Genomic DNA, 144,179 nt, shown 5'->3' with positions numbered 1-144,179 from the left:
CGTGAGAAAGGAGCGGCACTCAGTGGGCTGCCCGGAGTAGCAAGGTGGGTTCTTAACCCTAGGTTCTGGAGGCTCGGCAGGCCAGGAAGTAACAGGTGGCACGAGACGAAGACTCTGGAACTGTCCAGAGAGGTCGGAAACCTGAGCGGCCAGGTTCTCCACGGCATGGCGAGCAGCAGACAATTCCTGCTCGTGTCTGCCGAGCATGGCTCCTTGGATCTCGACGGCAGTGTAACGAGCGTCTGAAGTCGCTGGGTCCATTCCTTTGTCGGTTCCTTCTGTCATGCAGGTGAAAGAGGACCCAAAAGCGACTTGGCGAAAACAGAGTCTTTAATCCAGTAAAGTAAATACAATCAAAAAACACAACTTTCACTCGAAAAGACGAGGACAAACTGGAGACTCGATCTTGAACAGCAGGTGAACAGCAGGTTGCCTCGGGAAGGCACTTGAACCAAACAGACTCAGACACCTGCTCACCACGCAGCATCTGAGGAAAACACGACACGACAGGGCGATACACAAACACAGCACGGTGAATTCTAGACAAGGAACCGACAGGGCAGAAACGGATAACAAGGAGAGAAATAGGGACTCTAATCAGGGAAAAGGATCGGGAACAGGTGTGGGAAGACTAAATGATTGATTAGGGGAATAGGAACAGCTGGGAGCAGGAACGGAACGATAGAGAGAAGAGAGAGCGGGAGAGTGAGAGAGGGAGGGGGAGAGAGAGGGATAGAAAGAGGGAAAGAACCTAATAAGACCAGCAGAGGGAAACGAATAGAAGGAGAAGAACAGGGACAAGGCATGATAATCAATGACAAAACATGACAGAGTGTATATTCAGTTGAGTATTGAGTATAGAGCGTGTATGCAGTAGAGTATAGAATAGAGTATAGAATATACCTGGGTATACCTGGGTATACTGAGTGTATACCCAGTAGAGTATTGAGTATAGAGTGTGTATGCAGTAGAGTATAGAGTGTATAGTATAGAGTTTATATTCAGTAGAGTATAGAGTGTATATTCAGTAGAGTATAGAGTGTATATTCAGAAGAGTAATGAGTATAGAGCATGTATGCAGTAGAGTATAGAATATACCTTCAGTAGATTATAGAGTGTATACCCAGTAGAGTATAGAGTGTATATGCAGTGGAGTATAGAGTATAGAGCGTGTATGCAGTGGAGTATAGATTGTAGAGTGTATATCCAGTAGAGTATAGAATGTATATGAGGTAGAGTATAGAGTGTATATGCAGTAGAGTATAGAGTGTATTTGCAGTAGAGCATAGAGTGTTTATCCAGTAGAGTATAGACAGTATATGCAGTAGTGTGTGGAGTATAGAGTGTATATCCAGTAGAGTATAGAGTGTATATTCAGTAGAGTATGGAGTGTGTATGCAGTAGAGTATAGAGTGTGTATGCAGTAGAGTATAGAGTGTGGAGTGTGTATGCAGTAGAGTATAGCGTATGGAGTGTGTATGCAGTAGAGTATAGAATATACTTTCAGTAGATTATAGAGTGTATATCCAGTAGAGTATAGAGTGTGTATGCAGTGGAGTATAGAGTTGATATGCAGTAGAGTATAGTGTATATCCAGTAGAGTATAGAGTCTATATTCAGTACAGTATAGAGTATAGAGTTTATATTCAGTAGAGTAGAGTTTATATGCAGTTGATTATAGATCGTAGAGTGTATATCCAGTAGAGTGTAGAGGGTATATGCACAGTTTTTTATTTGTTTTGTTTGCCTGAAATGTGTTATATTTGAAAATACAATTCTATAACACTTTTGTTTGTAACATAGAGTGAGTATAGGGTGTATATTCAGTAGTGTATACATTATTCAGAGTGTATATGTAGTTGAGTATAGAGTGTATATGCAGTAGTGTGGAGTGTGTATGCAGTAGAGTATAGATTGTAGAGTGTGTATCCAGTAGAGTGTAGAGTGTATATGCAGTAGAGTAGAGTGTATATGCAGTAGTGTGGAGTGTGTATGCAGTAGAGTTTAGATTGTAGAGTGTGTATCCAGTAGAGTGTAGAGGGTATATGCAGTAGAGTAGAGTGTAGAGGGTATATGCAGTAGAGTAGAGTGTAGAGGGTATATGCAGTAGAGTAGAGTGTAGAGGGTATATGCAGTAGTGTGGAGTGTGTATGCAGTAGAGTATAGATTGTAGAGTGTATATCCAGTAGAGTGTAGAGGGTATATGCACAGTTGTTTATTTGTTTTGTTTGCCTGAAATGTGTTATATTTGAAAATACAATTCTATAACACTTTTGTTTGTACATAGAGTGAAGACTCCCCCAGCAACACTGAGCTGACAACAGACACACATCAGAAAGAGGATTCGTCTGGGAGTGAGAGCTGTGCAGCGGTGGATGTTCCCCCTACAGGAACTCCACCTAAGAACACTGCCACTCCAACTGTACCCTCCAAACTTCCAACCTCTCTTAGCCCATCCCCGTACCAGACAACCACGGAAGACCAACCCGAGGGTCCATCAAAGGTAAATGAAAGTGAACCGCTGGACGAGTCAAACACAAGCCAAACCCAACCTAGTTCAGTAAATCAAGACTTGTCTGAGAAGACTGCCTCATCCACACATGAGACAACAGATCAGAACACAGGACCTGCCTCAGTCCCAACTCAACCAGTAAGACAGCTGTCATATAAAGAAGCTTTGATGGGAGAAACCACAGAGACAAGAACAGTAACGAGGAAGCAGAGGTAATCAATATCTCTCTATTCGATTATGAGTTATCATATATATTTATATATTGAACTGCATCTTTTGAAACACGTTTGTACTTTTATCAATAAGCGTGGAGAATCAAGACAAGAGGCTTCCAAGCAAACATAAGGAACCAGAGAAGCAGAGTGATTATGGTGATGGTGATGCTTCTAAGTCATCTACTGCTGATTCCCCACCTGCAAAGGAAGATAGTGCACCAAACCACAGCAATGACGAAGACTTCCAGCAGGTGGAATCCCTCAAAAATAAGGACAAGCAAAAAAAGCCAACCCAAATGTAAGTTTATATATTAAATTGGTCCTTTCAATTAAACCATGTTACTTGTCAAATCAAATTAAACTATTCAATGCACATTTTACATTTCACAACAGACTTAATGGGAAATGTAAGGAACAAGTAATGCTCAAACTATTACATTTGTTGGGGGAATTAATATTATAACACAATGTAATTATGAAAGTAGTTTGTTTTAGATGTTTTGAAGTTCAGAATATTTTGTCATTTGGGAACCTCCTGCTTTCCAGGAGCCCTGAAGGGAGCAAGGAAGCTGGAGTTATGAATGAACAACAGACATCCAGTAACCGGAGTAACAAGTGTACCAAGGATGAAGCAAACTCACAGCCGTGTGTTGACCAATCCCAAGTATCAACTGATGACCCAACAGATAAGTCAAACAAAAGCCAGGAAGAAACAAAGAACGAAAACACGGAAAAGCAGTCACAGCCTCCCCAATTGTAAGTGTCTGTCATAGATTGAATGTGTCTAATACAGGGCTACTGGCTGTGACAGTACAGTCGCATTTGGCCACCCTTTGACTTCACTGATTTGGTCAAACGGTAAGGTGATTTATCCTCATGACTCCTGTAATGAAAGTGTCTGTCCTGTGCCTGTTTTACACTGTTTAATGATCGAGATGAATCTTATGGCTTTGAGATAAATACAGAGCAAGTATCAGAGACTGGTTGTCATGTTTGTCATTTATTATCATGTCTTGTCCCTGTGCTCCCCATTCTATTCGTTTCCCTCTGCTGGTCTTATTAGGTTCTTTCCCTCTTTCTATCCCTCTCTCTCCCCCTCCCTCTCTCACTCTCTCGCTCTCTCTTCTCTCTATCGTTCCGTTCCTGCTCCCAGCTGTTCCTATTCCCCTAATCATCATTTAGTCTTCCCACACCTGTTCCCGATCCTTTCCCCTGATTAGAGTCCCTATTTCTTCCTTTGTGTTCCACTCCTGTCCTGTCGGTTCCTTGTTTAGAATTCACCGTGCTGTGATTGTGTATCGCCCTGTCCTGTCGTGTTTTTGCCTTCATCAGATGCTGCGTGTGAGCAGGTGTCTCTGTCAGCTACGGCCTGCGCCTACCCGGCGACCTGCAGTCTGTGGCCGCTTCTCCTGTTATTCCCCTCTACAGACTAGAGGATTTCTGTTATTCCCTGTTTGGACATTTCCTGTTAAGGATTCAGGATTTGTCGTTTTCTGTTTGGACTTGAATAAACTCTGTTTCTGTTAAGTCGCTTTTGGGTCCTCTTTCACCTGCATGACAGAAGGAACCGACCAAGGAATGGACCCAGCGACTTCAGACGCTCGTTACACTGCCGTCGAGATCCAAGGAGCCATGCTCGGCAGACACGAGCAGGAATTGTCTGCTGCTCGCCATGCCGTGGAGAACCTGGCCGCTCAGGTTTCCGACCTCTCTGGACAGTTCCAGAGTCTACGTCTCGTGCCACCTGTTACTTCCTGGCCTGCCGAGCCTCCAGAACCTAGGGTTAATAACCCACCTTGCTACTCCGGGCAGCCCACTGAGTGCCGCTCCTTTCTCACGCAGTGTGAGATTGTGTTCTCTCTCCAACCCAACACATACTCTAGAGAGAGAGCTCGGGTTGCTTACGTCATTTCACTCCTTACTGGCCGGGCTCGAGAATGGGGCACAGCTATCTGGGAGGCAAGGGCTGATTGCTCTAACAAGTTCCAGAACTTTAAAGAGGAGATGATTCGGGTTTTTGACCGTTCAGTTTTTGGTGGGGAGGCTTCTAGGGTCCTGGCTTCCTTATGCCAAGGTGAACGGTCCATAACGGATTATTCTATTGAGTTTCGCACTCTTGCTGCCTCTAGTGAGTGGAACGAGCCGGCGCTGCTCGCTCGTTTTCTGGAGGGACTCCACGCAGTGGTTAAGGATGAGATTCTCTCCCGGGAGGTTCCTTCAGATGTGGACTCTTTGATTGCTCTCGCCATCCGCATAGAACGACGGGTAGATCTTCGTCACCGGGCTCGTGGAAGAGAGCTCGCATCAACGGTGTTTCCCTGCTCCGCATCGCAACCATCTCCCTCCTCTGGCTTTGAGACTGAGCCCATGCAGCTGGGAGGGATTCGCATCTCGACTAAGGAGAGGGAACGGAGGATCACCAACCGCCTGTGCCTCTATTGCGGAGTTGCTGGACATTTTGTTAATTCATGTCCAGTAAAGCCAGAGCTCATCTGTAAGCGGAGGGCTACAGGTGAGCGCAACTACTCAAGTCTCTCCATCAAAATCCTGTACTACTTTGTCGGTCCATCTACGCTGGACCGGTTCGGGTGCTACATGTAGTGCCTTGATAGACTCTGGGGCTGAGGGTTGTTTCATGGACGAAGCATGGGTTCGGAAACATGACATTCCTTTCAGAGAGTTAGAGAAGCCTACGCCCATGTTCGCCTTAGATGGTAGTCATCTTCCCAGTATCAGATTTGAGACACTACCTTTAACCCTCACAGTATCTGGTAACCACAGTGAGACTATTTCTTTTTTGATTTTCCGTTCACCGTTTACACCTGTTGTTTTGGGTCATCCCTGGCTAGTATGTCATAATCCTTCTATTAATTGGTCTAGTAATTCTATCCTATCCTGGAACGTTTCTTGTCATGTGAAGTGTTTAATGTCTGCCATCCCTCCCGTTTCTTCTGTCCCTACTTCTCAGGAGGAACCTGGCGATTTGACAGGAGTGCCGGAGGAATATCATGATCTGCGCACGGTCTTCAGTCGGTCCCGAGCCAACTCCCTTCCTCCTCACCGGTCGTATGATTGTAGTATTGATCTCCTTCCGGGGACCACTCCTCCTCGAGGTAGACTATACTCTCTGTCGGCTCCCGAACGTAAGGCTCTCGAGGATTATTTGTCTGTGTCTCTTGACGCCGGTACCATAGTGCCTTCTTCCTCTCCGGCCGGGGCGGGGTTCTTTTTTGTTAAGAAGAAGGACGGTACTCTGCGCCCCTGCGTGGATTATCGAGGGCTGAATGACATAACGGTTAAGAATCGTTATCCGCTTCCCCTTATGTCATCAGCCTTCGAGATTCTGCAGGGAGCCAGGTGCTTTACTAAGTTGGACCTTCGTAACGCTTACCATCTCGTGCGCATCAGAGAGGGGGACGAGTGGAAAACGGCGTTTAACACTCCGTTAGGGCATTTTGAGTACCGGGTTCTGCCGTTCGGTCTCGCCAATGCGCCAGCTGTTTTTCAGGCATTAGTTAATGATGTTCTGAGAGACATGCTGAACATCTTTGTTTTTGTCTATCTTGACGATATCCTGATTTTTTCTCCGTCACTCGAGATTCATGTTCAGCACGTTCGACGTGTTCTACAGCGCCTTTTAGAGAATTGTCTCTACGTAAAGGCTGAGAAGTGCTCTTTTCATGTCTCCTCCGTTACTTTTCTCGGTTCCGTTATTTCCGCTGAAGGCATTCAGATGGATTCCGCTAAGGTCCAAGCTGTCAGTGATTGGCCCGTTCCAAGGTCACGTGTCGAGTTGCAGCGCTTTTTAGGTTTCGCTAATTTCTATCGGCGTTTCATTCGTAATTTCGGTCAAGTTGCTGCCCCTCTCACAGCTCTTACTTCTGTCAAGACGTGTTTTAAGTGGTCCGGTTCCGCCCAGGGAGCTTTTGATCTTCTAAAAGAACGTTTTACGTCCGCTCCTATCCTCGTTACTCCTGACGTCACTAGACAATTCATTGTCGAGGTTGACGCTTCAGAGGTAGGCGTGGGAGCCATTCTATCCCAGCGCTTCCAGTCTGACGATAAGGTTCATCCTTGCGCTTATTTTTCTCATCGCCTGTCGCCATCTGAGCGCAACTATGATGTGGGTAACCGTGAACTGCTCGCCATCCGCTTAGCCCTAGGCGAATGGCGACAGTGGTTGGAGGGGGCGACCGTTCCTTTTGTCGTTTGGACAGACCATAAGAACCTTGAGTACATCCGTTCTGCCAAACGACTTAATGCCCGTCAAGCTCGTTGGGCGTTGTTTTTCGCTCGTTTCGAGTTTGTGATTTCTTACCGTCCGGGTAGCAAGAACACCAAGCCTGATGCCTTATCCCGTCTGTTTAGTTCTTCTGTGGCTTCTACTGATCCCGAGGGGATTCTTCCTTATGGGCGTGTTGTCGGGTTAACAGTCTGGGGAATTGAAAGACAGGTTAAGCAAGCACTCACGCACACTGCGTCGCCGCGCGCTTGTCCTAGTAACCTCCTTTTCGTTCCTGTTTCCACTCGTCTGGCTGTTCTTCAGTGGGCTCACTCTGCCAAGTTAGCTGGTCATCCCGGTGTTCGAGGCACTCTTGCGTCTATTCGCCAGCGCTTTTGGTGGCCGACTCAGGAGCGTGACACGCGCCGTTTCGTGGCTGCTTGTTCGGACTGCGCGCAGACTAAGTCGGGTAACTCTCCTCCTGCCGGTCGTCTCAGACCGCTCCCCATTCCTTCTCGACCATGGTCTCACATCGCCTTAGACTTCATTACCGGTCTGCCTTTGTCTGCGGGGAAGACTGTGATTCTTACGGTTGTCGATAGGTTCTCTAAGGCGGCACATTTCATTCCCCTCGCTAAACTTCCTTCCGCTAAGGAGACGGCACAAATCATTATTGAGAATGTATTCAGAATTCATGGCCTCCCGTTAGACGCCGTTTCAGACAGAGGCCCGCAATTCACGTCACAGTTTTGGAGGGAGTTCTGTCGTTTGATTGGTGCGTCCGTCAGTCTCTCTTCCGGGTTTCATCCCCAGTCTAACGGTCAAGCAGAGAGGGCCAATCAGACGATTGGTCGCATACTACGCAGCCTTTCTTTCAGAAACCCTGCGTCTTGGGCAGAACAGCTCCCCTGGGCAGAATACGCTCACAATTCGCTTCCTTCGTCTGCTACCGGGTTATCTCCGTTTCAGAGTAGTCTGGGTTACCAGCCTCCTCTGTTCTCATCCCAGCTTGCCGAGTCCAGCGTTCCCTCCGCTCAAGCGTTTGTCCAACGTTGTGAGCGCACCTGGAGGAGGGTGAGGTCTGCACTTTGCCGTTACAGGGCACAGATGGTGAGAGCCGCCAATAAACGCAGGATTAAGAGTCCAAGGTATTGTTGCGGCCAGAGAGTGTGGCTTTCCACTCGCAACCTTCCTCTTACGACAGCTTCTCGTAAGTTGACTCCGCGGTTCATTGGTCCGTTCCGTGTCTCCCAGGTCGTCAATCCTGTCGCTGTGCGACTGCTTCTTCCGCGACATCTTCGTCGCGTCCATCCTGTCTTCCATGTCTCCTGTGTTAAGCCCTTTCTTCGCACCCCCGTTCGTCTTCCCTTCCCCCCTCCCGTCCTTGTCGAGAGCGCACCTATTTACAAGGTACATAAGATCATGGACATGCGTTCTCGGGGACGGGGTCACCAATACTTAGTGGATTGGGAGGGTTACGGTCCTGAGGAGAGGAGTTGGGTTCCGTCTCGGGACGTGCTGGACCGTTCACTCATCGATGATTTCCTCCGTTGCCGCCAGGATTCCTCCTCGAGTGCGCCAGGAGGCGCTCGGTGAGTGGGGGGTACTGTCATGTTTGTCATTTATTATCATGTCTTGTCCCTGTGCTCCCCATTCTATTCGTTTCCCTCTGCTGGTCTTATTAGGTTCTTTCCCTCTTTCTATCCCTCTCTCTCCCCTCCCTCTCTCACTCTCTCGCTCTCTCTTCTCTCTATCGTTCCGTTCCTGCTCCCAGCTGTTCCTATTCCCCTAATCATCATTTAGTCTTCCCACACCTGTTCCCGATCCTTTCCCCTGATTAGAGTCCCTATTTCTTCCTTTGTGTTCCGTTCCTGTCCTGTCGGTTCCTTGTTTAGAATTCACCGTGCTGTGATTGTGTATCGCCCTGTCCTGTCGTGTTTTTGCCTTCATCAGATGCTGCGTGTGAGCAGGTGTCTCTGTCAGCTACGGCCTGCGCCTACCCGAAGCGACCTGCAGTCTGTGGCCGCTTCTCCTGTTATTCCCCTCTACAGACTAGAGGATTTCTGTTATTCCCTGTTTGGACATTTCCTGTTAAGGATTCAGGATTTGTCGTTTTCTGTTTGGACTTGAATAAACTCTGTTTCTGTTAAGTCGCTTTTGGGTCCTCTTTCACCTGCATGACACTGGTAGTAGGAAATCAATTACATGTATTGAATTAGAAAATGAATGAATTTGCCCAAGTTGATATAATAAGACATGAACCGAATGCATCAGTAATGATTATTTCCTGTAACCTTCTAACGAGGCAATGAGATGGGACTGCCCCGGTTTCATCTGTGTGTGCTGTAGCCGTTAGGGATGCTAATGATTTTGGTCTTCTGGTAGATGGAGAAAGGCTTTCCCAAAAACTAGAAAGTAGCTAATACCTACCTGGCAGAATTATATCATGATTATTTTTATTTTTAATCCAGTGGGTATTTGTCTTGCAAACTCCATCATCACATGTGCACTACAAAAACAGAGCTAAACAACAGCCTCTTGCTAGGTGTGCACTACAAAAACACAGCCTCTTGCTAGGTGTGCACTACAAAAACACAGCCTCTTGCTAGGTGTGCACTACAAAAACACAGCCTCTTGCTAGGTGTGCACTACAAAAACACAGCCTCTTGCTAGGTGTGCACTACAAAAACACAGCCTCTTGCTAGGTGTGCACTACAAAAACACAGCCTCTTGCTAGGTGTGCACTACAAAAACACAGCCTCTTGCTAGGTGTGCACTACAAAAACACAGCCTCTTGCTAGGTGTGCACTACAAAAACACAGCCTCTTGCTAGGTGTGCACTACAAAAACACAGCCTCTTGCTAGGTGTGCACTACAAAAACACAGCCTCTTGCTAGGTGTGCACTACAAAAACAGAGCTAAACAACAGCCTCTTGCTAGGTGTGCACTACAAAAACACAGCCTCTTGCTAGGTGTGCACTACAAAAACACAGCCTCTTGCTAGGTGTGCACTACAAAAACAGAGCTAAACAACAGCCTCTTGCTAGGTGTGCACTACAAAAACACAGCCTCTTGCTAGGTGTGCACTACAAAAACACAGCCTCTTGCTAGGTGTGCACTACAAAAACACAGCCTCTTGCTAGGTGTGCACTACAAAAACAGAGCTAAACAACAGCCTCTTGCTAGGTGTGCACTACAAAAACACAGCCTCTTGCTAGGTGTGCACTACAAAAACACAGCCTCTTGCTAGGTGTGCACTACAAAAACAGAGCTAAACAACAGCCTCTTGCTAGGTGTGCACTACAAAAACACAGCCTCTTGCTAGGTGTGCACTACAAAAACACAGCCTCTTGCTAGGTGTGCACTACAAAAACAGAGCTAAACAACAGCCTCTTGCTAGGTGTGCACTACAAAAACACAGCCTCTTGCTAGGTGTGCACTACAAAAACAGAGCTAAACAACAGCCTCTTGCTAGGTGTGCACTACAAAAACACAGCCTCTTGCTAGGTGTGCACTACAAAAACACAGCCTCTTGCTAGGTGTGCACTACAAAAACAGAGCTAAACAACAGCCTCTTGCTAGGTGTGCACTACAAAAACACAGCCTCTTGCTAGGTGTGCACTACAAAAACACAGCCTCTTGCTAGGTGTGCACTACAAAAACACAGCCTCTTGCTAGGTGTGCACTACAAAAACAGAGCTAAACAACAGCCTCTTGCTAGGTGTGCACTACAAAAACACAGCCTCTTGCTAGGTGTGCACTACAAAAACACAGCCTCTTGCTAGGTGTGCACTACAAAAACAGAGCTAAACAACAGCCTCTTGCTAGGTGTGCACTACAAAAACACAGCCTCTTGCTAGGTGTGCACTACAAAAACACAGCCTCTTGCTAGGTGTGCACTACAAAAACACAGCCTCTTGCTAGGTGTGCACTACAAAAACAGAGCTAAACAACAGCCTCTTGCTAGGTGTGCACTACAAAAACACAGCCTCTTGCTAGGTGTGCACTACAAAAACACAGCCTCTTGCTAGGTGTGCACTACAAAAACAGAGCTAAACAACAGCCTCTTGCTAGGTGTGCACTACAAAAACACAGCCTCTTGCTAGGTGTGCACTACAAAAACAGAGCTAAACAACAGCCTCTTGCTAGGTGTGCACTACAAAAACACAGCCTCTTGCTAGGTGTGCACTACAAAAACACAGCCTCTTGCTAGGTGTGCACTACAAAAACAGAGCTAAACAACAGCCTCTTGCTAGGTGTGCACTACAAAAACACAGCCTCTTGCTAGGTGTGCACTACAAAAACACAGCCTCTTGCTAGGTGTGCACTACAAAAACACAGCCTCTTGCTAGGTGTGCACTACAAAAACAGAGCTAAACAACAGCCTCTTGCTAGGTGTGCACTACAAAAACACAGCCTCTTGCTAGGTGTGCACTACAAAAACACAGCCTCTTGCTAGGTGTGCACTACAAAAACAGAGCTAAACAACAGCCTCTTGCTAGGTGTGCACTACAAAAACACAGCCTCTTGCTAGGTGTGCACTACAAAAACAGAGCTAAACAACAGCCTCTTGCTAGGTGTGCACTTGAATTAAAGGGCAACTACTGTACACTCAGGGGTGAAAGTAAGGCGGTACGGTCGAGTACAAAATAAATAGTGGGGGTATGCAGTACCGGTAAAACATGAGGCTATCACAATTAATTATAGTAAAATGTCAAGAAAACTGTAAACTTTACACCATTATTTATCATTGCCGCATGATAGAGGCATGAAACATGTGTGAATGGACTTGAAAACAGTTGGTATAGGCACGCTCCAAAATGCAGTGTGATTTGATGAGAACGTTGATGTAACGGCGTTCGTCTGTTGTAAGAAGAGAGTCAGACCGAAATGCAGCGTGTAGGTTACTCATGACTTTAATGAATGATAAGACGGTACATGAAATAACTGAAATACGAAAACAACAAACGAAACGAGAAACTAATTACAGCCTATCTGGTGAATACAACACAGAGACAGGAACAAACACCCACAAAATACAACGCTAACTCAGGCTACCTAAATACGGTTCCCAATCAGAGACAACGACAAGCACCTGACTCTGATTGAGAATCGCCTCAGGCAGCCAAGCCTAACTAGACACACCCCTAATCATACACAATCCCAATGCTAATAAAACCCCAATACGAAACACAACATATAAACCCATGTCACACCCTGGCCTACCCAAACATATAACAAAAACACAAAATACAATGACCAAGGCGTGACAGTTGACACTTTGCTAAGACAGAGATGATTGGCTGACACTGAGACGTTTGCAGACAGCAGTGGACACATCCATTCTGGTCTAATGACAATTTGCAAATGTCTTTAAACTTTTTGGTGTTTTGTATAAAAGATGTCTCACCGCTGTTTGGAGGCTGGGCAATTATTGTTTGACAATCAGATGAAAACATATGGTTGTGTTTCTGCCACAATAAAAGGCTCACACGCAAGCGCGTGCACACATACTTTAGGAGGTCCCGTATTGGGAAGAAATTAAATCTACTTTCACCCCTGACTACACTCCAAAATCAAAATATCTTACATTTTTCCAATACCTCAAATTGTCTCCTGATGTGGTGTAAGCATTGTTGTTTTTCTAACAAAAAAAGCGTGATTTCTAGAAATAACTGAAAATCAAAACATGGTATAACAAAAACACCCCAATTTTATTGTTGTGAAAAACTAAACGGAATTTGGCAAAAAAACAACAACATAGATTTGATAGAGTTCCCACTTCCGCAGGTGGTGAATTACCAGCAATTTAATTAGGCCAATATGTCATATTAGTGCAGGTAAAGATGAAGGCAAATCTCTATTGAACCCCACAAAATCATTCTTTAGGCCTATTTTATAACAATAATAGCCTAATTGTCAACCCAAAATTCATGACAATCACTGGATTAGGTTGCATATCAAAATATCTTAATCATGCATTCTTGCTTGGACGTGTTAGATGTAACAACTTATTCATTGAATACCATCTCAGTAGTTTATTAAACTTCTTATTAATCATTGTGAATTATCTTATAAGATTACAAATTTTTCTATTGTGTGACGCCACAATAAAAGTTTTCGAGTGCCACCAAATCATGGTCGAATGCTACCAACTGAAAAAGCAGTGCTACCAAATCATGGTCAAGTGCTACCAAATCAAGGTCAAGTGCTACCAACTGAAAAAGCAGTGCTACCAACTGAAAAAGCAGTGCTACCAACTGAAAAAGCAGTGCCACCAAATCATGGTTGAGTGCTACCAACTGAAAAAGCAGTGCTACCAAATCATGGTCAAGTGCTACCAAATCATGGTCAAGTGCTACCAACTGAAAAAGCAGTGCTACCAACTGAAAAAGCAGTGCTACCAACTGAAAAAGTAGTGCTACCATATCATGGTCGAATGCTACCAACTGAAAAAGTAGTGCTACCAACTGAAAAAGTAGTGCTACCAAATCATGGTCGAGTGCTACCAAATCACGGTCGAGTGCTACCAAATCATGGTCGAGTGCTACCAAATCATGGTTGAGTGCTACCAACTGAAAAAGCAGTGCTACCAAATCATGGTCGAGTGCTACCAAATCATGGTCGAGTGCTACCAAATCACGGTCGAGTGCTACCAAATCATGGTCGAGTGCTACCAAATCACGGTCGAGTGCTACCAAATCATGGTCGAGTGCTACCAAATCATGGTTGAGTGCTACCAAATCACGGTCGAGTGCTACCAAATCATGGTCGAGTGCTACCAAATCATGGTCGAGTCAAATCATGGTCGAGTGCTACCAAATCATGGTCGAGTGCTACCAAATCATGGTCGAGTGCTACCAAATCATGGTCGAGTGCTACCAAATCATGGTCGAGTGCTACCAAATCATGGTCGAGTGCTACCAACTGAAAAAGCAGTGCTACCAAATCATGGTCGAGTGCTACCAAATCATGGTCGAGTGCTACCAAATCATGGTCGAGTGCTACCAAATCATGGTCGAGTGCTACCAAATCATGGTCGAGTGCTACCAAATCATGGTCGAGTGCTACCAAATCACGGTCGAGTGCTACCAAATCATGGTCGAGTGCTACCAAATTATGGTTGAGTGCTACCAACTGAAAAAGCAGTGCTACCAAATCATGGTCGAGTGCTACCAAATCATGGTCGAGTGCTACCAAATCATGGTCGAGTGCTACCAAATCACGGTCGAGTGCTACCAAATCATGGTCGAGTGCTACCAAATCATGGTCGAGTGCTACCAAATCACGGTCGAGTGCTACCAAATCATGGTCGAGTGCTACCAAATCATGGTTGAGTGCTACCAACTGAAAAAGCAGTGCTACCAAATCATGATCGAGTGCTACCAAATCATGGTCGAGTGCTACCAAATCATGGTCGAGTGCTACCAACTGAAAAAGCAGTGCTACCAAATCATGGTCGAGTGCTACCAACTGAAAAAGCAGTGCTACCAAATCATGGTTGAGTGCTACCAACTGAAAAAGCAGTGCTACCAAATCATGGTCGAGTGCTACCAACTGAAAATGCAGTGCTACCAAATCATGGTCGAGTGCTACCAACTGAAAAAGCAGTGCTACCAAATCATGGTTGAGTACTACCAACTGAAAAAGCAGTGCTACCAAATCATGGTCGAGTGCTACCAAATCATGGTCGAGTGCTACCAACTGATAAAGCAGTGCTACCAAATCATGGTCGAGTGCTACCAACTGAAAAAGCAGTGCTACCAAATCACGGTCGAGTGCTACCAAATCATAGTCGAATGCTACCAACTGAAAAAGTAGTGCTACCAAATCATGGTCGAATGCTACCAACTGAAAAAGTAGTGCTACCAACTGAAAAAGTAGTGCTACCAAATCATGGTCGAGTGCTACCAACTGAAAAAGCAGTGCTACCAAATCATGGTCGAGTGCTACCAAATCATGGTCGAGTGCTACCAAATCATGGTCAAGTGCTACCAACTGAAAAAGCAGTGCTACCAAATCATGATCGAGTGCTACCAACTGAAAAAGTAGTGCTACCAAATCATGATCGAGTGCTACCAAATCATGGTCGAGTGCTACCAACTGAAAAAGCAGTGCTACCAAATCATGGTCGAGTGCTACCAACTGAAAAAGCAGTGCTACCAAATCATGATCGAGTGCTACCAACTGAAAAAGCAGTGCTACCAAATCATGATCGAGTGCTACCAACTGAAAAAGTAGTGCTACCAAATCATGGTCGAGTGCTACCAACTGAAAAAGCAGTGCTACCAAATCATGGTCGAGTGCTACCAACTGAAAAAGCAGTGCTACCAAATCATGGTTGAGTGCTACCAACTGAAAAAGCAGTGCTACCAAATCATGGTTGAGTGCTACCAATTGAAAAAGTAGTGCTACCAAATCATGGTCGAGTGCTACCAACTGAAAAAGCAGTGCTACCAAATCATGGTCGAGTGCTACCAACTGAAAAAGCAGTGCTACCAAATCATGGTTGAGTGCTACCAACTGAAAAAGCAGTGCTACCAAATCATGGTTGAGTGCTACCAACTGAAAAAGCAGTGCTACCAAATCATGGTCGAGTGCTACCAACTGAAAAAGCAGTGCTACCAAATCATGGTTGAGTGCTACCAACTGAAAAAGCAGTGCTACCAAATCATGGTTGAGTGCTACCAACTGAAAAAGTAGTGCTACCAAATCATGGTCGAGTGCTACCAACTGAAAAAGCAGTGCTACCAAATCATGGTCGAGTGCTACCAACTGAAAAAGCAGTGCTACCAAATCATGGTTGAGTGCTACCAACTGAAAAAGCAGTGCTACCAAATCATGATCGAGTGCTACCAACTGAAAAAGCAGTGCTACCAAATCATGGTCGAGTGCTACCAACTGAAAATGCAGTGCTACCAAATCATGGTCGAGTGCTACCAACTGAAAAAGCAGTGCTACCAAATCATGGTCGAGTGCTACCAACTGAAAAAGCAGTGCTACCAAATCATGGTCGAGTGCTACCAACTGAAAAAGCAGTGCTACCAAATCATGGTTGAGTACTACCAACTGAAAAAGCAGTGCTACCAAATCATGGTCGAGTGCTACCAAATCATGGTCGAGTGCTACCAACTGATAAAGCAGTGCTACCAAATCATGGTCGAGTGCTACCAACTGAAAAAGCAGTGCTACCAAATCACGGTCGAGTGCTACCAAATCATAGTCGAATGCTACCAACTGAAAAAGTAGTGCTACCAAATCATGGTCGAATGCTACCAACTGAAAAAGTAGTGCTACCAACTGAAAAAGTAGTGCTACCAAATCATGGTCGAGTGCTACCAACTGAAAAAGCAGTGCTACCAAATCATGGTCGAGTGCTACCAAATCATGGTCGAGTGCTACCAAATCATGGTCAAGTGCTACCAACTGAAAAAGCAGTGCTACCAAATCATGATCGAGTGCTACCAACTGAAAAAGTAGTGCTACCAAATCATGATCGAGTGCTACCAAATCATGGTCGAGTGCTACCAACTGAAAAAGCAGTGCTACCAAATCATGGTCGAGTGCTACCAACTGAAAAAGCAGTGCTACCAAATCATGATCGAGTGCTACCAACTGAAAAAGCAGTGCTACCAAATCATGATCGAGTGCTACCAACTGAAAAAGTAGTGCTACCAAATCATGGTCGAGTGCTACCAACTGAAAAAGCAGTGCTACCAAATCATGGTCGAGTGCTACCAACTGAAAAAGCAGTGCTACCAAATCATGATCGAGTGCTACCAACTGAAAAAGCAGTGCTACCAAATCATGATCGAGTGCTACCAACTGAAAAAGTAGTGCTACCAAATCATGGTCGAGTGCTACCAACTGAAAAAGCAGTGCTACCAAATCATGGTCGAGTGCTACCAACTGAAAAAGCAGTGCTACCAAATCATGGTTGAGTGCTACCAACTGAAAAAGCAGTGCTACCAAATCATGGTTGAGTGCTACCAACTGAAAAAGTAGTGCTACCAAATCATGGTCGAGTGCTACCAACTGAAAAAGCAGTGCTACCAAATCATGGTCGAGTGCTACCAACTGAAAAAGCAGTGCTACCAAATCATGGTTGAGTGCTACCAACTGAAAAAGCAGTGCTACCAAATCATGGTTGAGTGCTACCAACTGAAAAAGCAGTGCTACCAAATCATGGTCGAGTGCTACCAACTGAAAAAGCAGTGCTACCAAATCATGGTTGAGTGCTACCAACTGAAAAAGCAGTGCTACCAAATCATGGTTGAGTGCTACCAACTGAAAAAGTAGTGCTACCAAATCATGGTCGAGTGCTACCAACTGAAAAAGCAGTGCTACCAAATCATGGTCGAGTGCTACCAACTGAAAAAGCAGTGCTACCAAATCATGGTTGAGTGCTACCAACTGAAAAAGCAGTGCTACCAAATCATGATCGAGTGCTACCAACTGAAAATGCAGTGCTACCAAATCATGGTCGAGTGCTACCAACTGAAAATGCAGTGCTACCAAATCATGGTCGAGTGCTACCAACTGAAAATGCAGTGCTACCAAATCATGGTCGAGTGCTACCAACTGAAAAAGCAGTGCTACCAAATCATGGTCGAGTGCTACCAACTGAAAAAGCAGTGCTACCCGGGGAAAACATTAGTCTGGAGCCCTGCTAATATTTTAAACTGTCACAGATACATCTTCACCAAACATTAGTTCAAACTACCCCTCATTCTTTACTCAAGTCTTTGTTATGGGAACCTTGATATTTACTGATACTGGGTTTTGTCTTTTTTTTCTCCTTACATCCCAACCAAAGTGCATCGTGGTCCTGGTAAGGATAACCTTACCATTTATTTTCACGCTGTTGTATCCAAGCATTTCAAGTTGGACCCATCAAAAGACATAGTTTGTTTGAGATCAGGAAGTCTTTTTGAGACCTGGGATACAAATGGTTTGAAAATGGAAATCACAGGGTAAGGATTCATTTTCTTCTCCCTTTGTTGACACCAATGTATTTCATGTCTAATAATTGATGTGACTTTTCATATCATTAACTCTGATTGGTATGTCTTAGACAAGTCATTGTATTATCTGTTTCTGCGACTTGTTTTTGGAGTGATAGTGTGAAACAGTTGTCCGACAATAAACATTGTAATTTCTTATGAGCTGATAACTTCATTTCGAAAATGTTGCTTATTTTTCATCATCCACTTTAAAGGAATTTAGGAGAGAATGGATTTCTTGTTGAAGGACGAATGGTGACCCCTAAAAAGAATGTTGGTGTCTCCATACCTTACAAGTATGTTGTCTGCAAGAGAAAAGACAACTCATATGAGTATACATATGAGCACATCTACCTAAAGGATGCAAAGCAACATGTCAACAGGTGCCTGTTCGTCAAAGAGGATCTTTTGACACATGACGGTAATGTTCAACTATTATATAACTACCAAGACACCACACACACACACACACACACACATACACACACACACACACACACACACACACACACACACACACACACACACACACACACACACACACACACACACACACACACACACACACACACACACACACACACACACACACACACACACACACACACACACACACACACACACACACACACACACACACACACACACACACACACACACACACACACACACACACACACACACTATGCTAACCAGGGTGCCTTTTCCACTTCTATGTGGAATGTGTATGAAATTACATTGAAGCCATAAATACTATACTGATCAACAAAAAAAATCTCATAGGGGAGTGGCACCAATATGATGATATCATACGCACAGAACCTGACCAAAGTTGGATATCACACTTCAAAAACATGTTTGCATGGTGGGATGTCTACAAGGAAAAGGTATTGACGGGCAGACAGCTGGCTGGAAAGGTGATGCTGGGAAACATTTTTAATCTCCTTCAAACATGGAGTGACGTGAACATTAGGAACTTCTTTACTCAACTCCAGCAGTTCTTCACCAATTACAAATCCCCCTTCCTCCATGTGGATGGTCCAAAGAAATGGGATCTGCCGTATGGAGAAGAACAGGTAGATTTGCTTTCCTACTTTGAGGAACTGTCATTAAGTAGCTTATATGAATGAAATTGATATATAACTTGTGTTCATAAATGCTTTTATATTTATTGTTAACTGCATATTATGAAGACACACAAATTAAAATTTGTGTTGTTTTAGCTATTCTGTCAGCCATATTGTTATTTACATGTTGATGACTCAATCGCAAAATACTTGGGAGTTGTTATCGTATGAATGTAAATGTAAGGACTCTTCATTGTACATTCCTTTTTTCAGGTGAAAGCCCTTTTGAAAGAGTTCATGCAGCAAGCTTTAGATGGTGGGAACCAAAAGGGGAATGAAAAGCGTGAGGATTTTTTCTCTGATCCTCTGAAATTAGGAGTTATTATCCTGGTTGTCCACATCAATTACAGTTTAGATGTCAGTGGACATATTTCTAAACTGTGTGAGTTACTCTGCCTGCCTAAAAAGCCAAGAGAAGTTTTCCTTGCATACTGGACAGATTTCAAACAAGGGCTACCAGGTGACATCAGGTGAGAAATCATTTTCTTTCCTCAGCCACCAAAAGTAAAGACCTTCCTAATGTTTCTAATCTAATGAACAAAATGTCAATAGCTTGAACTGAAGATGGATGTTGTCTACTTCCTCCTTCAGGGTTTCAGAGGCAATTGAGACTCTATTCAACTTAGCAAGAAAACATGGAGTTGATAAGTGGATCTTGGTTATCCCCCTCCTGCATCTGCTTAGAGGGGACAGCAAGCCTTTTGAGGCTGCTCCTCTGACCATGAATCCAAAATGTGATATCTGGGGTTGAAAGGGATCAAACCACCAGAAGGCTACACAGACTCCATGTTTGAAACACAGGGATTGAGGTAATTGGGAAGAGGCTTCACTTAAGATTCATTTGGAATGAACGGACAATAAAATTGTTAAGTCCGAACCAATTACAACAACAGGTTGAAAAATTTTTATACTAGTACTATTAGTAGAAATTAAAATCAAATCCTATAAGTATATCTAGAATCATACCTTTCACATTGCAGTCCAGATCTTGATTATAGGTCTACTTTATTCTTAACCAACAATTCTAATATTTATCCTATGACACTGCATTTGTTTTGTCCATGGTGCTGTTTTACATATCTGAGTTTTGCCTTCTTGAAAATGAGGGATTCCATCCAAATCATGGAAAAACACAAGCATCTTGTGGCGATGGACTGTCTCGTTTCTCGCTCTTGGATGTGTCTGTTGGGGCTGGATAACTTGTTCCACTATGAACTAACTATCAATCATCCCTCTTGATGTCTTGGACACACTTCAACACCTCCAGTTTAGTCTGACTTCCGGGGAGAACTATAAATATGAGGTACGTATCTCCCTCCCTTTTGAAATGTTAAAAAGTGTTTTGTATTTCTTTGTTGTACGTTAGTTTTATGTCATACTCAACAGTAGGAGTTCATGTGACTGCACCAAAAAGCTATGCTATAAATGGACATTTGATTTATTAGATCCTACATCTTACAACATGCTATTATGAACTTACTATGTGTGTGTGTGTGTGTGTGTGTGTGTGTGTGTGTGTGTGTGTGTGTGTGTGTGTGTGTGTGTGTGTGTGTGTGTGTGTGTGTGTGTGTGTGTGTGTGTGTGTGTGTGTGTGTGTGTGTGTATATATACAATCGTAGTCGGAAGTTTACACTTAGTTTGGAGTCATTAAAACTCGCTTTTCAACCACTCCACAAATGTCATGTTAACAAACTATAGTTTTGGCAAGTCGGTTAGGACATCTACTTTGTGTATGACACAAGTAATTTTTCCAACAATTGTTTACAGACAGATTATTTCACTTACAATTCAATGTATCAAAATTTCAGTGGGTCAGAAGTTTACATACACTAAGTTGACTGTGCCTTTAAACAGCTTGGAAAATTCCGGAAAATTATGTCATGGCTTTAGAAGCTTTTGACAGACTCATTTACATAGTTTGAGTTAATTGGAGGTGTATATGTGGATGTATTTCAAGGCCTACCTTCAAACGCAGTGCCAATTTGCTTGACATCATGCGAAAATGAAAAGAAATCAGCCAAGACTTCAGAAAAAAAATTGTAGACCTCCACAAGTCTGGTTCATCCTTGGGAGCAATTTGCAAATGCCTGAAGGTACCAGGGTCATCTGTGCAAACAATAATATGCAAGTATACACACCATGGGATCACGCAGCCGTCATACCGCTCAGGAAGGAGACGTGTTCTGTCTCCTAGAGATGAACGTACTTTGGTGCGAAAAGTGCAGATCAATCCCAGAACAACAGCAAAGGACCTTGTGAAGATGCTGGAGGAAACAGATACAAAAGTATCTATATCTGTCAGAGTCTATCTAAAGATAGCGAAGGAGTCAGGCACAGGACACAGATAAGAGTAACAATCACTGATTTACTCATCCAAACGTAACAAAATCCCGTTCCAAACAAGGAACAAAACAGGACTCAAAATACAACACACCGGAATACACGAAAGACAATCACATACAAACAGAAAGGGAAACCATAGGGTTAAATAAGGAACATAATTATGAGATGGGAACCAGGTGTGTAAACAGACAAAACAAAAGGAAAAATGAAACATGGATAGGTGGCGGCTAGAAAGCCGGTGACTTCGACCGCCGAACGCCACCTGAACAAGGAGAGGGAACAACTTCGGTGGAAGTCGTGACAATATCCACAATAAAACGAGTCCTATATCGACATAACCTGAAAGGCCGCTCAACAAGGAAGAAGCCACTGCTCCAAAACTGCCATAAAAATACCAGACTACGGTTTGCAACTGCACACAGGGACAGATTGTACTTTTTTGAGAAATGTCCTCTGGTCTGATGAAACAAAAATAGAACTGTTTGGCCATAATGACCATCGTTATGTTTGGAGGAAAAAGGGGGAGGCTTGCAAGCCGAAGAACACCATCCCAATCGTGAAGCATGGGGGGTGGCAGCATCATGTTGTGGGGGTGCTTTGATACAGGAGGGACTGGTGCACTTCACAAACATAGATGGCATCATGAGGGAGGAAAATCATGTGGATGTATTGAAGCAACATCTCAAGACATTAGTCAGGAAGTTAAAGCTTGGTAGCAAATGGGTCTTTCAAATGGACAATGGCCCCAAGCATCCTTCCAAAGTTGTGGCAAAATGTCTTAAGGACAACAAAGTCAAGATATTGGAGTGGCCATCACAAAGCCCTGACCTCAACCCTATAGACAATTTGTGGCAGAACTGAAAAAGTATGTGCGAGCAAGGAGGCCAACAAACCTGACTGTGTTACACCAGCTCTGTCAGGAGGAATGGGCCAAAATTCACCCAACTTATTTTGGGAAGCTTTTGGAAGGCTACCTGAAACGTTTGACCCAAATTAAACAATTTAAAGGCAATGCTACCAAATACTAATTGAGTGTATGTAAACTTCTGACCCATTGGGAATGTGATGAAAGAAATAAAAGCTGAAATAAATCATTCTCTCTACTATTATTCTGAAATTTCATATTCTTAAATTAAAGTGGCGATCCTAACTGACCTAAGACAGGGACATTTTACTCAGATTAAATGTCAGGAATTGTGAAAAATAGAGTTTAAATGTATTTGGCTAAGGCGTATGTAAACTTCCGAATTCAACTGTACATACATAAATACATACTAACATACAGTACCAGTCGAAAGTTTGGACACGCCTACTCATTCCAGGGTTTTTCTTTATTTTTTATTATTTTCTACATTTACATTTACATTTAAGTCATTTAGCAGACGCTCTTATCCAGAGCGACTTACAAATTGGTGCATTCACCTTATGACATCCAGTGGGACAGTCACTTAACAATAGTGCATCTAAAACTTAGGGGGGGTAGAATAATCGTAGAATAATAGTGAAGACATCAAAACTATGAAATAACACATATGGAAACATGCACTAACCCCAAAAAATGTTAAACGTATCAAAATCTATTTTATATTTAAGATTCTTCAAAGTAGCCACCCTTTGCCCTGATGACAGCTTTGAACACTATTGGCATTCTCAACCAGCTTCATGAGGTAGTCACCTGGAAATAATTTTAATTAACAGGTGTGCCTTGCTAAAAGCTGATTTGTGGATTTTCCTTCCTTTGTAATGTGTTTGAGCCAATCATTTGTGTCATAACAAGGTTTTGTGGTAAAAGACCAAGTCCATTTTATGGAAATAACAGCTCAAATAGAAAAGAGACACAACAGTCCATCATTACTTTAAGACATGAAGGAAAATGTTTATAACTTTGAAAGTTCCTTCAAGTGCAGTCGCAAAAACCATCAAGCGCTATGATGAAACTGTCTCTCATGAGGACCGCCACAGGAAAGGAAGACCCAGAGTTATTTAGAGTTACCAACCTCAGAAATTGGGAATTAACTGCACCTCAGATTGCAGCCCAAATAAATGCTTCACAGAGTTCAAGTAACAGACACATCTCAACGTCAACTTTTCAGAGGAGACTGCATGAATCAGGCCTTCATGATCTAATTGCTGCAAAGAAACCACTACTAAAGGACAGCAATAAGAAGAAGAGACTTGTTTGGGCCAAGAAACATGAGCAATGGACACCAGACCGGTAGAAATCTGTCCATTGGTCTGATGAGTCCAAATTTGAGATTTTTGGTTCCAACTGCAGTGTCTTTGTGAGATGCAGAGTAGGTGATCTCCGCATGTGTGGTTCCCACCGTGAAGCAGGGAGGAGAGGGTGTGATGGAGTGGGGGTTCTTTGCTGATGAATCTGTCAGTGATTTCTGCACTGATACGCCATCCCATCTGGTTTGGGCTATTTGACCAAGAAGGAGAGTGATGGAGGGCTGCATCAGATGACCTGGCCTCCACAATCACCCGACATCAGCCCAATTGAGATTGTTTGGGATGAGTTGGACTGCAGAGTGAAGGAAAAGCAGACAACTAGTGCTCAAATATAATATATTTTTTTGGTTACTACATTATTCCATGTGTTATTTCATAGTTTTGATCGATTCACTAAATCAAATCAAATCAAATTGATTTATATAGCCCTTCGTACATCAGCTGATATCTCAAAGTGGTGTACAGAAACCCAGCCTAAAACCCCAAACAGCAAGCAATGCAGGTGTAGAAGCACGGTGGCTAGGAAAAACTCCCTAGAAAGGCCAAAACCTAGGAAGAAACCTAGAGAGGAACCAGGCTATGTGGGGAGGCCAGTCCTCTTCTAGCTGTGCCGGGTGGAGATTATAACAGAACATGGCCAAGTTGTTCAAATGTTCATAAATGACCAGCATGGTCGAATAATAACAAGGCAGAACAGTTGAGACTGGAGCAGCAGCACAGTCAGGTGGACCGGGGACAGCAAGGAGTCATCATGTCAGGTAGTCCTGGGGCACGGTCCTAGGGCTCAGGTCCTCCGAGAGAGAGAAAGAAAGAGAGAATTAGAGAGAGCATATGTGGGGTGGCCCGTCCTCTTCTGGCTGTGCCGGGTGGAGATTATAACAGAACATGGCCAAGATGTTGAAATGTTCATAAATGACCAGCATGGTCGAATAATAGTAAGGCAGAACAGTTGAAACTGGAGCAGCAGCATGGCCAGGTGGACTGGGGACAGCAAGGAGTCATCATGTCAGGTAGTCCTGGGGCACGGTCCTAGGGCTCAGGTCCTCCGAGAGAGAGAAAGAAAGAGAGAATTAGAGAGAGCATATGTGGGGTGGCCCGTCCTCTTCTGGCTGTGCCGGGTGGAGATTATAACAGAACATGGCCAAGATGTTCAAATGTTCATAAATGACCAGCATGGTTGAATAATAGTAAGGCAGAACTGTTGAAACTGGAACAGCAGCATGGCCAGGTGGACTGGGGACAGCAAGGAGTCATCATGTCAGGTAGTCCTGGGGCATGGTCCTAGGGCTCAGGTCCTCCGAGAGAGAGAAAGAAAGAAGGAGAGAATTAGAGAACGCACACTTAGATTCACACAGGACACCGAATAGGACAGGAGAAGTACTCCAGATATAACAAACTGACCCTAGCCCCCCGACACAAACTACTGCAGCATAAATACTGGAGGCTGAGACAGGAGGGGACAGGAGACACTGTGGCCCCATCCGAGGACACACCCGGACAGGGCCAAACAGGAAGGATATAACCCCACCCACTTTGCCAAAGCACAGCCCCCACACCACTAGAGGGATATCTTCAACCACCAATTTACCATCCTGAGACAAGGCTGAGTATAGCCCACAAAGATCTCCGCCACGGCACAGCCCAAGGGGGTGGGGGGGGGGGGCAACCCAGACAGGATGACCACAACAGTGAATCAACCCACTCAGGTGATGCACCCCCTGCAGGGACGGCATGAGAGAGCCCCAGTAAGCCAGTGACTCTGTAGCCAGCCCCTGTAATAGGGTTAGAGGCAGAGAATCCCAGTGGAAAGAGGGGAACCGGCCAGGCAGAGACAGCAAGGGCGGTTCGATGCTCCAGAGCCTTTCCGTTCACCTTCCCACTCCTGGGCCAGACTACACTCAATCATATGACCCACTGAAGAGATGAGTCTTCAGTAAAGACTTAAAGGTTGAGACCGAGTTTGCTTCTCTGACATGGGTAGGCAGACCGTTCCATAAAAATGGAGCTCTATAGGAGAAAGCCCTGCCTCCAGCTGATTGCTTAGAAATTCTAGGGACAATTAGGAGGTCTGCATCTTGTGACCGTAGCGTACGTGTAGGTATGTACGGCAGGACTAAATCAGAGAGATAGGTAGGAGCAAGCCCATGTAATGCTTTGTAGGTTAGCAGTAAAACCTTAAAATCAGCCCTTGCTTTGACAGGAAGCCAGTGTAGAGAGGCTAACACTGGAGTAATATGATCAAATTTTTTGGTTCTAGTCAGGATTCTAGCAGCCGTATTTAGCACTAACTGAAGTTTATTTAGTGCTTTATCCGGGTAGCCGGAAAGTAGAGCATTGCAGTAGTCTAACCTAGAAGTGACAAAAGCATGGATTAATTTTTCTGCATCATTTTTGGCCAGAAAGTTTCTGATTTTTGCAATATTACGTAGATGGAAAAAAGCTGTCCTCGAAATGGTCTTGATATGTTCTTCAAAAGAGAGATCAGGTTCCAGAGTAACGCCGAGGTCCTTCACAGTTTTATTTGAGACGACTGTACAACCATTAAGATTAATTGTCAGATTCAACAGAAAATCTCTTTGTTTCTTGGGACCTAGAACAAGCATCTCTGTTTTATCCGAGTTTAATAGTAGAAAGTTTGCAGCCATCCACTTCCTTATGTCTGAAACACATGCTTCTAGCGAGGGCAATTTTGGGGCTTCACCATGTTTCATTGAAATGTACAGCTGTGTGTCATCCGCATAGCAGTGAAAGTTAACATTATGTTTTCGAATAACATCCCCAAGAGGTAAAATGTATAGTGAAAACAATAGTGGTCCTAAAACGGAACCTTGAGGAACACCGAAATTTACAGTTGATTTGTCAGAGGACAAACCGTTCACAGAGACAAACTGATATCTTTCCGACAGATAAGATCTAAACCAGGCCAGAACATGTCCGTGTAGACCAATTTGGGTGTCCAATCTCTCCAAAAGAATGTGGTGACCGATGGTATCAAAAGCAGCACTAAGGTCTAGGAGCACGAGGACAGATGCAGAGCCTCGGTCCGATGCCATTAAAATGTCATTTACCACCTTCACAAGTACCGTCTCAGTGCTATGATGGGGTCTAAAACCAGACTGAAGCATTTCGTATACATTGTTTGTCTTCAGGAAAGCAGTGAGTTGCTACGCAACAGCCTTCTCTAAAAATGTTGAGAGGAATGGACGATTCAATATAGGCCGATAGTGTTTTATATTTTCTGGGTCAAGGTTTGGCTTTTTCAAGAGAGGCTTTATTACTGCCACTTTTATTGAGTTTGGTACACATCCAGTGGATAGAGAGCCATTTATTATGTTCAACATAGGAGGGCCAAGCACAGGAAGCAGCTCTTTCAGTAGTTTAGTTGGAATAGGGTCCAGTATGCAGCTTGAAGGTTTAGAGGCCATGATTATTTTCATCATTGTGTCAAGAGATATAGTACTAAGACACTTGAGCGTCTCTCTTGATCCTAGGTCCTGGCAGAGTTGTGCAGACTCAGGACAACTGAGGTTTGGAGGAATACGCAGGTTTAAAGAGGAGTCCGTAATTTGCTTTCTAATAATCATAATCTTTTCCTCAAAGAAGTTCATGAATTTATCACTGCTAAAGTGAAAGTCATCCTCTCTTGGGGAATGCTGCTTTTTAGTTAGCTTTGCGACAGTATCAAAAAGGAATTTCGGATTGTTCTTATTTTCCTCAATTAAGTTAGAAAAATAGGATGATCGAGCAGCAGTAAGGGCTCTTCGGTACTGCACGGTACTGTCTTTCCAAGCTAGTCGGAAGACTTCCAGTTTGGTGTGGTGCCATTTCCGTTCCAATTTTCTGGAAGCTTGCTTCAGAGCTCGGGTATTTTCTGTGTACCAGGGAGCTAGTTTCTTATGAGAAATGTTTTTAGTTTTTAGGGGTGCAACTGCATCTAGGGTATTGCGCAAGATTAAATTGAGATCCTCAGTTAGGTGGTTAACTGATTTTTGTCCTCTGGCGTCCTTGGGTAGGCAGAGGGAGTCTGGAAGGGCATCAAGGAATCTTTGTGTTGTCTGTGAATTTATAGCACGACTTTTGATGGTCCTTGGTTGGGGTCTGAGTAGATTATTTGTTGCAATTGCAAACGTAATAAAATGGTGGTCCGATAGTCCAGGATTATGAGGAAAAACATTAAGATCCACAACATTTATTCCATGGGACAAAACTAGGTCCAGCGTATGACTGTGACAGTGAGTGGGTCCAGAGACATATTGGACAAAACCAACTGAGTCGATGATGGCTCCGAAAGCCTTTTGGAGTGGGTCTGTGGACTTTTCCATGTGAATATTAAAGTCACCAAAGATTAGAATATTATCTGCTATGACTACAAGGTCCGATAGGAATTCAAGGAACTCAGTGAGAAACGCTGTATATGGCCCAGGAGGCCTGTAAACAGTAGCTATAAAAAGTGATTGAGTAGGCTGCATAGATTTCATGACTAGAAGCTCAAAAGATAAAAACGTCTTTTTTTTTTTGTAAATTGAAATTTGCTATCGTAAATGTTAGCAACATCTCCGCCTTTGCGGGATGCACGGGGGATATGGTCACTAGTGTAGCCAGGAGGTGAGGCCTCATTTAAAACAGTAAATTCATCAGGCTTAAGGCATGTTTCAGTCAGGCCAATCACATCAAGATTATGATCAGTGATTAGTTCATTGACTATAATTGCCTTTGAAGTAAGGGATCTAACAATAAGTAGCCCTATTTTGAGATGTGAGGTATCATGATCTCTTTCAGTAATGACTGAAATTATTATTTTACAATGTAGAAAATAGTACAAATAAAGAAAAACTATTGAATGAGTAGGTGTATCCATACTTTTGACTTGTACTGTACACTTTTTCCACATTTGTTAAGTTTCAGCCTTATTCTAAAAAGTGTTAAATAAAAACAATTCCTCAGCAATCCACACACAATACCCCATAAATACAAAGGGAAAATATATTTTTAGAAATGTTTGCAAATGTATTGCAAATTTACAGAAATACCTTATTTACATAAGTATTCAGACCCTGCTATGATACTCAAAGTTGAGCTCAGGTGCATCCTGTTTACAATTTTCATCCTTGAGATGTTTATACAACTTGATTGGACAACTTGATTGGAGTCCACCTGTGGTAAATTAAATTGATTGGACATGATTTGGAAAGGCACACACCTGTCTATATAAGCTCCTGCCCCACAGTTTACAGTGCATGTCAGAGCAAAAACCAAGCCATGAGGCACAGATCTGGGGAAGGGTACCAAAAAATGTCTGCAGCATTGAAGGTCCCCAAGAACACAGTTCTTAAATGGAAGACGTTTGGAACCACCAAGACTCTTCCTAGAGCTGGCCTCCCGGGCCAAACTGAGCAATCGGGGGAGAAGGGCCTTGGTCAGGGAGGTGACCAAAAACCCGATGGTCACTCTAACAGAACTCTAGACTGGTCAAGCCAGAAAATTACAGAGAGATCCTTGATGAAAACCTGCTCCAGAGCTCAGGACCTCAGACTTGGGTGAAGGTTCACCTTCCAACAGGACAACGATCCTAAGCACACAGCCAAGACAACGCAGGAGTGGCTTCGTGACAAGTCTCTGAATGTCCTTAAGTGGCCCAGCCAGAGCCCGGACTTGAACCCAATCGAACATCTCTGGAGAGACCTGAAAATAGCTGTGCAGCAACGCTCCCCATCCAACCTGACAGAGCTTGAGAGGATCTGCAGAGAAGAATGGGAGAAACTCCCCAAATACAGGTGTGCCAAGCATGTAGCGTCATACCCAAGAAGACTCAAGGCTGTAATCGCTGCCAAAGGGGCTTCAACAAAGTTCTGAGTAAAGGGTCGGAGTACTTATATAAATGTGATATTTAATTTATTTTATTTTCCATAAATTAGCAAAAATATCTAATACGGTTTTTGCTTTGTCATTATGGGCTATTGTGTGTAGATTGATGTGGACATAACAAGGCTGTAACGTAACAAAATGTGTAAAAAGTCAAGGGGTCTGAATACTTTCCGAATGCACTGTATAGATGTGTGTGTGTGTTTGTGTGTATGTGTGTGTGTGTGTGTGCGTGTTTACATTGTTATTTGTACTCCTGTGAAAAATGTTGAAGCATAAAAGCGGTCAGCATCCTGAAACAGTTTTGGATTCATGCCATTCTGTCATACCATCTGCCATTCGTTTTACTGACAGGCTGTGAAGGATTTGTTGTCACGGCTCTTCAGCAGAGTTAAGGAACAACAGCACAGGTAACAACACCTGTCTCAAAACAAACATCATATTTAGAGTTGTTCTCAATTCCATCTGAGTAGCAAAGGAATTCAAATTGAAATACATGAAGTGATAATTGTCTGTTATTTCCTAGAAGGATTAGACAGACTAGTCTTGCACATCCTCACCATGACATGTTTCAAGGTTAACATTAAATGCTTGTTCACCACCACTAACCAGCGTATTGTTTTCAGCCATGATGACAGATATGGAGACTTTTGCCTTAAAGCAGCTGTGAGCCTTCTGGAGACCATTTGTAAGAATATGAAAAGTAATTTGAACCATGAGATTAATTTGGTTTGCCTGGATCTTGTCAGTCTGATTGCAGAAACGGCCTTCCATCTCCAGGTATATCCAAACACAACCATGAATTCAATCTTTGCCTTTGCTTTTACAGTGCATTTGCACTTTTACAGTGCATTTGCAAGATCTTTACTCCAGGTGGACATACAGTGTTAGAAACTGATTTAAATCTCAAAATGTGCTGCACATATAAAAATATATATAATTCAATATCGTGCAATAAATGGTAAACAAGATGGCCTTGCTTGAAATGATAATAAGCATTTAATATTGTAATGTACCTATTTGAATCTCTCAAAGCCATTTTTGGAGTAGAAGTTGTATGTCTCTAAAACCCTATACTGTACATAACTTGAATTATATAGGTTTTTTAGAAGGAAAGAGTCAACATTGCGGTTCCTAAAGCAAAATGGTCTGAATTGATTTTCAATACAGTCTGGCTTCGCTTAACAAAAAAAAAAACGATTTAATGTTAAGCCAGGCTGAACTGAATTGTAATATAATGAGTGATTTGTCCAAGAGATAAATATTTGATGAGTCTGAATATTTTTCTTATGAATTACTATTCTTGTAGACAAAGGAAGTGACAAATAACCTTTTGGAAAACACGCGCAAAGAGAAGTTAAAGGAGACCATGGCCATCATAAAGGAATGGCTGCGAATCACATTCAAGAACAAATTGGTTAAAGATTTCAATAACATTGATTTTGCATACATGTATGAGACTAAGGTAAGAGTTTTTATTTTACCAAATTAAATAATTGATACAAATAAATATTATATTTGTATTATTATTATTGCAGAACAGTTGGAATTGGAATTGTAGTGTTTGATAAAAGGAAAACTGAAGTGTAGTGAAAACCTTTTCCTGTAGGTCTGGAACAAGCTGATCTCACTTAAAATTGGTTCAGAAGAATTCACCCAATATTGGAGAAATACATTCTTGAATGATTTTGAAGGAAAACTCAAACAGCTGAGAGGGGTACATCTACAGGTTCATAAATGAAAAAGATATGTATGTACATAATTCATTAATATTTTGTATGGCCATCAGGAAACATCCATGCATCAAATTGAAATATATATCAATAAGATTGAGGAAGTGAGCAGGACGCTGCCATTCTTGGAGAACTCATTGGAGAAATGTGCTTTGGAAGTAGTCACAGTCATTTGTCAGGCAAGATGAATAACATCATTATTTTGAAAACTTTAAAATCAAATTGTATTGGTCACATACACATGTTTAGCGGATGTTATTGTGGGTGTACATTTACGTCATTTAGCAGGCGCCCGATTTACACGAGACATTAGGGTTAAGTGCCTTGCTCAAGGTCATGTTTTTTTTTAACCTAGTCTGTTGAGGGATTTTAACCAGCAACCTTTTAATCGCTAGGCTACTTAATCATTAGGCTGTGCATTGAGTTTGTCGGGAAGTAATGATCAAACAAATGCTTTTTTATCTCCAATTTTCATTTGACGTGATCAGGGGATCTCTCAGGAGGCTCTCTTTGAACGGTTGAAAAGACTTGACTTTAGCAAGTTTGAGAGGCTAATATCTACTATTGTGATGAAGTCCTGGCCCAAGACTGGCAATGGAGAATACCTGGAAGGGGAGGACTGTGTAGTGGAACATCTTCTCAACTGGTCCATGGCCAAAAGTGTCTTTCAAGTCCAAGGTGAATTTTCTCAATAAATTCCACTGCTCTAACCATTTCCACATACAATCAAGGGTAACATTGGGTGGGAATGTTCAACACAGTTGTATATGGAAAAATTGATATACAATGGCTATTAAATGTAAAACTGTCACTTCCAAATGTTCCTTCAGAGCTACACTATACAGTATATACAAAAGTATTTGGACACCCCTTCAAATGAGTGGATTCAGCTATTTCAGCCACACCCATTGCTGGCAGATGTATAAAATTGAGTACACAGCCATGCAATCTCTATAGACAAACATTGTCAGTAGAATGGCCTTACTGAAGAGCTCAGTGACTTTCACCGTGGCACCATCGTAGGATGCCACCTTTCCAACAAGTCAGTCCGTCAAATTTCTGCCCTGCTGGAGCTGCCCAGGTCAACTGTAAGTGTTGTTATTGTGAAGTGGAAATGTCTATGAGCAACAACGGCTCAGCCGCAAAGTGGTAGGCCACACAAGCTCATAGAACGGGACCGCTGAGTACTGTAGCTCGTAAAAATGGTCTGTCCTTGGTTGCAACACTCACTCCTGAGTTTCAAACTGCCTCTGGAGCAACGTCAGCACAAGAACTGTTCATCGGGAGCTTCATGAAATGGGTTTTCGTGGCCGAGCAGACGCCTAAGAGCGCCGCCATTGGAAGAGCGTGTTTCCAGAAGTGGAAACACGTTCTCTGGAGTGATGAATCACGCTTCACCATCTGGCAGTCCGACGGACAAATCTGGGTTTGGCAGATGCCAGGAGAACGCTACCTGCCCCAACGTATAGTGCCATCGGTAAAGTTTGGTAGAGGATGAGTAATGGTTTGGGGCTGTTTTTCATGATTCGGGCTAGGCCCCTTAGTTCCATTGAAGGAAAATCTTAACACTACAGCATACAATGACATTCTAGATGATTCTGTGCTTCCAACTTTGTGACAACAGTTTGGGGGAGGCCCTTTCCTGTTTCAGCATGTCCATACAGAAATGTTTTGTCGAGATCAGTGTGGAAGAACTCTACTGGCCTGCACAGAGCTCTGATCTCAACCCAATCAAACATCTTTGGGATGAATTGGAATGCCGACTGTGACCCAGGCTTAATAGCCCAACATCAGTGCCTGACAGCAAAGGGGGGACCAATTCCATATTAATGCCCATGATTTTGAAATGAGATGTTTGACGAGCAGGTGTCCACATACTTTTGGTCATGTAGTGTATGTGCATTTTGAGTGCATTTTCCAAATGTCCACTTAATCATACTAACTATGTTTTGTATTACAGGTGAAAATCTGAAAATGATTGACCATTCGTCAGACGATGCTAAAGAGCGGATGGTTGTGGCGAGCTCTGCGTTCAGTTCTGTCTCAGATAAAGTCATCAACGGCAACATCCAGATGAAGACTCTCAGTAAAGTCCTCTCAAGGAGAACAACATTCATTGAGCTTTTGAAGATAGGTGATTGTCAGAAGAATATACCAAATTAAAACATTTAAGTATAAATATTGCTTTAATCCTACTGTAGTAGACAGGAAAACCTCCCCAGATTGATAGTTTAATAACATCCAACAAAGAGTTAATCTACTGTCATTGGGAGGTTGGTTCTGTTTAAGGCCCAAATTATAGGAAAAATATTCATAGTATTATAAAACTGACTTTTTTAGTTTTTAGTCTTGGTTTGGTTTCAGGTCTTCATCACTTCACCTTACATCAAAATAAGTCCCCCAAATGACTTTGCAGCAACTCTTGTATAAACAGTGCATCCGGAAAGTATTCAGACCCTTGACTTTTTCCACATTTTGTTACGTGACAGCCCTATTATAAAATGGATTACACATTTTTGTTCCACCTCATCAATAAACCATAATGACAAGGTAAAAACAGAAATTTTGCAAATGTATTAAAAATAAACACAGAAATACCTTATTTACATAAGTATTCAGACCCTTTGCTATGAGACTCGAAATTTAGCATCCTGTTTCCATTGATCATCTTTGAGATGTTTCTACAACTTGATTGGAGTCAACCTGTGGTAAATTCAATTGATTGAACATGATTTGGAAAGGCACCTGTCTATATAAGACTCCACAGTTGACAGTGCATGTCACAGCAAAAACCAAGCCATGAGGTTGAAGGAATTGTCCGTAGAGCTCCGAGACAGGATTGTATTCTTAAATGGAAGAAGTTTGGAACCACCAAGACTTCCTAGAGCTGGCTGCCTGGCCAAACTGAGCAATCGGGGAGAAGGGCATTGGTCAGGGAGGTGATCAAGAACCCAATGGTCACTCTGACAGAGCTCTGGTAGAGTGGCTAGATGGAAGCCACCCGTCAGTAAAAGGCACATGACAGCCCGCTTGGAGTTTGCCGAAAGGCACCTAAAGGACTCTGTGACCATGAGAAACAAGATTCTCTGGTCTAATGAAACCAAGTTTGAACTCTTTTGGCCTGAATGCCAAGCGTCATGTCTGGAGGAAACCTGGCACCATCCCTACGGTGAAGCATGGTGGTGGCAGCATTTACATTTAAGTCATTTAGCAGACGCTCTTATCCAGAGCGACTTACAAATTGGTGCATTCACCTTATGACATCCAGTGGAACAGTCACTTTACAATAGTGCATCTAAATCTTAAAGGGGGGGGGGTGAGAAGGATTACTTATCCTATCCTAGGTATTCCTTAAAGAGGTGGTGTTTCAGGTGTCTCCGGAAGGTGGTGATTGACTCCGCTGTCCTGGCGTCGTGAGGGAGTTTGTTCCACCATTGGGGGGGCCAGAGCAGCGAACAGTTTTGACTGGGCTGAGCGGGAGCTGTACTTCCTCAGTGGTAGGGAGGCGAGCAGGCCAGAGGTGGATGAACGCAGTGCCCTTGTTTGGGTGTAGGGCCTGATCAGAGCCTGGAGGTACTGAGGTGCCGTTCCCCTCACAGCTCCGTAGGCAAGCACCATGGTCTTGTAGCGGATGCGAGCTTCAACTGGAAGCCAGTGGAGAGAACGGAGGAGCGGGGTGACGTGAGAGAACTTGGGAAGGTTGAACACCAGACGGGCTGCGGCGTTCTGGATGAGTTGAAGGGGTTTAATGGCACAGGCAGGGAACCCAGCCAACAGCGAGTTGCAGTAATCCAGACGGGAGATGACAAGTGCCTGGATTAGGACCTGCGCCGCTTCCTGTGTGAGGCAGGGTCGTACTCTGCGGATGTTGTAGAGCATGAACCTACAGGAACGGGCCACCGCCTTGATGTTGGTTGAGAACGACAGGGTGTTGTCCAGGATCACACCAAGGTTCTTAGCGCTCTGGGAGGAGGACACAATGGAGTTGTCAACCGTGATGGCGAGATCATGGAACGGGCAGTCCTTCCCCGGGAGGAAGAGCAGCTCCGTCTTGCCGAGGTTCAGCTTGAGGTGGTGATCCGTCATCCACACTGATATGTCTGCCAGACATGGAGAGATGTGATTCGCCACCTGGTCATCAGAAGGGGGAAAGGAGAAGATTAGTTGTGTGTCGTCTGCATAGCAATGATAGGAGAGACCATGTGAGGTTATGACAGAGCCAAGTGACTTGGTGTATAGCGAGAATAGGAGAGGGCCTAGAACAGAGCCCTGGGGGACACCAGTGGTGAGAGCGCGTGGTGAGGAGACAGATTCTCGCCACGCCACCTGGTAGGAGCGACCTGTCAGGTAGGACGCAATCCAAGCGTGGGCCGCGCCGGAGATGCCCAACTCGGAGAGGGTGGAGAGGAGGATCTGATGGTTCACAGTATCGAAGGCAGCCGATATATCTAGAAGGATGAGAGCAGAGGAGAGAGAGTTAGCTTTAGCAGTGCGGAGCGCCTCCGTGATACAGAGGAGAGCAGTCTCAGTTGAATGACTAGTCTTGAAACCTGACTGATTTGGATCAAGAAGGTCATTCAGAGAGAGATAGCGGGAGAGCTGGCCAAGGACGGCACGTTCAAGAGTTTTGGAGAGAAAAGAAAGAAGGGATACTGGTCTGTAATTGTTGACATCGGAGGGATCGAGTGTAGGTTTTTTCAGAAGGGGTGCAACTCTCGCTCTCTTGAAGACGGAAGGGACGTAGCCAGCGGTCAGGGATGAGTTGATGAGCGAGGTGAGGTAAGGGAGAAGGTCTCCGGAAATGGTCTGGAGAAGAGGGGAGGGGATAGGGTCAAGCGGGCAGGTTGTTGGGCGGCCGGCCGTCACAAGACGCGAGATTTCATCTGGAGAGAGAGGGGAGAAAGAGGTCAGAGCACAGGGTAGGGCAGTGTGAGCAGAGCCAGCGGTGTCGTTTGACTTAGCAAACGAGGATCGGATGTCGTCGACCTTCTTTTCAAAATGGTTGACGAAGTCGTCTGCAGAGAGGGAGGAGGGGGGGGGGGAGGATTCAGGAGGGAGGAGAAGGTGGCAATGAGCTTCCTAGGGTTAGAGGCAGATGCTTGGAATTTAGCGTGGTAGAAAGTGGCTTTAGCAGCAGAGACAGAGGAGGAAAATGTAGAGAGGAGGGAGTGAAAGGATGCCAGGTCCGCAGGGAGGCGAGTTTTCCTCCATTTCCGCTCGGCTGCCCGGAGCCCTGTTCTGTGAGCTCGCAATGAGTCATCGAGCCACGGAGCGGCTCGATTAGGTAATCTTAATGAATATGTAACACTCTTCCCAGCTTCTGTGTGACGCCCTGAACAGCTGTGTGAATGAGCTCCGGAGGCGACGAAAAGCTCCAAGTGAAGAGATTCCATCCATACCCCTGATCCACTCGGCCTACCACATGTACCGCACCCGCCTTCAGAACCTGTCCAGGATGATGTCCCTGCAGCCACAGGTGGCCCTTCACTTGCAGCGAAACCCACAAGTGAAGGATAGCCCAGTGATGGTAGGTTCAGAGATTTTCCACACACTGCTACATTTAGTTATGTGAAATCCGTGTTTAGGGGCAAAATGTTTGTGTTTATGAGTGCATGATAGTAGTTGAACTTTTACCAGTGTATTGAAAGGAGTCTTCCTACATGCTATTGGAAATGTCATATTATGAAATGGTTCGTTCCAGCCAAGCAATCTGATTGGTCAAAAGTGTGTTCCAGCCATGGCTTGTGGCTTGTTCCTAGTGATCGACCGCATCACGTTGTGCCAGACCTGCTCTTGTGTTATTGCTTTAGTAACCATTTCTCTGCCTCACTCTAACAACAGGTTCTGGACGTGTACGCAGCAGTTGCCTGTGTTGAGCAGCTGGGGCCTCCTGCGTTGGACTCTAATACCCAGTGCCAAGACTGGCTGACGCAGGTGAAAAGACTGCAGGGGTCTATGGAGCTGGTCTGCTCCCAGGGAAGCCTGAGGCAGTATGGAGAGAGGAGCCAGGAAATGTTTAACTACATCCAGTGAGAGAAATGGCCATTTGAAAGATTAGAGAGAGCCAAACATTAGACTTTTTGAAAGTAGACTTTTTATTTTATTATACAATTCTGAAGAAAAACTTTTTTGATGCAATAACGCAAGAACACATGATATTCAAAAAACAAGCAGCAGCAGTTACAGTGCCTTCAGAAATGATTCCCACCCCATGACATTTTGTTGTGTTACAGCCTGAATTAAAAATGGATTAAATTGAGATTTTGTGTCACTGGCCTACACACAATACCCCATAATGTCAAAGTGGAATTATGTTTTTAGAAGTTAATTTAAAATGAATAGCTGAAATGTCTTGAGCCAATAACTATTCAACTCCTTCATTATGGCAAGCCTACATAAGTTCAGGAGTAATTATTAGTCACATAGTAAGTTGCATGGACTCACTCTGTGTGCAATAATAGTGTTTAACATGATTTTTGAATGACTTCCTCATCTCTGTACCCCACACATACAATTATCTGTAATATCCCTCAATCGAGCAGTGAATATCAAACACAGATTCAACCACAAAGACCAGGGAGGTCTCCCATGCCTCGCAAAGAAGGGAACCTATTGGTAGATGGATTTTTTTTTAAGCAGAAATGAAATATCCCTTTGGGGATTGTGAAGTTATTAATTAGGCTTTCGTTGGTGTATCAATACAACCAGCCACAACAAAGATACAAGCGTCCTTCCTAACTCAGTTGCCAGACTAAAAGGAAACCGCTCAGGGATTTCACCATTAGGTCAATGGTGACTTTAAAACAGTTACAGAGTTTAATGGCTGTGATAGGAGAAAACTGATGATGGATCAACAACATTGTAGTTACTCCACAATACTAACCTAAATGTGTTGTGGAAATTCATACTGAGAGTTACTTTGTCATTTCTTCCAACAATCATCTTTATTTAATATCGATTAATTATTGCAATAATGAAACTAGTCAAACCAACACTCTTGACTGTTGGGCCGAGCAGCCTAACCTTTACAGAAATGCAGAGTTTTTTATATAGCCGACACTAAGAAGGCTTAGTCATGGCTGGTTCCACCCCTCCCATTCAGATCAAGAGGCATCATAAGCCACTCTGGGTTCATTTGGTCGTTATCTGCAGGGGGTTGTTGTCTTAACTCCACCCTGGCTTAGTTTCCCAGTTGCAAGGATGATTTTGAGACAATGAGGGATTGTTCTACTCCTAAACTATCCCTAGTAAAACACATTCTTGTCTATGCAATGCAGTCCTTAACTCATTTGCCATCTCTAGTGACCATGCGCCCAGATTAGCTGCAGGGAACTAGAGTGGAGACCATAAAAACACAGCATTTGTAGGACAGAAATGTCTTACAATTAGTTACATATTAATTGTTAACAATTAATATCAAATAAATCATGTAAATACATAATTATTCTATCACAATTGACAGAGTGAAAATAAGGAAGCCTGTACAAAATACAAATAGTCCAAACATGCATCCTGTTTTCAATAAGGCACAAAGTAAAACTTAATTAAAACAATTGGGAAAGAAATTAACTTTATTTCCTGAATACAATGCGTTATGTTTGGGGCAAATCCAACAAAGCACATCACTGAGAACCTTAATATGTTCAAGCATGGTGGTGGCTGCATCATGTTATGGGTATGCATGAAATGGTTAAGGACTGAGGAGTTCTTTAGGATAAAAATAAATGGAATAGAGATAAGCACAGGCAAAATCCTAGAGGGAAACCTGGTTCAGTCTGCTTTCCACCAGACACTGGGAGATTAATTCACCTTTCAGCAGGACAATAACTTAAAACACAAGGCCAAATATACAGTGGAGTTGCTTACTAAGAAGACAGTGAATGTTCCTGAGTGGCCAAGTTACAGTTGGGACTTAAATCAGCTGAAAATCTATGGCAAGACTTGAAAATGGCTGTCTAGCAATGATCAACAACCAACCAACTTGAAAGAGCTTGAAGACTTTTAAAAATTATATTGTGTAAATATTGTACGATCTAGGTGTGCAAAGAGACTTAGCCAGAAAGACTTACAGCTGTAATTGATGACAAAGGTGATTCTAACATGTATGATCTCAGGGGTGTGAATACTTATGTAAATTAGATATTTCTGTATTTCATTTTCAAGATTATTTTTTATTTTTTTATATTTAAGTCATTATGGTGTACTGTGTGTAGATGAGGTAAATAAAATAATATTTAATACATTTTGAATTCAGGCTGTAACAGAACAAAATGTGGAATAAGTCAAGGGGTATGAATACTTTCTGAAGGCACTGTATATGAATACCTGTATTCATTAGTGAGTTTGGCCGATAGGTTGCGTCTTTGACCTTTCTTTTTGATGTAGACTTTTAAGAAAAATATTTTAGGTTTTCTAAGTATGATAAACTTTTATTACAATGTAATTGTACTTATCCCAGATATGTCTAATACCCCCAGAATTAATAACGATTTGTCCTTGTTTCTGTTTCCAGTAATAATTGGAACCACATCTGCATCCTCTCTCTGTTTGTGGAACACATGCTGCTAGGCTTTGAGTTTGAGGAGAGGGAGCTCAAGCCTCTGGTCCTTGATCAAACTCGTACCTTAGGCAAAGTAAGTTTATCTGGTATATTTTGTTTTGACTAACTTAACATGATACTGAACGATATTCTATATCACCATTTTCGCATTTGTACTCTAAGTTTTTTCTTATTTTCATCCCATATTTGAGGTTTCACACCCTTCAGACTTAATTTGCCCTATGTGATCTTGAGCTTTGTAAACAGTTCTATCCAAATAAACATTGTTCTTATTTAACTTGTGGGATAAATCAGGCTCACACAGAATGTTTATTGGTAGACTTAAACAAATCTACTGGTCATGGGCTTACAAAACAAATACACCTGTACCATGTCAGATATAGAGTTGAAATGTATACACCTCACACTCATGGTTATGGGCTTAAAGAAAGTTCAGATGTATTCAATTTTGAGTTTGCATCCCAATATTACTCTTTATATACATTACAGAAGACTGAAATATAACAAAGCTGTTTATCATAGAAACACCGGATTTCCGGCATTTATTTAAAAAAAAGTTTATTCATGATGAAAAATAGTAATAACATTCCACCCATGAGGCCACTGGGTCATTAGACTGCAGCAAAGGCCTACTTCATTTATTGGACTGCTAATTGTATCTTGTATGACAGATTCTGTCAAAAGATTCAGACGTCAAATCTGAGGAACCCTTCGCAGCCGTCATTAAAATACTGAAGTCATGCAAGAAAGGAGCAAGTGATCTTATTTTCAAGTAAGGTGCAATTGGTTTCTTTATTTTGTTCTAAATGGTATTCATATAATTTGTCTATGTTATTTGCTGTCGCTGATAAGCTGTCCCTTACGCAAAGAACACATGAATTGTACATGTGAACACATTTAAAGTGTTCCAAAATCATTTGAAATGAGATTTTCCACATGTGAAATCATGTGGTTTTTCTGTAAGGGATATACAGAATTTGATGGTATTACCATATGTTGTTTCACTTAGGTTTGATCTCCAGTGCCCTGTGTGTATGGGGGAACCAGAGGACCCCGTGGACCTGCCCTGTCACCATATTTTCTGTCTGACCTGTGTCAGAAGACGTGTCAACGTGGGCCGGATATACTGCCCCATGTGCAAACAGGAACTCCCAGATGACTTTGAGGTGAAAGTGTCTGAAGACGTACGGTGGGTGTGTTTTACAGTTTTGACTATGGATACCGGGACAGTACTTTCTCAGTGAGTGTCTAATCTGTCTCCTATGGTTTTGCAGAGCTTCCATCACCCTAAATGGCCAGTTCAGACGGAGTTGCAGTGCGTTTTTCATAAACCTCATCACTACTGTGTGCTTCAAGGACAACATCCCCCCATCAAAGGGTGTCATCCTGCAGCTGTTGTCCTTCCTCATGGTCGAGACAGACCCGATTCCACTCATCAGAGATACCTCCCCCAAACACACACACGTATATACAGTACCAACTCAAATCAAATTGTATTGGTCACATACATGGTTAGCAGATATTAATGCGAGTGTAGTGAAATGCTTGTGCTTCTAGTCCGACAGTGCAGTAATATCTAACAAGTAATCTAACAAATTCACAACAACTACATGAGTAATGTAGGATATGTAAACATTATTAAAGTGGAATTATTTAAAGTGACTAGTGATACCATTATTAAAGTGGCCAGTGATTTGAGTCTGCATGTTGGCAGCAGCCTCTCTATGTTAAGGATGGCAGTTTTAACAATCTGATGGCCTTGAGATAGAAGCTGTTTTTCAGTCTCTCGGTCCCAGCTTTGATGCACCTTTACTGACCTCGCCTTCTGGATGATAGCGGGGTGAACAGGCAGTGGCTCAGTTGGTTGTTGTTCTTGATTATGTTTTTTGTCCTTCCTGTGACATCGGGGGCTGTAGGTGTCCTGGAGGGCTTTGCCCCCGGTGATCTGCAGACCGCACTACCATCTGGAGAGCCTTGTGGTTGAGGGCGGTGCAGTTGCCGTACCAGGCGGTGATACAGCCCGACAGGATGCTCTCGATTGTGCATCTGTAGAAGTTTGTGAGGGTTTTAGGTGACAAGCCAAATTTCTTCAGCCTCCCGAGGTTGAAGAGGCGCTGTTGTGCCTTCTTCACCACGCTGTCTGTGTGGGTGTGACCTGTGTGACCTGCTGAGGAGTGACGGACTCCATCCTAGCTGGAGGGGTGCTCTCATCTTATCTGCCAACATAGACAGGGCTCTAACTCCTCTAGCTCCACAATGAAATAGGGTGCAGGCCAGGCAGCAGGCTATTAGCCAGCCTGCCAGCATAGTGGAGTCTGCCACTAGCATAGTTAGTGTAGTCAGCTCAGCTATCACCATTGAGACCGTGTCTGTGCCTCGACCTAGGTTGGGCAAAACTAAACATGGCGGTGTTCGCCTTAGCAATCTCACTAGGATAATGACCACCTCCATTCCTGTCATTACTGAAAGAGATCATGATATCTCACATCTCAAAATAGGGCTACTTAATGTTAGATCCCTTACTTCAAAGGCAATTATAGTCAATGAACTAATCACTGATCATAATCTTGATGTGATTGGCCTGACTGAAACATGGCTTAAGCCTGATGAATTTACTGTGTTAAATGAGGCCTCACCTCCTGGCTACACTAGTGACCATATCCCCGTGCATCCCGCAAAGGCGGAGGTGTTGCTAACATTTACGATAGCAAATTTCAATTTACAAAAAAAAAAAAAATGACGTTTTCGTCTTTTGAGCTTCTAGTCATGAAATCTATGCAGCCTACTCAATCACTTTTTATAGCTACTGTTTACAGGCCTCCTGGGCCATATACAGCGTTTCTCACTGAGTTCCTGAATTCCTATCAGACCTTGTAGTCATTGCAGATAATATTCTAATCTTTGGTGACTTTAATATTCACATGGAAAAGTCCACAGACCCACTCCAAAAGGCTTTTGGAGCCATCATCGACTCAGTGGGTTTTGTCCAACATGTCTCTGGACCCACTCACTCTCACAGTCATACGCTGGACCTAGTTTTGTCCCATGGAATAAATGTTGTGGATCTTAATGTTTTTCCTCATAATCCTGGACTATCGGACCACCATTTTATTACGTTTGCAATTGCAACAAATAATCTGCTCAGACCCCAACCAAGGAACATCAAAAGTCGTGCTATAAATTCACAGACAACACAAAGATTCCTTGATGCCCTTCCAGACTCCCTCTGCCTACCCAAGGACGCCAGAGGACAAAAATCCGTTAACCACCTAACTGAGGATCTCAATTTAACCTTGCGCAATACCCTAGATGCAGTTGCACCCCTAAAAACAAAAAAATGTCTCATAAGAAACTAGCTCCCTGGTACACAGAAAATACCCGAGCTCTGAAGCAAGCTTCCAGAAAATTGGAACGGAAATGGCGCCACACCAAACTGGAAGTCTTCCGACTAGCTTGGAAGGACGGTACCGTGCAGTACCGAAGAGCCCTTACTGCTGCTCGATCGTCCTATTTTTCTAACTTAATTGAGGAAAATAAGAACAATCCGAAATTCCTTTTTGATACTGTGGCAAAGCTAACTAAAAAGCAGCATTCCCCAAGAGAGGATGACTTGCACTTTAGCAGTGATAAATTCATGAACTTCTTTGAGGAAAAGATTATGATTATTAGAAAGCAAATTACGGACTCCTCTTTAAACCTGCGTATTCCTCCAAACCTCAGTTGTCCTGAGTCTGCACAACTCTGCCAGGACCTAGGATCAAGAGAGACGCTCAAGTGTTTTAGTACTATATCTCTTGACACAATGATATGAAAATAATCATGTCCTCTAAACCTTCAAGCTGTATACTGGACCCTATTCCAACTAAACTACTGAAAGAGCTGCTTCCTGTGCTTGGCCCTCCTATGTTGAACATAATAAACGGCTATCTATCCACTGGATGTGTACCAAACTCACTAAAAGTGGCAGTAATAAAGCCTCTCTTGAAAAAGCCAAACCTTGACCCAGAAAATATAAAAACTATCGGCCTATATCGAATCTTCCATTCCTCTCAAAGATTTTAGAGAAGGCTGTTGCGCAGCAACTCACTGCCTTCCTGAAGACAAACAATGTATACGAAATGCTTCAGTCTGGTTTTAGACCCCATCATAGCACTGAGACGGCACTTGTGAAGGTGGTAAATGACATTTTGATGGCATCGGACCGAGGCTCTGCATCTGTCCTCGTGCTCCTAGACCTTAGTGCTGCTTTTGATACCATCGATCACCACATTCTTTTGGAGAGATTGGAAACCCAAATTGGTCTACACGGACATGTTCTGGCCTGGTTTAGGTCTTATCTGTCGGAAAGATATCAGTTTGTCTCTGTGAATGGTTTGTCCTCTGACAAATCAACTGTACATTTCGGTGTTCCTCAAGGTTCTGTTTTAGGACCACTATTGTTTTCACTATATATTTTACCTCTTGGGGATGTTATTCGAAAACATAATGTAAACTTTCACTGCTATGCGGATGACACACAGCTGTACATTTCAATGAAACATGGTGAAGCCCCAAAATTGCCCTCGCTAGAAGCATGTGTTTCAGACATAAGGAAGTGGATGGCTGCAAACTTTCTACTATTAAACTCAGACAAAACAGAGATGCTTGTTCTAGGTCCCAAGAAACAAAGAGATCTTCTGTTGAATCTGACAATTAATCTTAATGGTTGTACAGTCGTCTCAAATAAAACTGTGAAGGACCTCGGCGTTACTCTGGACCCTGATCTCTCTTTTGAAGAACATATCAAGACCATTTCGAGGACAGCTTTTTTCCATCTACGTAACATTGCAAAAATCAGAAACTTTCTGTCCAAAAATGATGCAGAAAAATTAATCCATGCTTTTGTCACTTCTAGGTTAGACTACTGCAATGCTCTATTTTCCGGCTACCCGGATAAAGCACTAAATAAACTTCAGTTAGTGCTAAATACGGCTGCTAGAATCCTGACTAGAACCAAAAAATTGATCATATTACTCCAGTGCTAGCCTCTCTACACTGGCTTCCTGTCAAAGCAAGGGCTGATTTCAAGGTTTTACTGCTAACCTACAAAGCATTACATGGGCTTGCTCCTACCTACCTCTCTGATTTGGTCCTGCCGTACATACCTACACGTACGCTACGGTCACAAGACGCAGGCCTCCTAATTGTCCCTAGAATTTCTAAGTAAACAGCTGGAGGCAGGGCTTTCTCCTATAGAGCTCCATTTTTATGGAACGGTCTGCCTACCCATGTCAGAGACGCAAACTCTGTCTCAACCTTTAAGTCTTTACTGAAGACTCATCTCTTCAGTGGGTCATATGATTGAGTGTAGTCTGGCCCAGGAGTGGGAAGGTGAACGGAAAGGCTCTGGAGCAACGAACCGCCCTTGCTGTCTCTGCCTGGCCGGTTCCCCTCTTTTCACTGGGATTCTTTGCCTCTAACCCTGTTACGGGGCTGAGTCACTCGCTTGCTGGGGCTCTCTCGTGCCGTCCCTGGGGGGGTGCGTCACCTGGGTGGGTTGATTCACTGTTGTGGTCGGCCTGTCTGGGTCCCCCCTTGGGTTGTACCGTGTCGGAGATCTTTGTGGGCTATACTCGGCCTTGTCTCAGGATGGTAAGTTGGTGGTTGAAGATTTCCCTCTAGTGGTGTGGGGGCTGTGCTTTGGCAAAGTGGGTGGGGTTATATCCTTCCTGTTTGGCCCTGTCCGGGGTGTCCTCGGATGGGGCCACAGTGTCTCCTGACCCCTCCTGTCTCAGCCTCCAGTATTTATGCTGCAGTAGTTTATGTGTCGGGGGCTAGGGTCAGTTTGTTTATCTGGAGTACTTCTCCTGTCCTATTCAGGTGTCCTGTGTGAATCTAAGTGTGCGTTCTCTAATTCTCTCCTTCTCTCTTTCTTTCTCTCTCTCGGAGGACCTGAGCCCTAGGACCATGCCCCAGGACTACCTGACATGATGACACCTTGCTGTCCCCAGTCCACCTGGCCATGCTGCTGCTCCAGTTTCAACTGGCCTGGGCCCTAGGACCATGTCCCAGGACTACCTGACATGAGGACTCCTTGCTGTCCCCAGTCCACCTGGCCATGCTCCTGCTCCAGTTTCAACTGACCTGAGCCCTAGGACCGTGCCCCAGGACTACCTGACATGATGGCTCCTTGCTGTCCCCAGTCCACCTGACTGTGCTGCTGCTCCAGTTTCAACTGTTCTGCCTTATTATTATTTGACCATGCTGGTCATTTATGAACATTTGAACATCTTGGTCATGTTCTGTTATAATCTCTACCCGGCACAGCCAGAAGAGGACTGGCCACCCCACATAGCCCGGTTCCTCTCTAGGTTTCTTCCTAGGTTTTGGCCTTTCTAGGGAGTTTTTCCTAGCCACCGTGCTTTTACTGTCATGCAGGTGAATGAGGACCCAAAAGCGACTTGGCGAAAACAGAGTCTTTAATCCAGTAAAGCAAATCTACAATCATAAGACATAATTCCACTCGTAATGACGAGAACAGACTGGAGACTCGATCAAGAACTGCAGGTTGCCTCGGGAAGGCACTTGAACGTAGCAGACTCAGACACCTGCTCACCACGCAGCATCTGAGGGAAACACGACACGACAGGGCGATACACAGACACAGCACGGTGAACAATAGACAAGGATCCGACAGGGCAGAAACGGAAAACAAGGGGAGAAATAGGGACTCTAATCAGGGGAAAGATAGGGAACAGGTGTGGGAAGACTAAATGATTGATTAGGGGAATAGGAACAGCTGGGAGCAGGAACGGAACGCTAGAGAGAAGAGAGAGAGGAAGGGAGAGAGAAAAAGGGGAACGAACCTAAAAAGACCAGCAGGGGGAAAATGAACAGAGGGAAAAGCAAAATGACAAGACAATCTAAGACAAAACATGACAGTACCCCCCCACTCACCGAGCGCCTCCTGGCGCTCTCGAGGAGGAACACTGGCGGCAACGGAGGAAATCATAGATCAAACGGTCCAGCACGTCCCGAGAAAGAACCCAACTCCTCTCCTCAGGACCGTAACGAAAAACGATAAAAGGGAAACTAGGGTACTACTCTAAAAAAATAAATGAGACACGGGTAGAGAACTGAAAGCTTTAGAGCAAACAGGACCAAACAGGCCAGGAGAGTAACAACTAGGGACAGACTGAGACACAGCAAGGGCAGGAACAAGAACAGGAGAGATGCGATGGCAGGGAACAGACTGAGACCCAGCAAGACCAGGAGCAGAAGCAGAAAAAAATTACCAGACTTCTTCTGCGCGCAGTCTGAACACGCAGCCACGAAACGGCGCGTGTCACGCTCCTGAGTAGGCCACCAAAACCGCTGGCGAATAGAAGCAAGCGTACCCCGAACGCCGGGATGGCCAGCTAACTTGGCAGAGTGAGCCCACTGAAGAACAGCCAGACGAGTAGAAACAGGAACGAAAAGAAGGTTACTAGGACAAGCGCGCGGCGACGCAGTGTGCGTGAGTGCTTGCTTAACCTGTCTCTCAATTCCCCAGACAGTCAACCCGACAACACGCCCAACAGGAAGGATCCCCTCGGGATCGGTAGAAGCCACAGAAGAACTAAAGAGACGGGATAAAGCATGAGGCTTGGTGTTCTTAGTACCCGGGCAATAAGAAATAACGAACTCGAAACGAGCGAAAAACAACGCCCAACGAGCATGACGCGCATTCAGTCGTTTGGCAGAACGGATGTACTCAAGGTTCTTTTGGTCAGTCCAAACGACAAAAAGGAACGGTCGCCCCCTCCAACCACTGTCGCCATTTGCCTAGGGCTAAACGGATGGCGAGCAGTTCGCGGTTAGCCACATCATAGTTACGTTCCGACGGTGATAGGCGATGAGAAAAATACGCACAAGGGTGGACCCCATCGTCAGTATCGGAGCGCTGGGACAGAATGGCTCCCACGCCCACCCCGACGCGTCAACCTCAACAATAAACTGTTTAGTGACGTCAGGTGCAACAAGGATAGGAGCGGATGCAAAACGCTTCTTGAAGAGATCAGAACAACAATCATACGACCGGTGAGGAGGAAGGGAGTTGGTTCTGGACCGACTGAAGACCGTGCGCAGACCATGATATTCCTCCGGCACTCCTGTCAAATCACCAGGTTCCTCCTGAGAAGAGGGGACAGAACAAACAGGAGAAATAGCAGACATTAAACACTTCACATGACAAGAAACGTTCCAGGAAAGGATAGAATTACTAGACCAATCAAAAGAAGGATTATGACACACTAGCCAGGGATGACCCAAAACAACAGGTGTAAAAGGTGAACAAAAATCAAAAAGAAATGGTCTCACTATGGTTACCAGATACAGTGAGGGTTAAAGGTAGTGTTTCATATAATATACTGGGGAGAGGACTACCATCCAAGGCAAACATGACCGTGGGCTCCCTAACTGTCTGAGAGGAATGTCATGTTCCCGCGCCCAGGCTTCGTCCATAAAACAGCCCTCTGCCCCAGAGTCTATTAATGCACTGCAGGAAGCTGCCGATCCGGTCCAGCGTAGATGGACCGGTAAGGTAGTACATGTACTTGACGGAGAGGACCGTCTATTAGCGCTTATCAGTCGCCCTCCGCTTACTGATGAGCTCTGGCCTTTAACTGGACATGAAATGACAAAATGACCAGCGGAACCGCAATAGAGACAGAGGCGGTTGGTGATTCTCCGTTCCTCTCCTTAGTCGAGATGCGAATACCCCCAGCTGCATGGGCTCAACACCTGAGTCAGTGGGGAAAAACGGTAGTGTCGGAGAGAGGGGAGACACAGTTAACGCGAGCTCTCTTCTATGAGCTCGGTGACGAAGATCTACCCGTCGTTCAATGCGAATAGCGAGTTCAATCAAAGAATCCACGCTGGATGGAACCTCCCGAGAGAGAATCTCATCCTTAACCTTAGCGTGGAGTCCCTCCAGAAAACGAGCGAGCAACGCCTGCTCGTTCCAGTTACTGGAGGCAGCAAGAGTGCGAAACTCTATAGAGTAATCCGTTATGGATCGATTACCTTGACATAGGGAAGACAGGGACCAGGAAGCTTCTTTCCCAAAAACTGAGCGATCAAAAACCCTTATCATCTCCTCTTTAAAGTTCAGATAATTGTTAGTACACTCAGCGCTTGCCTCCCAGATAGCTGTGCCCCACTGCCGAGCCCGACCAGTAAGGAGTGATATGACGTAGGCAATCCGAGCTCTCTCTCTTGAGTATGTGTTGGGTTGGAGAGAGAACACTATATCACACTGGGTGAGAAAGGAGCGGCACTCAGTGGGCTGCCCAGAATAACATGGTGGGTTATTAACCCTAGGTTCCGGAGGCTCGGAAGAACCGGAAGTAGCTGGTGACACGAGACGAAGACTCTGATACTGTCCTGAGAGGTCGGAGACCTGAGCGGCCAGGGTCTCAACGGCATGCCAATTCCTGCTCGTGTCTGCCGAGCATCGCTCCCTGGAACTCGAGAGTAGAGTAGAGAGAATCCATAGTCGCTGGGTCCATTCTTGGTCGGATCCTTCTGTCATGCAGGTGAATGAGGACCCAAAAGCGACTTGGCGAAAACAGAGTCTTTAATCCAGTAAAGCAAATCTACAATCATAAAACATAATTCCACTCGTAATGACGAGAACAGACTGGAGACTCGATCAAGAACTGCAGGTTGCCTCGGGAAGGCACTTGAACGTAGCAGACTCAGACACCTGCTCACCACGCAGCATCTGAGGGAAACACGACACGACAGGGCGATACACAGACACAGCACGGTGAACAATAGACAAGGATCCGACAGGGCAGAAACGGAAAACAAGGGGAGAAATAGGGACTCTAATCAGGGGGAAAGATAGGGAACAGGTGTGGGAAGACTAAATGATTGATTAGGGAATAGGAACAGCTGGGAGCAGGAACGGAACGCTAGAGAGAAGAGAGAGAGGAAGGGAGAGAGAAAAAGGGGAACGAACCTAAAAAGACCAGCAGGGGGAAAATGAACAGAGGGAAAAGCAAAATGACAAGACAATCTAAGACAAAACATGACATTTACACCTGCATTGTTTGCTGTTTGGGGTTTTAGGCTGGGTTTCTGTACAGCACTTTGAGATATCAGCTGATGTACGAAGGGCTATATAAATAAATTTGATTTGATTTGATTTGGGTGGACCATTTCAGTTTGTCTGGGATGTGCACGCCAAGGAACTTAAAACTTCAACCTTCTCCAATACTGTCCCGTCGATGTGGATGGGGGGTGCTCCCTCTGCTGTTTCCTGAAGTCCATGATCATCTCCTTTGTATTGTTGACGTTGAGTGAGAGGTTATTTTCCTGACACCCTCACCTCCACCCTGTAGGCTGTCTCCTCGTTGTTGTTAATCAAAAAAAAGTTTGGACACACCTACGCATTCCAGGGTTTTTATTTATTTTTACTATTTTGGAATGTTGTATTTTTCATAATTAAAAAAAAATAAATGCTGAAAATCCGGTGTTCATAGGAAACAAATAATACTCATGGAATCATGTAGTAACCCGGAAAAGTGTTAAACAAATCAAAATATATTTTATATTTGAGATTTCTTTGAAATAGCCACCCTTTGCCTTGATAACAGCTTTGCACACACTTGGCATTCTCTCAGCCAGCTTCATAAAATAGTCACCTGGAATGCATTATAATTAACAGGTGTGTCTTGTTAAAAGTTAATTTGTGGAATTTCTTTCCTTCTTAATGTGTTTGAGTCAATCAGTTGTGTTGTGAGAAGGTAGGGGAGGTATACAGAAGATAGCCCTATTTGGTAAAAGACCAAGTCCATATTATGGCAAGAACAGCTCAAATAAGTAAATAGAAACGACATTCCATCATTACTTTAAAATATGAAGGTCAGTCAATCCGGAAAATTTTCCGGTTTCTTCAAGTGCAGTCGCAAAAACCATAGAACCGTAGAGCCCAAAATACCAGTCTCAACGTCAACAGTGAAGAGGAGACTCCGGGATGCTGGCCTTCTAGGCAGAGTTGCAAAGAAAAAGACATATCTCAGACTGGCCAATAAAAATAAGATATTAAGATGGGCAAAAGAACACAGACACTGAACAGAGGAACTCTGCCTAGAAGGCCAGCATCCCGGAGTCGCCTCTTCACTGTTGACGTTGAGACTGGTGTTTTGCAGATACTATTTAATGAAGCTGCCAGTTGAGGACTTGTGAAGTGTCTGACACTCTAATGTACTTGTCCTCTTGCTCACTTGTGCACTGGGGCCTCCCACTCCTCTTTCTATTCTGGTTAGAGCCAATTTTCGCTGTTCTGTGAAGGGAATAGTACACAGCGTTGTACGAGATCTTCAGTTTCTTGGCAATTTCTCGCATGGAATAGCCTGCATTACTCAGAACAAGACTAGAGTGACAAGTTTCAGAAGAAAGTTAATCGTTTCTGGCCATTTTGAGCCTAATCGAACCCACAAATGCTGATGCTCCAGATTCTCAACTAGTCTGAAGAAGGCCAGTTTTATTGCTTCTTTAAGCAGAACAACAGTTTTCAGCTGTGCTAACATAATTGCAAAAGGGTTTGCTAATGATCAATTAGCCTTTTAAAATGATACATTTGGATTAGCTAACACAACGTGCCATTGGAACACAGGGGTGATGGTTGCTGATAATGGGCCTCTGTACGCATATGTAGATATTCCATTAAAAATCAGCCATTTTCAGATACTATAGTCATTTACAACATTAACAATGTCTACACTGCATTTCTGATCAATTTCATGTTATTTTAATGGACAACAAAAGTACTTTCCTTTCAAAAACAAGGACATTTCTAAGTAACCCCAAACTTTTCAACGGTATACACACACACACACACAATTGACAGATTGGATTACGACTCAATAAGTGTTTGTAGCTGTGCTCTAATTTTATTGTCTTTGTACCAGCACAAAGTCAGATACACACCAAAGATTTCTCACCATTCGATGAGTCTCTGGACAAAAATCCTGTGGTGAGATCAGTGATACTCAAACTCCTGCTCAAGTACAGGTGAGTGAACCTGAAAAGCTGCTTATGTCATTGTAATGTTGTTGTAACCACTAACGCAATTCAAGGTTTCAGAATAGGTATGGTGTCAACACATTTTCCTGAATTTAACTCATTTGTGTTTTGTTTTTTAGCTTTGATGAAGTCAAGGAATATCTGCAGCAGCATTTGACATCGATAGAAGAGAGCAACATTGTCGATGCAGAAGATAAAAATGAACTGTATGCGTTGTACATTAACTGCCTTGAGGTATGATCTGATTGGGTGTCCATGCAGGCAGTCAAGACTGTTGCCCAATCAGAATAACAACATAGACCACAACTGCAGTATGACTATATGACTATTATACAACTTTCTTTCGCAGGACTCATTGTTGGAAAGAATGCCACAAGAAAACACCTGCCTTCAGGAAGAGACTGAGTTCTTGCATCACTTCCTGGACTCTGTCACTGACTCGGCTGAGACGGTCACAATAGAGTACCTGCAGCAGATCGCTAGGGTCCGCCTGTGCCTGGGCAAGGCTGCACACCTTCTCCATAGCATGCTGTCTGGTGAGAAAATGTATTAAAAAGCTCAAATCAAATCAAATGTATTTGTCACACACATGGTTAGCAGATGTTAATGCGAGTGTAGCGAAATGCTTGTGATTCTAGTTCCGACAATGCAGTAATAACCAACGAGTAATCTAACCTAACAATTCCAAAACGACTGTCTTATACACACAAGTGTAAAGGGATAAAGAATACTGTATGTACATAAAGATATATGAATGAGTGATGGTACAGAACGGCATAGGCAAGATGCAGTAGATGGTATCGAGTACAGTTTATACATATGAGATGAAAGTATGTAGGGTATGTAAACATTAACCCCGAGCCCCAAGTTCTGCTCCATGTTGGTTAAAAATTGGGCTTGTTGGTATAAATTCATTTAAAAAATGTTTTGTTTTTTTACAATATAAAGATTATTGAACCACTGGGCTCGGATCTGATGCGATTACAAAATTAAAAATCAGATTTATTTTTTGAAGGTCCACACACCAAAAATGGACTTTAAAATTATTTTTAAATATAGGGAATTTACAGGCAACAAGAGCAAAAACAAACACCGTGACTGTTAGGCCATCACAAGTGTGTGTCATGGGGAATGTTGAAAACACTTGCAATAAGTTTGTCTGACTGATCCAAGACATGTCCTGAAAGAAGTGTCTGGTCTTTCAGGGGTATGTGCAAGTCCTCAGGATGTGGTTGAGGAGTTTCTTCGTGCTGTTAGGAACCTGTGTGAGAGGAGTGTGAACGACTGGTACCGGGTCTACCTGATCCGCAACATCAGTAGACAGCAGGGTGTAGAGTGTGTCCAGGGGATGCTGAAGGAAGCCGAGTACAGGTGGCTTTTCCCTGAAGAGATACATCAACCGGTACATAGTAACATACGGCTTTCTTAAATGTTTTATAAATCATTTTTAACTGTTTGAAAAAGCCTGTATTTATTTTCCTTTCATTAAAGTACTTGTCAGGTACATATTAAAGTGATATGGAAGACTACTTATATAGCATATGACCTCTCTGTAAATGAACCCCCGCAACGAAGAACCATATATGTGACTGGTTACAGGTTCATGAGCGTTTGACACTCGTTCGTACTTCACAGTAGGACCTCGTGTCTGGCATGGTGGAGTTGACCATGCTGATGGTTGGCCATACGTTTACATGTATTTCTTAAAGAGACGGATGGGGCTAAGGCTTAAGAGGGTGTGAAAAATGCTGAATGGGCGTAAACAAAGAAGAGCTCTCTAGCAAGTGTGAAAATTGCATCAACATTTTTCAAAGGGCATTTTTTCCAACTTGTCTCCTAAGTGTAGCAGCATAACTTTCCAATGTTTTCTCCAACTGCAGCATATGATATACAATTTTGAAGCTCTAACATTTGAAATAACCCCCCTACAGAGAAATCTGGCCACATATATGTGCATTATGAAAAATTCCTATATTGTGAAATATTTGACATTTTCTATGTGTATGTATATACCACATTGTGTCATTATTCAAGTCATCACACTTCTATCGTTTAATTATACCTGCCTGTTTTTTGATTTCATATTTATTTTCCATACTTTTTATAAGGATTCATGAAGTTGATATATATATATTTTTTAACACATACGGTTGTTCATCTGCGGGATTGTGTACAGAATGAAGATGGTGGGCAGATGGACCAGTATCTGGTCTATGGAGAGCAATACCTGGCTGTACGGGAGGCTGTTGCCAAAGCAGTATTAGAGGGCACTGTGGAGGACATAGAGAAGAAGTGTGAGGTATTAGTGCAATTCCACTCAGCTCTCTAACAGTGTCTCGTGCATTACTATTACTAACCAGTTTGAAAGCATTTCTAATCATCTGAGGTAATGCATCATTGATAAGTGGATAATACTCCGCTCTGCGTCTTTGTCTTGTTTATAGAAATGTACTGCACCTCCAAAGAGGCGGACCTTGTACATCCTGCTGGCTCTTTTCAGAGAAGTCACCAGTCTGTACCGAGCAGCCAACACAGGCCTCCACCCCAGCCCTAGGGTAGGAACACAGGCCTCCACCCCAGCCCTATGGTAGGAACACAGGCCTCCAGCCCTAAGGTAGGAACACAGGCCTCCACCCCAGCCCTAAGGTAGGAACACAGGCCTCCACCCCAGCCCTAGGGTAGGAACACAGGCCTCCACCCCAGCCCTAAGGTAGGAACACAGGCCTCCACCCCAGCCCTAAGGTAGGAACACAGGCCTCCACCCCAGCCCTAAGGTAGGAACACAGGCCTCCACCCCAGCCCTAGGGTAGGACACAGGCCTCCACCCCAGCCCTAAGGTAGGAACACAGGCCTCCACCCCAGCCCTAAGGTAGGAACACAGGCCTCCACCCCAGCCCTAAGGTAGGAACACAGGCCTCCACCCCAGCCCTAAGGTAGGAACACAGGCCTCCACCCCAGCCCTAAGGTAGGAACACAGGCCTCCACCCCGGCCCTAAGGTAGGAACACAGGCCTCCACCCCAGCCCTAGGGTAGGACACAGGCCTCCAGCCCTAAGGTAGGAACACAGGCCTCCACCCCAGCCCTAGGGTAGGAACACAGGCCTCCACCCCAGCCCTAGTGTAGGAACACAGGCCTCCACCCCAGCCCTAGGGTAGGAACACAGGCCTCCACCCCAGCCCTATGGTAGGAACACAGGCCTCCAGCCCTAAGGTAGGAACACAGGCCTCTACTCCAGCCCTAGGGTAGGAACACAGGCCTCCACCCCAGCCCTAGTGTAGGAACACAGGCCTCCACCCCAGCCCTAGGGTAGGAACACAGGCCTCCACCCCAGCCCTAGTGTAGGAACACAGGCCTCCACCCCAGCCCTAGTGTAGGAACACAGGCCACCACCCCAGCCCTAAGGTAGGAACACAGGCCTCCACCCCAGCCCTAGGGTAGGAACACAGGCCTCCACCCCAGCCCTAGGGTAGGAACACAGGCCTCCACCCCAGCCCTAGGGTAGGAACACAGGCCTCCACCCCAGCCCTAAGGTAGGAACACAGGCCTCCACCCCAGCCCTAAGGTAGGAACACAGGCCTCCACCCCAGCCCTAAGGTAGGAACACAGGCCTCCACCCCAGCCCTAAGGTAGGAACACAGGCCTCCACCCCAGCCCTAGGGTAGGAACACAGGCCTCCACCCCAGCCCTAAGGTAGGAACACAGGCCTCCACCCCAGCCCTAGTGTAGGAACACAGGCCACCACCCCAGCCCTAAGGTAGGAACACAGGCCTCCACCCCAGCCCTAGGGTAGGAACACAGGCCTCCACCCCAGCCCTAGGGTAGGAACACAGGCCTCCACCCCAGCCCTAAGGTAGGAACACAGGCCTCCACCCCAGCCCTAAGGTAGGAACACAGGCCTCCACCCCAGCCCTAAGGTAGGAACACAGGCCTCCACCCCAGCCCTAAGGTAGGAACACAGGCCTCCACCCCAGCCCTAGGGTAGGAACACAGGCCTCCACCCCAGCCCTAAGGTAGGAACACAGGCCTCTACTCCAGCCCTAGGATAGGAACACATTGGACTCTGTTGTTGATGATCAAAACGGGGCAACTAGTGACATTTCAACGTTAGATTTTCATATCATGTTGCTAATTTAAGTTAAATGTGACCTTTTCGTAGATTCCTAAATAGTCCCCCCAAATCTCAATCAAGCCATCTTGATTGTCCCAGAAAATATGGTTGATTGTCCCAGAAAATGTTAGGATGAAATGTCTCATATGCCTAACTGAACCCTTCAGTCCATACACAGAGGTTATATTTAACCATAATGACTGTCCTCCCTCAGAAATGCCAAGAACTTGAGTACTTCATCCAGGGTTCAAGGTACCTAGATCCCAAGCCAGTGAGGGACTTTGCCATGGCATTGGTGCAGAACAGGATGGGAGAACTGAATGTCCATAATGGCCGTCCCGGTGCAGAGCACGTCCTTACAGAGCTGACTGTCCACCTGGCCACTGTGCTGCTCACTGGGACAGAAGGGGTGCTTACACCTCTTCAGCAGCTTGGCCTGACTCCTAACAACATGCAGGTATGATCCATCTCACCATCTCATACTGGCTGCATCCCAATTGTCCACCCTTCTCCCGAAGGGATTAAACAATGGTGGGATCTCACTGTAGCCAATACGTACACCAATCCAATGCTTTTTCGGCAGAAGGGTGGAGAATCGAAACGCAGCCATTGTTCTCATAAACATGTTATTCCAAGTTGAATATGTGAGTTCTGTCTTTATCGGACTGTCTATTCCAACAGAGACCCTTCATTCCCACGATGCCTGAAGACATGCTGGCTATGGCCCAAAGGGTTTTAACACAGACTGGAGGCCTTCAAGCACTCACCTGGTATTGTAAGTACAGTGCCCATATAAATGTTGATGTGCCCTATAACTATCAAATCTGCTTTCTAAATTCACCTGTGCCATTGATTTTGTTAACCTTTTACTGCAGTGGGCTAAATCAGTGTTTCTTGGTAGTCTTAAACAAATCTACTTTGAAACAAATGTATACACCTCACACTCATGGTTATGGGCTTAAAGAAAGTTCAGATGTATTACATTTTGAGTTTGTATCCCAATATTACTCTTTATATACATCACAGAAGACTGAAATATAACAAAACTGATTATCATAGAAACACCGGATTTTCAGCAGTATTTTTTTTGGTATGTTTATTAATTATGAAATTATGAAACATATTCATAACATTCCATCCATGATGCCACTAGAGGGCGATTTTGTCATTTGACTGCAATATGCTACGATATGTAAAGCTTGCCTGAATAATAACAAATGACTTATAGATTTACAAAACACTTTCTTAACTTCTGTATGTTTTGTTCGAGCTCACTTCATCCACTACCAAGAACAGCTTTCAGGTTGCAGTAGTGTCCTAATGTAGAAGTATCTCATACGGATCCCTACTAAACAACAGCTATTGAAAAATTGCAGCATAGAACACATATAAGCATTATAGTAGCACATTATAATGACTCATACATGCACATGACAAGTATATAAAGCATCATACCTGTTGGTAAAGTGTTCCCGAATAATTCAATGATGAGTTGTGTTGTATACTGAGTAAAACATTGCAAAACTAAACATTAACATTTTTATTGACCTTTGTTCTCTACAGCCTGTCCTGAAGGACACCCTTGTGCTGTTGGTGAGGTAAGCACAGTTCTTAATGTATAATTAAATTGACAAACATTCACAATGTTAAAAAACTCCACAGCAGACTAATTCACCCCCTGTTTGCAGTGTGGTCGCCCCACCCAGCTGGCACGCTGTCTAGAGTGTGGGGCAGTAGTTGGAGGGAAGAACCATGCTCCTGTCAGAGGTTTCAGTGCTATGGGACTGCAGCGGTAAATTTGTTCCCTGTGGTGCTTACAAAAAGGGCTTCCTGTTCATATTGTTGCGAAAGCATCAGATTGACAGATCCCATGTTGAATGACTGAACTTGTCCTCTTAGGGGAGATCTGACACGGACTGGTCACATCCTAGGAGATCCTCAGAGGAGGGACAACCCAGACTCCCAGGACACCAAAAACATGTCCCTCACCCCCTTCACCCTCGTCAGGCTGCTCACCCATCTAGCCATGCTGCTAGGGGCCTCAGAGCACCCACAGGTACGCCTGCTTGTCTGCCAATGCCAGCCCACTCGTACCAAACTACAAAATAGTGGTTATAGAGTTATATAGAGTAATATAGAGTTGTTGTTTATCATTCAAGTTCAAGTAGTTTATTTGCCATTATCTACTCAATTAGTGTATAAATAATTAAGCTTATCTACTAATTATACGGTTTTGATGTTAGTAAAATACAAAGGAGATGTAAAAAAAAAAGACATATAGAAGATGAAAATACTAAAAGACAAAATATATAAAAGATGACAACTGCGGACTGCAGTATTTCACAATAATAAGATATCTCTCTTCTTTCTAGTCCGTCCAGCAGATCATCCAGCCTCCAGTTGCTGACCCCTGTGGATTTCTGATCCTTCACCTGCTAAAGAATATGGATCATGTGACCAAAGCCCTGGGGAAGGGAACAGATGGCACGGTCACCGCCATCCACCTGATAATCAGATCCATCCTGGAGTCACCACAGACCAATCCATGGAAGGCCTTTCATTAATGCTCTCATAAGCCCTCTGACAGGTATACTTTATTATCTGAGTTTAACTCAATCAAGTTTTTAATTGTATACACACAATCATATTTGAACACAATCAAGTATTTAAGTGTATATTCACAATCATATTTTAACTTGAATAGGCTAATAAAGTATCACATTTGTTACTGTGAGCGAGAGTTGCACTTTTTCCTTTCAAATACCAATGTGATTTTTTGGTTGCATCTCGTCTCACTTTGGTTGAGCGCCTCCCACTCGTCTCCAAACATTTTGAAACAATGAAAGTCAAAGCAAGTTAATTGTTTGAAATGAAACTAAATCTAAATCACATACCTGCGTACTTATAACACAGATACGAGTAGCTACCTCATGGACTCTTTGTTTCTAGGGATGGCTGGCTATGATTCCCAACTGTCAACTAAAGAGGCCAGAAATACCTGGGAGACAACCGTTGCTACTGACATCATCACTCCTCAGTTGAAGGTGAAACCTTTGGATAACATTTGAAGTTAGCTATAGTTTGATTAAATATCTATTTGATAAAACATATATTCCAGCTATGTTCCAAGTCAAAGATAAGATTGCACCTTTGAAGGGACAAAGAGTTTCACTTTGTGTGTGTCTGTATGTACATACCTGTGTGTGTCTGTATGTACATACCTGTGTGTGTCTGTATGTACATACCTGTGTGTGTCTGTATGTACATACCTGTGTGTGTCTGTATGTACATACCTGTGTGTGTCTGTATGTACATACCTGTGTGTGTCTGTATGTACATACCTGTGTGTGTCTGTATGTACATACCTGTGTGTGTCTGTATGTACATACCTGTGTGTGTCTGTATGTACATACCTGTGTGTGTCTGTATGTACATACCTGTGTGTGTCTGTATGTACATACCTGTGTGTGTTTGACATCACAGCATCTTGACCAGCGGCTGAGAGAGGTGAATGCCACAATCAGAAATGACTCGCGTGTCTCCTCTAACTTCATCATGAGGGTGACATTCGGGGATGAGTGTCCGTTGTCCTCGCTACCTCGGGGCTCCCAGGTCCACTGTTCAGGAGTGTGGAGCTGCAGAGAGAGGGTGTCCCTACTCAGCCTCACCCACATCGTAGAGCAGAACGACGGAAAGGACAAGCTCCCTCTACTATGGAGGTTCCTACAGAAGGTAATCGTCACCAAACCTGTGTTCTTTCTTCCTATTGTAAATTGATTTTCTAAATCTTGCATCTTTGAATAGTTTCTGAGTGAGTCTGTGACATTTAACTCACATGATCTCCTGCATTTTCCATATATTTTTGGGAATTTTCACAGGAGGCAGAGTTCCGGCTGGTGAGGTTCCTTCCAGATATCCTGGCCCTGCAGAAGAGTCTGGTGAAAAGGTTCCAGAGGTCATCAGACTTGATGAATGACTCCATTAGAGAGTTCATCCAGAAACAGTCAGGTAACGTCAACTGTCCATCAGAATGATCCATCCTTCGCACTATGCAGCATAGTTATCATCATATTATTGCAGATTTTCCAATTTGAGACTAACTTATGAAAAGCAGAATTGAGTGATATAATTGATGGGGTTTTGTCTTCTAACAGCACCGATGAGAGTGTGCTATGAGAAACGAATCCAGATCTTCCTGAATACATGGAACTTGCTCAGATTGTCAGTAGCCACCAGTGAGTTACCCTTCTTTGACTACATTCCTCTGTAAAGCAGGACAAAGTTGGCCGTACAACTGGAACATTGTCTGTGCCCGAAATGGCACCCTATTCTCTACATAGGGCCCCGGTTGGAAGTAGTGCACTATGTAGGCAATAGGGAACCATTTTGGACATAATCATTTTTTTCACTTTGTGTGTTTGGATGTGCAGGTGAAATAAAGATCCCAGAAGAGTTCTGGAAGGAGAATTTGGACCAGGACAGTGACCTCCAATACCTCCTGCCACGGCGCCAGGGTCCAGGCCTGTGTTCCACCGCTCTGCTCAGTCACCTGGTGGCTCTGTACAATGAGCTGCTTCACGCTGTGGACCGCCACACTGGGGAAGAGACCAGGTACCTCACTGCCAAGGAACCAATCACCCCTCCCATGCCACCCACCCCCATCCCAAACAAACCCCACCCACCCCCAACCTTGACTCTAAACACAATAATGAATTATTATTTTTTAAGGTAGAATGGAAATGAAAGATATTTGGAACTAACACTGGATTTGTTTACTGCACAGCCATCAGCCAGTTCATCCAGGGATATTAAAAGGTCTCAAAGTACTTTCTGCTCCAACAGCTACAAGGTGAGTCTGTCAGAGCTGACAGATCTGCATGTGATCCGCTATGAAGTGGAGAAGGACCTGCTGCCCCTGGTGCTGTCAAACTGCCAGTACAGCCTGGAGCGCGGCAAGGAGACCCTGTCTGAGTACGACCTTCCCAAGATCCAGCAGCAGGTCCTAACCCGCTTCCTGCAGGGCAAACCCCTCATCACACTAACTGTGAGCCCTGGCTTCTAATTAAGGCCCCAGACCCTCTGGTGCTTACAGATCTGAAATGACTGGAAAAACGAAAGCAATGCATCACTTACTGAATCCAATGTGTTGACTTTCAGGGAATCCCGATTTTGGTCACCAGACATGAAAGAGATTACGAAAGCATTTTGAAAACAGTGAAAGGAAAAGTGTCTCAGGTAAGTTTTACGGAAGCATTATTATTACTTGTATTTGTTGACACACCATTGTGACATCATGTGAATACATATCACATTTCAGCGGTACAATGTCATCGTTGTTTTCCCAGGAGCGTCTGCCGTCCCTGACCCTCACAGCCCTGTCCAGGGATCTGGAGTCGTACAGTGAGGTGTGTGATGCCCTGAAGGCTATGGAGCTGGCTCTGGGCTTCCTGTCCATGACTGGGGGAGACACCCACATGCCCTTGGTGCGTTACCTGGAGGACATGCTCAGGATGAGCAAGCAGACCGAACCACACTTCTTAAAGGTGACCAAGTGTATTTGATATTGTGTGTCAGATTGATGAGCTAGAAAGAAATACAGTACAACCTCTAAGATACAAACCTAAGAGTTAGACTGCCTGGTCAACTGATCAGGCAAACCTCCCTTCCAATGTGTTCTTATCTCTAAGGTCCTACTGTACTGAGATTCAATATATCTGCGTTGTATCCAGTGTACCAGTCATTGTTGCCAGTATTCCGTACATGTGTCTAACGTGTGTGCTCTGTGCTGCCCCATTTCCTTAGGCTCTGGGCAGATGCAGTCTGAAGCACTGTGTGGCTCTGTGGCAGCTCCTCTCTTCCCTCAAATCAGAGAACATGCTGAAGAGTCTGAAGAAGGTAACCAACAGCTTATCACACATACTGTAGTAATACGTGACACAATCATCCTAAAAAGAACTCGCCGGCTCATTGCAATCATTGCTGAGAGATGTTTCAGTGTTTTTCAACCCTAACATATTACTTTGGTCAATTTTAAGTAACGATTTGCACAGATGAGGAAGGGTGAATCTATAGCCATCGTTGGGGTTGATTCCCAGTCATGCTGTATGATACCACTGTTGGTCTGGATAGCTCTGAGATTCCTTCCTCTATCTTCCCTCCTGAAGGACCCATTCTCTGGGGTCTCGGCTGAGTACCAGAAGCACCTGGAGGAGGAGCAGAAGAAGCTGCTCCAAGGTTTCATCACCGTGGGGAACATCAACACCTGGCTGCTGGAGATGCACGAGTTCCTCCTGCTGAACCTGGGGAGCCCTCGTGCCTCGGATACCTATGGACCACACTGGAGGTGAGGATAGACAGCAAGTGTGGGCGGGAACAGGGGCTACTCCCGAGGATAGACAGCAAGTGTGGGCGGGAACAGGGGCTACTCCCGAGGATAGACAGCAAGTGTGGGCGGGAACAGGGGCTACTCCCGAGGATAGACAGCAAGTGTGGGCGGGAACAGGGGCTACTCCCGAGGATAGACAGCAAGTGTGGGCGGGAACAGGGGCTACTCCCGAGGTCTTCCAATTCCAAACCATCATTGTAACTCTCATTTTTCATGAAAAGGGACATTTGCATTTTAAGTGCATGTGACATGCAGCTGCCAAACACATACATTAGCCTTGGATGTGAAGCCACATTCACAATGGGAGGGCTAAAGTTGCAGATCGAAGAAAGGCAGTTGTGACTTCACATATTTTGATGGTATTTGATCCCCTTGACATGAACAACATTGTCACGACTACTCACGCTCGCCCTCTATGTTGCTCAACGTCCCCGGTCTGCTCTCCACCGGTCCTGGGAACACTCATTAGGCACACCTGGACTCCATCACTACCCCCTTTATCTAGCATCACTCTTCAGGCAGTATTGGTTCAGACGCTGCGCTTGTTTTTGTAACACTCCATGTTCGGTATTATTAAAATCACCATCTGCACCTGCTGACCTGCTTCCTGACTCCCTGCGTTACAGACACAGTTCCGAGGTCTGAAATCACAACCTGTTTTGTCTTCTTTCTCTCATTCTAGTGTCAAAGAAACTTTGGCTGCATACATGGACCGCAAAGAAGTACAAGTCCCTCCTGACGTGGAGGCTTCCTTCCCCGACGAGATACTCCTCTCGCAGATTGTGGAGACCTGGAAATTTACTGTGACTTACAAACAAGAATGGATGATGTAATCGATTCCACCTGAATGTGATTTGTAAAGGACTACACTGGATCACCGGGGAAATGTTAGAATAGAACACAAGAATGGATGATGTAATCGATTCCACCTGAATGTGATTTGTAAAGGACTACACTGGATCACCGGGGAAATGTTAGAATAGAACACAAGTGCTTCTGATTGTATGCTGTATAGATGTATGTGCTTTCTCCAGTGATCTCACAGTATGTGCCACACTGACACACCATACTTAGATACTAAGAGGATTTATAACTGGTATGTGGGGAATCTTGCCTTTCTCCTTACAAAACCTGCCTTGAATGCAACATTTTCTCAGGAAAACATTCCAAATATCATTTTTTTGCTCAGACTATGGGGTTGGTTCAATCCGTATCGCTGATGTTCAGGGCAATAGCGCAATTGAATATTAAAGACATTGTTACTGCGTTCACAGAGACAGCATTCACGGTAAACGCTGCATATGTCGGCTCAATTGGCTCAATTGGAAATTACCTTTACATTTTAAGCGCGCCATATTTTAAGCGCGCCATAGTGGTGGACTTCGGGTAAACGGATTGAATCAAGCCTTATTTAAGCCAAACTGTGTTTACAGAATGTTTTATGCAATCATTTTTGTTACTAGATGTTTATTTTGTGGGAAATATTTTTTACATTATTTGAGAGACTAACTCCTGTGCCGTTTTTATGTTTACCACATGTTTATGTTATGCTCTTCTCTTTTACACATTGTACTTTTAAATGGGTTTATATTTTGGGAGAATATTGGTGGTTGGTGTTATTTTAAAGTTAATATTTCCAAACATTGAGTTCAAATCAGTGCAATAAGCATCCGCTTGAGGGTGCTATTGGCCCACATTTTGTAATTTACAGTCCTGAAGATCTAAAATCAAGTTAATTAAATACATGACCTAATCATTTTATCTGCCTGGTTTTAATGTATTCTGGTTGAATATGACTACATTATCTTCTTCCATTTGTTTAAAAAAATGTGTCCAAATCACGGCATCTTGAAATAAAAGGTCTGGTGCTGTCAAGAGGGATGTTTGTCACTCCTTTCCTGTTCATATACTTAATGTACAAGCCTAGATAATACCCTCATTTCAATAACTTACCATTGCCAATGGGTAATATTTAATTTATTTGAAGGTTTGCTTAGATGGCTTATAACCTATTTAAGCAGACCTTCAAATTGTTGCGTAAGATTTTAATTCATAAACTGTTAATACATGATTACATGTGTAATTGGTTAATGTATTCATTTAGCATTAGTAAATATTTATATGTAAAAACCATATTATAAATAAGTGTTATATGTACATCATTAATAACAGGCCTTGTATTCAATATTGTATAATTATTCCTCATTTAATGGTTAACAAACTATCTAAGGGGAGCGATCAGAGAGTTCATGCAATCTGTCTTGAGATGTCCTCTAGAGACTGTAAACAAGGTGACTTTCCACCGAGTGCACAGACGTGGAGCTCGCAGCGACAAGACCACGGGTCCCCGACCGATCAACGCAAAAATGAAACACTACCAACAAAAGGAGCTGATCAAAAGCAGGGGAAGGGAGCTTAAAGGGACCAAACTCGGTCTGAATGATCCATTTCTCCAAGAGGCTGTATCCTGTACAGAGGCAACAGAGGGAAAGGTTTTTAAGCGTGCCTTTCTCATTGTAGACAAACTTTATAGACGGACAAGTCTTCAGAGACAGGTCCATAACACCATGGTGGTACTAAATTCTATGGGGATGTCAGGTTACGGGAAAAATTATGGGGACTAAAAATATCTGAACACTATGAATTTGATATGTGCACAAACACACTCTACCCGCTGGTTTACACATATGGACACATACACACACACACTTGATCTCTCTCCTCTCACTCTCTCGTTCTCTATTGTCTAGAGCGTTTTTTGTTTGTATATCTTTTGTATGTCTTTGTCTACATGTTTATCTATGTTTACAACAAGCAATGGAAAGATATCAGAACAGGGACGTTGGGGAATAATAGCGGATTTTATATATATATATATATATATATATATATATATATATATATATATATATATATATATATATATATATATATATATATATATATATATATATATATATATATATATATATATATATAGTATTCCCCAACGTCCCTGATGGTGATGCAGTATAGATTCCAATTATCATCCTGAATATTAAAGCTATACTCACTTCATGTTACGCACATAGACTCCGATCGCATTCTGTCTCCTATCAATACTTTAAAAAACTTTGATGAAAGAAGGAGACAGGAATGTAGTCAAGACGACCAGCTTGATTAAGTCTCCTCCATGTATATCTCACTAGGTCAGGGAATTTTAGTCTCCAAATATTCACTATTTTTAATGTGTCCATAATATTTGTGATTTCCTTAAGAGATGATCGTTTGTAGAGTGATTTCCTTAAGGGCAGGGTGATGATAGTTTGTAGAGTGATTTCCTTAAGGGCACGGTGATGATAGTTTGTAGAGTGATTTCCTTAAGGGCAGGGTGATGATAGTTTGTAGAGTGATTTCCTTAAGGGCAGGGTGATGATAGTTTGTAGAGTGATTACCTTAAGGGCAGGGTGATGATAGTTTGTAGAGTGATTTCCTTAAGGGCACGGTGATGATAGTTTGTAGAGTGATTTCCTTAAGGGCAGGGTGATGATAGTTTGTAGAGTGATTTCCTTAAGGGCAGGGTGATGATAGTTTGTAGAGTGATTACCTTAAGGGCACGGTGATGATAGTTTGTAGAGTGATTTCCTTAAGGGCTTGGTGATGATAGTTTGTAGAGTGATTACCTTAAGGGCACGGTGATGATAGTTTGTAGAGTGATTTCCTTAAGGGCACGGTGATGATAGTTTGTAGAGTGATTACCTTAAGGGCACGGTGATGATAGTTTGTAGAGTGATTTCCTTAAGGGCACGGTGATGATAGTTTGTAGAGTGATTTCCTTAAGGGTGATGATAGTTTGTAGAGTGATTTCCTTAAGGGTGATGATAGTTTGTAGAGTGATTACCTTTACGGTCCATTGAGGTACTTAACACTGTATTATAGTCTCCTACCATAATGATTAGATCATTTGTTTATACCAATGTAAATTCAATACATTGGTATAAATATTTTCTAAGAGGTATGGATCATCCTGATTTGGACCATATAGATTAATGAGCCAAGTCTATTTTTATCACCCACTTTCATATTCAAAAGGATCCACCTTCCTTGCGAGTCATTCCTGACTATCTGCACGTTCAGATCGAAATGTTTGTTCATCACACACCTTTTGAGTTCCTTTGTCCATGACAGAAAATGATTTCCCCACCCCTTTCCTTTTTCCACGCAACTTCATCTAAGGATGTAGAGTGAGTTTCCTGTAAACAGTATATGTTATATTCCTTTTCTGTTAGCCATGTAAAGACTGATCTTCTTTTTTTATAATCTACTAAACTGTTATAATTATAACTGGCTATACCTATTTCAAACCTTACCATAACTAGATTCTAGTCCCCTGATTCCTGCTTACAAGCTAAAATTAAAGCAGGAAGCACCAGTGACTCGGTCTATAAAAAATTGGTCAGACGAAGCAGATGCTAAACTACAGGACTGTTTTGCTATCACAGACTGGAATATGTTACGTGATTCTTCTGATGACATTGAGGAGTACACCACATCAGTCACTGGCTTTATCAATAAGTGCATTGAGGATGTCGTCCCCACAGTGACTGTATGTACATACCCCAACCAGAAGCAATGGATTACAGGTAACATCTGCACTGAGCTAAAGGGTAGAGCTGTCACTTTCAAGGAGCAGGACTCTAACCTGGAAGCTTATAAGAAATCCCTCTATGCCCTCGGACGAACCATCAAACAGCAAAGCGTCAATACAGGACTAAGATTGAATCGTACTACACCGGCTCTGACGCTCGTCTGATGTGGCAGGGCTTGCAAACTATTACAGACTACAAAGGGAAGCACAGCCGAGAGCTGCCCAGTGACCCAAGCCTACCAGACGAGCTAAATAACTTCTATGCTCGATTCGAGACAAGTAACACTGAAACATGCATGAGAGCATCAACTGTTCTGGATGACTGTGTGATCACGCTCTCCGCAGCCGATGTGAGTAAGAGCTTTAAACAGGTCAACATTCACAAGGCCGCTGGGCCAGACGGATTACCAGCACGTGTACTCATGCACTGACCAACTGGCCAGTGTCTTCACTGACATTTTCAACCTCTCCCTGTCTGAGTCTGTAATAACAACATGTTTCAAGCAGACCACCATAGTCCCTGTGCCCAAGAACACTGAGGTAACCTGCCTAAATGACCACGGACCTGTAGCACTAACGTCTGTAGCCATTTAATGCTTTGAAAGGCTGGTCATGGCTCACATCAACACCATTATCCCAGAAACCCTAGACCCATTGCAATTTGCATACTGCACCAACAGATCCACAGATGATGCAATCTCTATTGCTCTCCACACTGCCCTTTCCCACCTGAACAAAATATACATTACATTTACATTTAAGTCATTTAGCAGACGCTCTTATCCAGAGCGACTTACAAATATACACCTATGTGAGAATGCTATTCATTGACTACAGCGCTATGTTGAACACCATAGTACCCTCAAAACTCATCACTAATTTGTTTTTATTTTTTATTTTTTATTTTACCTTTATCTAACCAGGCAAGTCAGTTAAGAACAAATTCTTATATTCAATGACGGCCTGGGAACAGTGGGTTAACTGCCTGTTCAGGGGCAGAACGACAGATTTGTACCTCGCAACCTTCCGGTTACTAGTCCAACGCTCTAACCACTAGGCTACGCTGCCGCCCCACTAAGCTAAGGACCCTGGGACTAAACAGCTCCCTCTGCAACTGGATCCTAGACTTCCTGACGGGCCGCCCCTAGGTGGTAAGGGTAGGTAACAACACATCCGCTACGCTGATCGTCAACACAGGGGCCCTCAGGGGTGCGTGCTCAGTCCCCTCCTGTACTCCTTGTTCACTCATGACTGCATGGCCAGGCACAACTCCAATACATTAAGTTTGCTGATGACACAACAGTGGTAGGCCTGATCACAGACAACGATGAGACAGCCTATAGGGAGGAGGTCAGAGGCCTGACCATGTGGTGCAAGGACAACAACCTCTCCCTTAACATGATCAAGACAAAGGAGATGATTGTGGACTACAGGAAAAAGAGGGCCGAGCACACCCCCATTCTCATCGATGGGGCTGTCCACATCACCAACAAACTATCATGGTCCAAACACACCAAGACAGTCGTGAAGAGGGAGGGCATGACAAAACCTATTCTCCCTCGGGAGACTGAAAAGATTTGGCATGGGTCCTCAGATCCTCAAAAATGTTACAGCTACACCATCGAGAGCATCCTGACGGGTTGCATCACTGCCTGGTATGGCAACTGCTTGGCCTCCGACCGCAAGGCACTACAGGGTGTGGTGCGTACGGTGCGTACGGCCCAGTACGTCACTGGGGCCAAGCTTCCTTCCATCCAGGACCTCTATAACAGGCGGTGTCAGAGGAAGGCCGTAAAATCTGTCAAAGTCTCAAGCCACCCTAGTCATAGACTGTTCTCTCTGCTACCGCACGGCAAGTGGTACCGGAGTGCCAAGTCTAGGTCCAAGAGGCTTCTAAACAGCTTCCCCCAAGCCATAAGGCTCCTGAACAGCTAATCAAATCGCTACCCAGACTATTTGCGCCACGCTGCTACTACTCTGTTATTATCTATGCATAGCCACTTTAACAACCCTACCTACATGTACATAATTATCTCAAATTACCTCGACACCGGTGCCCCTGCACATTGATACATTGACTCTGTACTGGTATCCCCTGTATAAAGCCTCCACATTGACTCTGTACTGGTATCCCCTGTATAAAGCCTCCACATTGACTCTGTACTGGTATCCCCTGTATAAAGCCTCCACATTGACTCTGTACTGGTATCCCCTGTATAAAGCCTCCACATTGACTCTGTACTGTATCCCCTGGCCTATGACCCCTGTATCCCCTATAAAGCCTCCACATTGACTCTGTACTGGTATCCCCTGTATAAAGCCTCCACATTGACTCTGTACTGGTATCCCCTGTATAAAGCCTCCACATTGACTCTGTACTGGTATCCCTGTATTGAAAGCCTCCACATTGACTCTGTACTGGTATCCCCTGTATAAAGCCTCCACATTGACTCTGTACTGGTATCCCCTGTATAAAGCCTCCACATTGACTCTGTACTGGTATCCCCTGTATAAAGCCTCCACATTGACTCTCTGTACTGGCCTCCACATTGATCTGTACCCTGTATAAAGCCTCCACATTGACTCTGTACTGGTATCCCCTGTATAAAGCCTCCACATTGACTCTGTACTGGTATCCCTGTATAAAGCCTCCACATTGACTCTGTACTGGTACTCTGTACTGGTATCCTGTATAAAGCCTGTATAAAGCCTCCACATTGACTCTGTACTGGTATCCCCTGTATAAAGCCTCCACATTGACTCTGTACTGTATCCCCTGTATAAAGCCTCCACATTGATACTGGTATCCCCTGTATAAAGCCTCCACATTGACTCTGTACTGGTATCCCCTGTATAAAGCCTCCACATCTGACTCTGTACTGGTATCCCCTGTATAAAGCCTCCACATTGACTCTGTACTGGTATCCCCTGTATAAAGCCTCCACATTGACTCTGTACTGGTATCCCCTGTATAAAGCCTCCACATTGACTCTGTACTGGTATCCCCTGTATAAAGCCTCCACATTGACTCTGTACTGGTATCCCCTGTAAATAAAGCCTCCACATTGACTCTGTACTGGTATCCCCTGTATAAAGCCTCCACATTGACTCTGTACTGGTATCCCCTGTATAAAGCCTCCACATTGACTCTGTACTGGTATCCCCTGTATAAAGCCTCCACATTGACTCTGTACTGGTATCCCCTGTATAAAGCCTCCACATTGACTCTGTACTGGTATCCCCTGTATAAAGCCTCCACATTGACTCTGTACTGGTATCCCCTGTATAAAGCCTCCACATTGACTCTGTACTGGTATCCCCTGTATAAAGCCCTGCTATTGTTATTTACTGCTGCTCTTTAATTATTTGTTTTTCTTATCTCTTACTTTTTTTAAAAACTTTTTTTTGTTTGTATTTTCTTAAAGCTGCAGTGTTGGTTAAGGGCTTGTAAGTAATCATTCCACTGTAAGGTCTGTTGTATTCGGCGCATGTGACAAATACAGTTTGATTTTATATGAGATGATATATAAAAGGACACAAGATTCAATACTTCGTGCTTTTCAGCTAAAATTATCATACAGAATTCTTGCCACCAAAACAATGTTGAATATTTGGGGCATACAATAATCACAGCTCTGCAGATTTTGTTGTGAGGATACAGATTCAATAGACCATTTGTTCTGGTATTACCCTTATGAAAAACCATAAGATGAATCTAAAATTGACCCTAGAAATAGCATTGTCGGAAGATCTGAAGAGACCTGGTCAGTTAATTATTGATATACTAATACTCTTAGTAAAAATATTTATCTTCAACTCACAATCTGTGGATTCTATTCAATTAGATAGATTGAAATTGTATGTTAAACATCACAGCATAATTGAAAGATATATGTTGTGTATAAATCCAAAGAGGATGGCCAACAGAGAAAGGTGGGATGACTGGTATGATGTAGTTGGCCAACAGAGAAAGGTGGGATGACTGGTATGATGTAGTTGGCCAACAGAGAAAGGTGGGATGACTGGTATGATGTAGTTGGCCAACAGAGAAAGGTGGGATGACTGGTATGATGTAGTTGGCCAACAGAGAAAGGTGGGATGACTGGTATGATGTAGTTGGCCAACAGAGAAAGGTGGGATGACTGGTATGATGTAGTTGGCCAACAGAGAAAGGTGGGATGACTGGTATGATGTAGTTGGCCAACAGAGAAAGGTGGGATGACTGGTATGATGTAGTTGGCCAACAGAGAAAGGTGGGATGACTGGTATGATGTAGTTGGCCAACAGAGAAAGGTGGGATGACTGGTATGATGTAGTTGGCCAACAGAGAAAGGTGGGATGACTGGTATGATGTAGTTGGCCAACAGAGAAAGGTGGGATGACTGGTATGATGTAGTTGGCCAACAGAGAAAGGTGGGATGACTGGTATGATGTAGTTGGCCAACAGAGAAAGGTGGGATGACTGGTATGATGTAGTTGGCCAACAGAGAAAGGTGGGATGACTGGTATGATGTAGTTGGCCAACAGAGAAAGGTGGGATGACTGGTATGATGTAGTTGGCCAACAGAGAAAGGTGGGATGACTGGTATGATGTAGTTGGCCAACAGAGAAAGGTGGGATGACTGGTATGATGTAGTTGGCCAACAGAGAAAGGTGGGATGACTGGTATGATGTAGTTGGCCAACAGAGAAAGGTGGGATGACTGGTATGATGTAGTTGGCCAACAGAGAAAGGTGGGATGACTGGTATGATGTAGTTGGCCAACAGAGAAAGGTGGGATGACTGGTATGATGTAGTTGGCCAACAGAGAAAGGTGGGATGACTGGTATGATGTAGATGGCCAACAGAGAGAGGTGGGATGACTGGTATGATGTAGTTAGCCAACAGAGAAAGGTGGGATTGGCTGAGGTTTCGGATATGGAATTGGAGACAAATGGGAGTGGAGTTGCTGGGTGGCGGATAGAATGACGGTCAAAGATAAAAGTCAAAAAATAAAGTCCAAATAAAACAAAACAATAAGTAAGTTTGAATGACACTGAGGGGCAGCGTTGGTACAGCTAATGACTGTTTGCTTGAGGCTGATACTGCGCGGGTGTTTGTACACATGCATGTACACAAACTCTCATTCAAATGCACACAAGTGCACATACACGCACACACACATGTAAAAAGTGTCAAACATGCACTCAAACATATTCAATAGGTCTTGCTGTTAGGATATTTGTTGTCCTTGATGTCTTTAGTTTATTGCATTGTTGTTTTGTTTTCCATCGTCTTTGTTGGTGAATTTTTTCGGGGGGGGGGTTCTAGGATGGTTGAGGGGCAGGTCACGGGGTACTGTTGGGGGGGATCTTGGAGGGCTGGGAGCCCAGCTGTTGAGAGCTTGGACCGATGGCTTATACTGCAGGTCGCTGTTTCGGGTCCCCGTTTTTGACCTTGTGGGAGATCTGTCGACATGCCCTCGAGCAGGGCCTTGACCCTGGATGCTTCTGTGTGTGGCTCTGAATGGGAATATTTTGGATGACTTGTATGATGTAGCTGTTGAATGGGAGTCTGTTGGAAGACTGGTATGATGTAGTTGTTGAATGGGAATATTTTGGATGACTTAGCTGTTGAATGGGATGTGGAAGACTGGTGATGTGTTGAATGGGAGTCTGTTGGATGACTGGTATGATGTAGTTATTGAATGGGAGTCTGTTGGATGACTGGTATGATGTAGTTATTGAATGGGAGTCTGTTGGATGACTGGTATGATGTAGTTATTGAATGGGAGTCTGTTGGATGACTGGTATGATGTAGTTATTGAATGGGAGTCTGTTGGATGACTGGTATGATGTAGTTGTTGAATAGTTGATGACTGGGATGTCTGTTGGATGACTGGTATGATGTAGTTGTTGAATGGGAGTCTGTTGGATGACTGGTAGTTGTTGATATAGTTATTGAATGGGAGTCTGTTGGATGACTGGTATGATGTAGTTATTGAATGGGAGTCTGTTGGATGACTGGTTATTGAATGGGAGTCTGTTGATGAGTTATTGAATGAATGGGAGTCTGTTGGATGACTGGTATGATGTAGTTGTTGAATGGGAGACAGTTGGATGACTGGTATGATGTAGTTGTTGGATGACTGGTATGATGTAGTTGTTGAATGGGAGTCTGTTGGATGACTGGTATGATGTAGTTGTTGGATGACTGGTATGATGTAGTTGTTGAATGGGAGTCTGTTGGATGACTGGTATGATGTAGTTATTGAATGGGAGTCTGTTGGATGACTGGTATGATGTAGTTGTTGAATGGGAGTCTGTTGGATGACTGGTATGATGTAGTTGTTGAATGGGAGTCTGTTGAATGACTGGTATGATGTAGTTGTTGAATGGGAGACTGTTGGATGACTGGTATGATGTAGTTGTTGGATGACTGGTATGATGTAGTTGTTGAATGGGAGTCTGTTGGATGACTGGTATGATGTAGTTGTTGGATGACTGGTATGATGTAGTTGTTGAATGGGAGTCTGTTGGATGACTGGTATGATGTAGTTGTTGAATGGGAGTCTGTTGGATGACTGGTATGATGTAGTTGTTGAATGGGAGTCTGTTGGATGACTGGTATGATGTAGTTGTTGGATGACTGGTATCATGTAGTTGTTGACTGGTATGATGTAGTTGTTGGATGACTGGTATCATGTAGTTGTTGAGCGGCTTCACTGCAAGTATATTGTATGTTTTAATATTTAATTTAAAGATATATATAATAAGTAGACCGTCCAAAGACCTATTACCTGAACATTCAGGAATACAGTTCAAATGTGTCGTCAGTGAGCCATTCCATCTGAATTAAGATACACTTTTCTCAGAATGTAATTAATTTATCTTTATTAATCTATTATAATTGTCCGTCGAAACAATAAAACCTTATATACAGATCATAGCTAAGCTGACAGTGTAATAGGCACATGCAAGTCCAAAGACTATCGTAGCATTTTCCTTACATACAAGTTATACATAAACATTCATGGAGAAAGATGACAACAAATGTACACCCAGCAACTTATGAAGCAGAAAATGTGTTCCTTAATAAAAAGATTCAATCGCTAGACTAAGTCCTCTCCAAGACAAATGTATATGCTGAAAGAGACGTTTCACAAGGTATGGATAGTTGATTTTTCCTGTGCTTTGTCAAACGATTGCTTAGTTTCCATACTCATTAATTAAGATGTTGTTAGTTTTAGTAATGCTGTTGGTCTCTGTCTGTCTGAACAGCTTGGCCTAGCTGCTCTTACCAATTTATATTGTATTTTCATAAAAGGGCATGGAATGGATAAGATAATTGACTTCTCATTTTTTGGTATATTAGATTCAAATGTCATCATCCAGAAGAGGAATGTCACCTTCAGTAGGGTTGGGAGTATGTGGTCCGGTTTATATAGACTGCATAAGAATGGTTGTTGCAAATGAATAGGATATTCAATTAAATGATTAATGACACATATCATAGGGCAATGGACTATAAATTAAATGTTATGGTGATGTTAGGAAAGGAGATGCTATCTCATCAAAAAATGATAATTGTCGCTGGTAAGTTTTGCTCAAATCTTTTCCCATTATTACTCTTTTAGGTCTCAGCTCATAATATTAGACTATTAATTCATCAATAACCTGCTAAATGAGGCAGATCTACTATTGGGGCCGTAGTTATACTATAAATTAACATTCTATTAAAAAAAGCCATGTGAAACAATTGAGTCAAGGTAGGATCTAGCTATCTCTAATAACTTGCTGGTAATGTCCAATCCTCATTCATAACCCTCATTTTATACTGAATAAAAATATAAATGCAACATGTAAAGTGTTGTTTCCATGTTTCATGAGCTGAAATAAAAAATCACAGAAATGTTCGATGCTCACAAAAAGTTTCTCTCTCTCAAATTCATGAGCATTTCACCTTTGCCAAGATAATCCATCCATCTGACAGGTGTGGCAAATCAAGGAGCTGATTAAACAGCATGATCATTACACAGGTGCACCTTATGATGGGGACAATAAAAATGTCCAGCACAATATCAGTGTCTACATACTGTATGTGAAAACAGTGCATTTCTACATTTTGTAAAAACAAATCAAGTTCTACCCGATGACATCATCAAAAGTTTAAACATATTTAAAAAACAGTAATTTTCAAACACTGTGAGATTCACAGTGACATGGGGAGCAAGACAATATCCTCCCCCTGGCTAGAAGCACGTTGCAGGTTTAGAGAATCACTGTTTTCTTATTTTTAATCCTCGCCTGTGATGCTACAGATAATATTTTTTTAGGAACTTTCTTCTTAACTTTCAACCACAGATCATTAAAAAAATACGTTTTCACATATCTAGACTCTGGTATGGTGCTGGAGATAATGGAAATGAGGTTGAAGAGTGGCCTAATTGCCCTTTAACGATGTCCTCTTATCTATCCCATTCCTAATAAGAAAAGTGAGCACACAACACAACTATTCATCCTCCATGTAAGGAAAAATGCACTGATATCACCTAGATTGTTATTGTCAGTGCAAAGCTCTAAAGTTGAAAAGTGGGATACTTTCATATGTAAAAGTCTCTGTGTAGAAGGACGAAAGCACATATAATATTTCCAGTAACAATTGCGATTCCCTGCAAGATACAAAGATTGGTCCCTTATTCTTGGCTTCTGTATTGTGGTGAATTGACGCCGCCCTCAACCCCAAATTGGTCCATAGGACAGGAAGTGGCATCACCAGGCAGGAAGTGGCTAAGGGCATGATGGGATAGTGCCCACTAGAGGTAGTCCAGCTCCAGTGCATGACTCAGAGCCTCCAGGTCAGGCCGACACGACACTCTCCAGAAGGGCATGTTCTTCTGCAAGACACAAATGGATATGTTGAAAATGTTGAACACTGGCTAAACTAGCTAGCTAATGTAACTAGCTAGCTAACATTGCTCAGTGAGCCACGCTCAAGTTACCAAAGCTCAGCGAGCTAATACAATCTTATGGTGTGTAGGAAAGGGTAGAAACCCACGTCACTGGTCAAACTAATACCAAACACAATTCTATGCTTTAGGATAGAAATATTATTTTTGTTTTTCAAATGATAAGCAAATGTTTGAAATAATATGTGTGGGTGGATATTAGATTTGATCTGACGTCTTTGCACAAGCATGAAAAATAAGGCAGAGGGAAATATATTGTGCACCCACCCCTTTTACTGGTTACACGTGTCTCACCTTCTTGGCTACAGACTCCTCCTCCACTCCATCCCCTATTACCACGTACACCGCTCGCCGACCAAACCTCTGAGCCACACGCTCGAAGCAACTCTCCTTCCCTGGGGAATAGGTAAGTGTTGATATGATTAAGAGTAACACATAGTGTGTTCAGATTGCTACAAAATGAAGTGTTAATTAAGACTTTGTGAAACTGTAATGTTGTATACTACGTCTCAAACACTAGGAACTTTCAAAAACATGATTTTTTAATTATTATTTTTTACTTTGGTAGGTCTACGTATGCTGCAATTCAGCTTTTAGCTGCAAATGTGTACAATTCAAAATAAACCTTACATTCAAGTGCTAAACGTAAGTGTAAACAAATTAAAATGACACTTTTGGTAAAAATGTCAGGAAAGTAAACAGATTTCACAATGCCATCTGGTAGATAGTAAACAGATTGCACAATGCCAGCTGGTAGATAGTAAACAGATTGCACAATGCCAGCTGGTAGATAGTAAACAGATTTCACAATGCCATCTGGTAGATAGTAAACAGATCGCACAATGCCAGCTGGTAGATAGTAAACAGATTGCACAATGCCAGCTGGTAGATAGTAAACAGATTGCACAATGCCAGCTGGTAGATAGTAAACAGATTTCACAATGCCAGCTGGTAGATAGTAAACAGATTGCACAATGCCAGCTGGTAGATAGTAAACAGATTGCACAATGCCAGCTGGTAGATAGTAAACAGATTGCACAATGCCAGCTGGTAGATAGTAAACAGATTGCACAATGCCAGCTGGTAGATAGTAAACAGATTGCACAATGCCAGCTGGTAGATAGTAAACAGATTGCACAATGCCAGCTGGTAGATAGTAAACAGATTGTACAATGCCAGCTGGTAGATAGTAAACAGATTGCACAATGCCAGCTGGTAGATAGTAAACAGATTGCACAATGCCAGCTGGTAGATAGTAAACAGATTGCACAATGCCAGCTGGTAGATAGTAAACAGATTGCACAATGCCAGCTGGTAGATAGTAAACAGATTGCACAATGCCAGCTGGTAGATAGTAAACAGATTGCACAATGCCAGCTGGTAGATAGTAAACAGATTGCACAATGCCAGCTGGTAGATAGTAAACAGATTGCACAATGCCAGCTGGTAGATAGTAAACAGATTGCACAATGCCAGCTGGTAGATAGTAAACAGATTGCACAATGCCAGCTGGTAGATAGTAAACAGATTGCACAATGCCAGCTGGTAGATAGTAAACAGATTGCACAATGCCAGCTGGTAGATAGTAAACAGATTGCACAATGCCAGCTGGTAGATAGTAAACAGATTGCACAATGCCAGCTGGTAGATAGTAAACAGATTGCACAATGCCAGCTGGTAGATAGTAAACAGATTGCACAATGCCAGCTGGTAGATAGTAAACAGATTGCACAATGCCAGCTGGTAGATAGTAAACAGATTGCACAATGCCAGCTGGTAGATAGTAAACAGATTGCACAATGCCAGCTGGTAGATAGTAAACAGATTGCACAATGCCAGCTGGTAGATAGTAAACAGATTGCACAATGCCAGCTGGTAGATAGTAAACAGATTGCACAATGCCAGCTGGTAGATAGTAAACAGATTGCACAATGCCAGCTGGTAGATAGTAAACAGATTGCACAATGCCAGCTGGTAGATAGTAAACAGATTGCACAATGCCAGCTGGTAGATAGTAAACAGATTGTACAATGCCAGCTGGTAGATAGTAAACAGATTGCACAATGCCAGCTGGTAGATAGTAAACAGATTGCACAATGCCAGCTGGTAGATAGTAAACAGATTGCACAATGCCAGCTGGTAGATAGTAAACAGATTGCACAATGCCAGCTGGTAGATAGTAAACAGATTGCACAATGCCAGCTGGTAGATAGTAAACAGATTGCACAATGCCAGCTGGTAGATAGTAAACAGATTGCACAATGCCAGCTGGTAGATAGTAAACAGATTGCACAATGCCAGCTGGTAGATAGTAAACAGATTGCACAATGCCAGCTGGTAGATAGTAAACAGATTGCACAATGCCAGCTGGTAGATAGTAAACAGATTGCACAATGCCAGCTGGTAGATAGTAAACAGATTGCACAATGCCAGCTGGTAGATAGTAAACAGGATTGTATACAAATTGTTATACATTACAGTTTGTTCAACGACGGTGTGAAAACAAATCAACCCAGCTGTCAATCAACCCAGCTGTCAATCAACCCAGCTGTCAATCAACCCAACTGTCAATCAACCCAACTGTGTTCCTTCCCTGAGACAAACAGTTTCTCTTTTTAACTCTAACAACTGATAATCTATGTATCCATATCGAGTGCGGCACACTGCCTCACCTGTCTTGGTGGCACTGTAGATATTCTCTATAGGGAAAGCTGAGCCCAGTCCGTAGAGCAGGACCTTGGACAGGGCTGGGATCAGCTGGGTGGTAGTCACCAGCACATTCACACAGTTTGGTCTGAAAACAGAGATATGTCAACACATGATTTCAATATGTCATGCTAGCGTACCTGTAAATGTTAGTAACGGCTCACAAAACTAACTCAAACTTCCTTCAAACTGCACACAGAGTTAAAAATGGTATCCACAAGTTCATCTGTGTAACAATATGCACTGAGAGTCGGGAAGCAAGTTCAGGGAGCAGAGTGTTTTAATAAATTAAACATCATTACACAAAACCAAGAACCTCGAACAACACAGACATGAAACAGAAACAGTGACGCCTGGGGAAGGAACCAAAGGGAGGGACATATATAGGGAAGGAACCAAAGGGAGTGACATATATAGAGAAGGAACCAAAGGGAGTGACATATATAGAGAAGGAACCAAAGGGAGTAACATATATATAGTGTCTCCTGAACCCTCCTGTCTCAGCCTCCAGTATTTATACTGCAGTAGTTTGTGTCGGGGGGCTAGGGTCAGTTTGTTATATCTGGAGTACTTCTCCTGTCCTATTCGGTGTCCTGTGTGAATCTAAGTGTGCGTTCTCTAATTCTCTCCTTCTTTCTTTCTCTCTCTCGGAGGACCTGAGCCCTAGGACCATGCCCCAGGACTACCTGACATGATGGCTCCTCGCTGTCCCCAGTCCACCAGGCCATGCTGCTGCTCCAGTTTCAACTGACCTGAGCCCTAGGACCATGCCCCAGGACTACCTGACATGATGACTCCTTGCTGTCCCCAGTCCACCTGGCCATGCTGCTGCTCCAGTTTCAACTGTTCTGCCTTGTTATTATTCGACCATGCTGGTCATTTATGAACATTTGAACATCTTGGCCATGTTCTGTTATAATCTCCACCCGGTACAGCCAGAAGAGGACTGGCCACCCCACATAGCCTGGTTCCTCTCTAGGTTTCTTCCTAGGTTTTGGCCTTTCTAGGGAGTTTTTCCTGGCCACCGTGCTTCTACACCTGCATTGATGCTGTTTGGGGTTTTAGGCTGGGTTTCTGTACAGCACTTTGAGATATCAGCTGATGTACGAAGGGCTATATAAATAAAATTTGATTGATATAGGGAAGGAACCAAAGGGAGTGACATATATAGGGAAGGAACCAAAGGGAGTGACATATATAGGGAAGGAACCAAAGGGAGTGACATATATAGGGAAGGAACCAGAGTGACATTTATAGGGAAGGAACCAAAGGGAGTGACATATATAGGGAAGAAACCAAAGGGAGTAACATATATAGGGAAGGAACCAAAGGGAGTGACATATATAGGGAAGGAACCAAGGGGAGTGACATATATAGGGAAGGAACCAGAGGGAGTGACATATATAGGGAAGGAACCAAAGGGAGTGACATATATAGGGAAGGAACCAGAGGGAGTGACATATATAGGGAAGGAACCAAAGGGAGTGACATATATAGGGAAGGAACCAGAGGGAGTGACATATATAGGGAAGGAACCAAAGGGAGTGACATATATAGGGAAGGAACCAAAGGGAGTGACATATATAGGGAAGGAACCAGAGGGAGTGACATATATAGGGAAGGAACCAAAGGGAGTGACATATATAGGGAAGGAACCAAAGGGAGTGACATATATAGGGAAGGAACCAAGGGGAGTGACATATATAGGGAAGGAACCAAAGGGAGGGACATATATAGGGAAGGAACCAAAGGGAGTGACATATATAGGGAAGGAACCAAAGGGAGTGACATATATAGGGAAGGAACCAGAGGGAGTGACATATATAGGGAAGGAACCAAAGGGAGTGACATATATAGGGAAGGAACCAAAGGGAGTGACATATATAGGGAAGGAACCAAAGGGAGTGACATATATAGGGAAGGAACCAAAGGGAGTGACATATATAGGGAAGGAACCAAAGGGAGTGACATATATAGGGAAGGAACCAAAGGGAGTGACATATATAGGGAAGGAACCAAAGGGAGGGACATATATAGGGAAGGAACCAGAGGGAGTGACATATATAGGGAAGGAACCAAAGGGAGGGACATATATAGGGAAGGAACCAGAGGGAGAGACATATATAGGGAAGGAACCAAAGGGAGGGACATATATAGGGAAGGAACCAAAGGGAGGGACATATATAGGGAAGGAAACAAAGGGAGGGACATATATAGGGAAGGAACCAAAGGGAGTGACATATATAGGGAAGGAACCAAAGGGAGGGACATATATAGGGAAGGAACCAGAGGGAGGGACATATATAGGGAAGGAACCAGAGGGAGGGACATATATAGGGAAGGAACCAAAGGGAGGGACATATATAGGGAAGGAACCAAAGGGAGGGACATATATAGGGAAGGAACCAAAGGGAGGGACATATATAGGGAAGGAACCAAAGGGAGGGACATATATAGGGAAGGAACCAAAGGGAGTGACATATATAGGGAAGGAACCAAAGGGAGGGACATATATAGGGAAGGAACCAAAGGGAGTGACATATATAGGGAAGGAACCAAAGGGAGGGACATATATAGGGAAGGAACCAAAGGGAGTGACATATATAGGGAAGGAACCAAAGGGAGGGACATATATAGGGAAGGTAAACAGGGAGTTGATGGAGTCCAGGTGAGTCTGACGAAGCACAGGTGTGCGTAACGATGGTGACAGGTGTGCGTAACGATGGTGACAGGTGTGCGTAACGATGGTGACAGGTGTGCGTAACGATGGTGACAGGTGTGCGTAACGATGGTGACAGGTTTGCGTAACGATGGTGACAGGTGTGCGTAACGATGGTGACAGGTGTGCGTAACGATGTTGACAGGTGTGCGTAACGATGGTGACAGGTGTGCGTAACGATGGTGACAGGTGTGCGTAACGATGGTGACAGGTGTGATGGTGACAGGTGTGCGTAACGATGGTGACAGGTGTGATGGTGACAGGTGTGCGTAACGATGGTGACAGGTGTGATGGTGACAGGTGTGCGTAACGATGGTGACAGGTGTGCGTAACGATGGTGACAGGTGTGATGGTGACAGGTGTGCGTAACGATGGTGACAGGTGTGCGTAACGATGGTGACAGGTGTGATGGTGACAGGTGTGCGTAACGATGGTGACAGGTGTGATGGTGACAGGTGTGCGTAACGATGGTGACAGGTGTGCACCACAACGTGCAGCCTGGTGACTTAGAGGTCGGAGAGGGAATTTAGCTCAATCATATATAGATTTTTGTATTTTATTTCAACTTTATTTAACCAGGTAGACCAGTTGAGAACAAATTCTCATTTACAACTGCAACCTGGCAAAGATCAAGCAAAGCAGTGCGACACAAACAACAACACAGAGTTACACATGGGATGAAGAACAACACAGAGTTACATATGGGATGAACAACAACACAGAGTTACACATGGGATAAACAACAACACAGAGTTACACATGGGATGAACAACAACACAGAGTTACACATGGGATGAACAACAACACAGAGTTACACATGGAATGAACAACAACACAGAGTTACACATGGGATGAACAACAACACAGAGTTACACATGGAATGAACAACAACACAGAGTTACACATGGGATGAACAACAACACAGAGTTACACATGGGATGAACAACAACACAGAGTTACACATGGGATAAACAACAACACAGAGTTACACATGGGATAAACAACAACACAGAGTTACACATAGGATGAACAACAACACAGAGTTACACGTGGGATGAACAACAACACAGAGTTACACATGGGATAAACAACAACACAGAGTTACACATGGGATAAACAACAACACAGAGTTACACATGGGATGAACAACAACACAGAGTTACACGTGGGATAAACAACAACACAGAGTTACACATGGGATGAACAACAACACAGAGTTACACATGGAATGAACAACAACACAGAGTTACACATGGGATGAACAACAACACAGAGTTACACATGGAATGAACAACAACACAGAGTTACACATGGGATAAACAACAACACAGAGTTACACATGGAATGAACAACAACACAGAGTTACACATGGGATAAACAACAACACAGAGTTACACATGGGATGAACAACAACACAGAGTTACACATGGGATGAACAACAACACAGAGTTACACATGGGATAAACAACAACACAGAGTTACACATGGGATAAACAACAACACAGAGTTACACATGGGATGAACAACAACACAGAGTTACACATGGGATAAACAACAACACAGAGTTACACATGGGATGAACAACAACACAGAGTTACACATGGGATAAACAACAACACAGAGTTACACATGGAATAAACAACAACACAGAGTTACACATGGGATGAACAACAACACAGAGTTACACATGGAATGAACAACAACACAGAGTTACACATGGGATGAACAACAACACAGAGTTACACATGGAATGAACAACAACACAGAGTTACACATGGGATGAACAACAACACAGAGTTACACATGGAATAAACAAACATACAGTTAATAACACAATTGAAACATCTGTATACAGTGTGTGCAAATGAAGTAAGGAGGTGAGGCAATAAATAGGCCAATAGTAGTGAAGTATTTACAATTTAGCAAATTACACTGGAGTGATATCTGTGCAGATGAGGATGTGCAAGTAGAAATACTGGTGTGCAAAAGAGCAGAAAAATAAAAACAAATGTGGGGATGAGGTAGGTAGTTGGTTGGATGGGCTATTTACAGATCAGTAACCTGCTCTGACAGCTGACGTTTCATTTGATTAGGATCTATTTTAGTCTTCATTTGGAGTAATCTTCCAAGAGTCCTTAAACATTAAAATACAATTTATAATGCGATCACATTTTCACATATAACACACTGTTACAACAGACCAGATAAAGATAAATAATCAGTCTGAACAGATTGATTGGTTCCTTCATCTACCACAGTCCTGCAAAACCTTCACATTCATTATATTTAAGTGCTAGTAAAGAATTGTTTGAAGTTATATTGAAAGGTTTCTGGTTTGCTCAGAGAATTTATTCAATTTCTTTATTGCTCTGAATCTAAATGTTATTTAGCCTATTTCTCTTTTCTGCCAGATAACACATAGATGGTGGACAATCTATTCCTAGTATTTACTGAATGTCTGTCTCTTACCAACTGAATACTGTTGTGAATGGAGTTTGGCCGTTTTAAACAGTGTACATTGTGAAATAAAATAAGCATGTTTTTTCCAATTATCTTGTTGATTGATGACCACCGAAGAGCATTGTGCATGACTACAACAGAATAATCATATCTTCACCTTAAAACAATGGAGTGTCTAGGGCAGTTGAGAAGGGGGGTGTCCTAACCTGGAGTTTATGAGGGCCAAGGCCTTGAGAGCCTGAGTCAGCCACAGATCTGTTAGAACCTCCATCTCCCTCCGCAGCTGCAGCCACTCCTCCCGCTTGGGACTGCCCAGCAAACCTGACACAATCACAATCACACACCAATTATTCATTATGATCATGGATATATATAGCACAAACTAATTCAACTTACATTGTGAATTTTATATCAGCTGACCACCAGAGAAGATCACACACACACACACACACACACACACACACACACACACACACACACACACACACACACACACACACACACACACACACACACACACACACACACACACACACACACACACACACACACACACACACACACACACACACACACACACACACACACAACCCACCTCCCACGTTGTTCTTAAAAGTGTTGTAGATCTCCTTCACCCTCCGGTAGCGAAAGGCCAGTTTCCTCATCCAGTCAGCCCCACCGTGGACACCTGAGCCCAGGCACAGAGTACCGGCCCCCGCAGGGCTCTGGAAACCGTCTGTGACAAAATTATACGTGCTGCAAGAAAACAACAAAAAGAGAGCATTAAAGAGAAGCATGGCCCTGGGCTATGGGCAGATCAATGTACAACTCTGGTTGAGGGCCACAGTGTCTCCTGACCCCTCCTGACCCCTGCTGCAGTAGTTTATGTGTCGGGGGGCTATGGTCAGATCAATGTACAACTCTGGTTGATATTTGGTGGCTGTCTCAGTGGGACTTGACCAGTGCCTGTAGATACATGGAGGAGTATAATATAATTACTGAAGTAGCTGGTGTAAAGCATCAATAGAGGAATGCATTATGCAAAACCTTTTTCCAGTGGGAACCTGGACGGGAACAGACATATTATTTTTGACATCTAAAATCCTATAATAAAGAGAGTGAGGGTGAGACCATGCAAGGATAAAACAAGACTGAATTTGAATTTGACACAATACACAACAGATCAATATTAGAGGCGTGTTATATGTAAGTGGGAGAACGTGTAGTATGCACATCCAGTTAGGTTAATACATATTGAAAAGAGTAACGTGCCTGAAAGCACTCAAAAATGGGGGAAGGAATGCACATACTGTTAGGCATTTGAGAAACATTTAGCACTTTCTGAAATATTCATTTCAAACCTATCCTAAAATTCTTCATCAATTTATGTAGTTACATTTCTGGAATGAGGGAGACAGGGAGAATGTGTTATTTTGATTAGATGTTGAAGAATGATGATATTGTTAACACTGAGAGAGAGAGAGAGAGAGAGAGAGAGAGAGAGAGAGAGAGAGAGAGAGAGAGAGAGAGAGAGAGAGAGAGAGAGAGAGAGAGAGAGAGAGAGAGAGAGAGAGAGAGAGAGAGAGAGAGAGAGACTTGTTTTCGAGGAAGAGAGCAGGACATATTTTCAATATACCTCCACTGATCCTTTTGTAAAGCCACTCAGTGCTGGTTTAAGTGTGGTGCGAGCTAAATTCAAGATGAAAAGCTGTACAGTACCTCAGGTCCTGCCCATTGTCGTCTGACGCCACGTCATCAATATGAACTTGGTCACATTCCTGGGAAAGGAGAGGGAAAGATAGTGGATATGTTAGAGAAGGAGATCCGTTTCAACGCTGTGCATGGGCAGGTTTCTTCTTAAGGGAGCCTCAGGGAGCGATAGAACAAAAAAAAGAAGAAAACAAAAGACAACAGGGAGGCGGAAATAAGCTGCTGAGACATTCAGGCGCCAGTATGGCAGCGTACCAACTCCACCTGACACCACCATACTCCACTAATAAACCCCACTAAGATTTACACCATATCAACCTCTTTTACCAACTGCCAAAGAACCTTCAGATCTATGTCCATTAAATACAGGATTTGTGTAGTATTAAATATACTGTAGTATACAATATTAATACTGTATACTACAGTATAGTAGTACATATACTGGATGTAAATGGATTTCTGGATCGTTGGTGTGTGGAAGTTGCTACAAGCTGTTACAAGGTACAAACTACTGTGGAAAAACAGTTTCTTCCTCAGACAATTCTTGAAAAGGACTTTCCCATGGTGCTCCACTACAATACACACACTATCCTCCCACCTCTCCACCAAATCCCTTTGATTCTCCACTTCAGATCTGCTATTCTCATCTCTTCCCTTCTTTAATTCCCTGACTCCTACTTCAGTAACTACTGTCTCCTACCTCTTCTCCCACACGGCTACACCGGACTGACAGGCCGCGCTATCGTCTTTCAACCGGCCTGAGACACAGGAAGACGCTACCTCATCACGCTCTTACATCTCAGCCTCACTCCTTCCCCAATACTGCCGTAATGCTCCTCCAATGCTGCGACCCAGCTCCCCCAGACACAAAGGGAATTGTTAACACGACCCACAACAGGCTAAGCTAGGGTTTTATGAGGCAGCTCTAGACCCCAGTACATCTCAACACGTCCCAAGCTAAATTGATTTAACGACATGAATGGCCGTGGACAGAGTAGTACATATCTGGCTATGTAGGGCTGGGTTTCGATGATGAATATAGACAGAGCTATCTGTGCAAAATTAGAAATATGACATGTTTCTGACTTCTCACAGGAGCTAGTTAAATGAACTACTATACTCTTCTGTTTCATCAAGAAGCAGGGCAACTGCGGTAGAGCTCTTATGTCTTCATTGCCTACAGCTTGCTTAGCCTGTGGCATCTATCATCTCTCTATTAGCAGCTTCCAAACCTGTAGAAAGATTCCTCCATAAATCAACCACAGCACACGACTAACAAAGATGGCCGCCACTATAGGCGAACTGTATGCATGAGGAACTACAGAGGCGGGCAAAAAGAAGGACCTTTAAAAGAGGGGTTTGAGAATGGCTTGGTCAGCCGTCCTCCCCTCAGGTGTTTCTTCTCCCCACAACAAATGTTCCTTTCAGAGACAGAAACACACCTACAATTAACAACTCACAGTGTTCCTTCTCCCCACAAGCCCAGTTGAATCCTCGTCTTTGTCAGAACAAGGCAGTGGAATGCACAGAGAAAAGCTTACATGTCGTTCATGCTGGTAGAAAATACACAGGTTTAACCCTATCCCAAATTCACTTTAACAGTTAGGCTTTCAACTGGAATATACAATATATATCCAGTGATTCATTTGTAAATAGGGAGGTGCCGGAACAAAAAGTGAGCTGAGAGGGGGGTGACCCGGGGGCCTTTGAGGTACAGGAATGTATATAAACATTTTTTTAAATAAACTTTATAATAAAGCCTTGCATGCATTTACCTCACTTTTGCGTTCTGGAAATGAGCAGTAGAGTAGAGGCACTTGCAGAAGGTGCAAACATGAGGAAAACCTTTTGAAGCTTACGGTCTTGGAAAAATGTGTCCTTTAATGAACGCATTTCATGCAATTCCACATCATTTTAGATGACTGCTGTCCTTAGCAGAATATTTTTTAATATCTCACAAATTTTACAAACTGAGAATCTGAGATAAATAAAAACAAACTTATCTTAAATCCATCAGTAGCCTAGGTGTGCGGAGACACATACTGTACAATATGAGGAGGATAGTCCTAAAAATGCTGTCCAGTTTCACTGACTCACTCAATGATGTGCAGCTCACTCACCAGAGATGGCCGATGATCTCGTGCCTATTTGATAGTTAATAACAGTCCTATTTGGTAGTTGATAACAGGCCTATTTGGTAGTTGATAACAGGCCTATTTGATAGTTAATAACAGACCTATTTGATAGTTAATAACAGTCCTATTTGATAGTTAATAACAGGCCTATTTGATAGTTAATAACAGTCCTATTTAATAGTTGATAACAGGCCTATTTGATAGTTAATAACAGACCTATTTGGTAGTTGATAACAGGCCTATTTGATAGTTAATAACAGACCTATTTGGTAGTTGATAACAGGCCTATTTGATAGTTAATAACAGGCCTATTTGGTAGTTGATAACAGGCCTATTTGGTAGTTAATAACAGTCCTATTTGGTAGTTAATAACAGGCCTATTTGGTAGTTGATAACAGGCCTATTTGATAGTTAATAACAGGCCTATTTGATAGTTAATAACAGGCCTATTTGGTAGTTGATAACAGACCTATTTGGTAGTTGATAACAGGCCTATTTGATAGTTAATAACAGACCTATTTGGTAGTTGATAACAGGCCTATTTGATAGTTAATAACAGGCCTATTTGGTAGTTGATAACAGGCCTATTTGATAGTTAATAACAGACCTATTTGATAGTTAATAACAGGCCTATTTGATAGTTAATAACAGACCTATTTAATAGTTGATAACAGGCGTATTTGATAGTTAATAACCTACGCCTATTTGGTAGTTGATGACAGGCCTATTTGACAGGCCTATTTGAATATTGTCATAAGAGATGTCACTGAACCTTGACATATACTTGACATATAAGAAAATCCCTCTAGAACTGAGCTGTCTATCATTGTCTGTATAAAACATGTCATACTGCTTATAGTTAGGGCCAGGCATCTTTTCCAGACCATATGACCTGACCAGGAAAAACTGAGCTCTAACTGCAGCCTTGAGTTTGTGGGAGTATGGGGGATGGAGGGATGAGCATGGGGGATGAGGATGGAGAGATGGAGGGATGGGGGTTGGAGGATGGAGAGACGGGGGGATGGAGGATGAGGGATGAGGGATGGGGATGGGGGATGGGGATGGAGGTGGGAGGATGGAGAGATGGGGGGATGGAGGATGAGGGATGGGGGATGGGGATGAGGGATAGAAGGATGGGGGATGGGGATGGGGGTTGGAGGATGGAGAGATGGGGGATGGAGGATGAGGGATGGGGGATGGAGGGATGGAGGATGGCGAGATTGAGGGGTGTGGGATGAGGGATGCGGGATGGGAATGGAGGGATGAGGGATGGAGGGATGAGGGATGGGGGATGGAGGGATGAGGGATGGGGGATGGAGGTGGGAGGATGGAGGTATGGGGGATGGATCTAATAAGCAATAATATGTATGATGGATGATGGCTAATAAGCAAGAGTATGGATGATGGATAATGTCATTCATTAGGTAAATAAATCTCACCTCCAGGTCGTTGAAAAATAGTCGTGAGTCGGCCAGGTTAAAGATCATCTCTTCCATCCACAGGCCCAGCGACACTGCCTTGGATGAGTCCTGACAGGAGACACATAGACATTACATTACAAAGTTAATACAGCTGTATGTACCAGGATGTACTGTCATAACTCTGCAGTCTCTGCTAATGTGGGAACATTGCCGGCTACCCAGGCTATTTGCATTGTGTACTTTTACGCTGCTGCTGCTCTCTGTTTATCATCTATACATAGTCACTTTAACTATACCTACATGTACATATTACCTCAATCAGCCCGACTAACCGGTGCCCCCACACATTGACTCTGTACTGGTACCACCTGTATATGGCCTCGCTACTGTTATACCCTCGCTACTGTTATAGCCTCGCTACTGTTATAGCCTCTCTACTGTTATAGCCTCTCTACTGTTATAGCCTCGCTACTGTATATAGCCTCTCTACTGTTATAGCCTCGCTACTGTTATAGCCTCGCTACTGTTATACCCTCGCTACTGTTATAGCCTCGCAACTGTTATAGCCTCGCTACTGTTATAGCCTCGCTACTGTTATAGCCTCGCTACTGTTATAGCCTCGCTACTGTATATAGCCTCTCTACTGTTATAGCCTCTCTACTGTTATCGCCTAGCTACTGTTATAGCCTCGCTACTGTTATAGCCTCTCTACTTTTATAGCCTCGCTACTGTTATAGCCTCTCTACTGTTATAGCCTCTCTACTGTTATAGCCTCTCCACTGTTATAGCCTCTCTACTGTTATAGCCTCACTACTGTTATAGCCTCTCTACTGTTATAGCCTCTCTACTGTTATAGCCACGCTACTGTTATAGCCTCTCTACTGTTATAGTCTCTCTACTGTTATAGCCTCGCTACTGTTATAGCCTCTCTACTGTTATAGCCTCGCTACTGTTATAGCCTCTCTACTGTTATAGCCTCGCTACTGTTATAGCCTCTCTACTGTTATAGCCTCGCTACTGTTATAGCCTCTCTACTGTTATAGCCTCTCTACTGTTATAGCCTCTCTACTGTTATAGCCTCGCTACTGTTATAGCCTCTCTACTGTTATAGCCTCTCTACTGTTATAGCCTCTCTACTGTTATAGCCTCTCTACTGTTATAGCCTCTCTACTGTTATAGCCTCGCTACTGTTATAGCCTCTCTACTGTTATAGCCTCTCTACTGTTATAGCCACGCTACTGTTATAGCCTCTCTACTGTTATAGCCTCTCTACTGTTATAGCCTCGCTACTGTTATAGCCTCTCTACTGTATATAGCCTCTCTACTGTTATAGCCTCTCTACTGTTATAGCCTCTCTACTGTATATAGCCTCTCTACTGTATATAGCCTCTCTACTGTATATAGCCTCTCTACTGTTATAGCCTCTCTACTGTATATAGCCTCTCTACTGTATATAGCCTCTACTGTATATAGCCTCTCTACTGTATATAGCCTCTCTACTGTTATAGCCTCTCTACTGTATATAGCCTCTCTACTGTTATAGCCTCTCTACTGTTATAGCCTCTCTACTGTATATAGCCTCTCTACTGTATATAGCCTCTCTACTGTTATAGCCTCTCTACTGTATATAGCCTCTCTACTGTATATAGCCTCTCTACTGTATATAGCCTCTCTACTGTTATAACCTCTCTACTGTTATAGCCTCTCTACTGTATATAGCCTCTCTACTGTTATAACATCTCTACTGTTATAGCCTCTCTACTGTATATAGCCTCTCTACTGTTATAACCTCTCTACTGTTATAGCCTCTCTACTGTATATAGCCTCTCTACTGTTATAACATCTCTACTGTTATAGCCTCTCTACTGTTATAACCTCTCTACTGTTATAGCCTCTCTACTGTTATAGCCTCTCTACTGTTATAGCCTCTCTACTGTTATAGCCTCTCTACTGTTATAGCCTCTCTACTGTTATAGCCTCGCTACCGTTATTTTTCACTGTCTTTTTACTGTTGTTTTTAATTCTTTACTTATATATTGTTCACCATAAACCAATTTTTTACTTAAAAATTGCACTGTTGGTTAGGGCCTGTATGTAAGCATTTCACTGTAAGGTCACATCTGGCACATGTGACAAATAAACTTGATTTGATTGAATAGAGCCCTTTCCCACCAATGCATAACTACTGTAGGTGAACATTTGACTTAAGTGGAAATTAGGTTTCCTGCTTCATGGACCACTTGTTTACACGTGTTTAAGAGGACTCTTGTCCTTCCAGGTCATTGTTCCTCTCAGGAAAAATACATGTCTGTGTTCTTAGGCTTAACACAGGTAGGATGGTTTGCATAATGGTGTAAATACACTGAGTATACAAAACATTAAGAACACCTTCATATTATTGAGTTGCTGGATTCAACTGGTCAGTCCTACGTCATGGGAAGGGGTTCCTAATGTTTTGTATACTCAGTGTATATTGTATGAATATATATGAATGTTGTCAGTGAAACAGTGATATTGGTTAAGGCTTCAACATAATGAGCTGTTGATATTCTGCACGATACACCATCAAATCAACAGGACACCACCAAGCTTCAAACAAACCTGACTCTATATCCACACCATCAAATCAACAGGACACCACCAAGCTTCAAACAAACCTGACTCTATATCCACACCATCAAATCAACAGGACACCACCAAGCTTCAAACAAACCTGACTCTATATCCACACCATCAAATCAACAGGACACCACCAAGCTTCAAACAAACCTGACTCTATATCCACACCATCAAATCAACAGGACACCACCAAGCTTCAAACAAACCTGACTCTATATCCACACCATCAAATCAACAGGACACCACCAAGCTTCAAACAAACCTGACTCTATATCCACACATTCAGATCAATAGAGCTAACAGAGGTGCCATAAGAGCTGTGGTATGTAATTATGGCCGTGTTTAGTCTGCCTATCTAACAGCCATTATCTTCTCCCTATGCCCAAACAACCTTCTCAAGACACTGGCAGTCCTTCTCTCTGATTGACAGGGCAGGTTCTATCTCCTGAGCAGGAAATCTGATTACATTTATGTCAATCATTCTTTCCACTAAACTGCACCCTTATCTCTCTCTCTCTCTCTCTCTCTCTCTCTCTCTCTCTCTCTCTCTCTCTCTCTCTCCCTCTCTCTCTCTCTCTCCCTCTCTCTCTCTCTCTCTCCTCTCTCTCTCTCTCTCTCTCTCCCTCCCTCTCTCTCTCTCTCTCTCTCTCTCTCTCTCTCTCTCTCTCTCTCTCTCTCTCTCTCTCTCTCTCTCTCTCTCCCTCTCTCTCTCTCTCTGTCACACATACACAGACACACAGTTATTTAAGAATTCAGGAATGAAGAAGAGGCGCTTTACTAAATGATTATATATCTTCCGCAGAAGAAACAGAGAAGCAGTTTGCAATAAAACATTCCTGTGCAGTGTTGTTGTGGGGAGTGTCTGGGCACCGGCAGGGCAGCTTGCTGTGTGCTGTACTCGCACTGTGGCGGTGCGTCAACAGCTTGGCAGTGTGTCAGAAATGGAGGACTGAGGCGTCAGCCAAAGGTGAGTGTCAGATTAGGGTTTGGAAAGATGACAGCCTTCTTCCCACCTCCAATTGTGAATGAGGAGGTGAGGGGGCAGAAATAGAGGGACGGGAGGAGAATGAGGGAAGGTGAAGGAGACGGAGGAGGTGTTTCATTCAAATGGAGTAATTATCCGTAATCACCCTCTCTGCTAAGCATAAGGCTTCTTGAATACTTCTTGAATGCGGAGGGAGGTAGCAATGAAAAACACAAGAGTCCAGCTTTACTCTTCCTGCTAATCACAGGCAGGAATTCACAGAGAACAAGAACACATCAGAAAGGAGAAAAACATCCAATCCCACCCCCCGTTTGGGGACTTTTGTCTTCGTGCAGAGAGGAAATTCATACACTAAGACAGAGAGAGAAAGAGTTCGGCGCCGTAGCCGACATATGATCAATGAGATGCCGTCTGATCACTAACGTAGGGAATAAAATCTTAACGTGCTCTAGAGTTCTCCTCGGCTTTTCAAAGGCAGTGAAAACATTCTTTCAGCGAGACCATTTGTTTTCCACATCTTCCAGAGTCCAAGCGTGCCTTGCTTGCCTTAACACAGGCCCAACACTTGTTTACCTCAATGAGTTTGGTCATACCACAATGACTGTCATGGGGAATGATTTATAGTCCGTCTGGACTAGACACGCCATTACATTTGGAAGATGAATTGGGGTCCTTTTTCTTCAAGAGAGGGAAACCTGAGCTAACATAAACATTGGTCGTTGTCTGACAGTGAGCATTATTGTGAGAAAGACGTTTCAAACTCGCTCCTACATGATTGAAAACCAATTCCTGGTTTGTACATAATCCCACTCGGCCTATACACTCTCAATTTTGGTCTACATCTTTTTGGAGATTTGGGAAATTTTCCCCTTCCACCCCCTTCCTCCCCAAAAACTTTCTTTCCCTATCTTACATGTCTGAGTTTTGATGTCAGAGCATCTCGGATTAAAGTTCGCCGATTCAGCTGGGAAGCTGCTGGGTGGAATCAGGAATTTGGCACATCAGTCAAACGTCAAACCTTCCACCCTCTACTTTCCCCCCGACGATACAAAGAAAAAGAAACAAGGTTGTGCAAAAATGGTGAAGCGCTTAGGTCTAATACTCTCTCCTCCTCTCACTAATCTCTCCTCCTCTCATAACTCTCTCCTCCTCTCACTAATCTCTCCTCCTCTCACTACTCTCTCATCTCCTCTCACTACTCTCTCATCTCCTCTCACTACCCTCTCCTCCTCTCACTAATCTCTCCTCCTCTCACTACTCTCTCATCTCCTCTCACTACTCTCTCCTCCTCTCACTACTCTCATCTCCTCTCACTACTCTCTCCTCCTCTCACTACTCTCTCTACTCCTCTCACTACTCTCATCTCCTCTCACTACTCTCTCATCTCCTCTCACTACTCTCTCATCTCCTCTCACTACTCTCTCCTCCTCTCACTACTCTCTTCTCCTCTCACTACTCTCTCATCTCCTCTCACTACTCTCATCTCCTCTCACTACTCTCTCCTCCTCTCACTACTCTCTCCTCCTCTCACTACTCTCATCTCCTCTCACTACTCTCTCATCTCCTCTCACTACTCTCTTCTCCTCTCACTACTCTCTCATCTCCTCTCACTACTCTCATCTCCTCTCACTACTCTCTCCTACTCTCACTACTCTCTCCTCCTCTCACTACTCTCATCTCCTCTCACTACTCTCTCCTCCTCTCACTACTCTCTCCTCCTCTCACTACTCTCTTCTCCTCTCACTACTCTCTCATCTCCTCTCACTACTCTCATCTCCTCTCACTACTCTCTCCTCCTCTCACTACTCTCTCCTCCTCTCACTACTCTCATCTCCTCTCACTACTCTCTCATCTCCTCTCACTACTCTCTTCTCCTCTCACTACTCTCTCATCTCCTCTCACTACTCTCATCTCCTCTCACTACTCTCTCCTACTCTCACTACTCTCTCCTCCTCTCACTACTCTCATCTCCTCTCACTACTCTCTCCTCCTCTCTCTCTCCTCCTCTCACTACTCTCATCTCCTCTCACTACTCTCTCATCTCCTCTCACTACTCTCATCTCCTCTCACTACTCTCTTCTCCTCTCACTACTCTCATTTCCTCTCACTACTCTCATCTCCTCTCACTACTCTCATCTCCTCTCACTACTCTCATCTCCTCTCACTACTCTCATCTCCTCTCACTACTCTCTTCTCCTCTCACTACTCTCTCCTCCTCTCACTACTCTCATCTCCTCTCACTACTCTCTTCTCCTCTCACTACTCTCTCCTCCTCTCACTACTCTCATCTCCTCTCACTACTCTCATCTCCTCTCACTACTCTCTCATCTCCTCTCACTACTCTCATCTCCTCTCACTACTCTCTTCTCCTCTCACTACTCTCTCATCTCCTCTCACTACTCTCTCCTCCTCTCACTACTCTCATCTCCTCTCACTACTCTCATCTCCTCTCACTACTCTCTCATCTCCTCTCACTACTCTCATCTCCTCTCACTACTCTCTTCTCCTCTCACTACTCTCTCATCTCCTCTCACTACTCTCTCCTCCTCTCACTACTCTCTCCTCCTCTCACTACTCTCTCTTCTCCTCTCACTACTCTCTCCTCCTCTCACTACTCTCTCATCTCCTCTCACTACTCTCTTCTCCTCTCACTACTCTCTCCTCCTCTCACTACTCTCTCCTCCTCTCACTACTCTCTCCTCCTCTCACTACTCTCTCATCTCCTCTCACTACTCTCTCCTCCTCTCACTACTCTCATCTCCTCTCACTACTCTCTCATCTCCTCTCACTACTCTCATCTCCTCTCACTACTCTCTTCTCCTCTCACTACTCTCTCATCCCCTCTCACTACTCTCTCTCTTCCTCTCACTACTCTCTTCTCCTCTCACTACTCTCTCATCTCCTCTCACTACTCTCTTCTCCTCTCACTACTCTCTCATCTCCTCTCACTACTCTCTTCTCCTCTCACTACTCTCTCATCTCCTCTCACTACTCTCTTCTCCTCTCACTACTCTCTCATCTCCTCTCACTACTCTCTCATCTCCTCTCACTACTCTCTTTTCCTCTCACTACTCTCTCATCTCCTCTCACTACTCTCTCCTCCTCTCACTACTCTCTCCTCCTCTCACTACTCTCTCATCTCCTCTCACTACTCTCTCCTCCTCTCACTACTCTCTCATCTCCTCTCACTACTCTCATCTCCTCTCACTACTCTCTCATCTCCTCTCACTACTCTCATCTCCTCTCACTACTCTCTCCTCCTCTCACTACTCTCTTCTCCCTTCACTACTCTCTCTTCTCCTCTCACTACTCTCTCATCTCCTCTCACTACTCTCTCCTCCTCTCACTACTCTCTTCTCATCTCACTACTCTCCTCTCACTACTCTCTCATCTCCTCTCACTACTCTCTCTTCCTTTTCTCCTCTCTCTCCTCCTCTCTCTTGTCCTTTCCTCCTTTCTTCTCCTCTCACTACTCTCATCCTCTCTCTCTTCTTCTCTCACTACGCTCTCCTCCTCTCCTCCTCTCACTACTCTCTCCTCTCTCTCCTCCTCTCACTACTCTCATCCTCTCTCTCTTCTCCTCTCACTACTCTCTCGACCTCTCTCCTCCTCTCACTACTCTCTCCACCTCTCTCCTCCCTCCTCCACTCTCTTCTCCTCTCAATACTCTCTCGTCCTCTCTCCTCCTCTCACTACTCTCTCCTCCCTCCTCCAATCTCTTCTCCTCTCAATACTCTCTCTTCCTCTCACTATTCTATTTTCTTCTCACTAATCACTCCCTGGTTCCTTGTTTACATCAAGGCAAACCGCAGAGGGACAGTGAGAATTCAAAACACAGTCACGGCCAAAAGAAACATTACTATTGTTCCCGTCATCAGCTGCCTGTCCATTATGTAAAAGTGAATCAGCTGTCAATCAAACAGTGGGACGTGGGTTGGCCAAACAAGTCCACTCGGTTATATAAAGAGACAACAGGGTAGAGAAGGAAAACACCAAGCGTGTGAAAAGTCAAGGAGAGAGCAAAGGACAACAACACTACTAAAAGAGTTCTGTTTCAACAAATTACTCCTAACTTCCACATGAGCAGAATTTCCGCTTAGTCCCATTGACAACATTTCACTGGAAGTTAGAATTCACCTCGAACTGAAAGTGCATAGTTTATCTCATCAAGGATTAGTTCAATAAACCAGCAAATACTTTCAGGGTTATTTCATCTAAAAAGTGATACAGAGAGAATATTCACCATGTCACATGAATGTATGTTGACTGTTTTGTACCTTGCCAAATCGGGTGGAGAAGCTCCCTGTGAGCAAAGAGTGGAAAATGATGATGGTCTCGTCAAGGTCCCACACAAACACACGCTGGAAAATAATACAATAATAAAATAATACAAAAGACAATTTGCTGAATATTAACATCATATCTACACTGGGAAGAAAACGACAGTGAGGGTTAAACATACAGCCTGATTAATCAGAGGAAAACGACAGTGAGGGTTAAACATACAGCCTGATTAATCAGAAGAAAACGACAGTGAGGGTTAAACATACAGCCTGATTAATCAGAAGAAAACGACAGTGAGGGTTAAACATACAGCCTGATTAATCAGAAGAAAACGACAGTGAGGGTTAAACATACAGCCTGATTAATCAGAAGAAAACGACAGTGAGGGTTAAACATACAGCCTGATTAATCAGAAGAAAACGACAGTGAGGGTTAAACATACAGCCTGATTAATCAGAAGAAAACGACAGTGAGGGTTAAACATACAGCCTGATTAATCAGAAGAAAACGACAGTGAGGGTTAAACATACAGCCTGATTAATCAGAGGAAAACGACAGTGAGGGTTAAACATACAGCCTGATTAATCAGAAGAAAACGACAGTGAGGGTTAAACATACAGCCTGATTAATCAGAGGAAAACGACAGTGAGGGTTAAACATACAGCCTGATTAATCAGAAGAAAACGACAGTGAGGGTTAAACATACAGCCTGATTAATCAGAAGAAAACGACAGTGAGGGTTAAACATACAGCCTGATTAATCAGAAGAAAACGACAGTGAGGGTTAAACATACAGCCTGATTAATCAGAAGAAAACGACAGTGAGGGTTAAACATACAGCCTGATTAATCAGAAGAAAACGACAGTGAGGGTTAAACATACAGCCTGATTAATCAGAAGAAAACGACAGTGAGGGTTAAACATACAGCCTGATTAATCAGAAGAAAACGACAGTGAGGGTTAAACATACAGCCTGATTAATCAGAAGAAAACGACAGTGAGGGTTAAACATACAGCCTGATTAATCAGAAGAAAACGACAGTGAGGGTTAAACATACAGCCTGATTAATCAGAAGAAAACGACAGTGAGGGTTAAACATACAGCCTGATTAATCAGAAGAAAACGAACTGGGAAAATGTGTTTGTAAAACTGATCGCATAAATGATAAATGTACTGATGATCTCAGTGCAGTCCTGAAAGTATTACTCTACTTTTGTCCATCTGTCCCATTGTCAACAAACTTTGGCCTTAATGTTTTGTGTGTGTGTGTGACTTCCATGGAGTGTAACATTACCTCTATATCTGAGTCCAGGGGTCTGTAACATTACCTCTATATCTGAGTCCAGGGGGCTGTAACATTACCTCTATATCTGAGTCCAGGGAGTGTAACATTACCTCTATATCTGAGTCCAGGGGGCTGTAACATTACCTCTATATCTGAGTCCAGGGGGGCTGTAACATTACCTCTATATCTGAGTCCAGGGGTCTGTAACATTACCTCTATATATGAGTCCAGGGGGCTGTAACATTACCTCTATATCTGAGTCCAGGGAGTGTAACATTACCTCTATATCTGAGTCCAGGGGGCTGTAACATTACCTCTATATCTGAGTCCAGGGGGGCTGTAACATTACCTCTATATCTGAGTCCAGGGAGTGTAACATTACCTCTATATCTGAGTCCAGGGGGCTGTAACATTACCTCTATATCTGAGTCCAGGGAGTGTAACATTACCTCTATATCTGAGTCCAGGGGGCTGTAACATTACCTCTATATCTGAGTCCAGGGGGGGCTGTAACATTACCTCTATATCTGAGTCCGGGGGGGGCTGTAACAGTACCTCTATATCTGAGTCCAGGGGGGGCTGTAACATTACCTCTATATCTGAGTCCAGGGGGCTGTAACAGTACCTCTATATCTGAGTCCAGGGGTCTGTAACATTACCTATATATATGAGTCCAGGGGGCTGTAACAGTACCTCTATATCTGAGTCCAGGGAGTGTAACATTACCTCTATATCTGAGTCCAGGGGGCTGTAACATTACCTCTATATCTGAGTCCAGGGGGGCTGTAACTTTACCTCTATATCTGAGTCCAGGGAGTGTAACATTACCTCTATATCTGAGTCCAGGGGGCTGTAACATTACCTCTATATCTGAGTCCAGGGGGGCTGTAACTTTACCTCTATATCTGAGTCCAGGGGAGGCTGTAACATTACCTCTATATCTGAGTCCAGGGGGGCTGTAACTTTTCCTCTATATCTGAGTCCAGGGGGCTGTAACATTACCTTTATATCTGAGTCCAGGGGGGCTGTAACTTTACCTCTATATCTGAGTCCAGGGGGCTGTAACATTACCTCTATATCTGAGTCCAGGGGGGCTGTAACTTTACCTCTATATCTGAGTCCAGGGGGCTGTAACATTACCTCTATATCTGAGTCCAGGGAGTGTAACATTACCTCTACATCTGAGTCCAGGGGGCTGTAACATTACCTCTATATCTGAGCCCAGGGGGGCTGTAACTTTACCTCTATATCTGAGTCCAGGGGAGGCTGTAATATTACCTCTATATCTGAGTCCAGGGGGGCTGTAACTTTACCTCTATATCTGAGTCCAGGGGGCTGTAACATTACCTCTATATCTGAGTCCAGGGGGTGCTGTAACATTACCTCTATATCTGAGTCCAGGGGAGGCTGTAACATTACCTCTATATCTGAGTCCATGGTGTTGTAACATTACCTCTATATCTGAGTCCAAGGGGGGCTGTAACTTTACCTCTATATCTGAGTCCAGGGGGCTGTAACATTACCTCTATATCTGAGTCCAGGGGGGGCTGTAACAGTACCTCTATATCTGAGTCCAGGGGTCTGTAACATTACCTCTATAGCTGAGTCCATGGAGTGTAACAGTACCTCTATATCTGAGTCCATGGTGTTGTAACATTACCTCTATATCTGAGTCCATGGAGTGTAACATTACCTCTATATCTGAGTCCAGGGGGCTGTAACATTACCTCTATATCTGAGTCCAGGGAGTGTAACATTACCTCTATATCTGAGTCCAGGGGGCTGTAACATTACCTCTATATCTGAGTCCAGGGGGGCTGTAACTTTACCTCTATATCTGAGTCCAGGGGGCTGTAACATTACCTCTATATCTGAGTCCAGGGAGTGTAACATTACCTCTATATCTGAGTCCAGGGGGCTGTAACATTACCTCTATATCTGAGTCCAGGGAGTGTAACATTACCTCTATATCTGAGTCCAGGGAGTGTAACATTACCTCTATATCTGAGCCCAGGGGGCTGTAACATTACCTCTATATCTGAGTCCAGGGAGTGTAACATTACCTCTATATCTGAGTCCAGGGGGGGCTGTAACAGTACCTCTATATCTGAGTCCAGGGGGTGTAACATTACCGCTATATCTGAGTCCAGGGGGGCTGTAACAGTACCTCTATATCTGAGTCCAGGGGGCTGTAACATTACCTCTATATCTGAGTCCAGGGGGTGTAACAGTACCTCTATATCTGAGTCCAGGGGGCTGTAACATTACCTCTATATCTGAGTCCAGGGGCCTGTAACATTACCTCTATATCTGAGTCCAGGGGGGTTGTAACATTACCTCTATATCTGAGTCCAGGGGGCTGTAACAGTACCTCTATATCTGAGTCCAGGGGGTGTAACAGTACCTCTATATCTGAGTCCAGGTGGGGGGTTGTAACATTACCTCTATATCTGAGTCCAGGGGGGCTGTAACAGTACCTCTATATCTGAGTCCAGGGGGTGTAACATTACCTCTATATCTGAGTCCAGGGGGCTGTAACATTACCTCTATACCTGAGTCCAGGGGGTGTAACAGTACCTCTATATCTGAGTCCAGGGGGGCTGTAACATTACCTCTATATCTGAGTCCAGGGGGCTGTAACATTACCTCTATATCTGAGTCCAGGGGGGCTGTAACATTACCTCTATATCTGAGTCCAGGGGGCTGTAACATTACCTCTATATCTGAGTCCAGGGGGGGCTGTAACATTACCTCTATATCTGAGTCCAGGGGGGCTGTAACATTACCTCTATATCTGAGTCCAGGGGGGGGGCTGTAATATTACCTCTATATCTGAGTCCAGGGGGGCTGTAACATTACCTCTATATCTGAGTCCAGGGGCCTGTAACATTACCTCTATATCTGAGTCCAGGGGGGCTGTAACATTACCTCTATATCTGAGTCCAGGGGGGGTGTAACAGTACCTCTATATCTGAGTCCAGGGGGGTGTAACAGTACCTCTATATCTGAGTCCAGGGGGGTGTAACAGTACCTCTATATCTGAGTCCAGGGGGGGGGTGTAACAGTACCTCTATATCTGAGTCCAGGGGGGGGTGTAACAGTACCTCTATATCTGAGTCCAGGGGGGGTGTAACAGTACCTCTATATCTGAGTCCAGGGGGGTGTAACAGTACCTCTATATCTGAGTCCAGGGGGGGTGTAACAGTACCTCTATATCTGAGTCCAGGGGGGTGTAACAGTACCTCTATATCTGAGTCCAGGGGGTGTAACAGTACCTCTATATCTGAGTCCAGGGGGGTGTAACAGTACCTCTATATCTGAGTCCAGGGGGGGGTGTAACAGTACCTCTATATCTGAGTCCAGGGGGGCTGTGGGTCACTGACTCTTTTCCTGCCCCTCAGTTTCCCGTCTGAGCTCCGTCTGGCTGGCACCGCCTCCGGCTCTTTCCCTGGGGTGGGGGGCTAGGGGGGGGGTGGTACTCTCCTGGTACACACACACACACGCACACAGACACACACACACGCACATACACACACACGCATCACATCAATGAAAAGGTCTAAAACACCAAACAACACGACACTAAGATAAATACAATGTTAAGAGGATGATAATACAATGTTAAGAGGATGATAATACAATGTTAAGAGGATGATAATACAATGTTAAGAGGATGATAATACAATGTTAAGAGGATGATAATACAATGTTAAGAGGATGATAATACAATGTTAAGAGGATGATAATACAATGTTAAGAGGATGATAATACAATGTTAAGAGGATGATAATACAATGTTAAGAGGATGATAATACAATGTTAAGAGGATGATAATACAATGTTAAGAGGATGATAATACAATGTTAAGAGGATGATAATACAATGTTAAGAGGATGATAATACAATGTTAAGAGGATGATAATACAATGTTAAGAGGATGATAATACAATGTTAAGAGGATGATAATACAATGTTAAGAGGATGATAATACAATGTTAAGAGGATGATAATACAATGTTAAGAGGATGATAATATAATGTTAAGAGGATGATAATATAATGTTAAGAGGATGATAATACAATGTTAAGAGGATGATAATACAATGTTAAGAGGATGATAATACAATGTTAAGAGGATGATAATACAATGTTAAGAGGATGATAATACAATGTTAAGAGGATGATAATACAATGTTAAGAGGATGATAATACAATGTTAAGAGGATGATAATACAATGTTAAGAGGATGATAATACAATGTTAAGAGGATGATAATACAATGTTAAGAGGATGATAATATAATGTTAAGAGGATGATAATACAATGTTAAGAGGATGATAATACAATGTTAAGAGGATGATAATACAATGTTAAGAGGATGATAATACAATGTTAAGAGGATGATAATATAATGTTAAGAGGATGATAATACAATGTTAAGAGGATGATAATACAATGTTAAGAGGATGATAATACAATGTTAAGAGGATGATAATACAATGTTAAGAGGATGATAAGTCATTTTCCAACAAAGGGAAAGGGGAGCAATCGTCTGTACCTGTTTGAGACTCTGGGCTGTGATTGGGCACCACAGCGGGGTGTTCTGGATGCTGATAAGGTATGGACGTGGTGATGGCACTAGGGCTGAGGTACGGGCTGTTGTAGTGTGTGTTGTAGTACGGTGAGTACTGGCTTTGGCTGTAGCTGGAGTACCCTGAGAAGTCCTGACAGAGGGAACATGATCACATTTAAACACTTGTTGTAGTACCCTGAGAAGTCCTGACAGAGGGAACATGATCACATTTAAACACTTGTTGTAGTACCCTGAGAAGTCCTGACGGAGGGAACATGATCACATTTAAACGCTTGTTGTAGTACCCTGAGAAGTCCTGACGGAGTGAACAAGATCAATATTAAACACGAAGAAAATACACAGAATATTACAAATGATCACATATTGGGCTTCACAGTTCAAAGGCTCCGGAACAGCATCTACCTTTCTGCTTTTCTCCCCTACCGACAGTTGAAGTCAGAGGTTTACATACACTTAGGTTGGAGTCATTAAAACTCCTTTTTCAACCACTCCACAAATTTCTTGTTAACAAACTATAGTTTTTGCATGCCGGTTAGGACATCTATTTTTCCAACAATTGTTTACAGACAGATCATTTCACTTATAATTCACTGTATCACAATTTCAGTGGGTCAGAAGTTTACATACACTAAGTCGACTGTGCCTTTAAACAGCTTGGAAATTCCAGAAAATGATGTCATGGCTTTAGAAGCTTCTGATTTACATAATTTTAAGTCAATTGGAGGTGTACCTGTGGATGTATTTCAAGGCCTCCTTCAAACTCAGTGCCTCTTCGCTTGACATCATGGGAAAATCAAAAGAAATCAGAAAAGACCTCCACAAAAAAAATTGTAGACCTCCACAAGTCTGGTTCATCCTTGGGAGCAATTTCCAAACGCCTGAAGGTACCACCTTAATCTGTACAAACAATAGTACGCAAGTCTAAACACATTGGGACCATGCAGCCGTCATACCGCTCAGGAAGGAGACGCGTTCCGTCTCCCGGAGATTAATGTAATTTGGTGCGAATAGTGCAAATCAATCCCAGAACAGCAAAGGACCTTGTGAAGATGCTGGAGGAAACAGGTACAAAAGTATCTATATCCACAGTAAAACATGTCCCATATTGACATAACCTGAAAGGCCGCTCAGCAAGGAAGAAGCCACTGCTCCAAAACCACCATAAAAAAGCCAGACTACGGTTTGCAACTGCACATGGAGACAAAGTTTGTACTTTTTGGAGAAATGTCCTCTGGTCTGATGAAACAAAAATAGAACTGTTTGGCCATAATGACCATTGTTATGTTAGGAGGAAAAAGGGGGAGGCTTGCAAGCCGAAGAACACCATCCCAACCGTGAAGCATGGGGGTGGCAGCATCATGTTGTGGGGGTGCTTTGCTGCTGGAGGGACTGGTGCACTTCACAAAATAGATGGGTGGGGAAAATTAGGAGTTAAAGCTTGGTCGCAAATGGGTCTTCCAAATGGACAATGACCCCAAGCATACTTCCAAAGTTGTGGCAAAATGGCTTAAGGGCAACAAAGTCATGGTATTTGAGTGGCCATCACAAAGCCCTGACCTCAATCCTATAGAAAGATTGTGGGCAGAACTGAAAAAGCGTGTGCGAGCAAGGAGGCATACAAACCTGACTCAGTTACACCAGCTCTGTCAGGAGGAATGGGCCAAAATTCACCCAACTTATTGTGGGAAGCTTGTGGAAGGCTACCCAAAATGTTTGACCCAAGTTAAACAATTTAAAGGCAATGCTACCAAATACCAATTTAGTGTATGTAAACTTCTGACCCCCTGGGAATGTGATGAAAGAAATAAAAGCTGAAATAAATAATTCTCTCTACTATTATTCTGACATTTCACATTCTTAAACTTAAGTGGTGAACCTAACTGACCTAAAACAGGGAATTCTTACTGGGATTAAATGTCAGGAATTGTTGAAAACTGAGTTTAAATGTAGTTGGCTAAGGTGAATGTAAACTTCCGAATTCAACTGTATTTGTACATATTACCTCATTCAATTACCCCAACTACCTCACACCCCAGTACACTGACTCAGTACTCCTTGTATGTAGCCTGTATAAAGCTTCATTATTGTTATTTTATTGTGTTACTAGTTTCTTTTGATCTAATTGTTCATTTTCTTACTTTAACTGCATTGTTGGGAAAGGGCTCGTAAGTCAGCATTTCACAGTAAAGTCTCCACTTGTTGTATTCGGCGCATGTGACAAATAATTTGTATTTTTTATTTCATTTGAAATAAAACTGGATTATCTGGATTTATCAACAAAACATTTTTTACGATGTCCTCCTGAAGGACATTATTGCAAAAAGTTTGAAAATGTGTGACACATACAATTGTAGGTTGCAGAAGTCCAAACTCATTTCATACTATCCCAGCTATTTGGATACTTTGTGTACTGCAAGAGAAAGCTGGTTTTGTTTGTAATGTCTTGCATATTACATCTGGTACTGACCTGTTGTGTGGTGTTGAAGGGAGTTGAGCCTGTGATGGGGTTGGCTCCCTGGAAAATCCCAGATGAAATACTGTTACCTGGAAAACAACATTAAACCAACGTTAAAAACAGACTCACGTTGACAGATGTTGGACGTCTACTGAAAGTTGCAATGGAAAAATCTGTTTATTGTTATTTTATCCCTTGAAAGAGATAAAACAAGACAGACAAAGGTACCTGAACAGAAATAGCAGACCATCATTCCAGTATATCAGTCAATTGCCACTCATTTTGGGGCAACACAATAGAATTTGTAACTATGTATACTTATACTGTGAGACAACATTGGCCCTAGAAGGTTTTTCCAGAAATCCTGGTTGGAAGATTCACAGAATAAGAAGGGAATAAACTGAGAAATCTGAAAGCCTCTGACCATTATGTTTGGAAAACATGAGAATTTGGGGAAAGTTGGTGGACTTTTGAGCCCTAGTTGGCCTAACATATAGAGATATTGTCATAGAAAAAGAATCCTGCAGCAACAGGAATTTTACGTTTAGTCCATAATGTTGCTTGATCGGTGATTAGATGAGGCTACATGTGCTATACCGTTAATATAACCATGTTTTAGTGCAGGTTTTCAGTGAATTTATGTATATCATGAAGCTCATCTTCATTTCCTGAGGTGCAGGAAAATTCTCAACAACAACAGATTGAGCAAATGAAGATCCTACACCTGTATCATAATGTAATCAACTTAACACTTATCACTGAAGTAGCTTCACGGCTTTAAAACACTGACTTGCCTCAACCCCTCCAGTGACAAGCCAGTCCTCAGGGAGTATTGATTGATGAGTCCCAACAACAACAATGCAGGCAGAGGAGCCCTGGTGCGCTACCTAGCCACTCCATCAGTGTTATCAACTCTGCTGAAGGAATGCTTTCCTCTGGGCTCTTTTCCCTGGCCACACTTGTTTGTTACCCCTCCATCTATCCATCCATCCATTCATCCATCCATCCATCCATCCATCCATCCATCCATCCATCCATCCATCCATCCATCCACCCCAAGACTCAACGATAGATGAATGACTATCCAGAACCACCCGGGAGTCATCTAGGACCACACAACATAGTCTTCAAAGCAACAACAACACAAACCAGAAGCTTTCCAAATAAATAGTGGACTTTCTGGTTCTGATTTGGTTTCTCCTCTGTAGTGTGTATGGTGTGTGTGTGTGTGTGTGTGTGTGTGTGTGTGTGTGTGTGTGTGCGTGTGTGTGTGTGTACGTGTGTGCGTGTGCGTCTGCGCATGTGCGTGTGCGTGTGGGAGGAGAGGTCTAGTGGTCTCGTACATGGAGTTGGCATGGGAGCTTGTTTCAAGTCACTCCAGGTTGTAGTTACCTGTATTAAAACGGGAGGACAGCGTTTAGTGGTATGACTTAACATGGCGTTGGCATGGGAGCTTGTTTCCCGTGTCACTTAACACAGGTTTAGTTACCTGATTAAACAGCGTTTCCCCGTGAATGACTTAACACAGCGTTTCCCCGTGTATGACTTGACACAGCGTTTCCCCGTGTATGACTTAACACAGCGTTATCAATCAGCTGTCATGATTTCAGACAGCTGGAATAACAGTGTTTCAGTCTTCCGTTCTGAAGGCAGCGGCAGCCATCGGAGCTGGAACAGACTATCATTTATTCCAAGCTTAAACTACAAATTACAGACCAAGACAAACACCATCCTCTTTGATGATGTATCAATGTGGATTCTAGAATCCTCTTCTGTCAACTGTTCAACTCGCCCAATAAGAAACGCTCATTTTTGTTTTTCATTGCAAAAGGTTTTGCTACGGTGTGTACTACAGTGGCCTTGCATTCCCCTGTCAGTGGGTCCATGCAGTTCTTCCATTAGGCTCACAACATGCACCTTAACCTCTAGCCTCTGACGGAGCAGGGTCAATTTCACGCTGCTTTGAAATCCATCAAGTCCCACTGAGCCAAGCATGCTCTGGGCGCCAAATAACTGGGGAATGTGTGGAGCACAGACACACACATAGACACATGTACGCACTCACGCACGTGTGCAGACACACACACAAGCATTCAAACGCACACATGGATGCACATACACACACACACACTTTCTTTGACTCTTTCTCTCTCTCTTAAACACCCACATGCCCCCTCACCATCACCCCCTCACGCACACACCCACATGCTGGTCTGAGCCCGGGCTGTGTGTTGTGGGTGTGGTGGGAGGAAGGGGGCTGACGCCAGGCACCCAGACCGCAGCTAATCGAGAACAGGTGTGGAGGAGGACAGACGGCACTGCTACGGACACCCACCTGGAAACGCCAGGACCTCACTCACTGGCCCGTAGTGATGGAGAGATCAGAGAGAGAAAGAAAGAGAGGGAGCGAGCGAGTGAAGGTATATGGACTGGCCATAGAAAAGAGGATATATCTCAGCAAGTGAGAGAGGCAGAGTGAGTGTGTGTGTGTGTGTGTGAGAGAGAGAGAGAGAGAGAGAGAGAGAGAGAGAGAGAGAGAGAGAGAGAGAGAGAGAGAGAGAGATCTTTTGGGTGAAATTCCACAGTGTGCCATCACAGCAGCAAGATTTGTGACCTGTTGCCACGAGAAAAGGGCAACCAGTGAAGAACAAACACCATTGTAAATACAACCCATATTTATGCTTATTCATTTTATCTTGTGTCATTTAACTATTTGTACATTGTATATATATATATAATATGACATTTGTAATGTCTTTACTGTTTTTAAACTGCTGTATGTGTAATGTTTACTGTTAATTTTTGTTGTTTTTCACTTTATATATTCACTTTGTATGTTGTCTACCTCACTTGCTTTGGCAATGTTAACACATGTTTCCCATGCCAATAAAGCCCTTGAATTGAATTGAATTGAATTGAATTGAATTGAGAGAGAGAGAGAGAGAGAGAGAGAGAGAGAGAGAGAGAGAGAGAGAGAGAGAGAGAGAGAGAGAGAGAGAGAGAGAGAGAGAGAGAGAGAGAGAGAGAGAGGGAGATCAGAGAGAAATAGAGACAGAGAGGAGGAGGAGAGATCAGAGAGAAAGAGAGAGAGAGAGAGAGAGAGAGAGAGAGAGAGAGAGAGAGAGAGAGAGAGAGAGAGAGAGAGAGGAGGAGGAGAGATCAGAGAGAAATAGAGACAGAGGGGTGGAGGAGAGATCAGACAGAAATAGAGAGATAGAGAGAAGAGGAGGAGAGATCAGAGAGAAATAGAGAGGGAGGAGGAGGAGAGATCAGAGAGAAATAGAGAGAGAGAGGAGGAGGAGAGATCAGAGAGAAATAAAGAGGGAGGAGGAGAGATCAGAGAGAAATAGAGAAGAGAGAGAGGAGGAGGAGAGATCAGAGAGAAATAAAGAGGGAGAAGGAGAGATCAGAGAGAAATAGAGAAGAGAGAGAGGAGGAGGAGATATCAGAGAGAAATAGAGAAGAGAGAGAGGAGGAGGAGAGATCAGAGAGAAATAGAGAGAGAGAGCGAGGAGGAGAGATCAGAGAGAAATAAAGAGAGAGGAGGAGGAGAGATCAGAGAGAAATAGAGACAGAGGGGTGGAGGAGAGATCAGACAGAAATAGAGAGATAGAGAGAAGAGGAGGAGAGATCAGAGAGAAATAGAGAGGGAGGAGGAGGAGAGATCAGAGAGAAATAGAGAGAGAGAGGAGGAGGAGAGATCAGAGAGAAATAAAGAGGGAGGAGGAGAGATCAGAGAGAAATAGAGAAGAGAGAGAGGAGGAGGAGAGATCAGAGAGAAATAAAGAGGGAGAAGGAGAGATCAGAGAGAAATAGAGATCAGAGAGAGAGAGGAGGGAGGAGATCAGAGAGAAATAGAGAGAGAGAGCGAGGAGGAGAGATCAGAAAGAGAGAGGAGGAGGAGAGAGAGAGAAATAGAGAGAGAGAGAGATATCAGAGAGAAATAAAGAGAGGAGGAGAGATCAGAGAGAAATAAAGAGAGAGGAGGAGGAGAGATCAGAGAGAAATAGAGAAGAGGAGGAGAGATCAGAGAGAAATAAAGAGAGAGAAATCAGAGAGAAATAAAAGAGGAGAGAGAGAGAGAGAGAGAGAGGAGGAAAGATCAGAGAGAAATAAAGAGGGAGGAGGAGAGATCAGAGAGAGAGAGAGAGAGGAGGAGGAGAGATCAGGAGAGAAATCAGAGAGAAATAAGAGAGAGCGAGGAGGAGAGATCAGAGAGAAATAAAGAGAGAGGAGGAGAAGGAGAGATCAGAGAAAAATAAAGAGAGAGGAGGAGGAGGAGAGATCAGAGAGAGGAGGAAATCAGAGAGAAAGAGAGGAGGAGGAGAGATCAGAGAGAGAAAGAGAGAGAGAGAGAGAGGAGGAGGAGAGATCAGAGAGAAAGAGAGAGAGAGAGAGAGGAGAGAGAGAGAAATAAAGAGAGAGAGAGAGGAGAGAGAGAGAGAGAGAGAGAGAGAGAGAGAAATAAAGAGAGAGGAGAGAGAGATCAGAGAGAAATAGAGAGAGAGGAGAGAAATCAGAGAGAGAGAGGAGAGAGAGGAGGAGAGATCAGAGAGAGAGAGAGAGATGAGGAGGAGAGATCAGAGAGGAGGAGAGATCAGAGAGAAATCAGAGAGAGAGAGAGAGAGAGAGAGAGAGAGGAGGAGGAGGAGAGATCAGAGAGAAATAGAGAGAGAGGAGGAGGACAGATCAGAGAGGAGGAGAGATCAGAGAGAAATAGAGAGAGAGAGAGAGAGAGAGAGAGAGAGAGAGAGAGAGAGAGAGAGAGAGAGAGAGAGAGAGAGAGAGAGAGAGAGAGAGAGGAGGAGGAGAGATTAGAGAGAAATAGAGACAAAGGGGTGGAGGAGAGATCAGACAGAAATAGAGAGATAGAGAGAAGAGGAGGAGAAATCAGAGAGAAATAGAGAGGGAGAGAGAAATCAGAGAGAAATAGAGAAGAGGAGGAGGAGGAGAGATCAGAGAGAAATAGAGAAAAGAGAGAGAGAGAGAGAGGAGGAGAGATCAGAGAGAAATAAAGAGGGAGAAGGAGAGATCAGAGAGAAATAAAGAGAGAGGAGGAGGAGAGATCAGAGAGAAATAGAGAGAGAGGAGGAGGAGATATCAGAGAGAAATAAAGAGAGGAGGAGGAGAGATCAGAGAGAAATAAATAGAGAGAGAGAGAGAGAGAGAGAGAGAGAGAGAGAGAGAGGAGGAAAGATCAGAGAGAAGATCAGAGAGAAATAGAGAGAGAGAGAGAGAGAGAAGAGGAGGAAAGATCAGAGAGAGAGAGAGAGAGAGAGGAGGAGGAGGAGAGATCAGAGAGAAATAAATAGAGAGGAGGAGAAGGAGAGATCAGAGAGAAATAAAGAGAGAGGAGGAGGAGAGATCAGAGAGAAATAGAGAGAGAGAGGAGGAGGAGAGATCAGAGAGAAATAAATAGAGTGGAGGGAGGAGAGATCAGAGAGAAATAGAGAGAGAGAGGAGGAGAGATCAGAGAGGAGGAGAGATCAGAGAGAAATAGAGAGAGAGAGAGAGAGAGAGAGAGAGAGAGAGAGAGAGAGAGAGAGGAGGAGGAGAGATCAGAGAGAAATAAAGGGAGAGGAGGAGAGATCAGACAGAAATAGAGAGAGAGAGAAGAGGACGAGAGATCATAAAGAAAGGACCAGAGAGAGGTGGAGAGATCAGAGGGAGTACTGACTGTGTGTGTGTGTGTGTGTGTGTGTGTGTGTGTGTGTGTGTGTGTGTGTGTGTGTGTGTGTGTGTGTGTGTGTGTGTGTGTGTGTGTGTGTGTGTGTGTGTGTGTGTGTGTGTGTGTGTGTGTGTGTGTGTGTGTGTGCGCACGTGCGCGTGCGTGTGTGTGTGTGTTAGAGAAAGAGAGAGTGACTGACCGTGTGTAGAGTAGCCATAGAGAGCCTGGCTGGGGGGAGTGTTGCTGTAGTTTGAGTAGTTCAGGAGACTGTTCTGTCCTGGAGAGAGGCTAAGGCCATCCTCTGTCTTAATGTCTGCAGAGGAAACGACAGACATAATTATTATCCACACTGGATTCAGTAACTGACACTGGTCACACTGGGTTTTACAGAGAGGCATGCTGGAAAACTGGATCTAGTTTGAGGCCCTGGTGTAAATGCATGTGAGGAATGTGTTGCACACAGCCTGCAGGCCTCTAGTTTGAGGCCCTGGTGTAAATGCATGTGAGGAATGTGTTGCACACAGCCTGCAGGCCTCTAGTTTGAGGCCCTGGTGTAAATGCGTGTGAGGAATGTGTTGCACACAGCCTGAGGAATGTGTTGCACACATTCTGCAGGCCTCTAGTTTGAGGCCCTGGTGTAAATGCATGTGAGGAATGTGTTGCACACATTCTGCAGGCCTCTAGTTTGAGGCCCTGGTGTAAATGCATGTGGAGTTGTTACACTTTTTGACTCATCACATTCGCTGCTGCTACTGTTTACTATCTATCCTGTTGCCTAGTCACTTCATCCCTATCTATATGTACATATGTACTGGTACACAGTGTACAGTATATAGCTGAGTTATTGTTACTCATTGTGTTATTATTATTATTTTATTTTATTTTAAGGGAAGTTATTATTTTTAATATTATTGATTATTTTGTATTTATTTTTTCACTCTGCATTGTTGGGATGGGCCTGTAACTAAGCATTTCTCTGTTAGTTTAAGCATGTGACAAATCAAATGAAATACAATTGGATTCCTATTCACGATACCTATTCACGATACCTATTCACGATACCTATTAACAATACCTATTCACGATACCTATTCATGCTGCCTTAGAAGCTTTACAACCTTCATGGTCCTTTCTCCCCTCTTCACCCCCGTATTGAAGGAAATGCCTGTACTCACTGTAGGAGGGCATGCCGTAACCCTGGGCATGGTGAGTGTATGGTGGGTAGGGTCCCGCAGGCTGGAGGCCGGGGCTGTACTGGGGCTGTCCGTACGCCGACATGACAGCTCTCAGATCAGTTGATCTGGGAGGAGGAAGTAAAGTTGGTAAGCAACGTGGGGACTATATTTATTGTACAAATTGCCTAGTTTTTGAGAATGTTGGCTGCTGAGCTTATGCTATGCTATGCGTTTGCTACGCTATGCTTTGCTATGCTATTCTATGCTTTGCGATGCTATGCTATTATTTGCGATGCTATGCTTTGCAATGCTATGGTATGCTATGCTTTGCTATGGCATGCTATGCTCTGCGATGCTTTGCTATGGTATGCTATGCATTGCTATGCTGTGCTATGCCTAAGATGTCATCAACACTCACTTGCAGATGAAGTAAGAGTTTGATATGGAGTCTTAGAGGCCCTAGAGGGAAAAATACATGAGAGAACAGAGAAATGTATAAATACCAATATCAATTATATTTCATTGAGAAATTAGAATTGCAATAAATATGATGAGATATGATTTCACAGTGATATAAGGCTTTATAAAATTCCAATACTTAACCATAATACAATAGAATGAAATTTGATTGTAAGTTAATTAAATAAGAGATCTGGGGCCTCATTTATAAAGGTGGGTTCTCACAAAAAATACTCTAAACCTTACGTGCAACTTTCCCCACAAAGGATGGTATTGATTAGTTCTGAACTTGACGGGAAAGTGTGCGTATGTCCACGTAAATCTCAAACCATCATGGGCACAACTTCCAGTGTCTGATCAATCGAATTGCAAGCAAATATTGTTATTTTGGGGGAAATGGAGGTGTTTGAGGCATGGGAATTATAATAATGGTAAGCTAATATGAACATTAAAACATTGGCCTAGTGATGAAGAAACCATGCATTTGCCGTTGGTAAATACAGTAGATTGCTGAGCAGCATATCATCTAATATATTTATTGAACTTTTATTATATACTGTAGATCTACATCTGAATCAAATTTGCAGGACATGTCTTTCCTTTTCTGAAATTACTGGTTTATTCTGTTACACAATGTCACACCCTGACCATAGAGAGCCTGTTATTCTCTATGTTGGTTAGGTCGGGGTGTAACTAGGGTGGGTCATCTAGGTAATTATATATCTATGTTGGCCTGGTATGATTCCCAATCAGAGGCAGCTGTTTATCATTGTCTCTGGTTGGGGATCATATTTAGGCAGCCATTTTCCCTTTTGTGCTTTGTGGGATCTTGACTATGGATAGTAGCCTGTTTGCAATATTATTAGCTTCAAGTTGAATTTTTCTTCTGTTTTGTTTGGTGTGTTTATTATTTATTAAACATGTGGAATTCTACACATGCTGTGCCTTGGTCTACCCATTTCGACGAGCGTGACACACAACAAATATCAGGCTACATTTTATCCATTCAATAGCCAAGCATGCTACCATTTATCCATCTCTCATTCAATAACCAAGCATGCTACCATTTATCCATCTCTCATTCAATAACCAAGCATGCTACCATTTATCCATCTCTCATTCAATAACCAAGCATGCTACCATTTATCCATCACTCATTCAATAGCCAAGCATGCTACCATTTATCCATCTCTCATTCAATAGCCAAGCATGCTACCATTTATCCATCTCTCATTCAATAACCAAGCATGCTACCATTTATCCATCTCTCATTCAATAACCAAGCATGCTACCATTTATCCATCTCTCATTCAATAACCAAGCATGCTACCATTTATCCATCTCTCATTCAAATAGCCAAGCATGCTACCATTTATCCATCACTCATTCAAATAGCCAACCATGCTTGACAGTAAATAGACCGGTAGCCTTGATAGTCTGTGACAGTCTGGATAGGCTACATTATTTGCTGTGGGTTTGAAGCGAGACATCATGGCCTAACTTATTTAATCTCAGAGCCTATACCAAGGCATGAGATAGAAACATAATCATCTATTGATAAATTAAATATTGACCAAGAATTTGTCTTTTGCATAGAAGTGTGGGATATAGCATTTACTTTTAAATTGTTTGAAAAAACAATGCGTTTTTTTATTTTAAAAAATGATTTGCAAATTCTGCCCTCACCTCTACAGAAATGTAATCAAATTTGCTTTTGCGATTTCTTTTAGTAACTATCATGGCCCAGTTCCAACATCTCCAAATCATTCAGCAAATGATGACATTTTTATTACCATAAATGTGGACGGAGGGTGTTTTCCAGGCAGGGTTTTAGCGCTAGTTCGCGAGCCCACAAATATACTGTAGTATGGCTCTGATTTATCAATGAAAACATGCATATATTTTGCGTGCAACAGTTGGATAAATCCCAATCATTTGCTGCGCAGGGAAATCTTATAATGTCCACGTATTGAGAATTGAGTAAGACATTTACGAACGGTTGATAAATGAGGCCCCTGTTGTTTCTTCAAGGGAAAATATATGTTGTAAATGTCTTCACTGTTACTTGACTCTGGAGAGAGTGTTTTCTTCCCTGGTAAGACACAGTCACTCAAGGTCCACGCCGTCAGCTTTCCTGTGAAAACAATAGTGAATAAGCATCAGAAGTATGTAGGGGATTGACAGATAGCAACATGCCTCGGGCACTGACTTGCTTGGAAGTTTGAACAGAACTCATATTTCGGTGAAGAGAGGGATAGTGGATAATTAACCTACTCGGAATGTTAACAAAGTGATTTGGGTTTTGGAACGAATGGAGTTCCTGACAGACAGAGAGACAGACGGACAGACAGACATGCTACAAGTCGAAGAAAGGTTTATATAAGGATGCACCATTAGTGATGCCACTGTCAAATGCCTGCTGTCGTTTCTTCTTCCTCGGCAGTCAGAATGGCTGTTTGTTAGTAAGAACTTGACAGATTCCATAGTTTCCTGGGAAAGCACTGAAGAATGACCCACTTCTCTGCTTATCTCTGTCTCGGCACCTTTTTGGCACCCGTACTGTACTACATCACATCAACATGACTTGGGAGAAGTAAACTAGGCCAAGTTAACCGCGTAATCACACAGAACAGAGTTGTTTGTGACCTAGAAGCACATATAAACTAAGTCAACTCAGGCATACTGTAACATTGATGTGAAATGCCAATAAACACGAAGCACCAATATATCCAGATCAGTTCAGCAGAATGATGCATTGCAATTATTGCATAACCCTAAATATACATGTGCAATAAACTAAGACAATTAGACAAGCATTAAAATGGCTTCCAATAGATGAGAATGAGAGTCTGTGAGAGAGCAAAGGAGAGACAGAGAATGAGAGGGCAGGGAGAAAGAGAGAGAGAGATAAATAGAGTGATAGAGAGAAAGAGAGAGATCGAGAGAGATAGAGACCACCCATACGGAGAATGTATGCACACATGACTGTAAGTCGCTTTGGATAAAAGCGTCTGCTAAATGGCATATATTATTATTATTATTATAGAGAGACAGAAAGAGAGCGAGAGAGAGAAAAAGAATGAGAGAGAAAGGAGGAAGTCAAAGGTCAGTGGGTCAGGGGTCACAAGGTCAATACCAACATTCATCATTCCAAACACAGGAAGTTGTCCCTGGAGTGTATCTCTTTCTACTCAGTAGACCCCAAGACCTACTGTTACTCTCTCTCTCTCACCCTCTCCCTCTCTCTCTCTCCCTCTCTCTCTCCCTCGCTCTCTCTCTCTTTGTCTCTCTCTCGCTCTCTCCCTCTGTCTTTTTATCTATCAATCGCTTTCTCGCTCTCTTTTTTATTTCTCTTTTCTGTATTTTGTCTCTCTCTCTAACTCTTTCAGACTACTGTTCCATTGAGAATCTCAAAAGGGGACATAACCAAAACAAACCATATGCTGACCATGTACTCTGTGATTCTAACAACTGCTCAATCAAAACCACTATCCAGGTTTCCTTGGTAAGAAAAACAAACAGATAAACAGAGTCTCAAACAAAAAGAAACGCACTGCATATTCATTTGAACATGATCTCATCTCGTGGCTCAAGAATATTGAATGACCTAACTTCAACATGTGATGACATGCCAACTTCATGACAGAGTAGCTCCAACGTGTCTTCAGTCCTGTATTTGACATACTATGTGACTATAAATATAACAGAACGCTGGTCACTTTTCCCCTCAAGTTTCATACCTACTTTACAGTGGCTTAAAAGGGTTTATTTACATAGCAATTACATACGCTGACACATATCCATGTAGACACATACATTTGAAGTCGGAGGTTTACATACACCTCAGCCAAATACATTTAAACTCAGTTTTCACAAATCCTGACATTTCATCCTTGTAAAAGTCCCTGTCTTAGGTCAGTTAGGATCAGCACTTTATTTTAACAATGTGAAATGTCAGAATAATAGTAGAGGGAGTGATTTATTTCAGCTTTTATTTCTTTCCCCACATTCCCAGTGGGTCAGAAGTTTACATACACTCAATTAATATTTTGTAGCATTGCTTTTATATTGTTTACCTTGGGTCAAACATTTTGGGTAGCCTTCCACAAGCTTCCCACAATAAGTTGGGTGAATTTTGGCCCATTCCTCCTGACAGAGCTGGTGTAACTGAGTCAGGTTTGTAGGCCTCCTTACTCGCACATGCATTTTCAGTTCTGCCCATACATTTTCTATACGATTGAGGTCAGGGCGTTGTGATGGCCACTCCAATATCTTGACTTTGTTGTCTTTAAGCCATTTTGCCACAACTTTGGAAGTATGCTTGGGGTCATTGTCCATTTGGAAGACTAATTTGCAACCAAGCTTTAACTTCCTGACTGATGTCTTGAGATATTGCTTCAATATATCCACATACTTTTCCTTACATGATGCCATCTATTTTGTGAAGTGCACCAGTCCCTACTGCAGCAAAGCCCCCCACAACATGATGCTGCCACCCCCGTTCTTCACGGTTGGGATGGTGTTCTTCGGCTTGCAAGCCTCCCCCTTTTTCCTCCAAACATAACAATGGTCATTATGGCCAAACAGTTCTATTTTTATTTCATCAGATCAGAGGACATTTGTCCAAAAAGTATGATCTTTGTTCCCATTAGCAGTAGTCTGTTTTTTTTTATGGAGGTTTTGGAGCAGTGGCTTTCTTCCTTGCTGAACGGCCTTTCAGGTTATGTTGATATAGGACTCGTTTTACTGTGGATATAGATACTCTTGTACCGGTTTCCTCCAGCACAAGGTCCTTTGCTGTTGTTCTGGATTGATTTGCACTTTTCGCACCAAAGTACGTTCATGTCTAGGAGAACGCGTCTCCTTCCTGAGCGGTATGACGTCTGCGTGGTCCCATGGTGTTTATACTTGCATACTATTGTTTGTACAGATGAACTTGGTACCTTCAGGCGTTTGGAAATTGCTCCCAAGGATGAACCAGACTTGTGGAAGTTTACAATTCTTTTATGAGGTCTTGGCTGATTTCTTTTGATTTTCCCATGATGTCAAGCGAAGAGGCACTGAGTTTGAAGGTTGGCCTTGAAATACATCCACAAGTACACCTCCAATTGACTCAAATGATGTCAATTAGCCTATCAGAAGCTTCTAAAGCCATAACATCATTTTCTGGAATTTTCCAAGTTGTTTAAAGGCACAATCAATTTGGTATGTTCACGCTGAACACGTAGAAACTGTTCTCAGAGCTGTATCCTTTTGGGAAGTGCGTTAATGATGACGTCAAAGCAGAGGCAACTTTTTCCATTACAAGAGAGATTTTGGGAGAATGCATGCCCTGACACTTCTGCTTTACATAGAGACAAAATCTAAACGGATTTAGAATTGTTAGAGTGTTTTCTATTCGATAATATTTTTTATATGCAAATATTAGCAACTTTTGAAAAAAAATTATCCTGTTTTATATGGGTACCCAAATCCTCCAGAAGGGGCAGTAAACCGTGGTATCCTGAACAGGTTAACAAGAAATTTGTGGAGTGGTTGAAAAATAAGTTTTAATGACTCCAAACTAAGTGTTTGGAAACTTCTGACTTCAACTGTATCTCAATTGGTACATAGGACTAAGAACTGTTCAACCGGTTTGTGGTCATTGACTTTCAATTGATCAAGAAATTCAACACAATAGTGCTATTGTACTGACAAGTCCATGAGCAAATGTGTGTTTGTTTGCAACTTTCAACATAGGTAAATAGTCCTGACAAGGCAATTGCTGTGCCAATTGAGCGTCTTAGAAACACAAAATAAGGTGTGAACCACTTCTCAGATTTACATGAGAATAAGTAACGGTTGAGAGAGAGTAAGGTTGACAGTAAGAGAGAGTAAGGTTGACAGTAACAGAGAGAAGGTTGAGAGTAAGGGAGAGAAAGGTTGGCAGTAAGAGAGAGTATGGTTGAAAGTAAGGGAGAGTAAGGTTGAGAGTAAGAGAGAGTAAGGGAGAGGAAGGTTGAGAGTAAGAGAGAGTAAGGGAGAGGAAGGTTGACAATAAGTTTGACAGTAAGAGAGAGTAAGCCTGACAGTAAGAGAGAGTACGGTTGACAGTAACAGAGAGTAAGGTTGAGAGTAAGGGAGAGAAAGGTTGACAGTAAGAGAGAGTATGGTTGAAAGTAAGGGAGAGTAAGGTTGAGAGTAAGAGAGAGTAAGGGAGAGGAAGGTTGAGAGTAAGAGAGAGTAAGGGAGAGGAAGGTTGACAATAAGTTTGACAGTAAGAGAGAGTAAGCCTGACAGTAAGAGAGAGTAAGGTTGACAGTAAGAGAGAGTAAGCCTGACAGTAAGGGAGAGCACGGTTGACAGTAAAGGAGAGTAAGGTTGACAGTATGGTTGACAGTAAGAGAGAGTAAGGTTGACAGTAAGGGAGAGGAAGGTTGACAGTAAGGTTGAGGAAGGTTGACAGTAAGGTTGAGTGTAAGAGAGAGCAAGGGAGAGTAAGGTTGACAGTAAGGTTGAGGAAGGTTGACAGTAAGGTTGAGTGTAAGAGAGAGCAAGGGAGAGTAATGTTGACAGTAAGGTTGACAGTAAGGTTGACAGTTAGAGAGAGTAAGATTGACAGTAAGGGAGAGGAAGGTTGACAGTAAGGTTGACAGTAAGAGAGAGTAAGGTTGACAGTAAGGTTGAGAGTAAGAGAGAGTAAAGTTGAGAGTAAGGTTCACAGTAAGGTTGAGAGTAAGAGAGAGTAAAGTTGAGAGTAAGTTTGACAGAAAGGTTGACAGTAAGGTTAAGAGTAATATAGAGTAAAGTTGAGAGTAAGGTTGACAGTAAGATTGACAGTAAGGGAGAGTAAGTTTGACAGTAAGGTTGAGAGTAATAGAGAGTTGAGAGTAAGGTTGACAGCAAGTTTGACAGTAAGGTTGAGAGTAAGGTTGACAGTAAAGTTGAGAGTAAGGTTGAGAGTAATATAGAGTAAAGTTGAGAGTAAGGTTGACAGTAAGATTGACAGTAAGGGAGAGTAAGTTTGACAGTAAGGTTAAGAGTAATAGAAGGTTGAGAGTAAGGTTGACAGCAAGTTTGACAGTAAGGTTGAGAGTAAGGTTGACAGTAAAGTTGAGAGTAAGGTTGACAGTAAGGTTGACAGTAAAGTTGAGAGTAAGGTTGACAGTAAAGTTGACAGTAAGGTTGAGAGTAAGAGAGAGTAAAGTTGAGAGTATGGGTTCGTCATGGTTGAAGGAAAAAGGTAACAGCTCTTTCTATCCCTCTGATGTTGACAGTGTGCTCTGTGCCTTCAGGGCACCTCAATCTGCTCATGCAGAACCCTACTGCCTGACCTGTGTCCTCAACACTGACATCAGACTGACAGAGACAGAGGAGAGACATGACAGATAGGCGCAAGAGGGATATTAGCAACTGCAACAGAGAAAGAGAGGGAGATTGAGAGAAAGGGGGAGGGATGGAGGATTGCGAGAAAGAGAGAGGGTAAAAGAGAACTCTTTAACTAGAACATTTGAAAGAGGATGAGAGTTAGGTTGTGAAGCCCAATGTTGAATAGCAGACATGACAAACAAAAGTCCATCTGTACATCTCCAAAATGAGTGGATTAGCCATAAAACCTGACTCCTGAGAATCCGGTCCTCTTATGTGTCAGTCACAAGCCATTTCAATTAACAACAATTCTTTTGACAGATACATTGCACATAATGATGAATCACATGTTATGGCAACTCCAGCTGAGGCAGCCGACCTCCCAGCTTCTCCAAACACGGCGACGTGAGTCATTGCAGCACGGGCTGTTTTCATAGTAAATAATAGTATTCCTACTGTGGAGGGGCCAAAGGACTCGAAAAACCACTTATATTCCTGTGTTAATGACCGAAAGGGTCGGACATTAAAAGTGTCGGGGAGCCGGGGCGACGTATAGGCAGTCAGCAGTGTGACGTCAGTGGACAGCCGCAAGGTCGGATGGACACACTGGAGCAAAATATAAAAAACGGTGCCGCTTTAGTTTACAGCCCCGTTTCACCTGGTATCTTCCTGGTATTTACTGAGAAGGTAGGTGGTAACAATGTGTACTTTCTGGTGCTTCAAAGAAATCAACATAATTTGTATCAATCTACCTGGTAGCAAATGGTTCATAATGGTACTTGTATGAATTGAATTCTTAAAACCTAATTAGAGCTGGCTAAGTTATTATTATCTAATATTGTGTCATATCATTTCTCAATAAACATCAGCTAAACAATCGACATGAAATAATAACCGGAAATGAAAAGCCTCACCAGCGAATCACAAGGCCACATCTGACCTCTCCCAGTCAGCTGACACATAAGAGTAATCTCACCACACCATACAAGGAAAACCCACTTGTTGACTCACGGCTGTACAAAGGCGATATAACACTAAGTGGTATGCACTATGAGGCAGACCGACTCACGGCAGCGGGGAACTGAACATGGGAACCAGGAGCGCCCAGTTCGAGCCCCTGGACTTCCCCTCTCGTCCCTGTGATGCGCAGGGCACTTCCTGGTAGAGTCCAGCGGAGCCCAGCGACGGAGCCAAAGGGCATGGGAACACAGGGAGATCTGTCCGGTTCCAGTTGAAACCCAAGCTAAAACAAACCTCAACAGGGCCATGGCCCCATCGGCCTCAGTCGGCCTCGGTTCACCTGCAGACTTTTGCAAGAGCTGGCTTTTTTTCACGGGTATCGGATTCTGCAGTACTGTAGGACATGTTGCATCATACATATATCTCTCTCTCTGAGGTTTGGAATGACAATGGTTGGATGTTTTTCTTTGCCTGATTAAAAGATAGTGTGTCTTCTTTTGTTTAAAAAATGTCTGTCTATGTACAGTGTTAGGTACTGTACTTACAATACTATAATGCATGTAGTCTACTCTGAAAAACCTGTGTGTGTTTCTACGCACATGTGTCGTCTGTGTGTCTATGTGTGATGGATGACAGGCAAGTTGCACAATGGAAATGACCTCTAAATGAGCTTTACCTCTCCCTGCAACATAACGGCTGCATGTGACATGCATTACGGTGACTGACTACCTCATAATGACACCATATGGACCTCCACCTGGAACCCTAAGTTCTGCCCCAATGACTGCCTGGGGGGACTGAATACACTGTCGCACACAGACAGACCCCCTGCTCTCTCCTCAACAAAGGCCCCTGAACAAGACTTCAGTATTGCAGTCCTGACATGACTCCCTGCAGGAAGTTTGTGCCATCTGCTAGTGATGTCCTCTATGACCTTCTTCTGGCCCTTTGGCACAGAACTACAGCGCAGTTAGACAGAAGCAACTCTAAGAACAGTACAGAACATTAAAGAGAGAGGTCTACGTGAGAGAGGTCTACGTGAGAAAGGTCTACGTGAGAGAGGTCTACGTGAGAGAGGTCTACGTGAGAGAGGTCTACGTGAGAGAGGTCTACGTGAGAAAGGTCTACGTGAGAGAGGTCTACGTGAGAGAGGTCTACGTGAGAGAGGTCTACGTGAGAGAGGTCTACGTGAGATAGGTCTACGTGAGATAGGTCTACGAGAGAGGACGTGAGAGTGGTCTACGTGAGAGAGGTCTACGTGAGAGAGGTCTACGTGAGATAGGTCTACGTGAGAGAGGTCTACGTGAGAGAGGTCTACGTGAGAGAGGTCTACGTGAGAGAGGTCTACGTGAGAGAGGTCTACGTGAGATAGGTCTACGTGAGAGAGGTCTACGTGAGAGAGGTCTACGTGAGAGAGGTCTACGTGAGAGAGGTCTACGTGAGAGAGGTCTACGTGAGAGAGGTCTACGTGAGAGAGACCTACGTGAGAGAGGTCTACGTGAAAACAGATCTTGTAATATGTCAATTGTGCATAATCTAGGTAGTCTGCAGTACATTAGGGAGGAACTAGGCATACATACCTAACTAGAGGCATGTACAAGCCATAAAGTAATGTTCAGCAGAGACGACACAACCACAGAGAGTTTACAAAGTGGACAGTCAAGTCACTGTATTGTCATTGAAACACCACATAAAACTCTGTCATAAACCAACAATCCCCTCAACCTCTGCATAGCCAAACCACATAGAGACTAGAATAGAAGAGAATACCACCGTTATTGTCCACACAAGGCAACTTTCCACATGGACACTCAGTTTAAATTCTGTGGACACACACACACAGACGCACTCACTCACACGCACTCACTCACACACACACACACACACACACACACACACACACACACACACACGCACGCACGCACGCACGCACGCACGCACGCACGCACGCACGCACGCACGCACACACACACACACACACACACACACACACACACACACACACACACACACACACACACACACACACACACACACACACACACACACACACACACACACACACACACACACATACACACATACACACACGCTCACTGGGCCTGTCCCCACACAGAGCCTGCGGCTTCACCCTGTCTGCAGCCTTTGAACCGCATGGCTCGTAAATAAGGCTGGCTGCCACACTGTGTGTGTGTGTGTGTGTGTGTGTGTGTGTGTGTGTGTGTGTGTGTGTGTGTGTGTGTGTGTGTGTGTGTGTGTGTGTGTGTGTGTGTGTGTGTGTGTGTGTGTGTGTGTGTGTGTGTGTGTGTGTGTGTGTGTGTGTGTGTGTGACAGAGACTGGGAGCAGATGTGAGTGGTTGATTACAGTCCAGTAATGGGCTCCTGAGAGCAAGGACTCCTACACAGGGATGACCTCAGAGCCCAGGGATTTCATTAACACTAAAACACTGGACACACACACACTGAGAGAACACGAGCCCCCCTAAGTTGGGAGTGGAGGAGGTAGCCCCTAGATACTGACCTTGGTTCAGTTTTATTTCCCCCACCAATGGTTCAGGTTAGGATTTGAGGAGGGGAAGCTGATCCTAGAGCTGTAGCTAGGAAAAACTTAATCCTGGAATCTCCTAGTTTCCCCAGTCCTAATCCCTGTTCCTAGGATTCAATTCAAAATAACCTGAATCATTGTAATCCCCCCCCCCCAGGTGAGTCGTTAAGAAGTCATTGACATTATTTTACTATTACAACTTGGTTGATCAAGAAGTGAACAATATTCAAAAAAGTGGCCAGGGAATCTTAGCCAGTGTAATTAGTAAGTCTGCTTTGAGACAGGCGTTATTTTTTGGTGTGGGTGAATACATTCAGAAAGATGAAAGTGTCTTAATGTCAGTAATGTCCTGGTTTTTATTGATTCATGTGTTTGTTGATTGATATGATCAGAACAAGCTCAGGGACTGAATACACCAATCAAAAAACACATATAGGCATCCATCCATATGGCTCAGGACCATCTCCTGTTCTGGCAAACCCGCTCTACATGACCACATATACAGCTGAGCAGAGCATGATAAGGCAGGCTAAATGTGTGAGGAATCCAAGGCTGCGTTTTAGACAGGATGCTCTCTTTTGCACAATTATTGTCCAAAGAGCTGATCTGATTGGTCAAAAGACCAGTTAGTTGGAAAATATCAGAATTGGACTGCCTGTGTAAACAAAGCCAAAGATTCCTAAGTGAAGCATATATCTAGACTCACAAAGAACATGAAACGCACCAATAATATTGAAAGTGTTTAGTGGAATAATCGAGAAAGAGCTCAAGTAATGAACACATAGATTAATGTTACTCAGTTAAAACAAGCTGCAATTAGGCTCTGCTCCGTTGTTAATTAAAAACAACAAATTAACCAATTAAATCCAATGTAACAATCAAATGAAAAGAGAAAATGGCAATTTCCTCAATAGTTCCTCCCTCCAGTACCTGTTGCTACTTGGTGTGTGTGTGTGTGTGTGTGTGTGTGTGTGTGTGTGTGTGTGTGTGTGTGTGTGTGTGTGTGTGTGTGTGTGTGTGTGTGTGTGTGTGTGTGTGTGTGTGTGTGTGTGTGTGTGTGTGTGTGTGTGTGTGTGTGTGTGTGTGTGTGTGTGTCCATGAGCGTGCGTGTAACACTAGCTGAGAGACTTGGTGGCCTTTTCTTTTCCACTTGACAGAGTCTGAGCAACAAACCTGCTTTTATGCCAGCTGCACCCCCCTTACCCCCTGTAATCGAGCCCCCTTTCATTCAATCACGCTACCATGGCTCTCTTGGTGTCTGTCTCTCCTTCTCTCTCTTGCAATCAACCTACCCCTAATGTACCCCATTCTAAAACAGCCCCCCCCCCCTAACATCAGAGCCTCTCTTGCCCAGAATCAGTGCCCCAGGAAAGGGTCAGGGAGAGGGACAGCTTGCAGACCTCCCGGAAGCCTCCTTAAAACGGGTATGGGCCAGAGCTGTGGGTGACCCCAGTCAGATGGTGGTCTGCTCCCAGGTAAAACATCTGGTCTACTGATGGAAAGGGACGGGAGGGGAGGGGAGTGGTGGTCACACACACACACAGGCACACAAATACACAGTCAGGCATATATGCATGCTTAAAAGCAGGGAAGCAGGCAGGCACGTAGGTACACAAACACACACACACACACACACACACACACACACACACACACACACACACACACACACACACACACACACACACACACACACACACACACACACACACACACACACACACACACACACACACACACACACACACACACACACACACACTGAGCCGGTCTCTTTGTTAGTCATTTGGACAAAAAGTTCTGCCCTCCACCCTTTCCCCTCCATCTACACAGTCGATGACAACGCCCGCCCTAGTTGGTAGCAGCTGTCCAGAGCTACCCAGCACACACACACACACACACACACACACACACACACACACACACACACACACACACACACACACACACACACACACACACACACACACACACACACACACACACACACACACACACACACACACACACACACTGGTACGAAGCATACAGCCATTACCCAAAGACATGTCAGCATTAGTGCCTGGCTGAATGATCTACCTGTAGTTTCTTTGACGTGGCAGAACATGACCACATTAGGAGTAGCATTAGGAGTAACTGATCATAGTAACTGCACATAGTAACTGCCCATAGTAACTGCCCATATTAACTGCCCATAGTAACTGATCATAGTAACTGCACATAGTAACTGATCATAGTAACTGCTCATAGTAACTGCACATAGTAACTGCCCATAGTAACTGATCATAGTAACTGCGCATTGTAACTGCTCATAGTAACTGCTCATAGTAACTGCACATTGTAACTGATCATAGTAACTGCACATTGTAACTGCTCATAGTAACTGCTCATAGTAACTGCACATTGTAACTGCCCATAGTAACTGATCATCATAGTAACTGCACATTGTAACTGCTCATAGTAACTGCTCATAGTAACTGCGCATTGTAACTGCTCATAGTAACTGCTCATAGTAACTGCGCATTGTAACTGCTCATAGTAACTGCCCATAGTAACTGATCATAGTAACTGCACATTGTAACTGCTCATAGTAACTGCCCATAGTAACTGATCATAGTAACTGCACATTGTAACTGCTCATAGTAACTGCTCATAGTAACTGCGCATTGTAACTGCTCATAGTAACTGCTCATAGTAACTGCGCATTGTAACTGCTCATAGTAACTGCCCATAGTAACTGATCATAGTAACTGCGCATTGTAACTGCTCATAGTAACTGCTCATAGTAACTGCGCATTGTAACTGCTCATAGTAACTGCCCATAGTAACTGATCATAGTAACTGCACATTGTAACTGCTCATAGTAAGTCATAGTAAATTGTAACTGCCCATAGTAACTGATCATAGTAACTGCACATTGTAACTGCTCATAGTAACTGCTCATAGTAACTGCGCATTGTAACTGCTCATAGTAACTGCTCATAGTAACTGCGCATTGTAACTGCTCATAGTAACTGCCCATAGTAACTGATCATAGTAACTGCACATTGTAACTGCTCATAGTAACTGCTCATAGTAACTGCACATTGTAACTGCCCATAGTAACTGATCATAGTAACTGCACATTGTAACTGCTCATAGTAACTGCTCATAGTAACTGCGCATTGTAACTGCTCATAGTAACTGCTCATAGTAACTGCGCATTGTAACTGCTCATAGTAACTGCTCATAGTAACTGCACATTGTAACTGCTCATAGTAACTGCTCATAGTAACTGCACATTGTAATTGTAACTAGCATTGTAACTCATAGTAACTGCTCATAGTAACTGCACATTGTAACTGCTCATAGTAACTGCTCATAGTAACTGCACATTGTAACTGCTCATAGTAACTGCACATAGCTATATGAACAAATCATGTATACTATTGTATATAACATTGTATGTTAGCTAGGTGTCAATGACAGCTATATAAACTAATCATATATACTATTGTATATAATATTGTTAACTAGGTCAAAATGTATGATGCAGAGTAGAATATGTGAATATCCTCAATTCCGGAGCTTCCTTCTATTGGAAATTGTGAAAGAGTAAAGGTACAGTACCTAGCTACACAACAGCAGTGGGAGCTGGTTGAACGCAACAGCATGGTTTTTGTGTGTCAAATCAAATCAAATCAAATCAAATCAAATTTTATTTGTCACATACACATGGTTAGCAGATGTTAATGCGAGTGTAGCGAAATGCTTGTGCTTCTAGTTCCGACAATGCAGTGATAACCAACAAGTAATCTAACTAACAATTCCAAAACTACTGTCTTATACACAGTGTAAGGGGATAAGGAACATGTACATAAGGATATATGAATGAGTGATGGTACAGAGCAGCATACAGTAGATGGTATCGAGTACAGTATGAGTGTACACACACACACACACACACACACACATACATATGAGATGAGTGTGTAGACAAAGTAAACAAAGTGGCATAGTTAAAGTGGCTATTGATACATGTGTTACATAAGGATGCAGTCGATGTTGTAGAGTACAGTATATACATATGCATATGAGATGAATAATGTAGGGTAAGTAACATTATATAAGGTAGCATTGTTTAAAGTGGCTAGTGATATATTTACATCATTTCCATCAATTCCCATTATTAAAATGGCTGGAGTTGGGTCAGTGTCAATGACAGTGTGTTGGCAGCAGCCACTCAATGTTAGTGGTGGCTATTTAACAGTCTGATGGCCTTGAGATAGAAGCTGTTTTTCAGTCTCTCGGTCCCAGCTTTGATGCACCTGTACTGACCTCGCCTTCTGGATGATAGCGGGGTGAACAGGCAGTGGTTCGGGTGGTTGATGTCCTTGATGATCTTAATGGCCTTCCTGTAACAACGGGTGGTGTAGGTGTCCTGGAGGGCAGGTAGTTTGCCCCCGGTGATGCGTTGTGCAGTCCTCACTACCCTCTGGAGAGCCTTACGGTTGAGGGCGGAGCAGTTGCCGTACCAGGCGGTGATACAGCCCGTCAGGATGCTCTCGATTGTGCATCTGTAGAAGTTTGTGAGTGCTTTTGGTGACAAGCCGAATTTCTTCAGCCTCCTGAGGTTGAATAGGCGCTGCTGCGCCTTCTTCACGACGCTGTCAGTGTGAGTGGACCAATTCAGTTTGTCTGTGATGTGTATGCCGAGGAACTTAAAACTAGCTACCCTCTCCACTACTGTTCCATCGATGTGGATAGGGGGGTGTTCCCTCTGCTGTTTGTGTGTGTGTGTGTGTATGTTTGGTCGTGTGTGAATGCCTCCATGTGTGCAGCTCTAAATGAAATAAAGAGTGTGGCGATAGCCAGAGGGACAGCTGTTGTCTGCTGACAGACCAGGGGTTTAGCTGGGAGAGGACACACACACACACACTTGAGAGTTGGAACGCCGCAGGCCTCCCAGGGTGCTCCCTAGGGTTTAAAAGAATTGTATGTGTGTGTGTGTGTGTGTGTGTGTGTGTGTGTGTGTGTGTGTGTGTGTGTGTGTGTGTGTGTGTGTGTGTGTGTGTGTGTGTGTGTGTGTGTGTGTGTGTGTGTGTGTGTGTGTGTGTGTGTGTGTGTGTGTGTGTGTGTGTGTGTGTGTGTGTGTGTGTGTGTGTGTGTGTGTGTGTGTGTGTTACCCGAAGCCTCTTCACAAACTGGTCAAGCAGAGCCAATGAGACCCACCATCTCCCTCAAATCTCCCTTTCTTCATTTCAGAATATTCACTCAGTGTTCCACTCCTCACACTCCCCATATTCACTCAGTGTTCAACTCCTTACACTCCCCATATTCACTCAGTGTTCCCTCCTTACACTCCACATATTCACTCAGTGTTCCACTCCTCACACTCCCCATATTCACTCAGTGTTCCCCTCCTCACACTCCCCATATTCACTCAGTGTTCCCCTCCTCACACTCCCCTTATTCACTCAGTGTTCCCCTCCTCACACTCCCCATATTCACTCAGTGTTCCAATCCTTACACTCCCCATATTCACTCAGTGTTCCCCTCCTTACACTCCCCATATTCACTCAGTGTTCCACTCCTCACACTCCCCATATTCACTCAGTGTTCCCCTCCTCACACTCCCCATATTCACTCAGTGTTCCCCTCCTCACACTCCCCTTATTCACTCAGTGTTCCCCTCCTCACACTCCCCATATTCACTCAGTGTTCCCCTCCTCACACTACCCATATTCACTCAGTGTTCCCTCCTTACACTCCCCATTTTCACTCAGTGTTCCCTCACACTCCCCATATTCACTCAGTGTTCCACTCCTTACACTCCCCATATTCACTTAGTGTTCCCTCAAACTCCCCATATTCACTCAGTGTTCCCCTCCTCACACTCCCCATATTCACTCAGTGTTTCCTCCTTACATTCCCCATATTCACTCAGTGTTCCACTCCTCACACTCCCCATATTCACTCAGTGTTCCCCTCCTCACACTCCCCATATTCACTCAGTGTTCCCCTCCTCACACTCCCCATATTCACTCAGTGTTCCCCTCCTCACACTCCCCATATTCACTCAGTGTTCCACTCCTCACACTCCCCATATTCACTCAGTGTTCCACTCCTCACACTCCCCATATTCACTCAGTGTTCCCTCCTCACACTCCCCATATTCACTCAGTGTTCCCTCCTCACACTCCCCATATTCACTCAGTGTTCCCCTCCTCACACTCCCCATATTCACTCAGTGTTCCCTCCTCACACTCCCCATATTCACTCAGTGTTCCCCTCCTCACACTCCCCATATTCACTCAGTGTTCCCCTCCTCACACTCCCCATATTCACTCAGTGTTCCCTCCTCACACTCCCCATATTCACTCAGTGTTCCCCCCTCCTCCCCATATTCACTCAGTGTTCCCCTCCCCACTCCCCCTTATTCACTCAGTGTTCCCCTCCTCACACTCCCCATATTCACTCAGTGTTCCCCTCCTCACACTACCCATATTCACTCAGTGTTCCCCTCCCCATTTTCACACTCCCCATATTCACTCAGTGTTCCACTCCTTACACTCCACACTAGTGTTCCCTCACCTCCCCATATTCACTCAGTGTTCCACTCCTCACACTCCCCATATTCACTCAGTGTTCCCTCCTCACACTCCCCATATTCACTCAGTGTTCCCCTCCTCACACTCCCCATATTCACTCAGTGTTCCCCTCCTCACACTCCCCATATTCACTCAGTGTTCCCTCCTTACACTCCCCATATTCACTCAGTGTTCCCCTCCTCACACTCCCCATATTCACTCAGTGTTCCCCTCCTCACACTACCCATATTCATCTCACACAATAGACCCATTGATCTTCGCAATCACGGATTACAGTCTGCCTGTATTGTGTTTGCCTCTCTCTCTAAAGCCTGAATTAAAGGATAATTGTAGGGTTTATTGGGTAAAGGGTAGCTGCAGAGAGACAGTGAGACACAGAGGTATGATGTTTTGATAACTATGAGATTATAGTAACATATTATAAGGGAATCGTAAATGCTTCTGATAAGTTTTATAACACATTATAAATGCATCATCGGGTGTTATAATTTCTTTAAGTAAAGTGTTACTAAGGTTTTAAATCAAAAGAGTGAAGTTAGTTTCTGAGAGGTATTTTTAAAGGAGAACACTTAGTTTGTTGTATACATTTTATGTATTTCATTTTATTTGCTCATTAAGATTGAAATAGTTATATTTAAAACCCAAGAAACAAAAACATATATATATATTTTTTTAAGCTATTCTTGTTTTAATTATTCATTGTGAAATCTAAAACAAGTGTCCCAGCAGACGGAAACTGTGGTCTGACTTCTTTGGTTGCAGCCTATGGACCAAAGGCTGAAACCCGGAGGCGTTATGCTGGTGGACAGTTTACACACAGTTCAGTCCAGTTCATTTCAATTATTTGACTGAGTTGCATTAAACTAATCTCATGTTTTAAAATAATTGTAAAAATCCCTAATAAATTGACAATTGAATGTGACCTAAACATATCTGCTTTCATGGCCATTCGCTGTTCCCAGTAAATAGAACATAAAACCATGATGAACTACTTAATACACTTTTAAGACATCTGGGTTGCAAGTTACCAACCCAAACAAGTGATGCTACCCTTAATTCAATTATCATGTGATTATTGAGAACTATGCTGAAACAGTGTCAGCGCATTGCAAGGGACATGATAAAGAAAAACGAATAGAAGATAAAACTTTATTCTGGTTGACAGATTGAATCTGAAAATAAAGCAGCATCCTTATAAATGCATATCAGATAAGTACAAAATCTGTTAAATTGCAGTTCATCAGTCCCTTTCAAAACACATTATTTTGACTTATTCAAGATATCCGCATGTGCTGCTATAGACAGTCCCAAACTTTTATATTTATCAGGAGTGGATCCATTATATTCATCAGGAGTGGATCCATTATATTCATCAGGAGTGGATCCATTATATTTATCAGGCGTGGCTCCATTATATTCATCAGGAGTGGATCCATTATATTTATCAGGCGTGGATCCATTATATTTATCAGGAGTGGATCCATTATATGTATCAGGAGTGGATCCATTATATTTATCAGGAGTGGATCCATTATATTCATCAGGAGTGGATCCATTATATTTATCAGGAGTGGATCCATTATATTCATCAGGAGTGGATCCATTATATTTATCAGGAGTGGATCCATTATATTCATCAGGAGTGGATCCATTATATTTATCAGGAGTGGATCCATTATATTCATCAGGAGTGGATCCATTATATTCATCAGGAGTGGATCCATTATATTTATCAGGAGTGGATCCATTATATTCATCAGGAGTGGATCCATTATATTCATCAGGAGTGGATCCATTATATTTATCAGGAGTGGATCCATTATATTTATCAGGAGTGGATCCATTATATTCATCAGGAGTGGATCCATTATATTTATAAGGAGTGGATCCATTATATTTATCAGGAGTGGATCCATTATATTCATCAGGAGTGGATCCATTATATTTATAAGGAGTGGATCCATTATATTTATCAGGAGTGGATCCATTATATTTATCAGGAGTGGATCCATTATATTTATCAGGAGTGGATCCATTATATTTATCAGGAGTGGATCCATTATATTTATCAGGAGTGGATCCATTATATTTATCAGAGTGGATCCATTATATTTATAAGGAGTGGATCCATTATATTTATCAGGAGTGGATCCATTATATTTATCAGGAGTGGATCCATTATATTTATCAGGAGTGGATCCATTATATTTATCAGGAGTGGATCCATTATATTTATCAGGAGTGGATCCATTATATTTATCAGGAGTGGATCCATTATATTTATCAGGAGTGGATCCATTATATTCATCAGGAGTGGATCCATTATATTTATCAGGAGTGGATCCATTATATTTATCAGGAGTGGATCCATTATATTTATCAGGAGTGGATCCGGAGAATAAATTACAATTTACTGAACCCTGCTCTCTGCGCCTGATTCCAACCCACCACTCCTAGTAGGCTGTGACAAGTAGATCCACTGCATTTATCAGGAGTGGATCCATTATATTTATCAGGAGTGGATCCATTATATTTATCAGGAGTGGATCCATTATATTTATCAGGAGTGGATCCATTATATTTATCAGGAGTGGATCCATTATATGTATCAGGAGTGGATCCATTATATTTATCAGCAGTGGATCCATTATATTTATCAGGAGTGGATCCATTATATTTATCAGGAGTGGATCCATTATATTTATCAGGAGTGGATCCATTATATTTATCAGGAGTGGATCCATTATATTTTCAGGAGTGGATCCATTATATTTATCAGGAGTGGATCCATTATATTTATCAGGAGTGGATCCATTATATTTTCAGGAGTGGATCCATTATATTTATCAGGAGTGGATCCATTATATTTATCAGGAGTGGATCCATTATATTTATCAGGAGTGGATCCATTATATTTATCAGGAGTGGATCCATTATATTTATCAGGAGTGGATCCATTATATTTATCAGGAGTGGATCCATTATATTTTCAGGAGTGGATCCATTGCTAAGATAAAGTCAGGAAGAGCAGAGCTTCCTATGAAAATATTTATCATTCCACAAACCTTTGGCTATAGAGGAGTTTGGATTTAATTTGTGTTTTCTTAAGAGGGGGTGCCTCACGGTACAGGATGGGGAATTCTCCTCGATCCAGGACTTTAGGCTCCTGCTTATTCACGATTTATTAGACTCAAGTAATAGGAACCATGAAGGGAGAGGGTTCCGCGAAGCAGAAGGCTGTTCTAAAAATGGGGCCTGATGTTATTAAGATACGAAACACCGTGTTAAATCAAACCCCCCAGCACAAACTGCCTTCGGTTTGTGGTCCACTTTTTTTTATTCCCCAAATGTTATTTGTGGGGGTAGAAATTCAGATAGGGATCAGGTTTCTGATGATTTATATTCAGTCTTTTGCTTCGATAAAAAAACTCTGTGGTTGATGCAGTGTTTGCTCCACAAGTATATTTCACATAATTGACTTGGATAGAGAATATTTGGAGACAATTGGGAAAAAGAGTTAATATGTGAGTCCTATTTCATTAGATGAATACTTGGTTGTTTTCTGAAATACAAAATGGTGGGATGTAATCTATCTGCCAATGCAGTTTCATGGAAAATAAACACAAACAGAGATGGATTTGCTCAAAACAATTATATTTGATAGATATGAAATGAATAGTCTTCCTGGGTCTAAACCACATGCCCTGTAGGCCTGTAGGAAGGAGGGCATCATTGAGTACAATTTCAGCCAATATAACTGAATAATACTATCTTCAGTTGACTGAATAAGTTAAGTACTGTACTATCACAGTCGGCCGGTAGCCTCGCGGTTAGAGAGGCAAAGCCAGAACCTGGAGGATTGCCAGGTCGGAGCCCGGGTCCGACGTGAAAAACCTGTTGGTAAATGAGCTGGCAACCTAAGAGTTGCTGGTATCAAAACCTAGATGCTGTTGTGCCCGTAAGCAAGGCACTTATAACCCCCCACAACAGCTGCCCAGTGTGGCAGCCCCCCGCACCTTTCCAAAAACCTCTATTTGTGTCTTTCAGAGGGGTTGGGTTAAAAGCAAAAGGCATATTTTTGGTTGGACTGTCTGTGTCTTTCAGAGGGGTTGGGTATTTTTGGTTGGACTGTGTGTCTTTCAGAGGGGTTGGGTATATTTGGTTGGACTGTGTGTCTTTCAGAGGGGTTGGGTATTTTTGGTTGGACTGTGTGTCTTTCAGAGGGGTTGGGTATATTTGGTTGGACTGTGTGTCTTTCAGAGGGGTTGGGTATTTTTGGTTGGACTGTGTGTCTTTCAGAGGGGTTGGGTATATTTGGTTGGACTGTGTGTCTTTCAGAGGGGTTGGGTATATTTGGTTGGACTGTGTGTCTTTCAGAGGGGTTGGGTATATTTGGTTGGACTGTGTGTCTTTCAGAGGGGTTTGGTATATTTGGTTGGACTGTGTGTCTTTCAGAGGGGTTGGGTATATTTGGTTGGACTGTGTGTCTTTTAGAGGGGTTGGGTATATTTGGTTGGACTGTGTGTCTTTCAGAGGGGTTGGGTATATTTGGTTGGACTGTGTGTCTTTCAGAGTGGTTGGGTATATTTGGTTGGACTTTGTGTGTCTTTCAGAGGGGTTGGGTATATTTGGTTGGACTGTGTGTCTTTCAGAGGGGTTGGGTATATTTGGTTGGACTGTGTGTCTTTCAGAGGGGTTGGGTATATTTGGTTGGACTGTGTGTCTTTCAGAGGGGTTGGTATATTTGGTTGGGCTGTGTGTCTTTCAGAGCAGTTGGGTATTTTTGGTTGGGCTGCCTGTGCGATTGACCAATAAAGTGTATTAAAAGTATATTAAATGTTAATATATGAATATATATAAAGGTCAATAGATATATGATCAATAAATGTATCATTATTTTAATAGCATTCCTATAAGTCTTATGGAAATGTATGTATTGTAATATTTGATCACCTCAACAATTCAGGTAAATTAATATCCATGTGCAAGTGATAACTGAACGTTTATTCCATGCAGTATTAGGTGTGGAGCAAAATGTCAATGGAACTCTTGTCTGCATTTCTCAGACACAAAAAAATGCTTTTGTTATTTTTTGTGCTCCGAGCAAGAAGGAGAGATCCAGACTGAACGCTTCTGAACGAAGCTGTCGTGATCTACAAGTGTTTAAAGGTGATTGGAATGGCTACCAAAACACAGAGGGCCATTTTAGATCGGCGCTATGAAGGGGTCCTTGAGAAACATGAATACCTGTCTTTGGAGAAATCCTTAGTGTGGTTCCCTGAAATTACTTAATTAGTTTCCTGGCAAGAAAAAGGCCTCCGTGATTAGCTGTATTCTTCAGTACTTAGGCCAAGCACAAGTGTTGAAAGGATTCAACTACCACCAAGGAAAATAAAGAGCTTTAAAGAAGTAGGACCGAATGGTATACTCCCTCAACACAACGTTAGTATAGAGACAGACAATTTACTCCAACACACACACACACACACACACACACACACACACACACACACACACACACACACACACACACACACACACACACACACACACACACACACACACACACACACACACACACACACACACACACACACACACACACACACACACACACACACACACACACACAGTGATTTGGCGTAAATAAAACATGGAAAAACTTAGGTTTACAAATCAGTAGATGGACAAGTCACACCCAGTCAGTCCTTGGACTGTAACGCTGTCATGGAGTAAAAAGGTTATGTTGTTTAAAAAATGGATTTTACTCAATCGGGGTCTCAACTTACTGTTGAGTGTTAGAATAGTGGAATACACAATCTGCAATTTCATCAGATTTTCTCTTCTTATGTCAGTCACTGACAGTCACTCGAAGCCATGTCAGATAACCATTTTGTGATTGGTAAATTAGTTTAGCCTGCTATCTAAACTTGTAGTAATCATGGTTAAATTACCGCCAGGGGCCCCCATTGATTTTGTTAGTCACTCGCACCCAGATATCATATTAAAAAAAGACAACCATTTCTCTCCCCAACATGCCAAAATGTATAGAATTGCAAGGAATTAGATGTAAAACTGCTAATTTGTCTCTTTACCCTTTTCAAAATGAGTATAATTGCATAAAATGAGATATACATTTGCTAAATCTTCTCTGAGACCCATTGGCACAACGTGTAGAATTCCAGCAAACTTGCTTAGCTAAAAGGCTAGGGCTCAGACTGCATGAGTGGGTATGGATGTGGGTACACAGACCCGCGAACCACTGCGGCCCCTCGTGATGAGTTCCGATTTTCTGAAGGCACAGTGATGCCGAAACGTTGGTGATCTACCCAATAAATGACTGGGAGTTTATATACGGAGTGTGTGACTCTCTTTATTTATTTATTTTTATAGTTCCAAATTTTTGTGGCCATCAAAGTTGCCCATCCCTGCACTAGCCTATAATATACAACAATGATATAATTATAGCGATCAGAACTCATTTAAATTGTTGTTGAAATGATATAAAAAATATAGGTCTAGGTCTACTCTATGAGCTATACTGTCAAGTAGGTGTTGTGTGAGCTTTAACCTGCAGTGCAATGTATTTCAAAAAAATTCCAAATGAGGAAACTAGCTTACTGTACTGTACATTCTGATTGGAAATAGAATTGAAATATATTTGTCTCACAGGCTCCTTCATTATATGCATAGTAGTTTACTGCAATGCAAACTTCTAATAATATATTTGTCTCACAGGCTCCTTCATTATATGCATTGTAGTTTACTGCAATGCAAACTTCTAATAATATATTTGTCTCACAGGCTCCTTCATTATATGCATAGTAGTTTACTGCAATGCAAGCTTCTAATAATATATATTTTTAAATGTAAATACACGGAGGAGAAAGGAAACTTATGATAAGAAACATCAGTCACTGTCCCATTTACTGTAGTCACATTTATATGCTGTGAATTCCGTTTTCAAGCGAGTAGGCATTAGGCTAGCCTGAGTGATGAAGTCAAATGGATATTGGTGATATTTACTAAAGAAAGATGCTAAAAATACTATGCAATTTTACCAATAATGTTCAAAATGAAGTTTTGTGGGAACTGAAGTGGCCTACATAGTCGGTCAGTTGAAACGGCTAGGAGATGTTTAACAGAGCCGATGAGTTGGTTTAGGCCCAAAACCAACAATATTATGAGTATCATCATTGTTATATGTATTGCCCCGCTCTGGAAAACTACTGCTTGAAAAACAATACTGCCCCAAATTTAACTTTGGTTGAACTTTTTCTGTAGAATTGTATCCTATAACCTATAAAGATAATTCAAGTGCTCAAAGAAACCGATTACTGCACACAGAATGAACATAGGCTATTTATTTGTCTGAAGAGGCAATAATACTTTTGAAAAGCAATATGATATTCATACTCATATGAATCCACTTACCATGATTTAGGTCGAGAGAAAAAAATCCGGTAGTTGTTCAACACTGTTCTCTCCCCATATGGCGTAGCGTGTTGAAATCTCTGTAGCAAAACGTTTCTACAGATGAAACTGGAAAGTTCAATAGTCAAACTCAAAGCACGATAAGTCTTTACTCACTGTGGATGCCTATTTATTCTTCTTCAAAGTGATGATGACTGCAGATTTTAGAAATGTGTGCGCACTTAGTTTGGATTTCTTGAATCGTTCGTCTACTACGGTCTAATAAACCGAAATGACAGCTTTCCAGCGAATCTAAGGCTGCGTTTTCATCCGAAACATTGAACCCGTTTCTTGATAAGTGTTTCATTCACCTTCAGGAGCGCGTGTTTGCTTTGGCGCTGGTAAGGAAGTGATGATAAGGGTAAATGAAAAAATGTTGGTTCCTCCTCCTGAGGGTTTTCTCAATACCCGCGAGCCGAGTGCTCTACAGTGTGTGTGTGTGTGTGTGTGTGTGTGTGTGTGTGTGTGTGTGTGTGTGTGTGTGTGTGTGTGTGTGTGTGTGTGTGTGTGTGTGTGTGTGTGTGTGTGTGTGTGTGTGTGTGTGTGTGTGTGTGTGATCCCGCGCGCGCCTGTGCTTGTGCCATTACGCAGGAGTTGCTTTCAATTGGTTCTCTATATTCTTCAGTTAACAAAATAGCTCAGGCGGAGTTGAGCTCTTCCTCTATCGCTTTATCTCACCTTTGTATCTTTGTTTGGTAAAGAATGCCTCTCTCAACCGTTGTTTACACAAAGACGACGAGAATCTCACACGCTTAGGGCTTCTCTGGGAGTCTGTTATGGTGTTGACATTATGTGTGGATGAATCATTTATTCTAATGACCCTAGGGCATTGACTGGTTTCTAAAGGTCCTTAATGTGTGCATATTGTGATATATCTTAGGCCCACTATAGTGTGTGTTCACAATAATTGGTTTATACATGTCCATGCATTAAAATAGCAACTTGAAGCATTGCCTTATAAACGTGTCTTTCATAGCGCCTTATAGAATATAACATTATTTACCTTCCTACAGAAATGTGAGGTACAGTCACACTTTAATATAAATATATATATTTTCTTGTTGTTGTTGTTGTTTTTGTTTTTTTTGTTTTGAATTTTACCCCCTTTTTCTCCCTAATTTCGTGGTGTCAAATTGTTTAGTAGCTACTATCTTGTCTCATCGCTACAACTCCCGTACGGGCTCCGGAGAGACGAAGGTTGAAAGTCATGCGTCCTCCGATACACAACCCAACCAAGCCGCACTGCTTAAAGCATATTAAAGCATAAAGCATATTAAAGGCTTAATTAAGCCTTCATAAACCCATTATAAGGCCTACCTAAATGTTTCAAGAATCATTTGTTAATGTCATTATAGGGTGGCAAAAGGGTTACGCCACAATTTGCAACGCACTAGGCCTACCCTTCATATCATCCTGTGTATGTTAATTAACAAATGATTTGTTACCTTATGAAGGCTTAATGAAGGCTTCATTAGGCCTTTTGAAGATATATTTCATTCAAAGTGTGACCGTTGCAGTTTTATAATGCTCTGTAACTGCATATAACAATGTACTTGTAAGGCAATATAACATCTCATAAATAAATAATGTTATTATATAGCCTAATTAAAAAAAAAAAATGGTCAAACAAGAAATCACGCTTTACACTATTAATGTTATTTGTTAACGGTTTATGAAACCCTAACTAAATGTGTCTTATTTGAAATGACACAAAATACACTATCCCCACTGTCAATAAGCGTTGGTATGCACTGTAAACAAAATAACATAGCTGGCTATATCTTGACTGTGGTCAAATGGGCAATCCAAGATTAATTGGGACATATATTTCTTGATTTATACAGTCATTGATTCTTGAAAAAACATACCTTCCAAATGTTTCGTTATTACATCAAGTTTTAAAGAAAAGAATAACATATTGACTGAATGTAAACATTTGTATATGGAAAGTCTCAACTAAATATTTCTCAACTAATATTGTATAATGTAAAAATTCAATCAATAGCCTGGGCATTTATTTGCTTCAATCAGGGCTCTACTTGATGTGTGTGAGGGGCCCCCCACCTTGCGGCAAAACATTTTAGTGGTTCCCCCTTGATAGCGGAGAGGAAAATAAGTAGTTTTAAGTTAATTTCCTGCTATTCTACACATTTTGCCATGGGGCGTAGAGAAAATGTTGAAATTTTAAAGCACATTTACTGCAATTCTATAATAATTTTGCCATGGGGCGGAGTGACATTTTTGAAGTTTTAAAGCAAATCTACTGCAATTCTATACATTTTTACCATGACTTATGCCATGTTAATATGATATCTGAGTGAGAATTATTAACTAAATCAATGTGGGCCCCCTGGAGGTTGAGCCGGTTGGTATTCGACCATGATACTACAAGTCTAGACTAAAAATTGTTAGCTGACATGGCTAATTTAGTGGCTGTCGGTAACTGACATAACAAGAGAAAAACTGCTGATGCCCAACCAAATGTTGATATTGCACCTGGTGTATTTTACTGTTCTTACTCTCAATAGTAATATATATTAAACATTGGTTAGCGTGCCCCAGCAGTCGGGGGACCTAAGTGACTGCTTGTGAGACAGGCTTCTTTCTGAGCCAGGCGTCTACTTCCTTCCTTCCCCCCACCCCACCTTGCAGTGTCGCCCTCTTCTGATCCACCAGAGACAACGTTTGACTTTTTCACTTATCTCACTAGTTTTGGATCAATTCCAAAATGCCAGGCTGCTGCCTCGCCCAAATGTTGCTCTGCGAATCTGATCACTGCTAGCTTCAATTTGATGTGTTATCATTTTTGTGGCTCCATGGCAATGAAGACAGAATTCTTATTGAATTGTTTTATGCACATGACCATGGGAATATCAGAGCTGTGTTCATGGAAATCTCGTAAACAATGAATTTTGTCCCGCCGTTTATTTGTTGAAATGTGTGCCGATGCCCAGCTATTAAAAGGGACTGGCACCTATTTGAGACAGTGTTTATTTGTTGAAATGTGTGCCGATGCCCAGCTATTAAAAGGGACAGGCACCTATTTGAGACAGTGTTTATTTGTTGAAATGTGTGCCGATGCCCAGCTATTAAAAGGGACTGGCAGCTATTTGAGACAGTGTTTATTTGTTGAAATGTGTGCCGATGCCCAGCTATTAAAAGGGACAGGCAGCTACTTGAGACAGTGTTTATTTGTTGAAATATGTGCCGATGCCCAGCTATTAAAAGGGACAGGCAGCTATTTGAGACAGTGTTTATTTGTTGAAATGTGTAAAAGGGACAGGCAGCTATTTGAGACGATGCCCAGCTATTAAAAGGGACAGGCAGCTATTTGAGACAGTGTTTATTTGTTGAAATGTGTGCCGATGCCCAGCTATTAAAAGGGACTGGTAGCTATTTGAGACAGTGTTTATTTGTTGAAATGTGTGCCGATGCCCAGCTATTAAAAGGGACAGGCAGCTATTTGAGACAGTGTTTATTTGTTGAAATGTGTGTGCCGATGCCCAGCTATTAAAAGGGACTGGCAGCTATTTGAGACAGTGTTTATTTGTTGAAATGTGTGCCGATGCCCAGCTATTAAAAGGGACAGGCAGCTATTTGAGACAGTGTTTATTTGTTGAAATGTGTGCCGATGCCCAGCTATTAAAAGGGACAGGCAGCTATTTGAGACAGTGTTTATTTGTTGAAATGTGTGCCGATGCCCAGCTATTAAAAGGGACAGGCAGCTATTTGAGACAGTGTTTATTTGTTGAAATGTGTGCCGATGCCCAGCTAGTGTTTAAAAGGGACAGGCAGCTATTTGAGACAGTGTTTATTTGTTGAAATGTGTGCCGATGCCCAGCTATTAAAAGGGACTGGTAGCTATTTGAGACAGTGTTTATTTGTTGAAATGTGTGCCGATGCCCAGCTATTAAAAGGGACAGGCAGCTATTTGAGACAGTGTTTATTTGTTGAAATGTGTGCCGATGCCCAGCTATTAAAAGGGACAGGCAGCTATTTGAGACAGTGTTTATTTGTTGAAATGTGTGCCGATGCCCAGCTATTAAAAGGGACAGGCAGCTATTTGAGACAGTGTTTATTTGTTGAAATGTGTGCCGATGCCCAGCTATTAAAAGGGACAGGCAGCTATTTGAGACAGTGTTTATTTGTTGAAATGTGTGCCGATGACCAGCTATTAAAAGGGACAGGCAGCTATTTGAGACAGTGTTTATTTGTTGAAATGTGTGCCAATGCCCAGCTATTAAAAGGGACAGGCAGCTATTTGAGACAGTGTTTATTTGTTGAAATGTGTGCCGATGCCCAGCTATTAAAAGGGACAGGCAGCTATTTGAGACAGTGTTTATTTGTTGAAATGTGTGCCGATGCCCAGCTATTAAAAGGGACAGGCAGCTATTTGAGACAGTGTTTATTTGTTGAAATGTGTGCCGATGCCCAGCTATTAAAAGGGACAGGCAGCTATTTGAGACAGTGTTTATTTGTTGAAATGTGTGCCGATGCCCAGCTATTAAAAGGGACTGGCAGCTATTTGAGACAGTGTTTATTTGTTGAAATGTGTGCCGATGCCCAGCTATTAAAAGGGACAGGCAGCTATTTGAGACAGTGTTTATTTGTTGAAATGTGTGCCGATGCCCAGCTATTAAAAGGGACAGGCAGCTATTTGAGACAGTGTTTATTTGTTGAAATGTGTGCCGATGCCCAGCTATTAAAAGGGACTGGCAGCTATTTGAGACAGTGTTTATTTGTTGAAATGTGTGCCGATGCCCAGCTATTAAAAGGGACAGGCAGCTATTTGAGACAGTGTTTATTTGTTGAAATGTGTGCCGATGCCCAGCTATTAAAAGGGACTGGCAGCTATTTGAGACAGTGTTTATTTGTTGAAATGTGTGCCGATGCCCAGCTATTAAAAGGGACAGGCAGCTATTTGAGACAGTGTTTATTTGTTGAAATGTGTGCCGATGCCCAGCTATTAAAAGGGACTGGCAGCTATTTGAGACAGTGTTTATTTGTTGAAATGTGTGCCGATGCCCAGCTATTAAAAGGGACAGGCAGCTATTTGAGACAGTGTTTATTTGTTGAAATGTGTGCCGATGCCCAGCTATTAAAAGAGACAGGCAGCTATTTGAGACAGTGTTTATTTGACATTTTACAGTATATATTAGGCTATATCATTAACATAATCATTAGAAAATTAAACTCACTGCTGCCACCATGTTTCAATTTGCTTTGTGTTGTTCTGGACAATATAAAGTTAGGCAGACATTCATTGAAGGTTGTGGTTACTACTGGTGATGGAGAGGTGAGAGGAATTGTCTGCCATGTTTTTTGTTTTGCTCAGGGCTCAGAGTTGGCTTATTGATATTTTGATGTAATCTTGCCCACCAGCTGGCTCTCTCTCTGTAATTCGAGCTTGGGGACAAGGTACATTTTGATAGCTGGCTCTACTTCCATATGTAGTGCGATTAACAGGGAACTGTCAATGTCCCGGATCCCCATTTCAGCTAATCAGATTGCAGATTCTCCGAACCTGTTTAATAAGTATATATTTTATATTACATGTCCAGGCACAAAAGACAGAACCTTAAACCATGCCAGAATTGGGGCACAAAGGCAGGCGGTTGTCTAGGAGTCGTGTCGGAGTCGAGTCCTCACCAGTCTGGATGTATATCCTGTAATATGAGGAAGTCTGTCGCTGGGAACCTGCGAACGGCAGGCCTGGCAAAGGAAGAAACAGGAAGCTCTCTCTGACACCATTTTGACACCTCGAGAACGACGAAGTTAACCAGCAGGAGGGAACGCAGGCAAGAGTTGCTCATACATGCTAATTCCCATGTATAGACACAAAACAAGGAATATAGGACTTAATTTCCTCCAGTTAGAGTATAACCATGTGTACATTCTCCCAATTCAGCATTGCTTTTGATGCGTTCGTGATGAATTTCAATAGCCCTCCGACAAATGTGTGAGTTTCCTATATTAGTAGTCTGCTGTGGAACTGAAAACAACACCGAGGAGAGAGCAGAGGGAAGTGGTTGGGGCGGGGATATGGAAAAGTCCCATTACCTAGGACTCTGGGATGTACCGTGACCCACACATGGACTTTGTCTGCTTCTGATTCATTTGCAAGTTCCATTCTTCGTTAGGAATGTCGGCGGGGAAATTAAAGCGACTATTGTCTCTTCTTCCTCTGAAGAGCTCGGGTGGCTCGCTGTTGCAATGTCACATGGCTTAATGGCCCTGATGATGTCCTTACTCCCTCAGAAAACCTATTCAAATACTTTGCTACATAAAGTAAAATGTGTGTTAAACAATAAATTCAGCCTCAAAACGTTTTTCTAATGGGCATACTGAAAATTCCAGGAGGAGGATAGCGGGAGAGGAGAATGTAAACAGGGAAAAACAGATGGACTAGCACCCCTCACAGGGCGTTTACACAGTGTGGAAGCTGTTGTATAATAACTACCACCCCATCACACCCCTCACAGGGCGTTTACACAGTGTGGAAGCTGTTGTATAATAACTACCACCCCATCACACCCCTCACAGGGCGTTTACACAGTGTGGAAGCTGTTGTATAATAACTACCACCCCATCACACCCCTCACAGGGCGTTTACACAGTGTGGAAGCTGTTGTATAATAACTACCACCCCATCACACCCCTCA

The 144,179-nt window shown here is 43.2% G+C and overlaps 2 protein-coding genes, 1 long non-coding RNA gene and 1 pseudogene across 3 annotated transcripts; 3 read left to right on the top strand and 1 right to left on the bottom strand.

Moving 5' to 3' along the window:
- Positions 1 to 51,629: 51,629 nt before the first annotated feature.
- LOC124018639 lies at positions 51,630 to 52,391 on the top strand. Its single transcript, XR_006835653.1, has 3 exons — positions 51,630 to 51,848; positions 51,980 to 52,094; positions 52,210 to 52,391. It is a non-coding gene; the product is annotated as an uncharacterized LOC124018639 (long non-coding RNA).
- A 695-nt stretch (positions 52,392 to 53,086) lies between these two features.
- Positions 53,087 to 58,532, top strand: LOC124016405 (E3 ubiquitin-protein ligase rnf213-alpha-like). The gene is made up of 8 exons (XM_046331967.1): positions 53,087 to 53,125; positions 54,037 to 54,159; positions 56,183 to 56,425; positions 56,650 to 56,743; positions 57,532 to 57,566; positions 57,657 to 57,760; positions 57,868 to 58,024; positions 58,341 to 58,532. Exons 1-8 carry the CDS (start codon positions 53,087 to 53,089, stop codon positions 58,530 to 58,532), a joined length of 987 nt encoding a protein of 328 aa, XP_046187923.1.
- Positions 58,533 to 58,919: 387 nt separating this feature from the next.
- LOC124016395 (E3 ubiquitin-protein ligase rnf213-alpha) lies at positions 58,920 to 64,220 on the top strand. Its single transcript, XM_046331958.1, has 11 exons — positions 58,920 to 59,012; positions 59,452 to 59,700; positions 59,847 to 59,976; positions 60,123 to 60,203; positions 60,399 to 60,579; positions 60,811 to 61,012; positions 61,126 to 61,203; positions 61,314 to 61,511; positions 61,771 to 61,863; positions 62,133 to 62,311; positions 63,036 to 64,220. Exons 1-11 carry the CDS (start codon positions 58,920 to 58,922, stop codon positions 63,184 to 63,186), a joined length of 1,635 nt encoding a protein of 544 aa, XP_046187914.1. The 3' UTR covers positions 63,187 to 64,220.
- A 9,615-nt stretch (positions 64,221 to 73,835) lies between these two features.
- Positions 73,836 to 114,532, bottom strand: LOC124026313 (annotated as a pseudogene).
- Positions 114,533 to 144,179: the final 29,647 nt, after the last annotated feature.

Source organism: Oncorhynchus gorbuscha, linkage group LG03 (assembly GCF_021184085.1).
Source record: "Oncorhynchus gorbuscha isolate QuinsamMale2020 ecotype Even-year linkage group LG03, OgorEven_v1.0, whole genome shotgun sequence".
NCBI classification, from domain to species: Eukaryota; Metazoa; Chordata; class Actinopteri; order Salmoniformes; family Salmonidae; genus Oncorhynchus; species Oncorhynchus gorbuscha.
The sequence above is the reverse complement of the archived record's forward strand: the minus strand, read 5'-3'. Positions and strand labels throughout refer to the sequence as shown.

Bases quoted from the DNA above. Each gene is read 5' to 3' on its own strand.
- LOC124016405 (XM_046331967.1), top strand. From the start codon at position 53,087: ATGTGGTTGAGGAGTTTCTTCGTGCTGTTAGGAACCTGT. The intron at 53,126-54,036 runs GTGAGAGGAGTG...GATTGTGTACAG, and splicing joins TCGTGCTGTTAGGAACCTGT to AATGAAGATGGTGGGCAGAT. The intron at 56,426-56,649 runs GTATGATCCATC...CTATTCCAACAG, and splicing joins TGACTCCTAACAACATGCAG to AGACCCTTCATTCCCACGAT.
- LOC124016395 (XM_046331958.1), top strand. From the start codon at position 58,920: ATGGCTGGCTATGATTCCCAACTGTCAACTAAAGAGGCCAGAAATACC. The intron at 59,701-59,846 runs GTAATCGTCACC...GAATTTTCACAG, and splicing joins TATGGAGGTTCCTACAGAAG to GAGGCAGAGTTCCGGCTGGT. The intron at 61,864-62,132 runs GTAACCAACAGC...TCCCTCCTGAAG, and splicing joins TGCTGAAGAGTCTGAAGAAG to GACCCATTCTCTGGGGTCTC.